At 46.4% G+C, this 127,408-nt stretch overlaps 1 protein-coding gene across 1 annotated transcript; it reads left to right on the forward strand.

Moving 5' to 3' along the window:
• Positions 1 to 24,790: 24,790 nt before the first annotated feature.
• LOC146854848 (E3 ubiquitin-protein ligase TRIM39-like) lies at positions 24,791 to 118,307 on the forward strand. The gene is made up of 6 exons (XM_085651049.1): positions 24,791 to 25,207; positions 54,183 to 54,278; positions 70,537 to 70,767; positions 82,604 to 82,626; positions 90,310 to 90,359; positions 117,423 to 118,307. The coding sequence occupies exons 1-6, from the start codon at positions 24,791 to 24,793 to the stop codon at positions 117,935 to 117,937; spliced, it is 1,332 nt and encodes a 443-aa protein (XP_085507175.1). The 3' UTR covers positions 117,938 to 118,307.
• The last annotated feature ends 9,101 nt before the right edge of the window (positions 118,308 to 127,408 follow it).

The following is a 127,408-nucleotide window of genomic DNA, read 5'->3' on the forward strand; positions in this document are numbered from 1 at the left end:
CCTTACCCTGACTAAAGGAAAGGTTCCCTGCTTGTCACAAGTACCTACCTGTGCCAACCAGAGAGCCCGGATTCTAACACTAGGCCATGGGGGGCTCGAAAGAATGACGTATATCATAGAGGACACAAGCAAGGGGTTTGACTATATCTGAACCCCACTGGTGGGATATTCATTAGAGGGATTTCCCCTGTTTGTGGCCCCAGACTGAGAGCCCTTCACCTCTTTCCGATATAATGGACCAAGACATTCCTATGGTTCCCCAGACGGTGAGGCCCTCCTGGACCCCACACCGCTACTGCTGTGATTGCTGCTCTGCTCCACCTTGGGGCGCATTGGGGAAACCAAGAGGTATTAGGCGGGAGTGACGGAGGCCTCCCCCGACCACCCTCTCCCCCACCCGGCTAGATCTTCAAGACAAAGACACCATGATGTGAGTTTTATGTTTGTTTTATTCTGTTTTTTTCTTTCTTTCCTTTTGTCTTTTAAGCAGGACACGCCGGAGGAGTTTGGTTAGGAGCAGCTGAAGGCAGCACGCCGGAAGATTTCTAAGAGCAGCTGGGTGCAGTCATACTCAGCACCGTGCCGCCGCAGTTTCATTTTATTGTTTTTTCTTCCCAGTACAGATCCTTCATACACGGCGGAGAGCACCCAGGGCCTAGGGAGAATCGGGGGACCTTTGTGTTTTTCCCTCCCTCCTGTTTTTTGTATCCCTAATACAGTGCAGCTGTGGATTGCAATGAAGTACTTCTGGGCAGCTGTGATTTGCAATGGAGGATTTCTGGTGAACAAAAAGAACTTCTGGTGGCAATCGGTTTCGTAACAAGACCCAGCAGAGGATTTCGGTGACTTCGGGCATCCCTGGGGGACCGGCACTCTCATCAGAGTCGGGAGCCACCCGGGTTTGTAGCGCTGCTCACCTGACCCGCAAGACTAGCTTGTGGGAGTGGCTCTGGCTGTGTGGGTGTTTGGGGTCCACCAGGGAGAACCCTGGGTTGCCCCAGACCAGGCGGCAGGGTGGTGGTGCTGCTGCTGTGGCCCCCCCACTCCCCCACCCATCCCCCTGGGGTTTCTTGGATTTAAGGGCCTGATTCGGCCAGTGAGTGTTAAAAATACATGGTTTTGGTTTGTGAAGTGGTTTGCAAGGCTTAGAATTGTTGTTAGTTAAAGGATGGTGCCCAAGGCTAAGAGAGGGCAGGTTCCATCCAGGATGGAGAAGTGGATGGCTTCCATGAAGCGCTCCATGAGCGATTTAAAATCAGACTGTAGCAGAGCTATGCAGAAAGGTAGATGGTCAAGAGGACACTGAGGACAGGCCAAGGCGGTTGGGGTGGCTCCAAGGGAGGCTTTCCCCATGGTACCCTGGAGATTCAAGCAGAAGAATGGGGGAGGAGGGGGTGACACAGGGGGGGCCAATACCGGGCAATTTCCCAAATCCAACCCCACCGACGGTACTGGTATTGCTGGTGCCTCTAGTCCCAGTCATCCAAGAACCAGCAGTCCCTGTGCCAGTTATCCCAGCCCTCCCGGTTCCTATGGTCCCAGTTCCAGTTTGGGGGGTGCACCGGGAGGAGTGATTCCACCACCGGGCAATGGGCAGCCTAGAGCGCCAGGGGATCCAGCCAGAAGGGAGGCCCCGGCTCAGCCAGTAGTGCCCCCAGGCAGTACCCCTAATTTGGCCCCAGGTCTGCCTGACTTAGTGGCAACTTTAGCAGCGGTGATTCCATTTGCAGGTAGTGGCGCACTATCAGCGGATGGAGATGCAATAGAGAGAGCCAGGAATCTGGTAGCCCAGGTGGAGAGAGCAAAACAGGTAGGGCCCCCACCAGCAGGGGGCCCGAGTAACACAGGTGACTCAGTGCCCCAAAGAAGGCTGAAGCGACTGGATCCGAAGACACACAGCTGCAGGCGGGTGTATCAGCAGGTACGGTACAACTGCCACCCAGTCTTAAGTTGGTGGAAGTACGCTCAAACAGGGAGCACCTGCCCAGACATATTTCCCAGGACATAAAGGAACAAATTTAGAAGGGGGAATACGTGAACATCTCTTTGTTGCTAGACAAGGATAACAGGGAAGAGGCCAAAAAGGTAAGGGAATGGGCCCACCCAAGGGACTGGGCCAACTGGCCTACTAAGAAAAAGGTTGAAGAAACACTGAGTAATTTGATAAAGGCTTTCTCAAATTTCCACGCTGTCATGGTGGAGAAATTCACAGGGCTGGGTGCAGAGTTGGTCTGCTATCAGAATAGGATCACTTGCATGCACAATGAGTATAGGGGTATTTCTTGGATGGAGTATGACAAGGCTTTTAGGAGGGAGAAGGCCTCTGACCCAGCACTCACATGCGACCAGGTTGACATGATTTTGTGGATGAAGCATGTGAACTATATAGGCAAGGAAGCGCCAAAAGGCCAGTCCTTTCGGTCAGGGGCACCCCAAAGTGGGGGAGATGGCAGCAAGAAGGGAGCATTTTGGGATTTTAAGAAAGACGTGCACTAGACCCAGTGGGTCATGCAAATTTAAACATGCCTGTTCCTTCTGTGGCCTATCCTCCCACCCAGAATCAAAGTGTTTAAAAAAATCAAGGGACAAGGGAGGCAAGAAACAGGAATGAAGATCCCCTACTTGGAAACGCTCACTCACCATAGACCTAATGGCTTTGACACCTTGGTTAAATAAATACTGCTGCCCAAGCACAGCCCGGATATTGCTAGATGGCTTCAGGGATGGGTTCAGGATCCCTGCCCCTGGTTATTCTGGTGTTTACTTCTGCCGCAATCAGCAGTCGGTAAGAGATAACATGTCTGTAGCAAGAGACAAGGTGCCTTAAGGAATTGCGTTTGGGGCGGCTAGCGGGACCTTTTGATTCAGCTCCTGGGGAAGATTTTGCGTGCTCACCGTTGGGGGTACTACCCAAGAAGGACCCAGGGGAATTCCGATTGATCCATAACTTATCAGTCCCAAGAGGGCAGTCACTGAATGATGCCTTTGACGAAGCCCTGTGCTCGGTAAGGTACGCATCATTGGATCAGGCAATTGCTATGCTGCAGTCGTTGGGCCCTGGCACTTTGCTAGCGAAATCAGACATAGTCTGCCTTTCGTTTACTACCAGTTCACCCACAAGATCTCCATCTTTTAGGTTTCCAGCTGGAAGGGAAATTTTACATGAACAAGTGCATGCCCATGGGGTGCTTGGTTTCTTTCTCATATTTTGAGAAATTCAACTCCTTCTTGAATTGGGTTTTCAGGCAGGTCACCGGGCACCACTGGGTATTGCATTATTTGGATGACTTCTTGTTTTTAGGGGCACCACAGTCACAGGAGTGCAACAGGGCATTATAGGCATTTTGTGCCCTCATGTGGGGCCTTGGGGTCCCCCTGGCACAAAGAAAAACAGTTGGGTCAGCCCCACAAGTTGAATTCCTGGGCATGGAGTTAGATTCCATTGAGGGTGCGTCAGGCTTCCCATTGAGCAAGGTGGATAGTTTCACGCTAGCTCTGGCAGATTGTTTAAGCAAAGAAAAAGTCACTTTGCATCAACTGCAGAAGGCAAGAGGTATGTTGAATTTTGCCCTAAGGATCACCCTAAGGCCCGCCCCTTTTATCTTGTCTATCGCACGGGCAATGGCAGGGCTAAAGGAAAAACATCACCACACTGGTTGTTGTAATGACAAACCTTAGATCTCCCCTGGACCAAGGAATGTACCGTCACTTTCCCAGGGAGAGAATATCAGTTCCAAACTTATGGAATATAACATATACACAGCACTTCCTAAGGTGGGCAAACTTTCAACACTCCCCCAAAGGCAAGGCAAGAAAACAATAATTTGCGCATCACTTGTGAGGAGTAGCGCCAACTTCCTATAACACAATTACCTGCTAGAAGGGAATTCACCCATCCTTCTACAACAGAATACTTGGCCAAGAAGAGCCCACACCTCCTGCTACAAGGAAAAGACGAATTGGTATATCTGGGATGTATTTATTAGTAAATAGCATCACACAGTAAGCTAAATGCACCTAACATAGCAGACTCTAACATATCAATAGTATGATTGCAAATATCAATCAAGACAAATATATATTTAGAAATATATATATGTATGGATATAAGAATCAGAAATAAGAAGGAAAGGAAAGAATTCAGAGACAGTTAGTAGCAGAGACACCTCACCTCATCATTTCACCCCACTTTGCTCAAGGGGAGTCCATTGCTTGAACCGGGTGAAAGCTCAGAGGTGACCCCACTTTCCGTGACAACACGTCTGCTTCACGGATGAACTTCCACCGAGCCAGTGTAGACTCCCCTTTTTAATACACATTCAAAACACAGCGAAGCTTCTAGCAAGCCACGCTCCCTAGTTCTCATGAGAGCCAGTACCAGCCTGCTTCAAGGTCAGACCAAGGGTTGATCAGGCCCCTGTTATGACTAAAAGTCAAACCATGTACATTCCTCTGATAAGAACCAGTTCTCTCTAGTCAGTAAAATGCGAAAAACAGCAGGAAAGCAAAACATGCCCTCTTCTTCACAGAAAATGGCTTCAGAGTTAGTTAAGCCATGCACACAAAGGCCCAAAGCAAGATGGAATCAAAAAAGGAGCACCTATAATTCTCATCCACACAACTTACACGCACCACTGTGCATACAGAAAAGTTTGAAGCAAGGTAAAGTCAGAAGGCAGAATGACATTAGACCACGTCAAAGCCAATAGGTCAAAGTCATAATTCACCTAACCCAAATAACATTATACACTTAATCCCTCAGTATACAACATTGAGCACATGTGTGCACCACCACCCACAAGACTGCACCTCAACATCCCATACCTTCTATTCTTGGAAAGACTATTCCACTAAAAGGCAGAACACACTTAAGTCAGTACAGAATGGTGGTGGTTGAGGGTCATCATAGGGTGTCAGACGACAAAAGTGGCTGATTCACTACAGTTGTCCAGCGAGGTTAAGCAGGATATGCGGATTTGGATGTCATTCCTGTGTGACTTTAACGGCGCGGTGGTGTGGCCCAGCCCACCTAGGTCTAGTCCTGAGCTTGGCCTCATGACAGATGCGGCAAGGAGTGAGGGTTTTGGCCCCATCCTTGGCCCACAGTGGGCAGCTCAATGTTGGATCGCCTGGTGAGTGGACACTTGGGTAACCAGTAACATTTAATTCCTGGAACTTTTCCCATTCTTGGTGGCAGTGACCATCTGGCCACACCAGTTTCACAATCAGTCTGTTCTTTTCTGGTCAGACAACATGGCGGTTGTGGAGTGCATTAACCAGCAGTCTGCCAAGTGTAAGATGATGCCTACTTAAGGAAATTGTGCTGCAGTGTATGAGATGAAATGTGTTGTTTAGAGCTAAACATGTCCTGGAGATTCTCAACCACGCGGCTGACGCATTGTCTTGTTTCAAGATGCAGGTTTTCAGGGTGCATCAACCGGAGGCAGCAGATTGTCCCACACCTTTCCCGGAGCATCTGTGGCAGCTTGGTGCCCCAAACTTACCAAACCTCGTGGTAGCTAGCCTAGCACCCAGGGATAGGAGGGCCTATGAGGGGGCATTTTCCACGTACTGTGCTTCCTTAGGCCCAGGGTGGGAAGGGGTTTGGCATGACCCAACATCTGTGAAGGCATTCATAAAGAAGCTAAGGGATGAGGGCCGTTCCGTGGCATGCGCTAGGCGCCACATGACGGCGATAGCCTTTTTTGCAAAGATGATGGGTCATAGGGACCCTACAAGCTCATTTCTGGTCCAAAGGGCTCTCAGGGGGTGGCAGCCCCTGCAAGGGACCCAGCCTGACATTAGACACCCGATTAGCAGCAAAGGGCTTTCTTCCATCATGGAAGCATTGGGGAAAGTATGTAAATCCACAACTGAGGTGCATCTTTATGTGCCTTTTCCCTTGCCTTCTATGGCGCCTTCCGGGTTGGGGAGGTGGTGTCTCGTAATAAATACGACTGGGAAGGGGGGATACAATTTGCCCATGTACAACTTCAGACAGGGTCATTATACTAATTAATTCCCAAATCAAAAATGGATCAGTGCGGGAAGGGGGATCACACGATATTGCAAAGAGCACCAGGTAGCTTATGCTGTCCTGTAACCAACCCAGAGCGATATATAGCTTGCAGGCCACGGGGCGCTGGGGGACCACTGTTGATCCACCAGGACGGGACCCTCCTCACAAAGTTTCAATTTGGGAAGGTGTTGAAATTGGCCTTGGGGGCAGCCGGTATGGATGCAGACAAATTTGGTACACTCCCCTTTAGGATCTGGGAGGCCACTGAAGCCATGGCTCAGGACTTAACTGGGCAGGATGTTCAAAGAATAGGGCGTTGGTCTTCAGATTGTTACAAGCACTATGTGCGATTACATTTACTTTAATTGACATTGCTAATGTCTGGTTGTTCCATTTTTTCAGCAGTTTCCACGTCCTGTCCCGCAGGGGGAAAATCTCTCGTCATCCGTCTGTCAACTACACCTCGGCCTCTCCTGGTACCTGCGGGAGGGTTAGGACTCTGTGAAGTCTGGATTACAGGTCACTCGTATGTGAACAGGTTGAAGCAACATTCCTTGACAGGCAACTTTGCGAACGGGGCCCGCCAGGCGGGTTGTAAGGTATCAATGCATGGTCAAGGTGGTCTGAGGTTGGATCCATTCCAGAGATTTGTTGGTCCTTTGTTGCTTGAATCCCCAGTGCCACCTGCGGCAGTGATCATTAATCTGGGGGGGCAATGATCTGGTGCACCTGGGTTGGAAAGGAGTGGTGGAAGCTGTAATCATGCAGGTGGGATGGTTAGCTAAGCAATGCCCACAGTCTATTATAGTATGGTCTCACATGATCCCAAGGTTCAAATGGAGGGGAGGGTAATCTGTCTGGGCCCTGAATCATTCCGTGAACAGGATTAATAACAGAATTGACAGGATGTTCAAGACCCCTAACTTGTGGACTTTTCCACATGGGTGCATCCGGGGGGAATGTTACTTTTTACAAGATGGGTTCACCTCTTCAAAGTGGGACATGGCTGGTTCCTGGAGAATATGCTAGCTTGGATGGTAGTCGCAACACGCAGGGTATGACCTGTGTTTAGCAGCTTTGGGGGGGGGCAGATAGTCGGTCAGCTATACTGGCCTGTGGCGATAAGGTCATGATTAATAGGTCTAATTTTAGATCTCTTAGTAGGCATCCCATTGGTTAACGGGGGGAGTGGTTCCTCATCACACTCCAGGGGGCGCTCGCAGCCGGTAGGCTGAAGTGTGCAGGGAGTAGGGAATTCCGCTTCCGGTAAGCAGCTTGGGCCAAACATTGCACAGGCGCATTGGGTGCCAACATGGCATAACATGCATAACATCACCCCCTGAGAGTTAAGTTGGAAGGGTGTAGGGGGTGCCCGCGAAAAGAGTCTGCTGGGCACAGGGGCCTCCTATGCAAGGTCACTCCGGTAAAGGGGGACCTGTCAATTAGTGGAGAGCAATCATGACCTTGCTCGTAGGCTCATACAGGATACGTAGAAAACAAATGTACGTGTTCCAGTTTGTTAGGTATGGTTATGTATTAGATTCATGTTAAGGATAGCCAAAAATCATGTCAAAAATTGTATAACAAAACTTGTGTGAATATGTTGATGTTTTCTGCATAAAAAGTTTTTAAAATTGATTTGCATTTTGAATTATGTTTTATTATTTTTAATAAAATACGGCCCGGGTTTTTGACCCCTAATTCAAAACAAATGTGTTGGATGTTTGATTATGGATACCTCGGGGGAGAGAGTGATCATATGTGGTAACTGACCATTACTTGGAGGGGACTCGGCAATACCAGGCCATATACCAAAAGCGGAATCGGGAACTCGGTCACGCCACCGATATGGCGGTGGTGCGGTCCCGGGTTGGGTTTTCCCGGCAGGGAGGAGGCGGGACAAGCACCGATGACGCGTGCGGGTCTCCACCTCCCCGCCTTAAACCCCATTAGCCACAAAGGGGCGTGCACCAGAAGTAGTTGCTTGCGCTTCCGGGGCAACGCAATGAAAACGGGTCCCAGATCTAGCCGGGACCTGTTTATCCCGCTGGGGGAGCACTCTTTAAAAAGAGCAACAGAGCGGTGAGAGAGTCTCTTCTTCACCTCTCTGCCCCCTCAGCACACACGGAGGGATGCTGTAGCCTCCGTTTTTTCTTTCCCCACCCACCATCCCCTAAATAGCAAGGCTGTTAAGAATTATTTTCGTTAGGCATTTTGTTTCATGGTTAAGCTGGTCAAAGTCTTGGTGGGCCTTTAAATGGTTTGCATTATTAGTTGAAGAATATTGGTGTGATTATGTTTTCCGTTACAGGTAAAAGGTATTATCAATTGTCATATTTTATGTCAGAGTATCCTTGGTCTGTGGTAAGGTCATAATTAATAGGTCTAATTTTACATCTCTTAGTAGGCATCCCATTGGTTAATGGGGACGCCTGAGGGGGAACAGTGATTCCTCATCACACTCCAGGGGGTGCTCGCAGGCGGTAGGCTGAAGGGTGCAGGGGGTAGGGAGTTCCGCTTCCGGTAGGCAGCTTGGGCCAACCCCTGCGCAGGAGCATTGGGCGCCAACATGGCATAACATGCATAACATTAGCCCCTGGGAGTTAAGTTGGAAGGGTGTAGGGGGTGCCCGCGAAAAGAGTCTGCTGGGCACACGGGCCTTCTGTGCAAGATCACTCCGGTAAAGGGGGACCTGTCAATTAGTGGGGAGCAATCATGACCTTGCACGTAGGCTCATACAGGATAAGCAGAAAACAAATGTACATGTTCCAGTTTAAGTTAGGTATGGCTATGTATTAGATTCATGTTAAGGATACCATAAATCATGTCAAAAATTGTATGACAAAACGTGTGTGAATATGTTGATGTTTTCTGCGTAACATTTTTAAAAATGGATTTGCATTTCAAATTATAGTTTATTATTTTTAATAAAATAGGGCCGAGGTTTTCACCCCATAATCCAAAGCAAATGTGTTGGATGTTTGACTATCGATACCTCGGGGGAGAGAGGGATCATATGTGGGGAGTAATTGACCATTACTTGGGAGGGGACTAGGCAATACCAGGCCATATATCATAAAGAGCCCTAGGGAGGAACCCCCAATCCTCCTGTATAGCTGGTTTTAACTGTATTGTATTGTATTGTATGGCATATTTGTATAGCGCAGACTGTCACCCGAAGGGTATCCTGGCGCTTTAGACAATTATACCAACACCACACATAGCAGACAGATGAAATTAAGCTAACCTAGGGAAGAGAAACGTTTTTAATTCTTTCTTAAAAGAGAGAAACTCCCTAGAGCTTCTCAACAACAAAGGGAGAGAATTCCAATATTTGGCCGCCACAAAACCAAAGGCTCGGCCGCCCATGCGAGCCCTCAATACCTTTGGGACTACCACAAGATGTGCTGACAGTGACCTAAGGGAGCGAGTGGGCACATACCACTGGAACAGCTCCTGCAGTGGAACCGGTCCTTGTCCATGAAGTCCCTTAAACACCAGGCAAAGCGCCTTAAAGATGACTCGCTGTGAAACCGGTAGCCAGTGAAGATCGGCTAGCGCCGTAGATGATGAGTCAGATCGACGACGGGACAGGGCTAGCTTGGCTGCCATATTCTGCACGCGTTGTAGCTTGGCCAGCAATTTGTTTGGGGCTCCCAGAAGTAGTGCGTTGCAGTAGTCTAGCCTACTCAGAATGGTACCGCGAACTACTTCTGGGCGAACATGGGCCGGCAGCAGCGGAAGAATCTTCCACAGCATGCGTAGCAGCATCATGCATGTGGACACGGTTTGATTTACGAAAAGATCCAGTTGGAGATCAGACCCAAACACAACGCCCAAGTTCCTGGCAGATACTGCTGCAGAAGGAACTTCCTGGAAGGAGGCAGGCCAGAAATCAGGAGGCAGTGGCCGAGGGATGTGGTCCAGTGAGCAGTGTAGAACCTCTGTTTTAGAGCTGTTAAACTGCAGAGAATTCTGCCTCAACCAGTCCGCAGTTGACGCCATACATTGATGGAAAGTCTCCAGCGACACCGCGTCTTTGCCCTCGATGGAAAAGATGAGCTGCGTATCATCGGCATAGTTAATAACCGAGATGCCAAATGATTTGACCAAACTCACCAGAGGGCGAAGATAAAGATTAAACAGTATAGGGCTGATGGCAGACCCTTGCGGTACGCCCTGCTCAACTGTTTTAATCTCTGACTGGAATGGTGGTAAGGACACTACCTGGCGTCTGTTTCCTAAATAAGAAAACAGCCAATCGCGAGCCGAACCCCTCACCCCTGCATCCTCAAGTCTTCTGACCAAGATGTCATGGTTGACTGTGTCAAAAGCGGCCGACATGTCGAGCAGCACTAAGAAGGCCGCTCGCCCAATGTCGGCCCGCGAACGAAGATCGTCCAACACGGTCACCAGGGCTGATTCCGTGCCATGTGCTGGTCTGAAGCCAAATTGAGACGCGTCCAAACAGCAGTTGGTCTCCAGGAAACTGGACAGATGTTTAGTAACCAGTTTCTCTAAGATCTTAATGGGAAAAGGAAGCAGCGATATAGGTCTATAATTCGCTGGACAGGTGGGATCCAAAGTTTCCTTCTTCAACAAAGGTGAGACCACTGCTAATTTCCAACATTTTGGAACACGTGCCAAAGAGAGAGACTGGCAGCAGATAGCATACAGCGGAGGAAAAAGCTCCATCTGGAAAACTTTCCAATATTTATGAGGCAATGGGTCTAAAGGAGAACCGGAGGATATGCTGTTAGCCAGCAGGCAAAACTCCTCAAAAGACGGAAGGGGAAAGCTATCCAGCTGTGCCTGACTATCAACTACCCTTACTGCCTCCCTTTCGGCCGCTAAAGTAGAGCCAAGTACGGGCTGAGTGACAATTGTAGTTGTAGGAGTAAGCTTACTTAGGATCAAGGCGATCTTCTCTTCAAACGCCTGCGCTAAAGAAGAGCATAAAGCTTGGGAGGCAGGAATGTCATTAGCCACAGAAGCAGGGCGAGAAAGATCCCCAACAATTTTGAACAAGGCCTGCGTTTTATTCGGTGCATTCAGGAGCGATTCCTCCAAAAAACGTGCTTTGGCGCTTTTAATCTGCACTTTATAGGTCAGCAAGGCCTGCTTAAAGAGGGCTTTATCGGGTTCTAAATAGTGTTTCCTCCAAGCTCGCTCCGCGCGTTTACAGCGGAGCTTCAAATGCGACAACTCCGCGGTGAACCAAGGCATGGCAATCCTGGATCTATTTCTAATTTTGCGCAGAGGAGCCAGCACCTCTAAGGAGTTAACAATTTTCTGACTAAGGCTCTCGTAGCTTGCGTCCACAGAGACTCCTAAAAGGGGAGTTTCCCCGGCAAGCAGGGACGGCAGGCTAGGTTGTCTGAGTAACCTTGACCATTGCCTGCCCAGCCTGGTCTTAGTGCCAGTACTTCCATTCCCAGTTGTAGCCATGGGACATGTCACGGAGAGAAGGACCAAAGCATGGTCTCTTTCAGTTTTGTGTTAGGCAATTGGCATAATATGTTCAAGTTGCAACACTGGATACAAATGTTTCAAGAAATATTTCGTAATAGCCTAAATCCGCTGAAATATCTTTACTTTAACTCATTTTGACTAGCGTGTTTTAAAATTAACTATTTGTCTCCCGTTTCCTCCACAACACTTGACAATCATACCATACCCAAAAATTATGCAACAATATATATTGCCTATTTTAAACTATCATCAAAATGTAAATATTTTTTTCAAACAAATTCTGTGGATAAAAAACGATTACTTTACCTCCCTGAACCACCTCTTGTCATTATATGGGGCCATGCCCCCCCAAACATATACTTCTGGCTAAACATGTTAGATGGTACTTCCCTAACTTCCTTAGCAGAGACAGACTTCTTAGGGAGGACCTGAGGAAATCGATTAAAGAATATTTCGACATGAACGACCCCACAGCTACATCCTATTCAAACAATTGAGACGCCTTCAAGGCAGTCATATGAGGCAAGTACACCACCATGGCCAACATGCTTAAAAATCAGCGGAAGGAACTGAGACTCCTACTGGAGGGGGAACTGCGGAAAGCCGAACAAACGCATAAAGATAGCCCTTCGGTGCAGGCCTTGATGAGGGTAACAACCCTAAAGGGGAAGCTTCAGGCAATATACACCAACAGGGTGGAAAAGACCATCTTACGCCTGCAGGACCGGGGTTATGAGGGGTGAAACAAAATAGGTACAATCTTGGCACGTCGGCTTAAGGCAAAACAAGAAAAAGAAACACATAGTGGATGATGCTGGTGTCTCCCAATTTAGTGAAGAGGGGAAAGCGAACCCATTTGGGAACTTTTATAGAACCCTGTACACTGCAAAACGCCTGTCGCCTCAGGACCAGACAGGTTACTTGGAGACCCTGGATTTCCTGCAGGTCCTGCCCACTTCTGACCAGGAACTCAGTAAACCCATGATAATCTACGTAAAATAATACATGTGATGGAAAAAGTACAGAAAAAACATAGTCTGGCAGCCCTCCTATCTTTAGATATGGACAAGGCTTTTGACCGTGTCGACTGGTCCTTTTTAAATAGGGCGGTATGCCGTTGTGGGTTCTGTGAAACCTTCATAGGCATGGTGAGGGCCAACTACCATTCCCCCCGATCCCACCGCTTGGTAAATGGGGTAGCTTTGGACTCCTTTCGACTGTCGCGAAGAACGAGACAGGGATCTGCCCTTTCCCCATGACTTTTTGCTTTATGCATTGAACCACTGGCGGAGCGAATAAGGGCGAATCCTGACATCCGAGGAGTATCGTTCGGTACGGACGAGCATAAAATTTCCCTATTTGCGGGCGATGAGATCACTTCCAGCCATCCAAGCCAAACTCAACCTTTTTTTGAAAGAGCTAAATCTGACTCTGCCCCGAGTGGTGATGGCTGCGATTGAGGAGACCTTCCCTTTCAGCTGTGTCCATAAAGAAATCACATATCTCAGTATCAAAATTACTCCCAAAATAACAGATCCTTATAGAGCCAACTTCCCTCCCCTGCTGCGACAGCTTGAAGCTGACTTTAATGGGTGGGGATCTGCATACATCTCATGGATAGGCAGAATAAATGCTATCAAGATGAACATCCTCCCTCGTTTATTATATCTTTTCCAGGGCCTGACGATTCCTGTCCAAAGGGAGTTGTTTGTAGAATTAAAAAAGCTGACAACTAAGTTAATTTGACAGGGACAAAGAGCTCGCTTATCCCAAAGACTCCTAACTAAACCTATCCCGAAGGGGGAGCTGGCCCTTCCTGATTTTCTCGGGTACTACAGGGCTTCCCAACTACGGGTGCTGACTGAATGGTCCCTCAAAACCTCTGAGAAACATCGGCTCCATATGGATCGGCAGAACCATAGGGGACCTTTTGTGGAAACGGAAGCAGGATAGGCCGCTCAACGCATACCTCAGCACCTCCACGGCCACCACTCTACAAACATGGGACAGCCTCACTAGGGCCCTGCCTTTGATGACCTTTCCGTCCCCCTATGCCCCCATTCATTTCAATCCAGAATTTCCCCCTGCACTTCAGGAGGGTCCCTTGGTGGGTAGCGTGCAGGGGGCTGCCTCATGATATCGGACCTCTACAAGAGGGAAAAATTGCTTTTGTTTCAAGAGTGTATGGGTCTATTTAAACGATCCTCCACAGAAGAATGCCATTATTTAAAATTTAAGCATTGGGTGCAACAACCTCGGGTGCAGCTGACCGCGACCAGAGACCTATTACCTATTGAGAAATTTGCACAATCAAGCACTATAACTAAGGGCTGCATTTCATTTCTGTGCCCTCATCCTAGCGATGAGCACCCTGTCTGCTCCACGACAACGGAAACTCTGGGACACTATCATTATCACTCCCATGGGGGACAAGCAGTGGGTCTTCCTGTACAAGGACATCACCAAATTTAACCGATTCATGTTTCTGAGAGAAGCCCACTAAAAAAATTATGTATGACTGGTATCTTTATCCCCAGAATCTGCACAAAACGTTCCCTAACACTGCAAATATATGCTGGAGAGGCTGCGGGTTGCTGGGAGACTTCCGCCACATTTGGTGGGACTGTCCCTCTATCCAGCCGTTTTGGAAAGAACTACTCTTTCAAATCAAACAGATTTTTGGCTACCCAATCCCAGATACCATTGAACACACACTCCTGAGGATTTGTGATCCCAGTCGGAAATACCAAACACAAGGGGATCGCTCCAGTATGTGGCTATGCCTGGGAGAGGCCAAAATGGCAATAGCCGCTGCCTGGAAAAAAGCAGAGGCCCCCTCCCTTACGCAATGGCATGCTAGGCCATGGGGGGCTCGAAAGAATGACGGATATCGTAGAGGACACAAGCAAGGGGTTTGACTATATCTGGACCCCACTGGTGAGATATTCATGAGAGGGATTTCACCTGTTTGCTTGTGGCCCCAGACTGAGAGCCCTTCACCTCTTTCCGATATAATGGATCAGGGACTCCTATGGTTCTCCAGACGGTGAGGCCCTCCTGGACCCCACACTGCTTCTGCCATGATTGCAGCTCTGCTCCACCTTGTGGCACATTGGGGAAACCAAGAGGTATTAGGCGGGAGTGACGGAGGCAGCCCCAGACCGCCCCCCAACCCCAGCTAGATCTTCAATACAAAGATACCATGATGTGAACTTTATGTTCATGTTTTATTCTGGTTGCAGTAACGAGTTGCGTAGAGGTGCGCGAGCACTAATCACATTTACTTCCCTAAACTATGTAAGTTGTGCATGTGTAGCCCTGCAGCGAGAGGACTAATATTGCAGGGATGATAAAAGATAGACACTATGTCATACCGAGACCTTGTGAACATGCTGCGTTTTCTTTATGACCTCTGTAGCTCTTGGCTTACGAACTGTGCATGTGGCAGCTATCATTGTTAAGTGTTATGTAAAACCAATAAAAAGATTTTCAAATAAAGGGACCGTCTTTTGAAGAAGGTCGGAACCCAAGAAGACATCAGGAAGGGATGTTCTAGAATCATTGTTGCCGACAGGAAATTGGGGGTGGGCGGACTGTAGGGTTGTGGGCCCTAGGCTCTCATGCCAATAAAGGAATGACACGGACCCGTTGATATGGTATATACAATTATTATTATTAATTAGCATTTGTTGAGTGCATGTCTACCCTAAGGTATCCCAGCGCTAGCGGCAGAACAGGTCAAAGTAGATGGCTAGCAATTACTATTCTGAAATAGCCAAGTTTTAAGACACATCCGGAAGGTAAGGTGGGAAGTTTCAAGCCGCAGATTGAGAGGGAGGGTATTCCACAATCTGGCTATATTTTATGAAAAGGAGCGACCTCCCCTGTGCATCCTATTAATTTTAGGGATGCTGGCTAAATTTAGATTCGCCGAGCGGAGAGACTTCTTAGGAAGGTACGCGGTGATCAGAGACTGGTTGATGCGAGGGCCTGTGCCCATAAGAGTCTTATGAGCAGTACATAAGGCCTTGAAGGAAATCCTCTCCTTGATCAGCAGCTAGTGTAGGGTTTTCAGACTGGGCCCGGCTGACTGTATTCTACAACAGCCAGTCAAGAGTCGCGCAGCACAATTTGGTGCCATCTGAAGCTTCCTTAGAGTGGATGTTGGAGCTCCCAGATACAGTGAGTTACAATAGTCCAGGCACGAAAGAATCAGGGCCTGGACCACGACTCTCCTTGCCTCTATGGGCAGTAGGGGGAGGACTTTCCGCAGCATTCGGAGGATGCCGTGACAAGGCCCTGACACTGCTACTGCTGGTCAAGTTTAAGAGATTTATCTAGCCACACGCCAAGGTTTTTTATCTTGGCCTTTGGGACTGGGGGGCGCCCAGGCAAGGAGGCCAGGACAGCATGGGAATTAACTTGGCTGTGTTGCCCAAGTACATGATTTCTGTTTTGTCTACGTTGTGTTTGAGACATGAATGTTGCATCCACGTGGCGATCTTTTCCAGGCAGAGTTCCAGGTCTGAAGGATCAGTCCTCAGATGGTTTAGAGATCCCACCAGATGAGTGTCATCCGCGTAAGTGTCTACTTTAATCCCAAACAGCTGGATGACCTTGACCAGTGGTCTCCTATATACGTTGAAAAGCGTGGGACTTAGAGAGGATCCCTGGGGCACTCCATAGTTAAGAGGTAAAGGCCCGTAGGTAGATTCTCCTGCGAAGACCTGAAAAGTCCTGCCATTAAGGAAAGATTGAATCCAAGAGATGGCTCCCCCTGCTACTCCGGCTCTTCTTAGCCATTCAATAAGAACATTGAAATTGACCGTGTCAAAGGCCACGCTAAGGTCTAGGAGGATGATGGCTGCTACTCCTCCCTGATCTCCTATCCTCCTAGCTTCCTCGACCACAGCCATTAATGCGGATTCTGTACTGTGTTGTGGGTGAAAATCAATCGGGAGTGATGTAAAAGCTCATGGGTTTCTAGAAAGGATGACAGAGTGGAATTTATATGTTTTTCTAAGATCTTACTAATCATGGGTAGCAGGGATATAGGACGGTAGTTGCTCAGTACTTCGGGGTCCAAGCTTGTTTTTTTCAGCAGTACTTTTACCATGGCACGCTTCCAAGCCGGTGGCACAAGTCCATTGGAAATGAAGAGGCTTAGCACCTCCTGAATGACTGGTAATACCACGTCTTTTACCTTGGATAAAATATGCGGGGGTGGGATCTAAAGGAGAGCCTGATTTTATTTGGGTGAAGATATCAGATAGAGTCTCCATATCCAAAAGTGGAACATCCTCCAGGGTGGGAATGGCTTCTTCCCCCATGCTCATTGAGTTGGACCCATCCTAACCAGTCACTTCAGTCAAAGGGGTGACGAGATCACTGGGCATTGGGAGACAGGGAGAGTACTATAAATGGATTGTATTTTACCCTGGAAATAGCCCGCCAGTACATTACATTGACCAGTGGTTGTGCTTGAGGAAGTGTCCAGGGGAGTAGACTCCAAAAGAGTCTTGGTGATCCGAAAGATTTTTTTAGGTGCGTTTGCTGCTGCCTTGAGTTTTTCCTCATAGTAGAGTGACTGTGCCCTTTTGATTTCAGCCTGATAACGTTTAATGGCCCAAGGCTCGTGCGCCCGGCCTCTTTTATTGGTAGTGACTCCTTTGCTGGATGTGTGTGGTGTGAGTGTAAAAGCCACCCCAGGGAGTGGCTGGTACACCAGTACCTTGCCAAACACTAGAACGTGCCCAGCAAGACTCTACGTCCCTTACAAACTTAAAAAACGTTATTTTTAAAAAACAAGTCCAACCTGTGGAAATTAATAAAGAACAGAACACCACAGAGTCTCTTATTCTCTTCACACAGTCCACAGGACAGTACAGGATAAGTGGACAGATGCAGCTGCGAGCACCTGGCATCCCGGTACGCATCTGTAATTTAACCAGATGATTCTGAGCATGAACAGGGCGTGGATGTAGTCTGGGTCTCTAGACAGCATGTCCTTCGGGTTACAGTCCTCCTATTAGTCCCGCCTGCTCTCATGGTGTTGGAGTCGATTTAAAGAGTTCAAACTGGGGGGGCGGGGTTGAATGTTATGTTTAAAAGATTTATATAGTGCATGTCTACCCGTGGGTGTCTTGGTGCTTGCTGAGCCTGAACATGCTGGGAGGGGAGCCTTTAGTTGTTGAACAGCCACCTTCTAAGCTCCATGCTAAAGGAGAGCAGGAGGGAGATGGATCTAAGATGCGAAGGGAGCGTGTTCCAGAGCCTGGCAGTGCTGGTGACAAAGCTCCTTCCTCCCCAATTCACTTTCTTGAATCTAGTAGTGGTGATCATTCTGTCTGTAGCCAAACGCAGATGTCGGTTAGGAGTGTACCACTTATGATGTTCCCACATCAAGGCCCTCTGTGTGGCTCACAAAGAGCTGATGTAGGTCTTTGTGAGCTGCACAGAGGGCCTTGAATTTAATTCGCTTGTGGACTGGGAGCCAGTGCAGCTCTCGAATCCCTGAGGAGATCGAATGAGATTTTGGGAGATTAAGAATCATTCTGGCTGCTGCATTTTAGACCGATTGAAGTTTTCTAATCAGTTTTCCCTGTAAATTCATATACAACCAGTTGCAGTCGTTAAATTTTGAGACAACTAATGCTGAAACCACGATTTTCCTGGTCTTGCGGGGAATGAAAGGGAGAATTTTCTTTATCATCCTAATGGTATGAAAGGAGGACGAGAATACCTTAGATACTTTTGCTCCAAATTTGAGCTAATCATCAATAATAAAGCCCAGGTAAGGGTGGTGGACCTAGACTGTCAGGCCACCAGGCTGGGGATCATGCAATCATCCCTGCAATGACAATTCATGTATCTCAGAGTGAGGCCTTATTGAGTCACTGAAAGTTTATTCTTACATTTTTTTACTTCAATGACTCACTGTCATTAGTGAGAGGTCGAGAGTGCTGGTTCCACGATTGATGAGCAATAATGTCTTATAATTTGTTACTGTCTTGGCAGTGGTGGTAGCAGTTTGTTCTAAAGACATGGCAGCTGGTGTGTTCGATTTCACAATAAAATTGATGGAGGCCTTCCACTGTAACCACACTCTTGAAAGAAATCAGTAAAATTCCGATCTTTCCCTGGATGATGAAGATTTGTGTAGTTGTATTCTTGTAACCTCAAACCCAGACGTTCAATTCTAAAACTCAGTGAACCTCCTGGATCTGTGATTCCCCCCATGCCCCCTTTCCCTCAGCGCCTTGAGACCTGTTTCGAGTGAGTAGCTTGTGCTTTATAAACACCTGATTGGTTGATAGATTGATAGTGGGTATTTTGACTGTAGGATTGCCTCATATCATTAACAGTGCTTGATGATCAGTCACTACTGTGAAAGGCTTTCCGTACAAAAACACTTGGAAATATCTGCCAGCCCAGACCACTGCCAAACTTTTTTTCTCAGGTTGTGAATAAACATGTTCCGTTTGTGACGGGCTTTTACTGGCGCTGCCTCAATATGTCTCCGGCTGTCCGTTGTGCTATTGATAGGATTGCACCTAACCCTACAGGGCTAGCTTCAAAAACAACCTCTGTGTGAAGCTCAGAATCAAAGTAGCCATTTCAGTGGCACTCTCAATAGCTTGCTTGATTTTTTGGAAGCTCTTCTCACATTCTTGTGACTAATGAAAAGACAAACTTTTCTCGTTAGTTTTCGGAATGGTGCACTGACCATGGCAAAGCCTTGTATCATGTATATAGAACAGCAATTGGCCATTCCAAGGAATAATCATAATACAGAAATGACTTATGGGGGATTTGCCATAGACAATGCTTGCACTTTTGCCGGATCAGATTTAATAGCCTCATCAAAAAATTGACAGCCAAAGAATTTCAAAATTTTCTTGTGAAATTCACATTTGTCAGCGTTCAGAGTTAAGCCTGCATTGTTCAGCAAACAACTTACTTGCGCATGAGCTTTCTCATGCTTTTTTTGTGTTGCTCCAAAAACCAAAATGTAATCACTATAGTTAAATGCATTTACTGTAGGCTGTATGCCACATCCAATGACGTCTTGGAAAGTTCTGCAGCATAGGATATACCAAACTCATTTGCTTGAGTATGCGTAGAAAAGTTTGTAATGTACTAGGATTTGTCTACAAGTTCCAGTTGGTGTTATCCTTTATGTAAGCTGGGAGAGGAACTTTGGGCCATTCAATTGAGTTATCATATCATCAAAGTGCAGACCGGGATGCTCTCCTCACTCAATGGCCTTGTTGGCCTGACGCATGTCAGCGCATATGCGTACAGCTCCTTCACTGTTTCTTTTAGGCACTATTACAATGGGAGAAACCCATAGTGTTAGACCAGTTGAGCATTCAATGATGTCCTATTTAAGCAACAAATTAGTTTCTTTTTCAACATATTTTTGTCAGTGAAACTCGACCAGTCTGTGTCTTTGAGCAACAGGAAGAACATTCTCATTTATGTATACCTTTACTTTAATTGTTTTGAGTTTTCCTAACCCGAGAAATAATGAAGGAAATTGACTTAAAATTTCATGATGAGCTACATATTGTAGTTCACTGATATAAGTCGCATATCAGCAGCAGTGTTAAAACTCAGCAAACAGGCACTTGAAGCTGTTCCTTGAAGTATATCAATAGGCGCTTGTATCACAGTTTCCTTATGTTTCATCGTAGCTACAAACGAACCTTGACTTTTTAGGGACGTTAAAGCAGCCGACATCTGACTTGTCCCACATGTGCATGCCTTTTTGAAGTAAACATTGCATAATTGTCATTGTCACTAGAAGCGGATACTGAGAAAGTCTTTGGTCGATGATTTGGACGATGATCAACTTTGTTTGGTGTCGAGTTGCCTCAGTTGGTGTGACTGCTTGGCCTTGTGGGAGCGTGTCGATAGTCAGTGAGGTAGCGTTTGGTTGGCCATTTTGTCTTCATGCTGTGAGGCACTTTTCTCTTCACCTTGCATGTTGTCACGAAATGGTTTGTTTTACCACAGCCAATTCATATTTGTCCAATGGCAGGACATTTACCTTTGTGTGGAAAGAACAGTCCACATCTATAACACGTTTTCTTTGGAGACATCTTTTTTAAGCCTTATAATTTGGCTTACTTTTCATGCTCATGACTGATGCATTTTAGGCGCCTCCATGTCAGTTGCTTAACAATCAGCACACTCTTCAGCACCGGATGCCTTGAGGACTTGTTCTAAGCTCGGAGTTTCCACTAGCATTGGTCGTCGAAAGGAATCTGACTGACATCTATTGATTACTTTGAGGCGGGTAGCTTCCTCACCATTCAACTCGCTGAATTTGCCGTGCCACACCAGAACATCCAGTCTCTCAACAAGTCAACAAATGGTTTGCTTAGTCTCTGGTGTTCTTGGCTGATTATGTATCTTTCATAATCCACATTTGGCACTGGATTAAATTTGATATTCAAGGCGGTTTTGATTAGATCGTACGTCACTACACCTTCTTGTGGTATCTTTTTTGTAGCATCTTTCATTCCTTCACCTACCATGTTCTTCAGTTACTTTATAATATTTGTATCCTCTTTTTCATCTATGAAATCTTCAAAAGTCTCTATCCATGCGGTCCATCTATTGCCAATATTATGTTTCTTGGCTGTATTAAATGCAGCAGCCATATATACATTGGTGGATAGTAGTGGTCTCGCAGGAGCTTCTTCTGGAACTAAAGCAGGCACAGTCTCTCTAGCCCCTTATGACGTGCTGGTTTCAGGGTCACCCATGACAACTTTTGGATCTTGGATCTCAGCCTTGCTCTCCATTGGAGCATTTACTTGATGGCGGTCTGTGAAATTGTTCTGGGCCCCACTGCGGCAGTTCTGGTGAGGGGGTCGCTCTTTCGGGGGGACAGCTCTATCTCTATGGCCACCGAAATGTAGACTTTCTATGTCACTTTCTTTAGCTTCAAGCGTTTTATACAGGGTGGCATTGTGCTGAGACTCTACCGGTGCCAGGGATGATTCTGTACTTCAAGTGCAGTACACAAGGCATTTCCGAGTAGTTTGCTAGACCGAAGCAATCTCTTTTGAACTGTGCTCCGAGTGTGCAGGCTTCGTATCCCCTATCTCGTCACCAGTTGTAGCGCCCTACCAGCCCAGGTTCTCGCCAATAACCATGCCACATGGAGAGTAATTTTACACGCCTTTAGTCTGCTGCATGTTAGTCGAACTCAACATTCTAAGCCTGCCTTCAGTTCATCTCTTTACAGCTTACGTTACAGACATATGGTGTAAAGTGGGAATCAAAAGAGTTCCAGCATTCTTTTATTCACAAGACACTACACGTCGGGGGTTGCTCAAAGAAAGAAACAGAAAAAAAGATAAACACAGGGGCTTGCTGTGAATGCGGGCTTTAGGACGTCCAGTAATACTTTGAATGGTCCTGGATAACTGGCTGGCATCCTCAGTCTAGCCCATGGCACATGGCAGAGGGTGGTGTGGGGGAGGCTGAAGCCCTTTCAGCCCAATGGTTTTTGTGCACCTGTGCCTGCATTGTGCGCTAGTCAGCAAACCGTGTGCCAGGGCAAGGAGAGAGCACAAATGTTCCATATCTTTGCAAATATGGAGTATTTCTGCTCTCTCACTTTCACACTACTGAGTGCAGCAACTTTTCTTGCTCCCCCGTGGTGTGCCAAAGTTTAGTAAATATGCCCCTGGGTTCAGAAGGAGTAACCATAGTACATCAATCTTGCACTCAGCATCTGAGTACAGCACAGGCCATCACGGTGCTAGCTTCTCACCCACATACAGAATACGGCACCAGCACCGACAGTGCAAGCTTCTTAGTCACACAGAGTAGATTACAGGTAGTCTCGTGCTAGCTTCTCACTCACATACAGAATACAGCACCAGCACCGACAGTGCAAGCTTCTTAGTCACACAGAGTACATCACAGGCAGTCATGGTGCTAGCTTCTCACTCACATACAGAATACGGCACCAGCACCCACAGTGCAAGCTTCTTATTCACACAGAGTACAGCACAAGCAGCCACAGTTAAGCTTCTCACTCACATACAGAATACAGCACCAGCACCCACAATGCAAGCTTCTTATTCACACAGACTACAGCACAAGCAGTCACCGTGCTAGCTTCTCACTCACACACTGAATATAGCACCTGCACCCACAGTGCAAGCTTCTTATTCACACAGAGTAAAGCACAAGCCGTCACAGTTAAGCTTCTCACTCACACACAGAATACGGCACCAGCACCCACAGTGCAAGCTTCTTATTCACACAGAGTACAGCACAAGCAGTCACCGTGCTAGCTTCTCACTCACACACTGAATATAGCACCAGCACCCACAGTGCAAGCTTCTTATTCACACAGAGTACAGAACAAGCAGCCACAGTCAAGCTTCTCACCCATACACAGAGTCTCAAGAGGCAGATTTTAAAACACAAGGCATATAAAATCAGCCCCTGGCTTGAATTTGAGAAAGTGATAGCCTTGATAGGAGAAAAAAGATCCAAAATATGAAAATGTTTACGCAGAACATCTTTACATTCATAAAAGGTACACAAGGCACACGCAACAATGGTTTAAGTTTCCCTCATACACAGAACAGGTTAATTACAGGCAATAGGAGTTCATGCTTCCTCTCCACAGGTGCACTATAGGGAACTGAGGTGCATCACAGACAATATAACAGCAGTGCAAGCTTCCCTCCCACAGAAGAGGGAACAGACGCCAGCAGTACAAGTCTACCTCACACAAAAGAGGTGCAGCACAGACACCGGCAGTGCAAGCTTCCCTCATACAGAAGAGGTGCATCACAGACAACAGCAGTGCAAGCTTCCTTCACACAGAAGAGGTAAAGCACAGACAACAGCAGTGCAAGCTTCCCTCCTACAGAAGAAGGAACAGACACCAGCAGTACAAGTCTACCTCACACAAAAGAGGTGCAGCACAGACACCAGCAGTCCAAGCTTCCTTCACAAGGAGGAGGTGCATCACAGACAACAGCAGTGCAAGCTTCCTTCACACAGAGGAGGTGCAGCACTGACACCAGCAGTGCAAGCTTCCCTCACACAGAAGAGGTGCATCACAGACAACCGCAGTGCAAGCTTCCCTCACACAGAAGAGGTGCATCACAGACAACAACAGTGCAAGCTTCCCTCACATAGAAGAGGGAACAGACGTCAGCAGTACAAGTCTACGTCACACAAAAGAGGTGCAGCACAGACACCAGCAGTGCAAGCTTCCCTCACACAGAAGAGGTGCATCACAGACAACAGCAGTGCAAGCTTCCCTCACACAGAAGAGGTGCATCACAAGCAACAACAGTGCAGTCTTCCTGCACAAACAGAAGAGGTGCAGCATAGACAACTGCAGTGCAAGCTTCCTTCACACAAAGAGGTGCAGCACAGACAACAGCAGTGGAGTACAAACAACAGTAGTACAAGTGTCCCTCACACTCAGAAGAGGTGCGGCACAGACACGCATGCTTCCTTCACACAGAAGAGATGCAGCACAAACAACAGCAGTGGAAGCGTCACTCACACACAGAAGTGAAGCACAAGAAACAGCAGTGCAGGTTTCCCCTCACACACACACACACACAGAGGAGGTGCACCACAAGCAACAGCAGTGCAAGCTTCCCTCATACACAGAAGTGCAGAGCAAGCAGTGCAAGCTACCCCGCTCACAGAAGAATACAGCCAACGCAGCAGCAGTGCAATCTTCCCTCAGACACAGAACAGGTTATATCACAGGCAGTGGCTACAACTTTCTCTTAAACACAAAAATTCTGCTTTAAAGGCATCAACAAGTGAACATGTACAAAGTACAGGTGGAGTTGACATCTGGACGGTTATTTACTGGCCTGACTAGTATTTGTATGCATGGCTGGAACAGATTAAAAACATGAAGCAAAAGCAGGTATTTTGCAGGCTTTGAAACCTAAAGATAAAATTGCAAATGCAGAAAGAAATTGCCTAAAAAGTATTTCTAAATATGTACAATTCTTAAACATTGATTACAATCAACCTATTTAAAAAATACAAAGGGTTTTACAGAATTCGTTTTAAGTGCCAGCTCCTGAGACTTGCAGAAAGTGAGAACAAAACCAAGTAGTAGTTCCCTCCTGCTCTGTGACTGTAACATGAACCCGAGAGTCCCAGCGCAACATGACCCCGAGAGTCCCAGCGCAGCCAGAGAGGGGCAGACGCACAGACACACCCACTTCACAGAGAGAGAGAGAGAGAGAGAGAAATGAAACTCAACTTTACTTCCTGCATTTCTGCATCATGGCAGCAGCAGCTCAGCTCGGGAACCTCAAGGAAGAGGCCACTTGTTCCATCTGTTTGGAATATTTTACTGATCCGGTGATGATTTTCGATTGTGGACACAACTTCTGCCGCTCCTGCATCACTCAGAGCTGGGAGGGAAGAGATGGAAACTTCCCCTGTCTACAGTGCATGGAAATAACTTCTGGGAAAAACCTCCGACCCAACAGACAACTGGGGAACATGGTGGAAATGCTAAAACAACTTAATTTGCCTCCCTTGAAGCCCCCGGAAGAGAATCTGTGTGAGAAACATCACGAGAAACTGAGACTGTTCTGTGCAGAGGATGAAAGGATGATATGTGTGGTGTGCTGGGAGTCCAAGGACCATAAAACACACTCAGCAAGTCCTCTAGAGAAGACTGCAGAGGAGTACAAGGTATGTCTATGGGCATTCAGGGATCACAGTTTCACACTATGATCCCCATTGAGGAACCTGCTTACCGACTAGAAGGTGTGTGTGTGTGTGTTTTAAAACTACAATTGAAGATTACAGGGCATGTCAATGGACATTCAGGGATCATAAAGTCACTCTGTGTCCCATCAAGGAGGCAGCCTGAGAGCACGAGCTGTGTGTGAAAGTATTTAGAGGTCACAAGTCACTCTGTGTACCTCATAGAGTCGGCTGCAGAAGAGCACAGGGTATGTGTGTGATCAGGATTCACTAGTGAATACACTCCTGGAGGCTTCCAGAAGTTACAATGTCTCTGGGTCTTCAGTGATCAAAGGCGCCCTGTGAGTCCCATAAAGATAGTTGTCCAAGAGCCCAAGTTATGTGAGTGGGTGATCAGAGTTCACTAATGAAGACATGCAATGAATCATACAAAGGAATAAAATATATCTAAGTTGGATTTTAGGGATCACAGGTTGTTCAAGCCTCAAAGAAGGGGCTGGAAAAGAGGACAAGGCTCGTCTGTGGGCATTCAGGGATCACAAAGTCACACTGAGCCCCAATGAAAAACCTGCAAACAAGCACAAGGTGCGTGAGGGTGTCTGTGAAAATTCAGGGAGCACAAAGTCACTTGGTGAGCCACACCAAGGGGCAGCCGGAGAGCACAAACTATGTGTGTGAGTGTTCAGAGGTCAAAAGTCACCCTTAGGGTGACCAGATGGCTCTGTGTCACTGGGACGCCGTTTTCCTATTCCTGTAAAATGAACGAAGACCACAACTCCCAGAATGCACTAATATGTTAAATCAAAAGCTCAGAAATTGAAAGTGTGAGTGCCTGTGGCATGGCGTCATCTAGTCACCCTACCTGTGTGCGCAATTGAGGAGACTGCAGAAGAGAACAGGGCATGTCTGTGGATGTTCGGTGAATCAAAAGTCACCGGAGAGTCCATAGAGGAGGCTACTAAGAGCTCTTGGTATGTCTGTGATTGTTTATAGGTCATAATGTACCAGTGGGCCCCAAAGAGAAGTCTGTGCAAGGAGTGTATGTGGGTGTTCAGGACTTACAAGTGAAGACACTCTGTAAGTTACCCAGAGGAAGAACCTGCAGAGGAGCACAAGGTAGGTGTGTTGGTGTTCAAGTACCACAAGTGAAGTCACTTGTTAAGTCTTTAAGAGGATACAAACAATGTTTTCAGGTGTTAAGAGATCACATTTCACCCTGTGGATCCAATAGAGAAGTGTGCCCAAGAGCACATAGTATATATGTGGGAGGTCAGGATTCACAAGTAAAGACATTCTCCAAGTCTCAAAGGGGAATACAAGTTATGTATGTCTGCTTTTAGGGATCACAGGTGGAACACTATGAGCCTCATAGAAGAGGATGCAGAAGAGCACAAGATATGTCTGTGGGTATTCAGGGATCAAAGTGGACTTTGTGGATCGCCTGAGAAGACTGCCCAAAGTCACAAGGTATATTTGTGGGTGCTTAGGGATCGTGAACAAATGCACTCTGTGAAACCTATATAAGAAACTGGAAAAGAGCTCAAAGTGTGGCAGTCGGAGCGCTGAGACAACAGGTGTATACCTTGAACTCCAGAGGCGGCTGCAGAGGATCAGAAGGGATGTGTGTGGATGTTTTTCGATCTCACATGGTACTCAAAGGGTTCAATGTGGTAGTGACAGTTGTTGGTGTCAGAAGACATGATGCAGCAATGTAGGGTGTAGCACACAGGCCCACAAGGGTATCAGACACAGCAGAAGATGTGCAGCAATGCAATGTGTAGTGCACAGGCTCCCAAGAGCATCTATGCAGATGACTCCCAGCTATGCAGGGTTCATCAGGCAGAGGTTCAACTGGAATGGTTGCTTGTCACAGACCCCGTAGGAGCCTGTTGCCTCTTTTCTGTTGCAAACTCTGTAAGGGGCTGGTGTCTGAATTGTATTTCAGATGCTGGAAAGGGTTGGAACGTGCCCTGATGTAAACTCTCTCTGAGGGCAACTACCTTATTCCTGTCATAGGCCCTGAGAGTGGCTGATGTCTGCTCCCTATCTCTTGCTGTCTGTTTCTTGCCTTCTACTTTGTGTGGTGTCTGCTGCCTGTTCTCTCTCACAGACCCTGTATGAGGCTGGCACCTGCCCTCTTGATGTAAATGTGTGTTCTCTGTATACATGGCGCTGGTGTCTGCTCTCTCACTTTGTCGGTCACAGGCCCTTTACGAGGCTGATTGCTCTCCTGCTGTGCCTGTCTGTTCTCCATCAGAGATCCTGTAGGAGTCTGGTACCCACTCCCTCAATATGTCTATTCTCAGACACAGACCCTTTATGAGGCGGGTTGCTCTCCTTCTGTGCCTGTCTGTTCTCCATCTGAGATCCTGTAGGAGTCTGGTACCTGCTCCCAACATGTCTATTCTCAGTCAAAGACCCTTTATGAGGCTGGTTGCTCTCCTGCTATGCCTGTCTGTTCTCCATCTGAGATCCTGTAGGAGTAAGGTACCGCTCCCTCAATATGTCTATTCTCAGTCACAGACCCTTCATGAGGCTGGTTGCTCTCCTGCAGTGCCTGTCTGTTCTCCATCTGAGATCCTGTAGGAGTCTGGTACCCACTCCCTCAATATGTCTATTCTCAGTCACAGACCCTTCATGAGGCTGGTTGCTCTCCTGCAGTGCCTGTCTGTTCTCCATCTGAGATCCTGTAGGAGTCTGGTACCCACTCCCTCAATATGTCTATTCTCAGTCACAGACCCTTTATGAGGCTGGTTGGTCTCCTGCTGTGCCTGTCTGTTCTTCATCTGAGATCCTGTAGGAGTCGGGTACCCTCTCCCTCAATATGTCTATTCTCAGTCACAGACCCTTTATGATGTGGGTTGGTCTCCTGCTGTGCCTGTCTGTTCTCCCTCTGAGATCCTGTAGGAGTCGGGTACCCACTCTCTTAATATGTCTATTCTAAGTCATAGCCGCTTTATGAGGCGGGTTGCTCTCCTGCTGTGCCTGTCTGTTCTCCATCTGAGATCCTGTATAAGTCGGGTACCCACTCCCTCTGTGGAAATGTGGATTTTCCTGATCAGTTATGTCCCCTATCTTGGACCCCAACGATTCTATGTGCATGTCACAAGTACATGTATGTTCCCTCCAGTTCCAGTTTCCAAGACGCAAACATATGTGTGTCTACCGTCGACATGTTCTCTGTCAGATCCGCCATCAATGGGCTGGATATTCAATTCCTAAGTATGAAAAGCCACCGACTTTATATGGCTAAGGTACTCCATTTTTACAGTTCAGGCAAGTAGGCCCGATTCTTTCCTCAAAGCCTTTCCCTGCTCTCTGTCTCTGACAGTTTCAGCTTGAGCTCGCATCTGTATCCATGAACTTTGTCCTACTCCCTGTGCAGCTAACGGTGCCTGCCTCGGCCAGTTTTCGCCTGCCTGCCAAGAAGCTGTATTTCACCTTCGAATTATCTATTTTGCTCTTCAGCCGATGCATTCCTGTCTAGTGATTTAGGTAAACATTTCCTTTAGCTCACAAGCAAAGGACTCAGCCTTTCCGTCCTCCTGCAAGTGATTCATAGCCCTGTTGCCATGGAAAGTTTTCTGCCCCTCGCTTCTCATATAGACACTTAGACGCTTGTACACGCACATACAGTTAGTATAGAATAGATTCTGTCCGAGAGTCCTTCCTTGTGGATAACATAGTTCTCTAAACATAGGATGTTAGATATGATTTGGGATTAGGTTGACATGACCCCCTAGACTTCTCGTCTCCACATGTAGAGCTAAATGTCAAGTCCCCTTCACCCCCTAGTTGCACGTCAATCACACGTCATGCTGCTGCGCACGCATCCATGTTAAGTATTATCGTATAGATCCACCTATGTAAGATAATGAGAGCCAATCATGTTTCTTTTTGCTCCTTATTACGCCTAGTTTCAATTACGTATCACTATGTTAATTTATCTTATCAATTGTTACGCCTTTTTGCACTTGTTTCATTGTAAATGTATGACCTATAAAAGTTACTTCTTGTCAATAAAGTATTGTACTTCACTTCCTGAACCCTCGTGGTGACGGAACCTGAAGGCCGCGACTCGAGTCGGCCATTTTGGATGGAATAAAGCCCATTTAGAAACCTCTTATACCACGGATTCTGCCTCTTGTTATTCTGAGCTATTTTACTTTATTTTTAAGATTCCGTATGAAATTCAGTTTCGGTAAAAAGAATATTTACCACATAATGGCGCCCGAACAGGGACACTTTCTCATCTCACGCGCCGGCGGTGCGTTGCAGGCCCGGTCTCCTGCCACAGCTGGACGGACCATAAACGCGTACCAGCAGGATTTCCTGTAAGCTCCCTCCGGTCAAGCGGGGGCGACTGAGGCTGCGATCAACCCAGACGAGGCGGTGAGAAGTGCGAAGTATCCCGACCAGAGCCTAGCTGAGAGAGCAAGATCCGAGGTATACAGAAGCCCACCAGGTTTTTCGAAATCCCGATGTCCAGAGGGTCCGCTATCCGCAGTTATCGAGTCCTGTCCATTCTCTGAGGCCTTCCGTTTCAAGGAGCTACTCGGTGAGTACCATCGCCGAGGAGGCGTGTTGACGCGCACATAGGTTGTGCCGGTCAAGACGGATTTGGGTACACAAATCCGGTCTGCACTGTTTAGCAGTGTATATGTACTGTTTAGCAGTATATCAAGTATTCCGAAGTATTTAGTTATTGTCAAGAATTCAGCGTGGTGATTAGTTAGGCAGACTGTCATCATTGTCGGTTATTGTTAAAATGTTTAATATTCAATGTTTAAAGTGTTCAAATGTCTTGCATATTGTGGTATGAATGATTGTTCTTTGTTCACTGTTCATTATTGTGTTTTTTCGTATTAAGTGAATTCAAGAGTAAGTATCAGATCAGTTGTCAATATGCCGCTCTTCTCGAAGTTAAGACAGATTACTACCAGAAAAGGGGTGCTTGAAGAAGCAGTTCCTATTCCTCCGAGGGACACTCCAGGGCATTTTATGTACCACAAGCATGGCTTAGATGCCATATTGTTTCTTGATCTATGGGTAGATTATACCAAGGGATTGCCGGAAAGTCAAAGGTGGCCCGCAGCGGGAACCTGGGATGCAGAGTGCATCATGAAAGTGGAGGAAGAGTTATGGAAAAGAAAGGTCAGACAGTCACAGAAAGACGCTGTTGAGTTATGGCGTAAAGAATCTCATAGACGTACAGAAAAAGCACGTAGACAAGAAGAGAGGAGTAAAGAAAGTTCAAATAAAGTTCAAGAAGATCTATTAATTGAGGAAGGTATCCGAGTGAAGTCAGAACAAGTAAATAGACGAAGAAATGCTCTTATGAATGGTATGTATCCCCTTCTAACCGAAGGACTACCCAAGGCTGTTCCAGGGATGCCAAAAGACTTGCCACCCCCGTTATTTCCAATTAAGGTACATCAAAAGGGGCATCCCAGAACCGCAGAAGATGTTTTTCTTTCCTCATATCTAGACGACACAGCTCCCGAGTATACTAACGCCACACTACATAGACCGTCTGGCGGAGGGGTTCAACGTCAGGATCAGGTATCCGACCCCGTGCAACAGCAAGTCCCGATACAAGCTTCGGCAAGCACATCTGTCCCCGCAGTCGATTCTACAGTGGTATCGACACCCATAGTTGCTGTGTCACGTTCAACGAACCCATTCACACCCGATGCCCCAGATGGGGCCACGGGAGGTGCTAGCAATACCTTTACACCACCCAGAATAAATAAACTTGTCTTTCAAGAATCAGCGCATTCACGTACTCCTAAATTCGTAAGTGAACGTACGCTTAAGGAACTCCTTGTAAATTGTAGATATGACCCGGTGGTTGGTAAAGAGGACGAAATGGTCCTGGCATCATTACGCATCAGGCGAGCCGCAGAGTATTTAGCAAGGTTACCAGGAATGACTACGCATCTAGATAACATATACCATTTTGTTCAAACAGGACGAGATCCAGGATGTATTAACAGAGCTATGGAATTCCAGAAAGTAGAGATACAGGGGGAACTGTTACGTTTCCTCATAAACTGTGTGATCAGAAATCAAGACCGTCCGGGGGTAGACCCGAATGCAATGCTTATTCTTACAAGATGGAGCCAGAATATATCAGAAGGGAGACACGATAAGCAAAATTGTATAATAGCCATGTGCCGAAAAATCCGTAGAGAAATAGAGCGTATTCATGAAGAAAGATTGGGAACAGACGAGTTCGAGCAAGACGAAGTGTCCGAATCAGGGAATTCCGCAAGACAGTCAGAGACCATAGCCTATGTAGGCAGAGGAAGATCCTGTAACAATGCTAGATGTTTTTCTGATCCCATACACTCTGTATGCCCAAATAATAGCAGAACGTATCCGACGCCTGTAATAAATCTGAAGTCTCCTGAACATTTGTTTCAAGCCGCAGATAAAATACTACGAGAACGAAGGGGTTACCACCTCCTCGATTCCCTGGATGAGCAAGAATTAGCCAGATCAGCTGTTCACTGGATTGACAGTCCTGAAATATACGGTGATGAGATCGTAGCACACACGTTTTTTAATCTCAGTGCAGATGAACAACGTTTAGCTGGAATCTATATGATTCAGCAACTCCTTATATTATATAAGAGCCAACATGCTGACCCTGGTCCTTTACCTGATATATTAACGGAACTACTCACGAACAGATGGAGAGGTTCTAGTAACAAGCTAATTAAAGAGATATTAGTGTCACGTAAACAGTATGTCCTTTTTGTAAATCCGGATTCTCTCTCGCTGCCCCACAGAGAAAGAACGCCGTACTATATGGATAGACAAAATCCTTTACGAGAAGTGCACCCAATAAAAGGCGAAGACAATGAGTTTCACCGTGTATTTGTTTACACACCCATATCAAAAATGGAATTATTAGAAATGAAGAAAGTAGTACCTAGTCATGACAAAGACCCAGCGGGTTTCCACCGAGAAATTAAAGACATGTTACTAATGGGAGAGTACACCTTTCCTGATATTATGACGATATTAAAGGTGCTTTTGCCTGCTGGCATCTATGAAAAACTGAAAGAAAAAGAGTGGGAAGTGGGAGACCAAAAGATAGACTGGACAGCATTAGCAGAGGAAGAAAGGGCCCGAACTGCAGGTTCAGGGCTCGGGGATAAAGTTAAACTGTTACCAGGTTTACTAGTACAGGTACTGCCACGTCTATTAACTACAAAAAAGGAAGATTGGGGTGCAATCACAGCCTGCAAACAAAAGCAAGATGAAGACACAAGCGATTATTATGCTCGATTTGAAAAATGTTTTGGTATAAACAGTGGTATAAAAGCAAGTAGTGACTCATATCCACATTTATTTGTGACAAAATTAGTGGAAAATGCATTGCCTCCAGTGAAGAATAGAATATTGAAATTCGAGAGTACCTGGCAAAGTAACACTCCGTCACAAATGCTACAAATGTTACAGTATCATCACAATAGAATTAGGGATGAACAAGAACACGAGCATAGACGCATGAAGGATACAAAAATGAAAATGCTAGTTTCTCAGACAGTACCAGCAGAGGGTCACAAAAAGGGTGTGACACATTCTGGTGATTCTGCAGCTCCCGTAAAAGGAACCTGCAATTACTGTAAGCAACTAGGCCATTATGTACACGATTGTCCAGTCCTGAAACGTAATATAGCTACAGGTATTGCAAAAGAGAGACCACGATTAGTTAGACAAGATCAGAATGAACAAGGAGCTATGCAGCATGGACAGTCCATGCCAGTTCAGCAACAGTCCATGCCAGTTCAGCAACAGTCCATGCCAGCCTCACAGCAGCCCATACAGTTTGTGCCAGCTGCACCACCGTTGCCTGCTACTGCCACACAAACCACAACACGACAAATGTATCAGACTGCACAATATGAATATCCTGAGTATCAGCGTTACGCATGAACAAGCCTAGAGAGGGAAGTTGACTTACCGCTCATCGAGATTCCTGTAGATCAAGAAGGACCGTATGTACATAGTGAATTGTTAGGTCAAGATAGAAAATTCTTACTCGATACAGGGGCAAGTCGAACAACTATAAAACGTAGTGAAGTTCCAGGGGCACCCCTCTCAGGCTCTCAAAATGTTTCCCTTGGTTTTTCAGGAAAACCTATTGTTAATGAAGTATCACAGCCTCTCCCACTTACGATAGGACCTTTGACACGAACTACAGATTTATTGCTTACTAAATCATGCCCAGAAAATCTGTTAGGAATTAAAACTCTGAAAGCACTAGGAGCCATAATATGTTGTTCTCCGGAAGGAGTAAGGTTGTTTCTACGTGATTTTAAAGGTCACTATGTGTCTAGGGACATGGATCCCCGACTACAGACTTTACCAGTACATCTATGGGCACAAGGCCCTACGGATGTTGGCTGCATGAACATTACACCATACCGAGTCACATTGAAAGCAGGAGTGGTACTACCACGAATGCGACAATACAAGTTGCCACATGATGCTGTAGTGGCTTTGCTGAAAATTATTGATGAGCTAATTGCCCAGGGAGTAGTTGTAGAAACAGACTCCAATGTATGTAATTCACCGATAATTCCGATTCTTAAACGAACTGATCCTACTGCCCCACCAGTATACCGATTGGTTATTGATTTGCGTGAACTAAACAAGTGCATTGTACCACAATTTCCTGTGGTCCCTGATATATCATCATTATTGACAGCAATTGATTCCGAAGCAACATTCTTTACTGTAATTGATCTCAAGAATGCCTTTTTCAGCGTCCCAATAGATCCGGAAAGCCAATATTTGTTCGGATTCAGTTTAAATGGGCGCAGCTTTAAATTCTCACGCGCTCCCCAAGGATTCACAGAAAGCCCCAGCATCTACAGCCAAGCACTGAAACGAGAACTTGACAGTATCCACATGCCAGTCAATACTGCACTGCTTCAATATGTCGATGATCTGCTGATCACCGCGAGAAGCGAACGTGAATGTGAAAAGGCTTCTCTGACAGTTTTACATTTTCTAGCCGACAAGGGGCACAAGGTGTCTCCTTCTAAGCTGCAATTCTGTGTCCAGCGAGTTATTTATCTTGGTCACTCGCTGTCCAAGGAGGGAAGGCAGCTTACACCAGATCGCATCCAGTTAATTGCTAACATGTCAATACCCCAGACACAAAAGGAAGTGCGGGCTTTTATAGGCCTCACTTCATATTGTAGGCAGTGGATCCCTCAGTACGCATTTCTAGCAAAACCACTCATTCAGCTAACCACACAGGAGGCAGCCACATCGACTGTTCTCCCTTGGACTCAGGAACATACACAAGCTTTTGAAAGCCTAAAGGAAGCTTTATGTCAAGCACCTGTTTTAGCAACACCATGTTATAGCAAACATTTTACACTTTTTGTTACAGAACGTGAAGGTACTGCCTTGTCAGTACTCACTCAGGATCAAGCAGGATCACGCAAGCCATGTGCTTATTTTTCTAGTACATTAGATCCCGTAGCTCAGGCTTTGCCTGCATGCCTGAAATCAGTGGCGGCGACAGCTTTAGCAATCAGACAAAGCGATGCCATAGTATTAGGACATCCATTGACAGTACAAGTACCACATGCAGTAGAGGTTCTTGTGAACCGAACACAAACACAACACTTGACCATAGCAAGACTTACCGGTTATGAACTGACATTGTTTCAACCACACATAGAGATCCGACGGTGTAATACATTGAATCCTGCTACACTATTACCTGTAATTGGAACAGACCCACTAGCTCATGATTGTGTTGAAATCATTGAAATAAAGACGAAACCTAGACAAGACTTGACAGACGTTCCATTGTTAGATCCAGACCTGACGTTGTATGTAGACGGATCGTGCATGAGAACAAGTACAGGAGATTTAGTGGCCGCGTATGCAGTCACAACAGACACTGAAGTTATTGAGACAAATTGTATAGATACTTTGTCAGCCCAAGCAGCAGAACTTATTGCTCTAACACAAGCCTGTATTCAAGCCACTAATAAGAAAGTTAATGTATACACTGACTCACGTTATGCATTCGGAGTTGTACACGACTTCGGCGTACTGTGGCGAGAGAGAGGTTATTTAACCTCCCATGGTGCCCACATTCAGCACGGACCCCTCATTCATGCCTTGTTAGACGCAATACATCTACCCACTGCTATATCGATTATGAAATGTAAAGCACACACGAAGGTTACTGATATCATTTCTCAAGGCAATGATTTAGCTGACAGAACAGCTAAACAGACTGCTCAGAATCGCACATTAGACATGACAAAGCCAATAGTTCAGACACCAACACAGTGTATGACAATTAAGGATCCCGCACTTGACGTAATTGACATACAGACACATGCTACTGCAGAAGAATTAAAGAAATGGACTGAACTAGGAGGGATCCAGACAGATCAGGGATGGATGACGAAGGAGAAATCTGTATGGTTTCTTCCTGACTCTATGGTCCAAGCCATTATAGCTACAATTCACAGCCCGGCGCATTTAGGAGAAAAAGCTATGCTAGATAGCATTCAACACATTTGGTTCAATAAACATCTACGAGCAGCAGCTAAACAAAAGGTCCGTACCTGTATGATATGTTGTCAGTTCAACCCGGGAAAAAGTGTTCCCGTAGAACAGGGTGGATTCCAGACCCCTGATCATCCTTTTGAAGTGCTCCAAATGGATTATATCCAGATGGAACGATGTCGAGGATTCAAATATGTTCTTGTAGTTGTCTGCGCTCTCTCCCGATGGACTGAGGCGTACCCAGTATCAGATTACACGGCCCCGACTACTGCCAAACAGTTAGTCCGAGAATTCTTCCCACGGTACGGGCTACCACGTGTTGTATATTCAGATAACGGCCAGCCTTTCTCATCCGAATTAATGAAACATGTCTCACTTTTGTTGGGATATCAGTGGAAGTTCCACTGTGTCCGACACCCCGAGGCAGCAGGTCTCGTGGAACGACATAATCAAATTTTGAAAATCAGATTGTCTAAAATATGTAAGGAGAAAGGTGTTGACTGGATAGTAGCCTTACCAGTTGCACTATTTTACATAAGAATGGTAGCACACTCTCGAACAGGGCTATCCCCGTATGAGGTGATCTTCGGAAGGCCACCAAATATGTGGGGGACGCCTGTACCACGTAAAATAACTGATGTTAATTGTAATATGCTGACAGATTACCTGGCTTCCTTGATGTCTGCACTACGATCTTGTCGTTCACAGGTAGCTGCAGCTTTTCCTGACAACACTGAGGTGAAACCCCATGACGTTGCTCCGGGGGATCTGGTGTTTGTGAGGAATTTCGATCGGAAAACCCAATTGGAGCCCAGGTGGAAAACACCGAAGCTAGTCCTGCTGACCACAAGAACAGCCGTGAAAGTGGAGGGCCGCAAAGGATGGATACATTCCAGTCACGTTAAGAAATTTCATGGACTATCCTCGGATATAGACACTGTGCCCTGCACTCCCTCACAGACTGATTCAAAACTTCCCTTTGTTGAAAGGAATGACTCTCAGAACTATAAATTAAAACTTAGGCCCAAACAGTCGAGCAATTTGATTGTTTAAGTCCTCTCCAAGGTGAAGCGGTTGAATTGTCTCTGACATGTATCCCTTGGACCTGAGTAGAGAAAATACCAGAGAAATGTTGAAACGACAGGCGTATTGTAAATCACTGCGTAGCTACTGTGTGAGGACATTATTAATTCTGTTTTTATTGAGTGTTTTAATAATCATTACGAGTGTGATTTTGCACATATATCATCCTATTTCTAGACATGTTTATAATATTACTGCTGAACATTCTTTTAGTGACCTACCGCCACATGAACTATCTTATAGACTTGCGCTGCGCAATAACACCTTCATTAGTATGTTACATCATTCCCATCAGACTAGTAATGCCACCAATTGTTGGGTGTGTGGCCGACTCCCTCCCTATCAGAATAACAAAGGAGTTCTGCCTTTCTTTCCACATCCGTTCACACACAATGGCTCCTGTGGAGCATGGTTTAGTTTACTAAATTCCATAGACCCAGACACAGCAGTTTATCAACAACATTGGATATGGGGAAATCTGAATCTAGTTTTATTCAAAGTCTGTCACCCTAATAAGGAAGGTCACCCCAGTAGAACAGGAACTGATTTAGAAAATGAAGTGTATAAATTAGGTAATTTTACGCCTAACCTCATGATTTTGAACGTCAAATCCGAAGTTGAATTAATTCTGCCCACTATGTCAGTATTTCCAGTTAAGGGTGAATTATGTGTGAGAAAAGTTGGTTCCATACACATGGGCCATAGCAAATGCGTTACTACAGTAGAATATAGTGATCAAGGGAAATCTTCATTTAGAGCTTCTCGCCATTCTTACTTTATATGTGGTCAGACGGCATATATGCGTCTGCCTCTAGATTGGGATGGTACCTGTTACATAGCATTCCTTTTGCCACCTGTTTTCCTAGCTCCCCCTGATTATTATCGAAATGTTCATTTAGTACACAAAAGAGAGCGTAGAGATCTCCCAGTTGTCGATTATACTGAGACGGCATGGGACAAGTATGTAGATTTCAATAAAGGTATCTTTCCCTATATAGGTACTATATCAAATAGTAAGCTGATACGCAGACTCACCAAGACTCTTGAAGCTGTAGTAAACGAGACTATAACCGCCCTAGGCAATCTGACAGAGGAACAATCAGTGATGAGAATTGTTGTTCTCCAGAATCGTCTTGTCCTTGACGTCATCCTGGCCGATAGGGGCGGAGCTTGCAGGGTCATCGGATCCAGCTGCTGCATATTCATACCAGAAAATTCGCCATCTGTATATAAAGCTATAACACGCCTTCATAAGATTGTAAACCAGATACACGAGAATCCAGGCACTTGGACGTGGTCCGGGTGGTTTTGGAGTGTGATATCAGCCTGGGGATGGAGAGTTCTATCCTTCCTAGGTATTGGCCTTCTTATGCTCTTCAGTTGTTGTTTATGCCTGCAATGTGGACCAGCGATTTGTGGTCTGTGTGCCACATCATGCATTCCATATCAAAGTTCTCGTTCAAAATGCCGGAAAAAGAAGGAAGAAGAAATGATGTTCCATGAGCAAATCGATGGAATAATGAAGATTGATATCTCTTGAAGGGCAAGTAGGGGACAAGGAGGGAATGTGGAAATGTGGATTTTCCTGATCAGTTATGTCCCCTATCTTGGACCCCAACGATTCTATGTGCATGTCACAAGTACATGTATGTTCCCTCCAGTTCCAGTTTCCAAGACGCAAACATATGTGTGTCTACCGTCGACATGTTCTCTGTCAGATCCGCCATCAATGGGCTGGATATTCAATTCCTAAGTATGAAAAGCCACCGACTTTATATGGCTAAGGTACTCCATTTTTACAGTTCAGGCAAGTAGGCCCGATTCTTTCCTCAAAGCCTTTCCCTGCTCTCTGTCTCTGACAGTTTCAGCTTGAGCTCGCATCTGTATCCATGAACTTTGTCCTACTCCCTGTGCAGCTAACGGTGCCTGCCTCGGCCAGTTTTCGCCTGCCTGCCAAGAAGCTGTATTTCACCTTCGAATTATCTATTTTGCTCTTCAGCCGATGCATTCCTGTCTAGTGATTTAGGTAAACATTTCCTTTAGCTCACAAGCAAAGGACTCAGCCTTTCCGTCCTCCTGCAAGTGATTCATAGCCCTGTTGCCATGGAAAGTTTTCTGCCCCTCGCTTCTCATATAGACACTTAGACGCTTGTACACGCACATACAGTTAGTATAGAATAGATTCTGTCCGAGAGTCCTTCCTTGTGGATAACATAGTTCTCTAAACATAGGATGTTAGATATGATTTGGGATTAGGTTGACATGACCCCCTAGACTTCTCGTCTCCACATGTAGAGCTAAATGTCAAGTCCCCTTCACCCCCTAGTTGCACGTCAATCACACGTCATGCTGCTGCGCACGCATCCATGTTAAGTATTATCGTATAGATCCACCTATGTAAGATAATGAGAGCCAATCATGTTTCTTTTTGCTCCTTATTACGCCTAGTTTCAATTACGTATCACTATGTTAATTTATCTTATCAATTGTTACGCCTTTTTGCACTTGTTTCATTGTAAATGTATGACCTATAAAAGTTACTTCTTGTCAATAAAGTATTGTACTTCACTTCCTGAACCCTCGTGGTGACGGAACCTGAAGGCCGCGACTCGAGTCGGCCATTTTGGATGGAATAAAGCCCATTTAGAAACCTCTTATACCACGGATTCTGCCTCTTGTTATTCTGAGCTATTTTACTTTATTTTTAAGATTCCGTATGAAATTCAGTTTCGGTAAAAAGAATATTTACCACACCTCAATATGTCTATTCTCAGTCACAGCCCCTTTATGAGGCGGGTTGCTCTCCTGCTGTGCCTGTCTGTTCTCCATCTGAGATCCTGTAGAAGTCGGGTACCCACTCCCTCAATATGTCTATTCTCAGTCACAGCCCCTTTATGAGGCGGGTTGGTCTCCTGCTGTACCTGTCTGTTCTCCATCTGAGATCCTGTAGGAGTCTGTTATCCACTCCCTCAATATGTCTATTCTCAGTCACAGACCGTTAATGAGGCGGGTTGCTCTCCTGCTGTGCCTGTCTGTTCTCCATCTGAGATCTTGTAGGAGTTGGGTACCTGCTCTCTCAGTGTGTTTGTTCTCTGTATCAGACCCTGTATGAGGCTGGTATCTGGTCTCATCCTGTGACTGTTCTCTTTCACAGACCCTTAAACGTTTGGTGTCCGCTCTCTCTCTCGTTTTGGTTGTCTCTTCTCTGTTGCAGACTCTCTATGGGGCTGGCACCAGCTCTGTCACTGTGTCTGTCTGTTCTCTCTCACAGACATCCCTCCCTGGGGATGGGGCCTGCACTCTTCCTGTGCCCCGTTATCTGTCACAGACTGTGATCATTTCTTTGGTTGTCTGTTCTCTGTCACAGACTCTGCCTGGGGATGGCGCCTACACTATTCCTCTGCCCCGTTATCTGTCACAGACTGTGATCATTTCTTTGGTGGTTTGTTTTCTGTCACAGACCTTGCATGTGGCTGGCACCTGTATAGAAGAAGGTCCTAATATGGTTAATAGGTCAAGGTAATGTTGATGTACAATATTCAAGAACAATATGGATATGTGTGGTCAGAATTTACAATCTAGATATATATGTTATTTGCACTTGCAGTCTTAATATATATGGGTGGAACTTACAGTCTGGATACAGAGCATTAAAACGGGCAAAAGGTCCTTGGGAAGAAACCATTGCTATGAGAAGGTCAATGGTGGGCTGTCAGATCAGGGGCAGTGCTCACTGAAGAAATGTGTCTTCCTCGTTTTTAGGTCAAGCCTAGGCAGCGCGCGTGCACTTTCTGCAAGACCAGCTGTAAGCACTGCATGGAGTGTAAGCTCGCCTGCTACTTACCATTGGATCACTCTTACGTCACTCTTCTTTGCTGCGTTCTAAGTCATTCACTCAGCCGATACCTCACTTCCTGTCAAGGCTAAGGCGCAATGGCCAAGCAAAGTTTCCTTACACTTACTTTCTTCACCTGTTCTTTTAGGGAACTTTTTTTTTTTAGTAAAGTTGATTTATGCTAGTCGCTGCTTCCACCCTCCAAGGGCTCCTTTAATTTTAACCAAGTTTGGCTGCAATCTGCTTGTACAACACCACTGAATTTATGGTGATACACGTTTCCAACATCGTTTACGGGCTCTGTCATTTCACCAATAATGTTCACGTTTGCCCCCACCAACTCTGGTTTGCAGGCTGTGCTTGTTTTGAACTTCTTTTTACGTTCATTCGTGCCTGTTTTGTGGTCATGCCCAGGAAGTCTAATATGAGGCTTGCTGGTGCTCAGTGAGACAGGCTCGGAGATCCTGCCATATGACATGCAAAATCTATTGCATTTTTCTCACTAAGATGCACACTCCCACATGTGCAGCACTCGTGTGTGCTGCTGCCTCGGGGGCCATTGCCGCGGCCAGGGTGGGCCCCTTCCCACAGAGTGTCCAGGGGCAAGCATGGCTTAGCGGAGCATCCATGAGCGTGCAGAAGGCGCTCAGTCTGTGCCAGAAGGCGCTGGAGATCTTCTCTAAACTTTATGTTGGCGGCCATGTGCACTTGGAGAAACGCTCCAGTATCTTTCCTCTGGACAACCTAACGAGCAGACCTGGGGTGGCAGCAGCACAGGTAGGAGCAGCCTAGTGACTTCTTTGAAAGCCCAGTTCATGCGTTCTCTGCTGTGTCTGTAAGGTAGTAGTATTCGCATGCGCACCCCAGTGGAAGCCACACAGATGCACTGACCCTGAGACCCTCTGCCTGCCAAGGCTGGCTTCTTATCTGTTCCTTACTGGGCCCCTCTACCTTCATAGAATGTCTTTCTTTCTTCTCTCTTAATTCTCCACCTGTTTCCATTCTATGTCTGCCTCTATCAACAGGTTCATTTGCTCGCTCTCTACCGTCCCTCTCTCCACCGTTCTCTGCGTCGCATTACTACCGATTACTACCTATTGCTCTCGTATTCCTAGTTTTCCACTCATCAAATGGTTCTCCTCTTCTCCAGACCATGTACCCTTGCTCTCCCCTTGACCTTCCTTTGAATAAACCCTCATTCCTTCTCTTCTTTTGCTCTATTCATCTGCCCCCATCGCAAAGTCTATATGCTCTAATTTTTCACAGAGGGCCTCTCACTTTTAGCCCTACTTGACTTTCTGAATCATTATTCCATCTGCTTCTGTTTTTTCACTCTTTCCTCCCTCTCGGATCACTGTGCACACTGCCCTCTGCTCTTCTCTATCTGCTGTTGGAACTCACCTGTACACCGCTCTCTTTTAGTTCTACTCTATCACCCCCATGCACTCTCCTCGCTGTCATCCCCTCGGGCCGATCTCCTCGCCCTACCATTCATTTTTGGGCCGCTTATCCTAGCCTCTTGTCCCCTTTCTTCCGTCGCTCGGTCCACCGTTATCATCCAAGTCTGACTGTCCTACTGTCCTCTGCCCTGTCTAAACCTGCCCCGATACCCCTAGACCGTCTCTTTGCTCACTATTTGGCCACTTGTGCTCTCTCTGTCTGTCTCCTGGTCCATTGCACCCCTTGCTTTGCCCGCTCCATGTCCTGTTGCACCCTACCTTTCTCCGTGCCTCTTGTCCCCTCTCTCTCTGTCCATTCTTGTTGCACCTTGTCCCCTCTTTTTATCTGCTGCCATCCTGCCTTATCCTTTTATCTGCTCCCTGGCCCCGCCCCTCTCTCTGCCTCTTGGCCCATTGTCCTCTCCACCTCTCCTTCCTGGCGCTTGTCTTAGCTCTTTGCTGCATTGAGCAGACTCCCTGGTCTGAGCATCTTTCCTGCCCGCTCAGACCAATCGCCACGCTGTTTTCCCATGAGAGCAGCGCCGGGATTGCAGGGAATCTGTGACGTGGCCCCAGTGCATGCTGGGACCAGGAAGGACTATACTGAGTGTGACACAGGAGGCAGAAGGCAGCTCCAGGGAAGTTTTTCTTTTTAATTTATTCTTTTTTTATAACCCCCCGTGCGCTCCCCCTCTGGCGCCCCCGTGTCACCTCCACCCGCCCACCACCTCTTTACTGGGGCAGCCACGACTGGTGGAAATGTTAAAACAGCTTCATCTGCCCCACCGTGAGGCCATGAGGGCAGGGCTGGACTGGGAACCACAACCGGCCCAGGCAAAGTGCTCGGCTGCCCCCGATTTTATTACAGGGACTATTATGCTGCAAAAACGGCCCTGTAACAAAAACGGCCCCCAGGGGCCCAAAACCAGCCCGCACCCATGCGGCGCACCGGTGCCCGCTACGGCCAGTCCAGCCCTGCATGAGGGGAGAATCTATGCGAGAAACATGATGAGAAACTGAGGCTGTTCTGTACAGAGGATCAGAGGATATGTTTGTTGTGCCGGGAATCCAAGGAGCATAAAACTCACTCGGCATGTCCTATTGAGGAGACTGCCGAGGAGTACAAGGTAAGTCTGTGGACATTCAGGGATCACCAAACACCAAGGGGCAGTCAAAGAGCACAGTGTGTGTGAGTGTTCAGAGATCACAAGTCACCCTTTTTATAGGGTGGACAGATGGATCCATGTCCCTGGGACACCACTTTTCCATTCCTGGAATTTGCTTTTACATATCATTTGTCTCAAATGTGTTGAAGCAATAGGGTCAGTTAAAATGGACCAAGACTACAACTCCTAGAATGCACTGATATGTTAAATCAAAACCCCAGAAATGATGTTTCCTGGTGGCACAGATATGTCTGACTGCAGAAGAGAACAGGGCACGTCTGTGGATGTTCAGATGAGCACAAGGCACCCTGATAGGCCGTAGAGGAGGCTGAGAAGGAGCTTTAGTTATGTGTGTGAATGTTTACGGATCATAATGCACCCTTGGACCCCAAAGAGAAGTCTGTGCACGGATCTTATGTGGGTATTCGGGTTCACAACTGAAGACACTGTAAGCTCCGCGGAGAAAAGCTGCAGAGGAGCACAAAAAATATCTGTGGGCGTTCACGATTCACAAGTGAATACACTTGTCAAATCTTTAAGAGGATACAATGTATATTGTGGGGTGTTAAGTGTCTCTAGTTAAGGCTGCTGAAAATTACAAGGTAGGTTTGTTTGTGTTTAGGGATCGTAAGTAAATACATACTGTGAGACCTATATAAGAAACTGCAAAAGAGCACAAAGTGTGTCTGCCTCAGCGCTGAGATCACAGGTGTATACCTGGAGCTACATAGGCGGCTGCAAAAGACCAAAAGGGTACATACGTATGTGGGTGTTTTGAGACCTTAAACTATACTCAAAGGAGTCACTGTGGCAGTGCAGTGTGAGTTGTGCAATGCAGGGTGTAGCACACAGGCTCACTTGGGCACAGACACAGCAGAAGAGGTGCAGCAATGCAGAGTGTGGCACACAAGCTCACAGGGGCACAGACACAGCAGAAGAGGTGCAGCAATGCAGGGTGTGGCACACAGGCTCACAGGGGCACAGACACAGCAGAAGAGGTGCAGCAATGCAGAGTGAGGCACACAGGCTCACATGGGCACAGACACAGCAGAAGAGGTGCAGCAATGCAGGGTGTGGCACACGGGCTCACAGGGGCACAGACAGATCAGAAGAGGTGAAGCAATGCAGAGTGTGGCACACAGGCTCACAGGGGCACAGACACAGCAGAAGAGGTGCAGCAATGCAGAGTGTGGCACACTGGCTCACAGGGGCACAGACACAGCAGAAGAGGTGCAGCAATGCAGGGTGTGGCACACAGGCTCACAGGGGCACAGACACAGCAGAAGAGGTGCAGCAATGCAGAGTGTGGCACACAGGGGCACAGATACAGCAGAAGAGGTGCAGCAATGCAGAGTGTGGCACACAGGCTCACAGGGGCACAGACACAGCAGAAGAGGTGCAGCAATTCAGAGTGTGGCACACAGGCTCACAGGGGCACAAACAGAGCAGGAGAGGTGCAGCAATTCAGAGTGTGGCACACAGGCTCACAGGGGCACAGACACAGCAGAAGAGGTGCAGCAATGCAGAGTGAGGCACACAGGCTCACATGGGCACAGACACAGCAGAAGAGGTGCAGCAATGCAGGGTGTGGCACACAGGCTCACATGGGCACAGACACAGCAGAAGAGGTGCAGCAATGCAGGGTGTGGCACACGGGCTCACAGGGGCACAGACAGATCAGAAGAGGTGAAGCAATGCAGAGTGTGGCACACAGGCTCACAGGGGCACAGACACAGCAGAAGAGGTGCAGCAATGCAGAGTGTGGCACACAGGCTCACAGGGGTACAGACACAGCAGAAGAGGTGCAGCAATGCAGAGTGTGGCACACAGGCTCACAGGGGCACAGACACAGCAGAAGAGGTGCAGCAATGCAGGGTGTGGCACACAGGCTAACAGAGACACAGACAGAGCAGAAGAGGAGCAGCAATGCAGAGTGAGGCACACAGGCTCACATGGGCACAGACACAGCAGAAGAGGTGCAGCAATGCAGGGTGTGGCACACGGGCTCACAGGGGCACATACAGAGCAGAAGAGGTGAAGCAATGCAGAGTGTGGCACACAGGGGCACAGACTCAGCAGAAGAGGTGCAGCAATGCAGAGTGTGGCACACAGGCTCACAGGGGCACAGACACAGCAGAAGAGATGCAGCAATGCAGGGTGTGGCACATAGGTTCACATAGTCACAGACCCAGCAGAAGAGGTGCAGCAAGGCAGGGTGTGGCACACAGGCTCACATGGTCATCAAACACAGCAGAAGAGGTGCAGCAATGCAGGGTGTAGCACACGGGCTCACAGGGGCACGGACACAGCAGAAGAGGTGCAGCAATGCAGAGTGTGGCACACAGGCTCACATGGGCACAGACACAGACGAAGAGGTGCAGCAATGCAGAGTGTGGCACACAGGCTCACATGGGCACAGACAGAGCAGAAGAGGTGCAGTAATGCTGGGTGTAGCACACGGGCTCACAGGGGCACGGACACAGCAGAAGAGGTGCAGCAATGCAGAGTGTGGCACACAGGCTTACATGGGCACAGACACAGCAGAAGAGGTGCAGTAATGCAGGGTGTAGCACACAGGCTCACAGGGGCACAGACTCCGCAGAGATGCAGAATAAGAGCTGCAGCAATGCATTGTGCTGCGCTCAATATCACGAGGGCATCGGCGCAGATGACTCCCCAGCAGAGCAGGGTTCATCAGACACAAAGAGAGGTGCAGGGTCCAGGCGCTAGACATACATCGTCACTGAGCACAGAGTGAAGATCTCCTGTAGCTTTGCATGTATTAAGCAGGCTTTGGGGACCCCTCACAGTCTCCTGGTCTGGGGAAGCTCAGAGTCTTCAACCCCCTTACCTCAAGGTGCTGAGCACTGAACTGGGCTCTGGGTGATCAGGACTAACCCTCTCCTAGCAGGAAGTCCAGCTCCTGAGTCCTTCAGCAACAGTTACAGAGTTCCTTCCTCAGTCCTGGGGGTCTCGCACTTATTAGTAGGAGGGAGACAGACAAGATTCCCGCCTCTGCCCTTTGCCTTTCTCTCAGTGCTGTGCAGAGCTCTTGAGAGTTAAAAGGGAACAGTTTATATCCTGTCCTAGGATTTTTGGCTCCAGTGCAACTGTTCATCCAGATTCATAGTTAGCCCAGACTTTTGTAGGGAACCCTTGAACTTCAGAGTGAACCTCAAATGATCTCTCCTTCTGTCAGGATCTTCAACCCAGAATGTTGTACTCAGCCCTAAAAATATTCTAATAGAGGGCGGGGATGGAAGAAGCAGTAAAGTGTTGGGGGCGATACAAAGAGAAGGGAGGCTGTAGGCACTTTAACAACTAAGACTTTGAAAGACTCTACAACACAACAGAAAGCCTTCCACCCATCCCGAGGCCCCCACTGCAGCACACATGAGCCTCACCTCACATGTCCACAAGCACTGCATCCTATAGGCCTGGACCTGAAGGCACCTGAACCCGACAGCAGTGTGAGGCCCGTGCTAATGGCAATACAGCGCTATACACATCCATGTCACAACATGTATGCTACAGTCAGAGGGAGCCCAGAGATGACATACTACACAGAGTCAGAAGATAGTATCAGTCACTCTCCAATCTGAGTTTGAGGCGACATCTACCCCACTACTCTGCTAGGCTGCCACAAGCCTTTAGTAGTGTCATGGGCTGGCCGTTGGAGGGGGTTCCACTTAGGTAAAAAGTAGGACCTCCGTAGGCGGACCTCAACCTCGTACTCTGCTGGAGAGCAACACGCCAGATGTAAAGCACTTGTCAGGGAATTCGTGATCTGGGTCTCCTGCACAAGAAGATATTCCGGGCCAGGATAGTAAAACGGAAGCAGTTGGTCACATGGACACTGCGCCGAAACCTTTGACCCTACTGTTCACAGTCTCAATCTGACTGATGACATCCTGCAATACACCCTGCTTTAGGTCGGTGCCTGCTCTCCTGGTCTGACTGTCTGTTCCATGCTGCAGACTCTGTATCAGCACGTTGCCTGCTCTCTCACTATTCCTGCCTATTCACCGTTGCAGCCCTGCACGAGTCTTGCCTTTTCCCGCATGCAGAGCATGTAAAGGGCTGGTGTCTGCTCTCTCATTCTGGCCATTGCTTGTCACATACCCTGTATGAGTGTGCTGCCTGTTTTCTGGTGCAGACCCCGTAAGAGGCTGGCGTCTGATTCTTGCTTCAGACCCTGTAAAGGGCTTGTGTCTGCTCTCTCATTCTGGCAAGTAGCTTGTCATTTACCCTGTATGAGTGTGTTGCCTGTTTTCTGGTGCAGACCCGTAAAAGGCGAGCGTTTGATTTTTGCTTCAGACCCTATAAAGGACTTGTGTCTGCTCTCTTACTCTGGCTGGTTGCTTGTCACATACCCTGTATGAGTGTGCTGCCTGTTTTCTGTTGCAGACCCCGTAAGAGGCTGGCGTCTGATTCTTGCTTCAGACCCTGTAAAGGGCTTGTGTCTGCTCTCTCATTCTGGCAAGTAGCTTGTCACTTACCCTGTATGAGTGTGTTGCCTGTTTTCTGGTGCAGACCCGTAAAAGGCTGGCGTTTGATTTTTGCTTCAGACCCTATAAAGGACTTGTGTCTGCTCTCTTACTCTGGCTGGTTGCTTGTCACATACCCTGTATGAGTGTGCTGCCTGATTTCTGTTGCAGACCCCGTAAGAGACTGGCGTCCGATTCTTGCTTTAGACCCTGTAAAGGGCTTGTGTCTGCTCTCTCATTCTGGCAAGTAGCTTGTCACATACCATGTATGAGTGTGCTGCCTGTTTTTTTGTTGCAGGCCCTGTAAGAGGCTGGTGTCTGATTCTTTCATCAGACCTTGGAAAGGGCTGGAACCTGCTCTGTTTCAGACTCTCTCTAAGGGCAAGTGCCTGACTCCTGCCATAGACCCTGAAAGTGCTTGATGTCTGCTCTCTCTCTGGCTGCCTGTTTCTTGTTTTCTACTCTGTTTGGTGCCTGCAGTCTGTTCTCTCTCTCACAGAACCTGTATGAGGCTGGCACCTACTTTCTTGCTGTGACTGTTCTCTGTGGTAAACCTTGTTTGGGACTCATGCTGGCTCTCTCTCACTTTGCCACTCTGTTTTCTCTGGCGCAGACCCCTTATGAGGTAGGTTGCTCTCCTGCGGTGCCTGTCTGTTCTACCTCAGTGATCCTGTAGGAGTCTGGTACCCTCTCTCTCACAGACTCTAAGTTGCTGGCACCTGCTCACTTCCTGTGACTGTTCTCTGTCACAAACCGTGTAAACGTGTGGTTCCTGCTCTCTTGTATTTATTTTGTGTTTTCTGTTGCAGACCCTATATCTGGCTGGCACCTGCTCTCTCGCTGTGTCTGTCATAGACTGGGATCATTTCTTTTGTTGTCTGTTCTCTCACACAGACCCTGCATGGGGCTGGCTCCTGCTCTCTCGCTGTGGCTCTCTTTTCTCTGTCACAGACCCTGCCTGGGGTTGGGACCTGCACTCTTCCTGTGCCTGTCACAGACTGTGATCATTTCTTTGGTTGTCTGTTCTCTATCACAGACCCTGCATGTGGCCGGCACCTGCTCTCTCGCTGTGGCTCTCTTTTCTCTGTCACAGACCCTGCCTGGGGTTGGGACCTGCACTCTTCCTGTGCCTGTCACAGACTGTGATTTTTTCTTTGGTTGTCTGGTCTCTCTCACAGGCCCTGCATGGGACAAGGTCAAGAGATGGTTCATCAGTCAAGAGGGTGCATGTTATGTTATATCCATTTAATAAAGCTCAATGAAGCACACCTGGAGGTGCATCTTGGCACTCGGCCTGCATTTAACTTACACCTAATAACTGAAACAGTCAGGTTTTCAACAATTTAGCAAAATCCAAGCAGCATTGGCTATAGAATGGAAGCTGATTCCATGCCCCCGTGCAGTGTAGGAGAACCCTCTGCCCCCATATCTCAAGGCACGAACGCGAGGAATGGTTACAGCGCCTTGTCGCTGGTTCTGAGTGTGCGAGCAGGACAATGATAAGAAAATTCGCATTTTAGATATAAATGTGATTTGACCATCGAAGCTTTGTGGGTAACGCAGCATCTTTTGAAAACAATGCTCTTTCTGATTGGAAGCCGGTGGAGGGCCCTGTAGATGGGGGCAGAAGGAGAGCCTGATGGGAAGCTACAAACTAAACAGGCAGCCGTATTGTGCACCACCTGTAGGTGGGACAGAAGGGTATTGTTTGCCGCCATAAGCAAAGCGTTGCTATTATCCAGACAGCTTTTTACCACAGCCCGGACCAAATGTTTCCTAGCCGGAGACTGAAGTCGGGGAAACACTTTCCTCAGAAGCTGCATGATAGCACAGCATGTTCGTCTTGTTGTGGCTATGTGGATTTTTATAGCCAATTCCTGGTCTATTTTAATTAGGTTTCTTGCAGATTGTCTTGGAGAGGGGACTGACCCCAGTTCAGGAGGCCACCAGTCAGGAGACCAGAGATGCTGGGCTTTGCCAAACAGCAGGACCTGCGTCTTCTCGCTGTTCAACTGAAGACAGTTCTTAGACATCCACGCTGCCATATTCCTCATACAATCTCAATATCGGTGTATGGCACCGTCAATGTCCTGTCCCAGGGAGATGATCAACTGGGTATGGTCGGTATAAGACATTTCTTCAAAAGCAGACGCTTTAACGATCTGAGCCAAAGGAGCGACATAGATGTTAAACAGCGTCGTCTCAATGATGAGCCCCGTGGTCCTCCTTTGGGGATGGAACCAGATGATATTTAAATAGACCCAGGGTGATTATTTGAGTCTGGCCATCTAAAAAGTCTAATAATTTAAAGAGAAATTTGGTTGCTGGAGGTGAAATTAGCACAAGATATTACCTGTGTATGATGAATACACATTTGAATTCCATTTTGGAAAATGTTTATCAATTATTGCCAATGGCTGTGAGATGTAGACGCTCATATTAATTTTGACATGGCATTGAAGTACGGATGTATTTATTTTTTATTTTACAGAGTTTTATATAGCACGAACTTGACCCGAATGGGGTATCAGAGCGCTTTACTTAGCACCAGTTGCATTACATGAGGACACATTCATTTTTTGTTAGGCACGGGGAGATTAAGTGATTTGCCCATAATCACAGGATGTTCAGCGTCTTTGCCGAGACTCGAACCTAGTTCCCCAGATTCGAGGTCGACCGACCTAGCCGTTAGGCAACTCCTCTCCCCTACTACATGGTTGAAGATGGTCACTTTCCTTTTGACATAGGAAAAATGCACATAATGTCACAGGGTGAGGATTATTGAGATTGTATGACAAATGTGTGGTATATGTAAAATGGGGACTTTCTGTTTCATTCCGAGCCCTGACGAAGTCGCTGGGCGAGATGCCCAAAATGACAAAACACGTGTTGGCAGTGGGCAAGGAAAAGTAAAGAGTGAACATGAAACAAAAATGAACTTTTTATTTGAAATCTAATTGCAGAAATTGCTTGTATAAATTCACGTGTGCTTAAGGCTGTATGATTATCTAAAAGGTCGGCCAACCACTGAAGGGCAGTACCTCTGACACCGATCTCATGTTGTCTGCTTATCAATTTTGCATGAGAAACGATGTCAAAGGCCGCTGAGGGGTCCAGCAGCACAAGCATAGCAGGGGCGGCCACATCCAAAGAACGGCAGATGGAAGCAGTGACTGGGACGATAGTTGGCCATGTTTTTGGGGTCCGCGTTCGATTTTCTAAGTATGAGGAAGAGCACCAGAGCCGTCTTCCAAGCTGGTGGTAATATCGCTGACTCTAGAGAAAGGTTGAATAACGATAGGATGGAGGGAGCTAGCACTGCCGATAGAGTATCAAAAGGGATGCTGTGCCGGATCCTGGGAGCATGAATGCAGAAGGATTGGTGTCTGTTTTTTCCTTCTTGCGTTGTTCTGTCTCCATTCTGGTGTTATCCATGCTCTTGGTCTTGGGTGTCTCCGGGACATGGCTAGTTTGTTTGCCGGGTAAGCTGGTGTCTTGTTATTGACGTCTTTATAAGTGATGCAAAGGATCTGAAGATGATCTGGGCTGGAAGGAGCAGCCAGTGGAGGTCTTTTAATGCGGAGGTGATATGATTTCTTCAAGCCCTCGATGAGCTGCGCTGCTTCATGTATGCTGCCTTTCAGGGGTGCTAGGGTGGTGTTGGGGGGACCGTTGAACAGGGCTTTACCTCTGTTCCCTCTTGAAAGGACTTGTAAGTACGTTCTGAAGTTATCTTCCAGGAGAAACAATTTCACTTTCTTCAAGAGAGAACATTGAAATCAACCTTTCTTAGGGGCATATTATCAAGGACGGCGTTAAAAATTTATCGCCAGTTCAGCGGCAGAAAACTGCAGCTAAAGCGGCGATAATGGGCTTGATAATATGCCCTTGAGAATTCCAATAGAAGCCCATGTTCTGGTCTTCTTTGCAATGTGTTACTTGAATGAGAGGTCTGTGCCGAGGGTGAGGGGAAACCCTGGTAGGTTAAAGTCAGAGACCCAGGCTTCAATCTGGGGCTGTTTTGAGCTGTTGGAATACAGAAAGAATTCAGTCTTTTTGGGGTTTAACTTTAATACATTTGTTGACATCCAAGACGGGCGGGATTTGAGGCTGTGGTTGGGTGAGGATATTTTATGTAGCGTTGAGTATCATCTGCAGACTGATGGATCTTGATGCTGCTGTCTGTAAGGATGGATCCCAGAGATCCAATGTAGAGGTTAAAGATGAAGAGAGAAAGGATGGACCTCTGAGGTACTTTGCAGGAGACTGGGATTTCCTGTGGACTTGCAGAACCTATTTGCATGAACTGGTGCCAGTTGGTGAGGTTGGGTGTGAACCATTTCAAGATCGGGTCTGAAAATCCCACTTCTTGTTTCGGGGTGTTGATCAAAGCTGGATGGTCGTCTGTGTCGAAGGCTGCAGAGAGGTCCAGAACAGGACCATGGACAATGATGTCAGGAGTTTTTCTTGTTGTTGAGGAGGGGGGTTTTGTCGTCTGCTTGGAGTGTGGCTGTCTAAGTGTTGCTGCATGATCTGAAGACAGATTGGTAGTCCTGTAGAATATTAACCATGCAGAAGTGTTGCTGTACAGTATTGCAACTGCTTTCTTGTTGATCTTCCCTATAAAGGGAAGGTGCTAAATGGGCCAGAAGTTCGTGAAGTCGGCTGGGCCCAGGGATTGGTTCTTTGGCAGTGGAAAGATCTGACTTCTCTTAACAGTGCTTGAAAGCGTCCAATGGTTGAGGGAGATGTTGACAGTGTGGTAGAAGGGCTTAAGGGCCTCTCCTTGAAGCAATTTGATGATGGATGAAGGAAGGGTCTCGCCATCATCGGAGGTTTCTTAGACTAGAGTTTAGGATATTAGGGCGATCCATGCATGAGACTGGATTGAAGAAGATCCATTGGGTGGCGTGACAGTGGGGGATGGTTGGAAGCGGAGGGAGTGTGGAGGTGGTGATAATGTTGATCTGATTTGTTTGATGGCATTGCATTTGTCGACTAATGCAGGACTGTGGGTTCTGAAAAAGGATTAGTTCATTGTTTCACAGCCTTGAAGAGGGCTTTGCTTCTGATGGTTACACCGCTGATGGTGGTTTTGTAGTAACAGAATTTAGCTGCTATGATGACGGATCTGCAGTTTGAGGTAGTGTTTTTAGTAGGGTGCTTGGCTTCTCCTGTTTTCGTATGGCATGTTTGTTTTCGTTATGCTCTGACATCTGTGGTAGTTTGAAGTTTCTGGCAAATCACTGAATGTATTACAGAAGTAAGTCTGATGGAGTGGAAGGTAATTATTCTTGTTTTCGATTGTCCTTGATACTCAGGTGTAGTATATGCATTGGTCCAGTTGAGGATGGAAAGGTGGTCAGTGCAGTTGAGGATGGAAAGGAGCTCAGTCCAGTTGAGAATGGAAAGGAGGTCTGTCCATTTGACGATGGAAAGGTGCTCAGTCTAGTCGAGTGCTATAGGTGTCCGGCCGCAGATATTGGGAGATGCTGATAGAATGAGGCCTGGGGTGTTGATTTTGTGTCGGGTTATTGATGAGTTGTTTCGTTTCTAGTTTCTTTAGAAGTGTGTAGAAGGCTTCCTTCATGTATTTTGTGTTGGAGGTGGAAGTCTCTGAAGAATGTGCGGTGGCTGCGTTGAATGGAGGCAGTTAGTGTATACTAAGGATGCTGTTTTTGAGATTGATAGAGGTCAATAGTAGGAGAGGAGCTTCAAAGAGTTGGGTCTTGTAGAATTACTAACAGTGAGGGTTTGAGTGCGTGATCTACGTATGAAAGCATGTAATTTTAGGGATGAGGACGCCCAGGATGTGCATGAAGGAGGGTGTGAACCAGGCTGAAGGTTGAAACTAGGTTGTATCACTGCACAGTATGCATTAATGAACATCAATTAAGAAATTCACGTATAATGTACCTTTTTTAATTCTTTTAGCCAAAAACGCTTCCTGTTTATTCTTGGTATATGGACTGCATACATGGTTACTGCACTTATTCAAATGTGTTAGATTAGATATTTTCACATGGTTGTGTGTTGTTCTAAAATATGTCATGATGCGGCTAGGACAAAGTTTGTTTTTTAAAGTACTGCCAAGTCTGAATATTTCCATGCAGTTAGGCTCAAAGTGAGCACAGTGTCTTTCTAGGCAAGAACAGGACCAAAGAAGTGACACCGTTGTCTGTGTCCTTGTCTGTGACACTGGCGCTGGTGCTCACAATCCTGATATTTGCGACTAGTACTTACAATCTGCATATGAGTGGCTGGTACTTACACTATTACTGTATGACTGATATATACAGTCTGGGCACGTGTGGCAGATACTGTAGTGACTCCTTTTTGTGAGTAAGACCACACTCTACAAATATACACTTATTTCTTGCAATCTCATCTCTGCAGGTAAAACTTCAAGAGTGGCTGCAGCTTCTGAAGAAAGAGGAAGAATATATTCAGGAGTCTAAAATCAAGGAAGAGGACAAATATAAAACCATGAGGGTGAGAGGCTGCAGTGAGTGCTGTGTCTCTGTGTGCCTGTATATGTCTGTGCCCGTGTGTTTGTGGTGACACACAGAGGCTGATGAGTCACCCTACAGTCTGGGTCATGATCCCCTCCAAATTAATATACTGACCGGAGTCACTGTGCTTGGATTTTGAGACTGAAATCAGCCAAGGGCTTGTCCTAAAATAAATAAAAACAAGAATTACTCTTCTGACCTTAAGGTAGTACTTACATACTGGTGTGTGTTTAGTGTATGTGTGCACAGATATCGCTTTAGCCGGTTGTGAGTATACCAGTGTGTGTGTTTGTGCGCACACCCGTATGTGTGCGAGCATATTCATGCTTAGGTGTACATATTTAATTATGTATTCATGTATGGATGGCCCTGGAGTTATTCATGGTAGTGCATGCATATCTACTCATCTCTGTGTTTGTGTGTTTTTGTGGACATGAACAAGTGTTTCTGTGTGTCTTCGTATGCATGTATATATTTTGAGTCATAGAGTATCCAGATGCATGTGCTCATATCTGTACATGTGTGTAATACATCAGTGAGATTACATATGCATCTCTGTGTGAATATGTGTATGTACGGGTGTGCCTATGTGAGAGTGAATCTGCTGGGGTTCTGTATACAGTCTGGAGATATTCATCTGTGAATGTGTACTACTGAGGTCATTTGCCTCTGGTGTCCTGAAGTCTTTCCTACTACTCGAAACTGGGCCAAGGACATCCCTCTCTGCACTTGACTCCCAGGATAGCGAGGTCGAGCAGTCAAAGGCTTCTCACGGAGGCAGAGGGCGGGGCAAGCATTCAGGACTCAACAGTCAACCAACAGACACAATAATGTTATGTCCAGCCCTGTTCTTCAGAAATAAAGTCCTTTAAGCCAAAATAAAGGGAAACACCACACAGTTCAATAAAGATACACTTGCAGGGTTGCAATGTACAATCCACAAAAAAGCCCCGAACCCCCTCTGGTGCCCTTCTCCCTCTGTAGAATTCTTAATGTCTGTGCTCTACTGTATGTGCGCCCGGATACCCTCGTAGTTGATTAGCCGCGTTCTATAAATCCTGTTTGATTGATTGATGTCATATGGGCTTAGGGTTTATTCAAGCACAGACTCAGTTAACTCTGGGTCACCCCACTGGCTGCGGCGTAGATCAGTTCAATGGCTGTTGCCTCAAAGAGTTCACACGGGCAAAAACTATATTGCTCAGGCTGCAGATTTCTCTGCCCTGCTATACCTGCTCTGTTGTGGCGAGCCCGGAGTACCCATTTCTGTATCAGCGGATTCAGCTACACGGATCTATAGGGAAGCCTCATTTGGGACAAGGACCGCTGGCCATAATCAGTTCAGCAGGTCTGCCATATACTCGTGACACATTGCAGGAGTACAACCCTCTGACTGTAAACTAGTAACAGCACAGGAAAAAAAACCTTCTACATCTATACTAGTGACACAGCACAAAAGCACAGTCCTCTACCTGTATACTAGTGACATATACAGAAGCACAACCCTCTACCTGTTTACTATTGACACATCACAGAAGCACAACCCACAACCTGAATACTAGTGGCAAAGCACAGGAGCACAACCCTTCTCCTCGATATTTGTGACACATTACATGAGCACAACTGTCTACCAGTCTAGTGACACAGCACAGGAACACAACCCTCTACCAGTATACTAGTGACAGAGCACAGACGCACAATCCTTTACCTGTATACTAGTGATACATACAGGAGCACAACCTCCCACCTGTATCCTAGTGACACAGCACAGGAGCACAACCCTCTACCAGTATACTAGTGACACAGCACAAGAGAACAATCCTCTACCTGTATACTAGTGGCACAGCACAAGATATACTAGTGAGACATCACAGGAGCACAACCCTCTACCTGTATACTAGTGACACGGCACAAGTACACAACCCTCCACCTGTATACTAGTGACGCATAGGGGAGTACCCTTATAGTAGCGATACAAAAGAGGAGCTCAACCCTCTTTCTGTATACTAGTGAGACATCACACGAGCACAACCCTCTAATGTATACTAGTGACAGCACAGGAAAACAACCTCCTACCTCTATAATACTGACACAGCACAGAAGCACGATCCTCTACCTGCATATTAGTGACATATATAGGAGCACAACCATCCACCTGTACACTAGTGACATATACAGGAGCACAATCCTCTTCCTGTATACTAATGGCACACCATAGGAGCACAACCCTATACCTGTGCGGTATTGACACATCACATGAGCGTGACACAGCACCTGAGCACAACTGTCTACCTATATACTAGTGACGCACCACAGAAGTGCAATCTCCCACCTGTATACTTGTGACACATTACAGAGGCGGAACCCTCTGCCTTTTTGTTTTAATTCTTCAAATTTCATAGTGCGTGTCATCTTTGCCTTCAAGCCCTGAACTGCAGAATAAAGTATTGTGCAATTGTCCATGCAATACAGAGAAAAAACTTGCCTCCCTTATTAAGCAGCTGGCTCTCTTTGGAGACCCCGAATAATACTAAGCTTGCTTCTGGGAATATTTTAGAGTGTAAAGGCTGACATACCTCAAATAATTACGGCGAAAAATCTTCTAATTTTGAGCATGTAAAAAATGTGAGGAGCCAATCTCCTGTCCCTTGCTCATGACAGCGGAAACAGTTATCGTGGATTAATGGGTATATTTTATGAAGGGTTCCTGGCGTATGATATGCCATCCAACGAGATAAGAATGACTTTCTTTTAAAATTTGCAGCTCGTAAGGCTTGCATGCCCTATCTCTGAGATAGCATACCAATCCCTTTCTGATAAATTGCATTGTGTTCTTTTGAGAACCCTGGACAGGAATCCAGCAACTTATTTTTTCAGGGACTGGTTCCTAAGCAGTTTATACCAGTTTCCTATTCCCGCCAATTTGCTTTTACAAAGTGCACAGCTTATAGAGGTACATACCTTGGCTGTCCCCCCAAATATTTGCTACCAAGAAGTGGACTATCCGTCCAAAACTTGAAAAGAATCAGTTACACTGTCCCCCACATCTGGAAAGCAGCTCTTCCCAAGAGATACATTTACCCCATATAGAAAATCTCCACATTCTTTAAAACCTATTGAATTCCAAAACATCATCTCACTATCTGATAGCGATATCCCTAAAAACTTGCTCTGATGGAGGTGCAAAAAAGAAGTGTCAAAAATGGCCTGATAAAATTTACTAAGAGCGCACAATCGTCCTCTGAACCCCTGAATAAACTTGTATCTAGTCTTTTTGGGTAGTTTCACTGTTGTTTTAATAAAAGCTAGTAGACTTATTTCAGATTCCTGCACCATTCTGGTTAAGAAAGAATCATCAAATACTCTGCACCCATCCAAAACCCTCTACAACGTGTTAATTAAGGCTGCTTGGTAATAACTCTGCATGTGAGGGAGTGCTGATCCACCCTGTGTTTTTTCTAATTGTAAAACACTCAGTTTCACTCTAGATACTTTTTTTCCAGATAAAACTCCTTGTCAATGCATCTAGCTCCTGAAAAAAGCTATTAGGGATTTTAATTAGTATGTTAGAAAAAAAGAAATATTCGTAATCGTAGGACCGACATTTAAATCATGGCAGCTCGTCCAATTAAGGTTAAGGGAAGCAGACACCATCTTTCCAAAATCCTTTTGATTTTGCTAAGCGTTGCCTCACAATTCAAGCGATACAAATGAGCAAAATTATTCGTTACATATATTCCAAGGCACTTTATAGGAGTTTGCAACCTTGTTGGGGCTGTAGTTTGGCTGGGAGATCTGGAGCCGCTACATTAAAGAGTAGGACCTCGGTTTTGCATCAATTGATCTTATAACTCCCTATTCCCGTAAACTCCTCCGTCCTCTGCATTGCCCCTTGTATCTTTAACTCATCTGGTTGCAGGTAAAGAGTAATGCCATCTGCAAAAAGCTTGAGCCTGGCTATCCCCTCGATTGGTGCCCTGATATCACTTTACTTAATTTTGCCACCAAAGATTCGATAAAAATTAAATACAATTTAGAGAAAAGGGACACCCTTGACGTTTGCCTCTAATAATTGAAACGGTGCCAACCATTTGATCATTTATCATAACTTTGACATCTGCACCATGATATAGATTCACCAACATTGTGGTGAATTGTGAGGGAAATCCAAATGTTTTCAGGCTATAAAATAAAGGATGCCAGTTTACAAGATCAAATCTCAAATTTTCAGCATCGATCATCATTATTAACGCATTTATGTGGTTAGTTGTAGAATAATCTGTTGCCTGTGTTAAAAACTGTGTGTTCCCTGATCTTTGTGGATTAATGACTGCGCAGCAGGCATCATTTGGGTCGCCCAGACTTTCATCGTCATTTTATAATCTGTATTTAGAAGGCTGATGGGTCTGTACGAATTTATATTTTTCTGATTTTTGCCTGTCTTAGGGAAGCGCACAATAGTTGATTCTTTGAACGAAGAGGGGACTTCCCCACCGTCTGTAATATAATTAAAAAGCCATACCAAAAAGGGCACAAATTCTCTGGCAAATTATTGATAGAATTCTGAGGTTAATCCATCATTTTCGCATGCTTTCGCATTGGGCTTTCTTTGGAGTGCTTCTAAGATCTCCATAGGTGTAATTGTCTCCAGCATTGCCTGAGTTTGGCCATTGGGGAGCTGGATAGAAGTATAGTATTGTTCTACACTGAACGTTAAAACTTCTTCTGTTGTTGCTCCACCGGTAATGGGATTCTCCATGATTTTAATCGTAGCCTTTTCAATTTCATTCCAGGTGGACCAGGCTAAAAACCTGCCTATGTGCTGATTTTCTTCGTATAGCTTGTGCTGGAAAGCGTTAAAATTGCTTATCTCCTCTAATGTAAATAAATCATCTAGATTTTGTTTTGCCAAACCTAGCTGTGCAGCGCCGGGCGCTATTTCATTGGCCCCCTCACTTGCTCTTGTAGCTTGCTCTATTGCAGCCTGGAGCCCCGCTATTTGCCGTGTACGTTCCCTGGCTTGATTTGATTTGAAGGCGATAACCCTCCTCTCATTGTGGCCTTAAAGGATTCCCATACTGCAAACAGAGAAGCAGTATTTCTACTGATAAGAAAAAACTCAGAGATGAATCCTCTCATCTCAGTTCCTCACTCTGAATCAGCCAGGAGGGATCTGTTGAGTTGCCTCCTCGGCCTATCTCTTCTGGCTGATCCTAGTTCCACCGCAGTAGAGGCCAGCGAGTGGTCAGGAAAGCATTAGCCCAGGTATCAGACTGCACCCTATTTATTGTCCGAGAGGTTAAAAAAATGTAGTCGGGATGCGTTTTAAATCAATATGAAAAGCACGTATATTGCGTGAAGCCTGGGTGATTCTCACGCCATGGATCAACAAGCTGTAAGCTTGATTTTAATACATCAATCATTTTTTTAGTTTTTGGTTTCAGCTGCTTCTTTGCCTTATTGGATGTATCCGAAGCCAGCTCTTTAATGTAATTAAAGCCTCCCCCCGAGATCAGCAGACCGACTGCCCCCATTGCTATATTATGGATCTGGACTAGTGAGTCAAAATCATCACCTACTGGGCCATAGTTATGTTAATTCGTATCTTTTATAGCGCACAGCCACCCCGAACAGTGTCCCGGCGCTTTGACAAAAAACCCGAGAAGTGAGGCCAGGGCAGATGAGAGCAGACAGAAGGATTACTAGGCAAAGAGCCATGACTTCAGCTCCTTCCTGAAAGTCAATAAATTATTGGCTTTCCTCAAGGAGACAGGCAAAGAGTTCTAACGTTGAGGCGCCAGAAGATGGAAGGAGCGACCGCCAACTCTAGCCAGTCTGATGGAAGGGACAGAGGCCATGGACAAAGATGTAGATCTCAAAGTTCTGCTAGAACCAAGCGCTTCCTGATGTATTTGGGCTCTACCTGATGAAGTGCTTTGAAGGCAAGGGTTAATGCCTTAAAGGTGATCCTTTTAGACATAGGGAGCCAATGCAGACTTTTTAGTAGGTCAGAAGCTCTCGCTCTCCGCTGAAGACCATAAATGGCTCTTGCAGCGGAATTCTGCACAATCTGCAGACGTGAAAGGAGAAATTTAGGCAGTCCCAGATAAAGCACATTCGCATAGTCAAGGCGAGAGCCAATCAGGGCCTGCACAGTGATCTTTCTATGCTGCAAGGACATCAGCGGAAGAAACTTGCGCAACATCTTCAAGATGCCAAAACATTTTCCCGCAAGCCCAAGGATCTGAGGTCTGAAAGAAAGACCATCATCAATCTGAAAACCAAGATTTTTAGCCTTAGACGAAACATCTGCCGGTGGAAACATATCGGGGGGCCACCAAGCCTTCCATCTGGGGTCAGGGGAACACCCGAAGAAGAGCAGTTCCGATTTATCGGAATTACATTTAAGACTGTGCTGTTGAAACCAGTCAAAAACAGCCCCCAAACAATCTCTGATCCGCAGGCCGTCAAAGTCTGAGCCCTTAGCACAGGTAAAGAGGAGCTGGGTGTCGTCAGCGTAGGATATGATCTGGGCACCAAATGATTCCGCCACTGCCGCCAGAGGAGTCATATAGATATTAAAAAGGGTGGGGCTTAAGATGGAACCCTGAGGCACCCCAACCTCCAATGGCGGCATCTCGGCGGAAAAAGGTGGCGCCCAGACCGTTTGCCGGCGGCCGGTCAGAAATGACTTAAACCAGTTCAACACCGTTCCCCGCAATCCGATCTCCCAGAGTCTTGAAAGGAGACCGTCATGGGAAACGGTGTCAAAGGCCGCCGACAAATCCAGCATTACCAGGATGGCCTTTCCTCCAGTGTCTAATACCTCCCTGATGGCATCGGTGATTTCAAGAAGAGCGGTCTCCGTGCTCATATTCGCACGAAAACCCGATTGAGTATCGTGCAAGATATTATTGCTCTCGATGAAGGTGGAAAGGGAGGCATGCACATGCTTCTCAACCACCTTTGCCAGAGCAGGGAGGAGGGAGATAGGCCTATAATTGGAGTGAATTAGTGGGTCCAGATTGGGCTTCTTAACTAGCGGCAGGATCAAGGCGTGCTTCCAGGCTTGGGGGACAACTCCCGTGCTCAGGGACATATTGAGCACCGGGTTGAACAAGGGGTTCAAGGCAGGTGCTACTCGCCCAAGACATTTTGCAGGGCAAGGATCCTGCGGGGAGCCAGATTTCAGCTGAGTAAGGAGATCGAGAGAGGCTGAAGATGATAGAAGGGGAAATTCAGAGAGAGAAGGACCTTCCACCACCCCAGATGGAAGCAGGGCCGGCCTAGTCTCAGGTGTAGATACAAGACTCATAGGGGAAAAAGTATCTTGTATAGATTTGATTTTAGTGGTAAAAAAGATTGCGAGCTGGCTAACCCAGAATTCAGTATGGGAATGTGAGGGGAGGATCGAAGTAGGGGAGACAAACTCCTTAACGATGCGAAAGATTTCCTTACTAGTATTCTCAGCATCGTCAATCCTTCTTTCAAAATAGGCTTTTTTTCCAGCCATAATATGGCTGTGATAAAGCCTAATAGCTTCCCTATATTTAGTCTTATCCATGGGATCATAAAGGCGACGCCATGCCCTTTCGGCTTTCTTACACTCTCGTCGCATCTCACCGAGAGAGGGAGTAAACCATGGGGCAGAAGCGCGCCGGCAGAATTTGCTGGGAGTTTTCCCAGGAGCTAGCTCCTCAAATCTATCTACAAGCCACCTCTGTAGCAGATCCAGATCCTTCTCTAGACTGCCGGATAGCTGACAGGGGTGGAGGGAGAGAGCAAGTGTCAGCATTTCAGAGGACAAACGGTGAAATGCCCGTACTGTCCTTCTGGAGGCTTTCAACGATCTTATGGAAGTCACGGTGGTAGAGGGGATATGAAAATGTATTAAAAAGTGGTCGGACCACAATACCGGGGCCGGGGGAAGCATGTTAATCAATGTGGTAGAGAAAACTTGGTCGAGGATACAAAGCCCTTCTTTGCGACTATAAAAGAGCCATCCTTGCGGCTAAGACCAAATATTTCACAGAGAAAGTGGCCCTCTCTGCCAATAAATCCCGCGAAATCTTTTCTCTTGTTCACAGTCTTGCCTTTTCTGATCGCACTTCTTCACCCCTTGTTCCATCTCAAGCTCTTTGTTCTTCCCTCAACGACTACTTTATTGATAAAATTTCCAACATTAAAGCTAATATTCCCTCTGTTCCTTCACCTGAACAACCTGGCTTCTCTCCTCTTTCTACCCCCATTCTGGATCGCTTTCAACCTATTTCTCCCCAGCTTTTTCTTGACCTTTTGGCCAAGGTTAAGTCGGGTTCCCCTACGGATTGTGCTCCTGCACGGATCCTTAAAACTCTCTACACCAACTGTCCGGCTCCCCCTCTTGCCCTCCTTAACACGTCCCTGGCTCTTGGCTCCGTTCCCTCTTCATTTAAATCTGCTATTGTTTTGCCTATTTTAAAAAAACCTGGTCTGGATCCCTCTCTTTTATCTAATTTCAGGCCCATTTCTTTGCTTCCCTACCTTGGGAAGATTTTGGAAAGCTACGTAACATCCTGCTTGTCCGCCTATATTGAGGAGAATTCCCTTTTGGCTTCTCATCAGGCGGGCTTTCGCCCAGGCCACTCCACTGAGGGAGTGGTTCTTGCAGTCCTTGATGAACTCAAGGGGATGGCGGACAAAAACCTCCCTCAAGCCCTGGTTCTTCTTGATCTGTCCGCTGCGTTTGACACGGTCGACCATGCCATCCTCCTCGATCGTGTCAGCGCGGCGGGCATCCAGGGCCTCGCTCTCTCTTGGGTGGCGTCCTTCCTTCAAGGCAGGTCACAAGCGGTTCAGCTCTCCGGCTTTTCCTCTCCCATGCGCCCGGTCACCTGCGGGGTTCCCCAAGGTTCTTCCCTTTCCCCTCTACTCGTTAACCTTTATATCCGCCCCCTCATCGCCTCACTTTTGGAGCTGGGGGTCTCTGTGTACAATTACGCAGATGATCTCCAGCTCGTCTTCGATCTCTCTTCCCCTCTTGATTCTCTTCCCAAATTCTCTTCCACTCTTATCTTTATTTCCCAATGGATGAGCTTCAACCATTTGAAGCTCAACCCTGATAAAACGGAGCTTGTCCTCACGGGTGGCCCCTCCAACCCTTGGTCCCCTTCCCACTGGCCCCTTTCCTTTGGTCCTTCTCCATCACCGGTTTCCTCTGTTCGGACCTTGGGTATTAAGGTTAGCCAGGATCTTTCCATGCACGCCCAGATAAGTTCTGTGGTGTCTTCTTGCTTTCTTTCCCTCCGTTTAATTCGTAAGATTTCAAGGTTCTTTTCTGTCGATGCTCTCAAAACCATTATCACTGCCCTCATCACGTCCCGCCTGGATTATGGGAATGGCCTATACGTTGGCATTCCTGCCTACGAAACCCGCCGCCTTCAGGCCATCCAAAACCAGGCGGCTCGCCTTATCCTTCGTCTTCCCAAAGCCTCCCACATCACGCCTGCTCTTAAATGCCTCCACTGGCTCCCCGTGCATTTCAGATCCTATTTCAAACTTGCTTGTTTTGCTTTTCAGGCTTATGCCCGTTCCGCTCCCTATTTCATTAACTCTCTCATTGCTCCCCACGTTCCTAGTCGCACTCTCCGTTCCTCCTCACTTTCTCTTCTCCATGTCCCTCGATTCCGTAAATCCCGCATTGGTGGCACTCGTTTTTCAGTCCTGGCCCCCCGGTTTTGGAACAGTCTTCCCCTTTTCCTTCGTTCTATTCCTATTTACACCCACTTTCGTAAGGCCCTTAAAACTTTTCTGTTTTCCCAAGCTTTCCCTAACTAGCTCTCTGGGACTGTTCTTGTGAGTCTGGACGAGGTGTCAGCGCCAGGAAGCCGCTTGGCAGCAGTGCGCTTTAGCAAATTCCTTTTTCATTTTCATATGACCTTTGTTGTGTGTGGGAGCAGAGATATACGGTGACAAACCCAAAGGGGCAGTAATATCCCACAATTTAACAACATCTGTATCGTTGCGCATGTCCATGTGGAGATTAAAATCTCCCAACAGTATGCAGTGTTCAGATTTTAGGCAGAGTTCGGAAAGCGCAGCCTGCAATTCCTCGAAAAAAAGACCTAACGGTCCCGGAGCTCTATATATTAAAAGCACGACACAGGCTTGGTGAGGCGACAAGGACAGGGTGAAACCGAGGGACTCACATCCCGCGATATTCTCAATCGGAAAAGTCGCACAGGAAAAGCGCTTGTCAACCACCATGGCCACCCCGCCACCTCTACCTGCAACCCTGTCTGTCCTGATGATGATATAATCCGCAGGAACGGCATTGGCTAGATCAGGGCCAGAGCTCTCCCCCAGCCAAGTCTCAGTTAGAAAAAGGCAGAGCGGCATAGACTCCGATAGCAGGTTGTAAATATCCAAAGAATGTCTGCTAAGGGACCTGGTATTAAGGAGAAAGCATGAGTGGTGAGTGGGCAGTATCGCGGGAGAAACTGCGTTGGGTCCGGTCAGACGCCAGCCACATCCGGGACAGCTCTTCTTCAATGCCCGCCTACCAGGAAAGACGCAGCGGCAGTTAGCCGCCTTGCCCCGAAAAGAGAGGAGCTCAGCAGAAGAGTAGACGCGCATGGTGTCAAAAAGCAGAGAACACCCAAGGAGCGGAAATGCCAACGTCCGCAACCGTCCGTAATCCGGGACTCTGACGGGCGCAGACGGGCTTTCCTTAGGCGCGAAATAGGCGCGCCCAACACGCGCGTCCGCTGCGCGGAAGACAGAACGCTTCAAATTTATGGTCGTGCAGGTGGGATGGAAGTAGAGCCGCAACGCTGGTCCGCCGACCGGCGTGCTCAAACTCCTCCCAAGATGGCGACTGTTTCTATCCCCAAATACCCAGCGGCACCTCGTATGCCAGACTGGGAAGGGATGGGAGAGAAAAGCAAGTCCCCCCACGGCGCTGTTGCCACCCAGCACACGCGGAGACGACCAGAAACAGAAAGAGCCAAGATAGCGTGGAGAATGCACCTGGCTTTCCGCCTCAGGTGCAGAAACAGAAAAGGAGTCAGTAGGAAAAATTAGGGTCAGGTAAGCAACAAACACAGCCTGTTCTAGTTAAAAATACACACACAATAAGCGGTGCAAGCGGTGAAACGCGCTAGCAGTCAGCGCAAGGAATAAAAGTTAAAAAAAAATTACACACCGCGCTGGCACACAGCGTGACATGCAATCGATTAAAAAAAAATGCTCCAGGTGATTTTTAGGATTTTTAGGATTATTAGGAGTGCCACAACACATCAAACCCCAAAAGCACCGCCTCAGGTTTCAGCGTGATAGAGTAGAATTGACTACGTTGAAACGCAGCCCTTTTACCGCAACTTTCAGCCACGACCATCTGCCTTAAGAATCTCAAAGCACTGCCCGGACATCCCAATCAATACCTCGACCCAGATAAATTGCTACCCCCCTCACCGCAACTTGGGCTGATGCAAAGAAAGCCATAGAATATTTATGTGGAATAAAGATCTTTGGGGTATTACATTTGAGGTGGGTCTCCTGTAAAAAAAAAAACTTTGGGTGAAAAAGATGTGAGCCACCTCATTAAGCTCCTGTATTAATGCCTATTTATAATACCGTTGGCATTACAAGAAAAGATCCTGACCTTCTGCAGCTCAGTAGGTATTACTCATCCTATCCCCAAGTTACAAATCACCCCCACTAAGAGGGCTGCCACCACCATGTCCCCACATTAAAGAGATACCACTACCAAGCCCTATAAATACTTGGCAAACAATTTCCCACCCAAATCGTAGCCCGATCGATTTACTCCTGCTGCCCACACTCTTTCTTGCCCATTATATTTCTGCTCATTGTTTTTCCTTTAAATAGAACAAACGGTTCTGTCAGGTTTAAACAATTTCTTAGATTGATATATTTGCTTTAATGAACCAAAACTTATTAATAGCACATATAAAGACACAATCAAACACACCGACAAACAAAATAGAATCAATCATATATTGAAAAGGGTATTGAATTCCTCTGGCGGTCACAAATACAAAATAAATTGCAGCAAGACAATAAGTGACTGTGGTGAAAGCGTGACATATAGTGATTAGTGAGATAGACAGTACACTGTATACATAACAAATACATTGGTGACATGAACAATTATTTCTTTAGAGTATTGTCCTATATGATTTTACACATGTAATGCAAGAGCCCTTGATGAATCAATTCATGATAAAGAGAACTGTATGGACATATGTTAAATTTCGACGTTTAACATATGTCATTGGTGCAAAATTATGCTATCTAGGATGTAGCTTAACTTTAACTTCAAAACATGATTTTGCTAAGGCACAATATGCATTAATCATTCATCCTAGGCATTCTTGCTACAAAGGTAGCAGCTGTGAGGTAATGCTGGCTAGAATGCATCTTAACTTCTAAACATGATTTTGCTAAGAAGCCATATATATGCATTAATCAGTCATCCTTTGTCAAGACACTGCAGCTGCTGCAATAGTTCATTCGCTTGCTGGACTGAGCCTGAAATCTGTATTTGCCCCTTAATAAGAACCTTCAACTTTAACTGCTGCACCAAGGCAGCAGTTAAAAAGTTCCAGCATCGACTTGTGACTACGTGGAGCTGCCAGTGCTGACATGTGCGAAAAGATGTTAAATCGAGACCCATCTGAAGCCTGAAATCCCTTTTGCATAAAGCAACCAATAAGATTGATTAGTTTGTGCGGAAGTCTCCAAAGTTGACGAAAAAAGTGCGTGGGTACTTGGCATTGGTTGGCTGATGAAATGGAACATGATGTGCCCTCATGATTGAAAAGTGCTCCATATTGGGAGAACACCCTGGGCATCCATTTTTTTTAACCAAATCAGAGATATGTCATGGGATCCTGCCCCGTCTCTTGCCCCTCTGAGAGGCCTGTGAAATGTAAATTTGGGAGTCTGAATCGATTTTCAAGCTCATCCAGCTTCATATGAACTTCTAGCATCTCCTTTTGATGTTTTACTTCAACAGTTCGAAGACTTTTTTAAGATTCTTCCACATCCGCTATGCTCTGCTCTGCTTGCGCGAGTCTCTGATTTAATTGCAAAATATTATTGTTGATTGATTTGAGCTGAGTCTGAACTTCCCTGTGGGCCTTTTATCGTGCACGTTTCAACCCCTGTATCTCTTGCAAAATCGTCTGAAGAATCTCTCCGATCTGAGTTTGTTAAGAGAGGCTTCCCAAGCATCCTTTGCATTCTGGGCACCTTCAAGAGCCTGGGCGGTCAGATGGAAGCTTAAGATGTTGACTGTTGCTGTTATGTGTTCTCAGCTTGCACGACCTGGGGCACTTGGCTAGTACCTAGAGCCAATGGAGCAGACAAAGCCAAACCCTGCGTTCCTATCCTCGATTCCCCGGGCATTAGCGAGAACTTGGCAACCCTCTTCGAACCAAATTAGGGGTATGTTGGTTTCTCACTAAGGGCATCATTTGGATGGCGGGCGGACTTTGTCCACCTACCATCCTTTCGTAGAATGGGACCGCCCGCCATAGGTGCGGGGGTCCCGTGGGTGACATTAGGATGCGCCCGCCACACTGGTGGGCGCATCCTGCATTCTTGACATTGCGGCGGGCGGTGCTGATGCCAAAAAGGTATGTCGTGCAGTTCCATGCAGAACCTGGCAGGCACCGCGCGGTGCCTGCCATGTTTTGCATAGAACTGCAGGGGGGTACCATAGGTACCCCCCATGTGCACCCCCCACCCCCCAGAATCCCTGGGGGCCCGGTAAGGGCCCCCAATGACGAGAAACGCATGCATCATAATATGGATGGCGGTGTCTAGCAGACACTGCCACCATATTAACTGCTTTTCCGCCCGGTAGGCAGTCAGGCGGGTTGCCTACTGGCGGAAAAACGGCAGACGGTCTTTCCGTCCGCTGGGCTCCCCCCCGCCATAGTAATATGGCGGGGGGAAATTGGCATGCGGGCGAGCACAAATGTCGGGCGGATCACCTTTGCCATGCGGGCGGTGGCGATCCGCCCGACATGCTAATTGGCCCCTTGGTTTCATGCCAGGAGGGGTACTGGGTGTTGCTCCCTGGCAGTCATGTGAAGCGATATCCCAAGTTTGCATGGGATCCTGCCCATCAAGAGAACGCGCCCCCTGCACTGGCGTGGAATTAGGAGGAAGCGACAGTCGATTTTTAGCCATCAATACAGTAAACCCCCTGACTGATGCCTTGCAGAGGCCCCATTTACGCTCACGAGGTCAGTGGCGCAGTCTAAATTCCGAGAGACCCCCTCTAACACACTTAAGTTTGTGGTTGGGCTGCTATCTCCCCTCTGTTCATCCATATTCAAAGACTCAGCTTGCACAACTTGTTTTTTTCTGACCTTTGCAAACTTGGCTTTATTTAGAACCTTAGTAGGGTACGAGCCCTCCCTGCAGACTCCCGAACTGTGTGACCCTTTATAGACCCTCTACCTGTGTACTAGTGACACAGCATAGGAGTGCAACCCTCCATCTGTATACTGCTGGCACATCACAAGAGGTCAGACCTCTCCTTGTATACTAGTGGCACAGCACGAGAGCACACACTTTTACCTGTATTCTAGTGAAACATCACAGGAGCGCAACCCTCTACCTGTATACTAGTGACACACCACAGGAGCGCAACCCTACATCTGCAAACTAGTGACACATACAGGAGCACAGCACTCTACCTGCATACTAATGGTACAGCACAGGAGTGCAACCCTCTAGCCATATACTGGTGACAGCACAGGAGCACAACCCGCTACCAGCAGTGGAGACATAACTGACTCTACAGAAATTCTGAGTCCAGTCCTTCTTGGTGACGGCAGCCTCCGAAGCTGCGGTGTGACATACCTCACCTGGTAACACACTCGTTCCTGCTCAGTGTGACATACCTCACCTGACAACACACAGGCTCCTGTCCTAATCGACAGTGTGACGCAGCTCACCTGATAACACATAGGCTCCTGCGCTAAGCTACAGTGTGACATACCTCACCTCATAACACACAAGCTCCTGCTCTAGGCCACAGTGTGACATACCTCACCTCATAACACACAAGCTCCTGCTCTAGGCCACAGTGTGACATACCTCACATGATAGCACACAGGTTCCTATGCTACAGTGTGACAACCCCACCTGATAACACACCAGCTTTTGCTGTAAGCTTCAGTGTTACATACCTCACCGGATAACACACAGGCTCCTGCTCTAGGCTGCAGTGTGACATACGTCATCTGATATCAGACAAGCTCCTGCTCTAGGCCACAGTGTGACAAACCTCACCTGATAACACACAGGCTCCTGCTCCAGGCCACAGTGTGACATATCTCACCTCATAACACACAGCCTCCAAAGCTGCAATGTGACATACCTCATCTGATAACACACAGGCTCCTGCTCTAAGCTACAGTGTGACATACCTCACCTGATAACACAGAGGCTCCTGCTCTAAGCCACAGTGTGACGTACCTCACCTGATAACTCACAGCCTCTTATCTTAGGATTGGACAAGATTTCTAACCAAACTCCTCACCCATCTTCTATAGGAATTGCTGAATTACCTGCAGAAATCGGTGCAGTACATGAATTAATCTGGTAGTTCTCCATTCAATGACAGAATACACATAATTTGTTTATGATTCTGAACGTGAAATAACCACATCAGTGAATCCCCCTCACTCTGAATGAGAGCCATAGTAGGACACCCTCAGCGTCTCCTTCTGAGCGAACACATCCAGAGTCCTGGCAGGACAGGGGCAGCCTGCACACCACGTACATCCTCTCTTTCATCACAGGGGCTTAAACTTCCCGCCCCCACTCATTTAAATTCTATTGTGCCAGTCATACCCACTCACACTTGACTTCAGCCAGTCTCCACTCAGCCTGTCTCTGGGTCTTTGACTGTCTCTGCCTGTGGTGGGTTCTCTTCCTTGCACTTTCTTCATGGATCTAACTTCTCTGCAGCCTCTCAAATTCTGACCTCCCCACAGATTGTGAGGTGTCTGAGGAAAGGGGGAGGGCAGGAGTGGGAGAAGGATGGAAGACAGTAGAAGGGAAGGTAGTAAGAGGCTGCAGTGCAGAAATTGGGCGAAGCATGCTAGTGTTCTGATTTGTTTAAAATAGCTATCAACCCCCACACCTTCCCACTCTAGGGACAGCTTTTATGTAGCTTTTTAATATCTAACCAGCTTTTGTGTTTTTGCTTATGACAGGACAAGTTAAAAACAGAGAAGAATAAAATTGAATCTGGGTTTGAAAAACTGCGGCAACTCCTGAAAGAACATGAGCAAACACTTGGTGAAAAACTGGAGGAGATGGAGAAGAAAATCATCATGGTAGAAAATGCAAGTATCACCAAATTGTCCAATCAAATCACCTCTCTCAGCGCCCTGATAAATGCAATAGAAAAGAAGTGTGAGGCACCAGCGTGGGAACTCCTAAAGGTGAGATATCAATCAATCAATCTACTTGGATTTGTAGAGCACGGCTAATCACCCGTGAGGGTATCCAGGCACTGGGCTCTTGCTGGGATCAGTTGAAAAGCCAGGTCTCGATTCCTTTTCTGAATTCAGGGAAAGAGGATGATGTTCGGAGGTGCAGGGGAGGTCGTTCCAGGACTTTGCAGTGAGGTAGGAGAAGGAACGTCCTCCACTGTTGCTTCGTCGGATGTGGAGAGTGTGAGCGAGGGAGGTGAAGGGCAGGTGTCTGGAGGGTTGGTGGAGGTTCAGGCATTCGTTGATGTATGCTGGCCCTTGGTTGTGGATGTCCTTATAGGCATATGTCAACATCTTGAATTGGCATCTTTCCTGGATGGGGATCCAGTGAAGGTTCCTGAGTTGGGGAGTGATATGGTTCCGCCCGGGGAGGTCCAGGATGAGTCTGGCAGATGAGTTCGGTATCATCTGGAATCCCTTCAGGAGTTGGATGATGAGCCCTGCATAGAACACGTTGTCGTAGTCCAGCTAGCTGGTGACTAGAACTTGAGTGACAGCTTACCTGGTGCTGATGGGGAGCCATCTGAAGATCTTTTGGAGCATGTGGACGGAGAAGGAATCAGACGGAGGAGACTGCATTGATCTGGCGTTTCATGGTGTGTTTGCTGTCCAGGATGATGCTGAGGTTGCATGTGTGGTCTGTCGGTGTGTGGGCGTGCGTCTGAGTTAGGAGGGCCATCAGTTGTCGTTCCACAGGGAGGTGTTATTCTCAGAAAATCTGTACTTCCGTCTTATCCATGTTGAGCTTCAGGCAGTTGGTCGTCATCCAGTCGGTGACGCTCATCATGCAGTTGTGGGAGTTGGTCCTGGTGGTGGAAGGGTTTTCTGTGAGCGAGAGGATGAGCTGGGCATCGTCTGTGTAGGATATGATGTTGAGGCCATGGGTTCTGACGACGTCGGCCAAAGGCGTCATGTACGTGTTGAACAGAGTGGGTCTGATTGAGCAGCCCTGAAGGACGCCGCAGATTATGCTCTTGGGTTCTGAAGCGGAGGGTGGTTGGCAGATCTTTTGGGTTCGTCCTGTGAGGGAGGATGTGATCCATTTGAGGGCGTCTCCCTGGATCCGGATGTGGTGGATTCTTTTAATGAGAGTGTGGTGAGATACGGTGTTGAACGCTGCTGAGAGGTCGAGAGGGATCACGGCCGCTGTCTCCCCACGTTTGAGGAGAGACTTACTGTCATCGGTGGTGGTGATCAGGGCAGTCTTGGTTCCGTGGTGGGCGTGGAAGCAAGTTTGGGAGTTGTCCAGCAGATTGTTGCTCTACAGGTGCTCGGTGAGTTGATGATTGATCCCCTTCTCAGGGACTTTGGCTGGGAAGGGGAGCAGAGAGATGGGGCGGTAGTTCTTGAGTTCTCTAGGGTCGGCCGAGGGTGTCTTGAGGAGCAGTCTGACCTCTGCATGTTTCCATTGATCAGTAGTAAAGGTGGCTGTGTTGATGAATGCGTTGAGAATAGAGGTGGTGGGGGCAGGGGTCTGTGGGTGCTCCAGAGTGGATGGAGTTCATGATGGCTGTGTTGCTTTGTGTGGTGAGCAGTTTCCATGTGAAGAGCGGATGGTTGGGTGTGGCATCAGTTGACATGAGGAGGCTGTAGACATCGTTGTTAATGCAAAACACCAGGCAATACCAGTGAAAGTTTTTAACATGGAAATGATAGAGCAAATTGTGTAAAAAGCTGAGCTAGCATCTTAGAGAATTGAAAAAAAAAAAATCTCCTCCTTTTCTAAGAAGTTTGAAAATATTTCTGTTCTAAAGCAGTTACTTTTTTCCTGAGACAAATAGCCACTTACTTTTGTGTTCACCGATCTTTTGTTTGGGTGAACAGCTATATAACTAGGCATTTGAAATAGGTAATGACAAGCTCACTGTTTTTGTTCCGCTCCAGATAAAGATTGCCACAGAAAACGTTTTAGATTGAAGAAGAGCGACAATTTTATATCACAAGTAACCCTTGGTCATATTACAGAGTGCGTGACATTAAAGTCCGCACATTTCTGCCCGGCAGCACAAGCAATTTGATTTATAACTGGATTATCATGAAACCATGAACGGCAATCAAATTCCTCACCAATTTGGCTTAGGGTGGGAGTAGAGGTATAAGCCTCCTTATTGTGGTCATACGCTGTCACTTTTGACAGTGATGCTCTGCTCAAGTAAGTTGATTAGTTTACAACCCGGAAGCTTCCTGAGAAATAGCTCCATGGAACTAGATGAGGGTGACAGAGAGCATCCAGGACATCCCTCAGAGGGTGAAGAAGAGCATCCCTCCGGGGGTGACAGATAGCATCACTCAGAGATTGACAGAGAGCATCCAGAACATCTCACCGAGGGAGAATAGGAGCATCGCCCCCGAGAGCGATAGGGAGCATTCCTTCGAGGGCGACAGGGAGTATCCCTCTGAGGGCAACAGGGATCATCCCTCCGAGGGCGACAGGGAACATCCTTCCGAGGGTGGCAGAGAGCATCCCTCTCTGGTTTCACAACCAGTTCTGAAACAGTCTAAGTTGAAGTAGATTATAATGACCTTGACCTGTCAATGTTGCTATAAACATGTAATTTACCAGTTAATCCAAACACATGTTCAAATGCCATTTCTGTTCTAGGAAAATAATAGATAGTAAAGCTATGTTTCCCTGGGTGACCAATTTGGGAATCAAGCCAACCATCACCAGTGTAGCTAAAGGTTTGGCGTATAGTTTTGTGTGAGTGATGAGAAATGAAATGGGACCAGTAAGACCCACAGTCCAGGGGAGGCTCATCCGTCTCACAAGAGAGGACCACTTTTGCCTCCTGCTAGAATGATGGACCTGGACCCGTTGATATGACCTCGCAATTGAGTCTAGGATGCTCTCCCGTGACCTTTTGATGTAGCCTCTCTTACAGTTACAGGAAGATGACTCCTGACCTGGTGATGGACCTCTTGTGTCAGTCAAGGACGATGGCCCATGACCTTTTGATGAACTCAAACTGTCCTATATGTTTGGGTTATCTGATGATAGTGGTCCTGCGCTTGCTACTTCCCTCTAAGTCAGTAATTCTACTATCTTAGATTTTCAATAGACAATACACAGATGTGGGGAGAAGTGCCCTACAACAGAAGGCTCCTCTATTCCGTAGGCAGCCTACAGCTCTCCTTGCCGGGGTCCTTTCCAGGTTGCCCTCACCTGTAAGGAAGCAGCAATCAGGGATCCTGGTTCTGGAATTGGTTCAATGTTTACAACTGTGAACCCCGTGTGCGCTCTGGTTGCTATACTGATTCACAACAAATGACGGCCACTCTCAGAGAACCAGCATTTGTGATATAATACTCTGTGACATCAGAGCTTCTTGGGAAGAGCTGAACATAAGACTATCATAGTAATTCATGACCATCATGACCATCAATGATGTAAATGGTGTTTTAGGTTCGATATGATTCAGAATGTGTCAAAGAAAAATATCTTTCTAGTAAAGATTGACTTTTTTATACCTAAAAAACATATTGTTTCTAATTTACATGTTTCTCTAAAATTTGACGCTATTTATCTCCATCAGTGCTTTGTGGGTCTTGACACTGGTCAAAGAGACTCCTGGCACAGTGACCTGGGTTTCTTACTAGTATTTGTCCTAGTTTTTTTAGATGTAGATGAAAATTCGAGAGCTCTATCTCTGGAGCTGGCTTCAGGGAGTTCTGACATTTTATTAATTAGCACGGACTGGTCTGGTTAAAGTCTTTGTCACTCAATCTTGGCAGGAAGAGAGAGTGGAGCTGTGTGTGCCGTGACAGAGGAATCTGAGACACAGGCTCAGAAGAGAGGCCTTCCCTCCTGGCTGCTGCACAGAACTGCTTTAACTCTTCTGTGGATGAAGAATGCAGGAAGTGGGCAGCGAATTCCCTCCAAGCATCATTTGTCTCCCTCATTCCTTTCCGTTCACAAAAGTCTGGTCCGCTTCAAAGACCTCAGGAAGGTTTCCACAATCTACCTCCCTATCTGGCGGGCTCCCTCCATCCTCCATCATATGTACAATTCACACACAGGGGATCCAAAATGGACTCCTGTCCCCATACATTAAATCACAACAGACACACTCCATGCTCATCCAAATGTAGCATGCGTGTAACATGCACTCTCTCCATACGTGTCTAGGGGCTATAGATTACAGCATGTAGCTAAATTGTAACAAAGATTTTAGTGTTTGAGGCTCCATTAGGACGACTCGCATCACGGTAGAGGTCCAAATACCTATATTCAAAGCGTGACAAACAGAGTGTTCATGGGTAGAAACCAACTCTCGCTGTGGGTGGAAATCATTCATGATGTATAATATTATTTGAAGTTCTCCATGTGCTGGGTCATGTGACAGATTAGAATATAACAGACAATGCAGTGTCATGTGACCCCATTCAAAATATCACAGACTGTCATGTGGCCTCATTCAGTAAATCCTACACTGCTTCATGTGATAACATTCAGAATATCACAGATTGTGTCATGTGACTTGTTTTAGGCTAGCAGACTGTGTCATGTAAATTCATTCATATCACCCACTGCTTTGTCATGTGACCAGGGACGTTGATTCTAGGAGTGGGCGGCAAACTCCGCTTCTTTGGCACAGTTTTGCCACATTCTGTGCTCTGCTTGGAGCATGGAGTTTGGCAAAACTCTGCCTGCTGCTGGCAGAGCAGAGTTTGGCGCCCACCCTACCAACACCGCTCAGAAATCAATTTGCTCCCAAGAATGCGAGTGGGAAAACTAGCTGCTTACATGGGCATTGTGGGCTTTGTGCATCTCTGAAACTCCCTAAAGCTGTAAGATGCCTGCACACATCCGTGTCCACACTTTCCAGTTAGAGTCTGAATACTATGCCCTTCAACACCCTTTAACATCCTTCAACGTCCCCTTTCATTCTGGCAACAAAGCTGAATTCAGAATATAAAACTTCTGCTTCCACCAGTAACACTAAAGACGGTGCGGAAGTACAGCAGGATTTGCTGTTGCTGTTGCTGTTGTTACAGAGTGTAACAGAGTTGTTACAGAGTGCCATAGCTGTTGGCCCGAGACAGGTTCATCTTCTCTTAATGAATAGGTAATCGGTCCCCGCTTCCTCCTGATGCAATGCCCCTATAGGCGGCTACTTGCTCACATTGGATACTTTGTATTTTTTGTTATTATCTGCTGGTAAACAGTATGTGCAGTTTACACAGCATGTCGCAACTTGGACAATAACATCAGAACATTAGAATTCTCTGTAGGAGGGTGACACAGGCAGTGGGCGTGTGCCGAATAGGTGCATGACTGTCCCTCTTGCAAATCCTGCTCGTTCTACAGTGGTAACTTTTTACTGCATGAAACCGTTGGTGCTCCAACCTTTTCTGTAGAGAGAGCTACTTCTTATCAGTAAAATCATTGTGAGCTACTAAAGGCCGAGCAACTGGTGCATTGTTCCCGGAGTCCCCCCTAGTACTCCCCAAAAAGGTACCGCTCGCAAGTGGACCTTAGGCACAAACCGGAGCCAGGAACCTATTTTAAATTTTTCTCATTATTTTATTACAATTTATAATGCTTCCAGTGAGGGTCATTAGGCGCTGTCCATAGGCCACAGTCGATAGGAGATTAAGTCATTTGTCCAGAATCACAGGTTGTCGAGCCTACGCTGAGATTCGAATCTAGAGAAAGCTTCACATCCACAGACGCTGCACTAGCAATGCAGCTAATGCACTTCTGTTTCTAGAGAAAGCTTCACATCCACAGGCACCGCACTAGCAAAGCAGCTGATGCACTTCTGTTTCCAGAGAAAGCTTCACATCCACAGGCGCCGCACTAGCAATGCAGCTGATGCACTTCTGTTTCCAGCGAAAGATTCAAATCCACAGGCGCAGCACTAGCAAAGCAGGTGATGCACTACTGTTTCTAGAGAAAGCTTCACACCCACAGGCGCCACACTAGCAAAGCAGCTGATGCACTTCTGTTTCTAGAGAAAGCTTCACACCCACAGGCGCCGCACTAGCAAAGCAGCTGATGCACTTCTGTTTCCAGCGAAAGATTCAAATCCACAGGCGTCGCACTAGCAAAGCAGGTGATGCACTTCTGTTTCTAGAGAAAGCTTCACATCCACAGGCGCCGCACTAGCAAAGCAGCTGATGCACTTCTGTTTCTAGAGAAAGCTTCACACCCACAGGCGCCGCACTAGCAAAGCAGCTGATGCACTTCTGTTTCCAGCGAAAGATTCAAATCCACAGGCGCCGCACTAGCAAAGCAGCTGATGCACTTCTGTTTCTAGAGAAAGCTTCAAATCCACAGGCGCAGCACTAGCAAAGCAGCTGATGTACTTCTGTTTCTAGAGAAAGCTTCACATCCACAGGCGCAGCACTAGCAAAGCAGCTGATGTACTTCTGTTTCTAGAGAAAGCTTCGAATCCACAGGCGCAGCACTAGCAAAGCAGCTGATGTACTTCTGTTTCTAGAGAAAGCTTCACATCCACAGGCGCAGCACTAGCAAAGCAGCTGATGCACTTCTGTTTCTAGAGAAAGCTTCGAATCCACAGGCGCAGCACTAGCAAAGCAGCTGATGCACTTCTGTTTCTAGAGAAAGCTTCACATCCACAGGCGCAGCACTAGCAAAGCAGCTGATGTACTTCTGTTTCTAGAGAAAGCTTCACATCCACAGGCACCGCACTAGCAAAGCAGCTGATGTACTTCTGTTTCTAGAGAAAGCTTCACATCCACAGGCGCCGCACTAGCAATGCAGCTGATGCACTTCTGTTTCCAGCGAAAGATTCAAATCCACAGGCGCAGCACTAGCAAAGCAGGTGATGCACTACTGTTTCTAGAGAAAGCTTCACACCCACAGGCGCCACACTAGCAAAGCAGCTGATGCACTTCTGTTTCTAGAGAAAGCTTCACATCCACAGCCGCCGCACTAGCAGAGCAGCTGATGCACTTCTGTTTCTAGAGAAAGCTTCACACCCACAGGCGCCGCACTAGCAAAGCAGCTGATGCACTTCTGTTTCTAGTGAAAGCTTCACATCCACAGCCGCCGCACTAGCAGAGCAGCTGATGCACTTCTGCTTCTAGAGAAAGCTTCACATCCACAGCCGCAACACTAGCATTGCAGCTGATGTACTTCTGTTTCTAGAGAAAGCTTCACATCCACAGCTGCAACACTAGCAAAGCAGCTGATGCACTTCTGTTTCCTGAGAAAGCTTCTCATCCACAGCCGCCGCACTAGCAAACCTACATTATTCAAGTGCTGCAGACATAGTCGCAGCACGCGGGGGCTGGCAGAGGCAGTGTACGCACATCCAAGACTGCATATCCCACCTTGTATGTCAACCCATGAGAAGCGGCCAACATGGACTGGAAGCACACCAGTCACTGATGGTGGGCAGTCTAACACTGCTCATGCAGGACTGATGTTACTCGCTTTGCCCCACCACTCCCCAGCGAAGCTTAATAGCCAATGGAAGCAGTTGATGTGTGCGACAGCGAGCAAGAATGGATAAGAAGCCAAAAAGGCCTAAAAATAAACAAAACTGCAATGACAGAATACAAACGTGGGGTCAGGCTGCGAGCTACTGACAGGTTGTCGGCGAGCTACCAATAGCTCGCGATCGATCGGTTGCAGACTCCTGCTTTATATGTTTGTTGATTTTCTTCCTCATCATTCTAGATAGTAATTTCAATAAACATTAGCCAACATACGACCACAGGACGCTTGCTTATTATTGAATATTTATCATCCTGAAGTCCTACTGTAATGAACCAACATACGGCCATGGGACTCTTGTTATTTTAAAATTTTACCATCCTGAAGTCATACTTTATTACCGTTTTAGTGCTGCGTGGCCTTGTTAGATCATCTCCGAGGTTTCATGGTTTACTTAAATGATGAAGTCTACATTTTACCAATCAGAAAATGTATATTTTTGTGCCTCAGTCATCTGGCTTCCCCTTGTGATTTTATTTTTCACTCCTCTTTTGTTTATCTCTCGACACCCTTTAATTTCACGGCCCATTTTCATGATGTTTTTTTTTTTTTTTTTTTTTTGTTGAAAAAGCTTTATTGACATTTCAATCATTAACAAGTATGGGCCTACAACCCCCCGGGGCCGGCCGCTAAGCAATCAGAGCAATAAGAGCAAATGTAAACACAGGCGGCACCTCGGAGAGCAGGATCTTCATTCCAATATAGTCCGGCCAGTGAGCCGCGCAGGTAGGACACCAGGAGAAAAAGGGTTTTTCATTTTATAATGAAACAAGACAGTAGGATCAGGTGCCAAACAATTTCCCAACAGCGATAAGGGGCAAGAATAATAGACGTAAGCAATAAGCAGCAATCTATTGGATCAATGGCGCAGACACGGGAAATTCCGGATGGGGAAGAATATCAAAAACAGTTGCGCCTGCAGGCCCCGGTACCTAACGCCCAGAGAACACCCCGGAAACTGTGGCACACATGGAGAGGCGACGATTCACAACAAAGGAGGTGTACCGCGCTGATCCCAGAAAAGAAGAAACAAGAAGAAGCGGAGAAGAAAAAGGAGGCCATGGAAAAAGAGATAAAGACTAAAGAGTCCCCTCCCCCAACCCCCCACCCTGCACCTCTGCAAATGAGTATGCCCCCCCCCCCCAGCAGTGTGCCTGTCGCCCTGGAACTAGACCCGAAATATAGAAGAAACAGGGAAAAAGGAGTAAGAAAGAACCCCACCAGACGGGGGGGTGGAGAAAGTATAATGGAGGAGGGCCTTCAAAACATACCCCCGGCTTCTCCCTCCCGCACGGTGAAGTCTCCCCACAGCAAACAATAAGCAGCACCAAATCGACCATATCAAAAAAGGGGAATGGGGAGCATTATGCACCAACTATGCTAATAACCATGAGAGTACGCAACCATGAGTCCGCCCGTCTACTAGATGACCACCCCCGAAGGATCAGCCTCATCCTTGACCACTCTTTGCAGTTCTGCCCATGCCTACCCCTCGACCCAGCACCATGTCCGATGTTCCAAGGTAAAGGAGTGTCCAAAAACAACCGGGAAGCGACGCACACAGGTGGGGTGGAAGTCTCTGAGTACCAACACAGTCTGCATTTCATGATGTTTTTATACCATATTCTGAACATCTTTTCAGGCATCTCTTATGTCTGTTTACCAGGTTAATTTTTTGTCTTGTAAAACATCTTAAGAAAACATTAATCCTGTAAAATAGTTTATTACCATAAGTGTTACTTTCTCGCATCGCTTCTCGCCCTCGTCTTTGCTACTCCCTGGGCTGGGCATGATGATGAGGCGGTAACAGTAGAGCGACTGAAGGAAAGGCAGCAAGAGATAGAAAATAACCCAACACTGCATGGCTTCATAGTAAAGCCATACTCTGATTGGCCATGTCCTTCTGTAAATCCAAACCTGCTGCCTCCAAGACTAGGCCTACTCTTCTCCTCTTGAGCCAATTCAGAAGCTGCTTCACAGCATAAGAGCAGCGTGGGGATTGGCTGGAGTAGGCAAAGTCAGCTCTCCTTATGAGACCGGGGAGGCTGCAGATGTGATCCCTGGCTCCCTAACGTTGTGCGGGTAGGAGAGGCCTTATGTGCACATGTCGGGTTGGTCATAGGAAGACACCCATCCCTCCAGACATGCGCACTTCAACATCTTTAGACCCAGACACTGTTCTGGTGACGTCTATAATGATGCCCTGCCCCCCGCCCCCTCATAAATTGAAAGTCTGCTGCTTGCAATGTGCAGCCGTCCCGCGGCTGTAAAATAAGCACCGTGGCCAGTAATACAAACTTTATAAATGCATATTAGGGTCCAGGGGGCCAGCAAATACAGGGGGGCAATGCCCCATAGATAAACCGCCGCTGGGTGGAATTACATCTAGTACATCAGGACTAGAATTTTGTGATTGTGGCCCCCGTATGTCATGGTTTTCCTCCCTTATGCCAAGAAGCATCTCCAATGAGCTAGTGCCAGTATTTTGTCACAGTTACCCCCTATGCCAACAAATGCCTAGGGTGTGGCAGTAGCAGTGATTTTCACAGGTGGCTGTCCATGCTAACAATTGTCTCAAGTGTGCCAGTAGCAGTGGTTTTCACAGGTGCCTGTCCATGCCTACAATTGCCTGCCGTGTGCCAAGAGCAGTGGTTTTCACAGGTGCCTGTCCATGCCAACAATTGCCTCCATTGTGTCAGTAGCAGTGGTTTTCACTGCTGCCTGTCCATGCCAAACATTGCCTGCCGTGTGTCAGTAGCAGTGGTTTTCATAGCTGCCTGTCCATGCCTACAATTGCCTCCAGTGGGCCAGTAGCAGTGGTTTTCAGAGGTGCCTGCCCATGCCAACAATTGCCTCCAGTGTGCCAGTAGCAGTGGTTTTCACAGGGGCCTGCCCATGCCGACAATTGCCTCCAGTGTGCCAGTAGCAGTGGTTTTCAGAGGTGCCTGTCCATGCCGACAATTGCCTCCAGTGTGCCAGTAGCAGTGGTTTTCACAGGTGCCTGCCCATGCCGACAATTGCCTCCAGTGGGCCAGTAGCAGTGGTTTTCACAGATGCCTGCCCATGCCGTCAATTGCCTCCAGTGGGCCAGTAGCAGTGGTTTTCACAGGTGCCTGTCCATGACGACAATTGCCTCCACTGTGCCAGTAGCAGTGGCTTTCACAGGTGCCTGCCCATGCCGACAATTGCCTCCAGTATTCCAGCAGTAGAAGTTTTCTATGGGTCCCTCTATAAGCCACAAATTACCTTCAGTATGCAGGGGCCAATGGCAGACTAGCAAGCGTTTCATCATATTCTCACTCACATTTACTCAGCCACACTCAATCATTCATTCTCACTCAGTCTACCTCAGTCTCACTCATTTTTACTCTGACTCCAACATACTTACTCATACTCACTTGCTCTAACTGTCATTCTCACACACTCTGTATCACTCATTCTCTCTCCTTCATTCACATTCAATCCAACTCCTACTCACTCATACTTTTTCACTTGTGCACTCACTCTTATTGTCACTCATTCTGACTCTCATGCTCACTGCCACTCATTCTCACTTATTCTCACTCACTACCTTTTAGTGGCTCTCACATACCACCTGTCACTGACACTCACTTTTACTTAGAAACACTCATGCTCACACGTACAAACACTCACAAACACACAACCACACTCCGATCCCCAAGCACGTACCCTACATACATTTAAAAGCATTTTTTTATTTAAGACATCTGCTACAGAAGTTCTCATTCTAGATCCTCGTGCCCCATTTTTTACTACACTAACAGTGAATAGTAATCTATTACTCACTATTAGTTTAACATAAAATTGGCTGAAAACAAAGGTGGAGAACGACTCCCATAAGGGCGAGCGTCCGCTGTGTTCTCGGTACTCATTTTGCTACTTCTGAAGCCAGAGGTCGCACAAGCAGTGCCAGGGGTCACAAGGGGCAAGCCAGGAGTCACAGGTGCGACCCCTGGCAATCCCTAAATGATGCCCATGCATGTGACCCTGTTGCGAACATCATACAATGTGTCGGGTGACTCCATTCAGAATGTGCTGTGTTTTTGTGACTCCATTCAGAATTACACTGTGCTATGTCATTACCATTCCGAAGATCAGTTTCTGTTATATCATGTGACCTCATTCAGAATTCCTCATTCTGTGCTTAGTCATGCGACACCCCAGAATGTGCTGTGTCACGTGACCCCAGTCACTGTTTTTTAACCATAGATAGAAGTGTGTCACTCCTAAAAATACTGCCATAACTTTAAGATCTCCTGTGGAAACTGATTTCACTGTGTTTGTTTCTCTGTTTTTCAGGATGTCAGAAGCACCCTAAGCAGGTAAGGGTGGTTTATTATCCTCCTGTCAGTGTGTAAGGAGCAGGTCTCACTGCTGCAGTGTGTAAACACCACTACTGAGCTCACACAAAGTGTTGGGAATCTTTCAGATCCTCATAAAATCACTTCACATTCTGAAAAATACCTTTAAGTCCTCAGACTCCCCAGAAAACTTAATTTCTCAATAAACTCCCCTGCGTCATCAGGAAACTCCTGAAATAATTGCAACAAAAATTAGTTGCTGTCCTCACAAAACCTATTTGCATCTTTTAAGCTTAACTGAAGTCCTAAGAAAAGTAACCTGAACACACAGAAAACGCAAGCACATTCTGGAAAGATCTCTTTACGTATTACTCAAATCAGAGTTGTGCAAAAACTAAGTCATAATTTCCTAACTACACAAACACAAATGGTGGCTATGCTCACGACAATTGCAGATCCAATTTTCAGCACTATTGTTAGGGATGTTAGATCATACACATATATCTTCATGTGGGGTAGAGGTGCTAACATGGTACTGCAGACACCCTGCCACCTAGGGTGCTCACCTGCTTAGGACAATGTCCTTGGCAAAAATTACAAAAAATAATAAGTACTAGATCACACATAGAAAGTCCATTTAATAAAGAAAGTAGTCCTAAGGTGAAGTCCATCAAATTATTTGCCCTTTTTTGTGAAGTTATCTTATTCCATTTTTAGTTTCCACAATGTTTGGTTTATATACGAGCAGGAACAGCCAATATCTGGTCTATACGAGCAAAAGCAGCCGACACGTGTTTCGTCCATTGGACCCTTTCAAGGCTGCAGAAAATATACATACATTGGTATAGAACATCATCTCTCATGAAATCTTATTCGTAAAATTCATATGTGTCAACCTCAGATAGCAGTGATGAGGCGAAGGAAAATAGTGACATGAAATTATATATGCTGGTCACAACGCACTGGGGATATTATGTAAAAATGCATTGTAGCGTCAGCACACCCAAGGCCATAAAAAGCGGTACCCATGATAGGTGATGTTGACCGAAAGAAGAGAACCTATGGGGACCACAGGGAATGCCCGTATATATTATAATACAAGTGAAAAACTAGATTTCGCATGCATTGTGCTCTCTAAGATACAAATAAATATGTGTATTTGGTGTTCCTTTTTTGCATGCAAGGAAAGAATATATATTAGTTGTGAGACTTAATAAAAATATAGAATACCTGAGCGCCCTGTAGTAAGGACAATGTCCAAAAGTAGTCCGATAGATACAGAGAAGATCTTGTCGGAATCTATTTAAAATATATATAAAACTGCATGTATATGCAACCATGCTGAGGAAATATAGGATTATGCAGAAAAGTAAAAATCAGTACACCGTAAGGAGAGCAAAGTCTCCTGAGTAGTAAAAAGGGAAGTGCAAATAACAACATATAAAAGTAGACCAGTTTAGAATGGAAACTGGTCACCCAGGTGAAACGAGGGAAGTGATTCCATGTGTAGCGGAATACAATGAAAAGGGCCAATGTACGAATAGTTGTCCCGTGAATTTCCGGATGGAGTATATAATTCCATTTCTAGGGCCTTGAAAAAGTCACTCTTGTCACTGCTTTAAGCAAGCAGATATTCCGGCCATTCAATAGGTTGTGTATGAGTATGTAGCATCCTGTCACGTCCGCAACCCGGCCACTCAGCTGAAATAAGAGCCCTGAGCCACCCATATGGATACCTCTCTGGCATAGGATCAATAAGTGGATGAGTAAAGCGGTCCCCTAGTTTGTGGAGTTTCTGGGCTTCTGTCTCCAACATATGTGTCTCTCGGAGGAGAGCTAAATGAACTCTAATCCTTCTAAGATAGATGTGTGTTCTATACTGTTTCACGAAGGAGTTTAGACCCCTCACATTCCATGTGGCAAATTTAAAATTTCACCCATCTCGTAACATCCCACCCCCCTCGCTCTCCTCCTCCGCAGACAAACCTCCCCACACCATTCCCAAACCCCCGCCGCCCTCAGACACACAACTGATGCTTCAACAACGATAATAACCCCAAACCATATGCAACTCCCATTATACCACCCGGGTAAACACCTTTCAACTTAGCTAGTGTCCTCCCACACATAATGCTACTCCCACCCACCCAAAATCAGTCTCAATTAAACTACAGTGTGTGTACAATCCCTCTATTGGGTATAAACTGGTATTATATCTTAGGGGCAGAAAACAGTCAGATCTCACACCAGGGGGTGGCTCAATCAGCAGTTCCGCTCCCTAATACCCTGAGGTTCTCACACTGGTAGTCAGGTAATCAGTCACACCACAGAAAAGTAGAAATGGGAGACGGTATGGGAGAAAAACAAGAAGTAAAGTATAATAGAGCAAGGGAAAAAGGGAGGGTTGGCAGCTTGGTGGGTGAATGACCCGGGCCCTTTATCAGTGCCACCACCTCATCTTATCACACCTCACTTAAAGTCCGTACAACAATGACCGAGTGTCCCAGGAGGAGCCTCATTAAACAGACTAATCAGTCCCGTCGTACTACTGGGTGGCATTCCCCCTCCAGCCCTACTCATACCTGTCACGCCAAGGGCAAGTGCAACATCATTCTACAGCACCTTCAGTGTGGTCCATAAATATGTGTCCATATTCGACCATCTGCTCGCTCGGGTGTTCGTGAGTCCCCAACAGATCCGATTCTGTGCTTGAGGAAGCAGCAGATGTAACTGCCTCTACTAAGGCCTTGGCTGCTTCTAACTCCTATCATTGTTTTGCTAGGTCCAGAGTACCATCAGATTGCACCACCGTTCTCGCAGCAGATCTGGAATGGCGTCTACGTTGGCTTTGTCTCCTTGGAGTAGCCGAGGGGCCTTCTTTCTGCCACAGTGAATCCCGAGCCCGTCCCGTAGATGTCGAAGGCTGACATTCAGCACTATGGACCTCCAGCCAGTCCCAAGTGTTCTCTGGCATTATGATAAAATAGGAACGTCCATCCCGCAGCACCTTCAGTTTGTCAGGATAAGGCAACATATACATCAAGCCAATCATTTTTAGCTTTTGTTTGACACTACTAAAGGACTGCCATTGCAATTGGACAGCTCTTGTATAGTCTGGGAATATTCGTATACTGCTATTTACAAATATCGGGTCTCCATGGCTCCGAACCCCTCATAGTAGTTTATCCCATTCTCTGTAGTTGAGAAATTTCCCTATTAAGCTTCGGGGTCGAGCTCCTGGTTGCGGCGGTAGGACCAATGACTTGTGGGCCCTTTCCACCACAAAAAATAGTGTCACGTTTGTGAGTGCCGTCTTGATCCAGTATTCCATGAAGGTCTCTGGGATGTTACCCTCGGCACCCTCGGGGAATCCCATAAATCATAGGTTACATCTGCAGGACCAGCCCTCCACATATTCCATCCGTGCCTCCAATCGACTCAAGCAGATCGCCTGGGCGGCCACCGTCACCTTCAATGTGGAGATCTCCCCCCGCACTTCTGTGACCTGTGTCTCCGTTTCCACTGATCGCACAGCTACCATGCGAAGGTCGGTGTGGAGGAGGTTCATGTCTATGGCCATGGCTTCGGTTTTGGCCTGAGGCTTCAATTGCTGCCAGAATCTGGGCCCCCGAGGGCTCCATTGCAGGTTGTGTCACCTCTTCAAGAGACTGTGATGTCGTGGTACCCGCTCCCTGTACCGTGAACTGGTCAATCTTTGTCTGCTTGCTGCCCCTGCGCAGTTTGTCCTTACCCATGCCACCTTGAGGACCTGCAACTTTCTCTCCCTCAATATCTCCAGGATTTCTGGCGGAAGCGCTGCAGTTGTGGTCGCTCCCCACACCTTGTGTGTCTAGAATGAATGCCACCAGTGGTGCCAGTCCAATTCTCCACAGGTAAGCTGTGTGAGGGACTCCAGGAGTAGCAGCGGGGTGCAGCAGCACAGAGGATACAGAGTTCCCACCTCCTGGTGTCACCTACAGTTCTGATGCAAATCCAGGGTCCGGTGTTCAGATGCCTGTGCAGGGATCGCACCAGGCAGTCATGTGACTGTGGAGGCCATGCTCCTAGTTCAGAGCTAGTTACCAGCGAAAATCCTATAGGAGGAGAATGTCAGGATCAATGGCAGGTTGCAAGTCACACAGCCCACTCACCAGTCAATGGGACCAGCCACCAAGAGTGTGGGTTCACGTCCAGTCCAGTTCACCTCCACGCTGCCAAGGCTGACTACTAGTCTCCTCTCGCTCCTCTCCACGACCCTCAATCCCGGGGTGGGGCAAATAAACAATTGCTGGCAGCCTCTCGCTTGTGTGTACAGCCACATTTATTATACCCTCCAGGCATACCCCTGCACAGCACCTGGAGGGTGGGGGAGTCCACAGAAAAGCTCCTCCTCAAGCACCATGGGTCCACCAGGGCCACCACTGGATCCGTCCCCAGCATCCTACCGTGGGCCCCTTGCATCAACCAGGGCGCACCGTTGTCGCGGCTCATCTCCACCACGGCATGTAGGAGTGCCTGCAATGTCCAGGGGATCAGCAGTCACAGTCTCTCTTGCACTCGGCCTCAGGAGGGGGGTAAATCAATGCAGCCACCATGTTGGGGGGTCTCTCCGTGGCGAGGCAGTCACCAGGAGCGGAGGCGTGCTGGGGCTCCGTTACAGGCTGCAGGTTCTGTCCGCGGGCCGGCCTCACCACTATCGTGGTATCAGCCATCCCACTTTGCCACCCACACTCCGTTCCCCACCTTGCGGCAGATCCCCAGGTTCCACCCCACAGCTTCGGCAGGCCACCTGGTCTCCAGCAGGGAGGTAGTGACTTGTAGGCCTCTCCTCGGTTTGTGCATCAGCGCGTTGCAGACAGCTCCGGGGTGTCACTATTTCCATGCCCCCTGGCACCGCCCTATCCGGAGATCAGTTTCAAGATTTTCAGAGTCGAGGGGGCGGCAGGAGGATGGAGTATGCCTGTGTCTGGGCTGGAGCTCTCTTTTAGTGCTGCCTCCCGGCCATCTTGTTGGCCACGCCCCCCATCTTATCTATCATTAATAAAATGAATGGCCATGCTGATCCTATGAATCCACCATAGGCTAAATGAACAGCTAGATCCTATGGATGCCGGAGCCAAAGATGAAAAGAAGAATCCTAAGAAGTAACAGTGCCCAGAGGTTACAGCGTATAGTGACATGACTTCTCCTCTCTGCAGAGGTGGTATGGGGCACTAATCATCTACTGAGGCCGACTTGCGCTCCAAGTCTAGTCTACTGACATCTTTTACAGATCTGAGCCATTCTGATACCTTTGGTGTGTCGGGAGTAATCGATTTCTTACAGATTTCCGTTCTTGCTCGCGATATCAGAAAAAATATCAGTGAGGCCTGATCTGAGTTTAACTCGTCCCAGTACGGGTACAAATCAAAAAAAGCCAAGGTGCACCACACATTTGCAAAAAACAGTCAAGTAAGACAATATATATATTCCAGTTCCAATTGAAAAGACAGATAAGTATTCGTTAATTTTGTCTTTTTATTCCAAGTTCATAAGGCAATGGACATTACAGTGCGACACAGCCGACGCGTTTCGTCCTGAAACAGGACTTCTTCAGGGCAGATTGTGAGAAAGATCAGATGTATACTTCATGATCGATGTTATTAAAATGAGAGAAAGATCTTCTCTGTAAGTTCTTTTTTTCTTTTTCCATATAAGGATATCTTCCCTAGACGGAGTATGTCCAGGACCGTAGAATTATCATCGGTTTGAATGGCAAATTTCTAAGATGTTTGTATAAAGAGAGTATTTACCAGACCGCAATATGCAAGTCGCGACTTGAAAAAAATATGCTCACAGACAGGTCCTTCGATGCGCAAATGTGTGGTGCACCTTGGCTTTTTTTGATCTGTTTGATTAAGTTCCCTTGGGAACCAGCATTGTAACAGTGGGTGCTATTCAGAGTGCACACACTTCCTTAATTTATGTGTGATAACACTCTTTTAGGGAGAACATTTTGGGAGTGACATTAGAACAGGTGCTGTAAGTTAGAAGGTTCCACTGTTAGTTCTAATAGTACCCCAGTACGGGCACAAGTCCATCCCAAATCGGATCAGGCAGGGGCTTATGTTAACTTCGCAGCTATTAATTTCTTGAAACACCTGACTTACATACCACCAGAAGAAGGCAAATAACAGGCAGTTCACGGACATGCGTATATCATCCGCCTCTGTGTCACCGCACTTCTAATATTTTAATGGTTCCTATGTGATCTTAGCCAACTTCGTTGGTGACCAATAAGGTCTATGGAGAGTAAACAAATGATTCTTTTTAGGTGGTACTGGTTTGATCAGAGTGTATAACAGATTTAAAGATATTCGCTATAATTGTTCTTTAGCTAGCGCCAGAAGATCCTTTGCCCAGTGCAGGTATGGGACTCCCATTTTCTTATCTGTTGCGAAATGAATACCCAATACCACTGGGAAACCCCTTTTTTAGGTTGTTACTTAGCCCTCACCCACTTGAGATTGTCAACAGGAGATTAGAGGCCTCGGCCATATCATTCGCACCGATAAGTCATTGGGTTAATTCATACAGCTTCCTTCCAAGCACAAACCACTTTTGATCGAAATGGATCAACTTTTGAAGGACATCTGACAACCTTCTGTAATCATTTTGTAATCACAGTTCAACTAAGATATAGGTTTAAAGTAATCCACTAACCTGGCGTCTTTACCCGGCTTAAGGATCATAACTGCAGTTGCCTCATATTAGGAGGGTGGAATTTAACAGCCTTCCAGAGACATCTCATTAAAATAAGATACCCAGAAACAGAAAGAGGATTCAGATGGGATCCCGTCTGGGCCTGCTGCTTTCCCTTTACTGAGCTAACATGTTCCCTTATCTCTCCCTCTGTGATCCCTCCTGGTCCTCCTGCTGCTTTCCCTTTACTGAGCCTCCAAACCTGTTCCCTTATCTCTCCCTCTGTGATCCCGTCTGCGCCTTCTGCTTTCCCTTTACTGAGCCGCCTAACCTGTTCCCTCATCACTCCTGCTGTGATCCCCTCTGGACCTGCTGCCTCCTGACCTGTTCCCTTATCTCTCCCTCTGTGATCCTTCCCCTACAGCCTAAAATCTGCTGTTCTGTAAGACGTGGGAGTTTTTGTTTTGCAACCAGTTTTTCATTACTAAGCAGTCTGGGTTCATATCTTCCTTATATATCCCACAAAGGCTTTTCAATATCTTAGTTGTAGAGAATGGTGACAAGGTTTACACTGGCAGGGATTGGATGTGACAATGTTGTGTTGTGGGTGCTGTCGGGAATTCACGTGGACGTCAGGTAGGAAGGTATTTATTAAGTATATACACAAGACTCCACCAGGAGCACATGTCACCTGTTAGTCAGCCCCCCCTCTCACTCAGCCAACGGCCGCTCCTAGAAAACCCACAACGAGGCACTCCATAGCATCATATAAAGCACACTGGTCTCACTGAGCCATCTGCCATAGAACACCCACATCCTGTCATAAGATGTTAAAGGTACTTTTGGATATCGTTAGAGCTTTGACTGTTTTATATGAAGAGTAACTCACACTGAGCTCTAGTCCGCAGGCGCTGCTCTTAATACTGAATCTTATTTCAACTACAGGTCCTATGTGATGTTCATCCTTTGTTCCTGTAGCTGTCATTGTTGTTTAATACAAAGATGATATGTGTGTTATTACAGGTGTAATAATGTGAAGATTCAGAGCCCAGAGGTGATGAAGAGTTATAAAGGTAAATACCATTGTGATGATTAGCTCTGAATATTACTGTTCATGAATATGATATGGTATGATGTGGTGTGGTGTGCTATGGTACGGTGTGGTGTGGTATGGTGTGGTGTGCTAGGGTATGGTGTGCTATGGTATGAATGAATGAATGAATGAATGAATGGGCATTTGTAAAGCGCATGGCTACCCGGGAGTGTCCCAGCGCTAGGTGTGGTATGGTATGGTGTGGTGTGGTGTGGTGTGGTATGGTATGGTATGGTATGGTGTGGTGTAGTGTGGTATGGTGTGGTGTGGTGGGCTATGGTATGGTATGGTGTGGTGTGCTATGGTATGGTGTGGTATGGTATGGTGTGGTGTGGTGTGGTGTGGTATGGTACAGTGTGGTGGGCTATGGTATGGTATGGTGTGGCGTGGTGTGGTGGGCTATGGTATGGTGTGGCGTGTTATGGTATGGTGTGGTGTGCTATGGTATGGTGTGGTATGCGATGGTATGGTGTGGTATGGTGTGATGTGGTGTGGTGTAGTATGGTGTGGTATGCTATGATTTGGTGTGTTATGGTGTGGTGTGATATGCTATGGTATGTTGTGGTGTAGTGTGGTGTGCTATGGTGTGGTGTTGTGTGGTGTGCTACGGAATGGTATGGTATGTAAGGTATGTTATGAGATGTTATGGTGGGACGGGATCAGATGGGATGGTGTGGACTGGTATGTTATGGAATGTTATGATGGTATGGTGTGGTGTACTATAGGGTGAGATCATGGTATAATATGGTATAGTGGTATGGGATACTTTGGTATGGTGGTAATGGATTGAATGGGATGGCGATATGGTATGGTGTGGTATGGTATCGTATGCCATTTAGTGGTAACGTGCACTCACGTCAGGGTGCAGTTACTTGATTTGTGTCTCTAAACTTTGTCTTTTCCAGATTTTTCTAGATTTCTACTTATCTCCATTCTGTATACGTGCTGCCGCATTTCCTTTGTTTAAATCCTTCTTCCCCTTGGACATTCATGCTAAGTTTATTGGAAATTCAGATGCGGTAATTTCACACCTCACATTAATGATACTGCTAGGCTTGACAACTGCGAGCAACTCAGCTACTGCAGTATTCTGGGACTATTGAATGGGAAATTACCTCAGAATTTGGTATTTACCACATAACACATTCTATTTCCCAGAGTTTTAGCACCAAAAGGGACCTAGAGCTTGCATCTACACGGACCCAACGCATGCATCTACATGGACCCAATGCATGCATTTACACGGACCCAACGCATGCATCTACACGGATCCAATGCATGCATCTACACAGACCCAGCACATGCACCCACACTAACCTAGTGCATGCATCTACACGGACCCAATGCATGCATGTAAACTGACCTGGCACATGCACTCACACTAACCTAGTGCAAGCATCTACACGGAACCAACGCATGCCACTACACTGACCTAATGCATGCATCTACACGGACCCAACGCATGCATCTAAACTGACCCAGCACATGCACCCACAATAACCTAGCGCATGCATCTACATGGACCCAATGCATGCATGTAAACTGACCTGGCACATGCACTCACACTAACCTAGCGCAAGCATCTACACGGACCCAACGCATGCCACTACACTGACCTAACGCATGCATCTACACGGACCCAACGCATGCATCTAAACTGACCCAGCACATGCACCCACACTAACCTAGCGCATGCATCTACACGGACCCAATGCATGCATGTAAACTGACCTGGCACATGCACCGGTACTAACCTAGCACAAGCATCTACACGGACCCAGCTCATGCAACTACACTGACCTAACACATGCATCTACACTGAGCTAGTGCCTGCACCTACTTAATGCATGCATTCACACTAACCTAGCGCAAGCATCTACTCTGACCTAGTGCATGCACCTACACTGACCTAGTGCATGCACCTACACTGACCTAGAGCATTCACCTACACTGACCTAGCGCATGCACCTACACTGACCCAGCGCATGCACCTACACTGAGCTAGTGCCTGCACCTGCACCTACTTAATGCATGCATTCACACTAACCTAGCGCAAGCATCTACTCTGACCTAGTGCATGCACCTACACTGACCTAGTGCATGCACCTACACTGACTTAGTGCATGCACCTACACTGACTTAGCGCATGTGTCTACACTGACGTAGTGCATGCACCTACACTGACATATCGCATGCACCTACACTGACCTAGTGCATGCACCTACACTGACCTAGTGCATGCACCTACACTGACCTAGAGCATGCACCTACACTGACTTAGTGCATGCGTCTACACTGACCTAGCGCATGCACCTACACTGACCTAGCGCATGCACCTACACTGACCTAGTGCATGCACCTACACTGACCTAGAGCATGCACCTACACTGACTTAGCGCATGCATCTACACTGACCTAGCCCATGCACCTACACTGACCTAGCGCATGCAGCTACACTGATCTAGAGCATGAACCAACACTGACCTAGCTCATGAACCTACTCTGACCTCACTTGTGACCCTACACTGACCTAGCACTTACATCTACAAGCTCATAAACCAACATTGACCTAGTGCATACACCTACACTGTCCTAGTGCATGCACCTACACTGACCTAGTGCATGCACCTACACTGACCTAGTGCATGCACCTACACTGACCTAGAGCATGCACCTACACTGACTTAGCGCATGCACCTACACTGACTTAGCGCATGCGTCTACACTGACCTAGCGCATGCACCTACACTGACCTAGCGCATGCACCTACACTGACCTAGTGCATGCACCTACACTGACCTAGTGCATGCACCTACACTGACCTAGAGCATGCACCTACACTGACTTAGCGCATGCGTCTACACTGACCTAGCGCATGCACCTACACTGACCTAGCGCATGCACCTACACTGACCCAGCGCATGCACCTACACTGACCTAGTGCATGCACCTACACTGACCTAGAGGATGCACCTACACTGACCTAGCGCATGCAGCTACACTGATCTAGCGCATGAACCAACACTGACCTAGCTCATGAACCTACTCTGACCTCACTTGTGACCCTACACTGACCTCACTTGTGACCCTACACTGACCTAGCACTTACATCTACAAGCTCATAAACCAACATTGACCTAGTGCATGCACCTACACTGACCTAGCGCATGCAGCTACACTGAACTAGCTCATAAACCAACACTAACCTAGCTCATGAACCTACTCTGACCTTGCTTGTGACCCTACACTGACCTAGCACATGCATCTACACTGGCCTACCGCATGCACCTACACTGACCTAGTGCACGCTCACAATTTATAAGATCTTCCCTCACAGTCTACACTCACACCATGCACTCGTAGTTAGGCCCGTCGCATCACGCACATATGCACTCATGCCATGCACGCACACACAACACCAGACAGCAGTAGAGTACTGCTGCACTGATTTCTGCAGATAATTCCTTAATACTATTTGTCGTTTTCCTGCTACAATTTCTGTAATTTCTGCCAAAGAGGAATGTGTCCCCAGTAATATCTGGTTGAGTGGAACCGCATGTGGTGATACTACATGTTGTAATCCTGCATGTGGTAATACTGCATGTGGTAATACTACATGTGGTTATGCTGCACATGGCAATCATACACGTGGGAATACTGCATGTGGTAATCCTGTATGTGGTAATACTGCATGTGGTTATGCTGCACATGGCTATACTGTATGTGGTTATACTGCATGTGGTAATCCTGCATGTGGCTATGCTGCATGTGGTAATACTGCATGTGGCTATGCTGGATGTGGTTATGTTGGATGTGGCTATACTGCATGTGGTAATCCTGCATGTGGTAATACTGCATGTGGTTATGCTGCACATGGCTATACTGCATGTGGTAATACTGCATGTGGTAATACTGTCACCTGGAATACCAGTTGGGCAGAAAGTTCATTTTTTGGTCAAATTAGTGTTGACACAAAACTGGAAATAGGAATCTTTGGACTGTGGCTTCTGACAGGGTGTTGGAGTTCAGTACGATATTTTAGCTCAGCCCCTGTAGTGTTTCTACAAGATACCTTAGTCTCAAATATGTCTGTAAATAATCAGACACCCAAATTGTAATCTTGCTTTGTTCCCACTGTAACTTTCTAACCCACAAATGATGTGCGGTGGTTTATTTCCCTAAATTTTTGGAGTTTTATTGGGAAAACGGGAAAACCCTCCCACACAACACTGTAGTCTTGACTTCACTAGAGCTTAGCTCAGGCCTGGGACCGGCTCCTGCTGGAAGTTAATCCGATTAAAATGATCCTCTCGCTAGCTGCACTGACCTGAGGTAGAAATGTTTATTGCCTCTCAGACATTCCTAAGGCTAGGGGCCTTACAAACATGGACCTCAGATTGAACATCCCAAGAGCTGGACCTCGGCTTTCCGGCCTTTACGTCACAACCAAATGTCTTTCATCCACAGCACTTCTGATCAGAACCTTAATTGTGACCCCCAAATCCTGGCTGAGGTCTAGTAGGAATAGGAGGCGGCGTCTGTGGACAGCTAAAGCCAAAGGCAGTATCTCCAAAGTCTGTGGGAATCTAAAAGACACGGGGACCACAAGCAAGATGTGGTATCTGTGCCTGAGTTTACCTGCTGTGGCCTTACACCTGGAATAACAACTGTATCTACACTCATTAATTCTACTAATGCCAACCAATCGAAGCATCCCTAAAGGGTGGTGTCTACCTGGGTCACTAAACTAGTACAGTATACCTTCTAGTAGCTCTGTCATTCTGTACCATCTGATACTGTGTGCTCACTAATACAGTATACATTGTAGTAGCTAATTTACTCTGTACCATCTAATGCAGTGTACTGACTACTACAGTATACCTTGGAGTAGCTTTACCGCTCTGTACGATCTAATATAGTTAGGGCTCCCGGTTTTATGGTATTTGTTTTTTGGCCATTTCCGTCTGTATTTATCCATATTTATTTTTTGGGCATTTTATCTGTATTTATCCATATTTATTTTGTGTTTTCCGTATAAATGATGTTGTTAAACTGTACTGATAGAGGCGCACTCATACTTTGATATCTGTCGTATTTTAGCTATTTAAGCGGCCAAACATTACATAACAATATATACACTGGTAAATACTATTGCATTATGATATAAAAGTATGTTGATATATGCATCTATTTAAAGAAATGTCATCCTGTTTTTAATTTCCCATGCTGTCCATCTGCTCAGCTGCTGGCCTATAATTTATGAGAGACCGCATGGAGAGTCTGTATTTATCTGTAAAAATCAGTAAAAACGGAAAACAGGGATCCTTAAATATAGTGTACTTACTAGTACAGTAGACCTTCGAGTAGCTCTGACTATCCGTACCATCTAATGCCGTGTATTGATTAGGACAATATACCTCCAAGCAGCTCTGTCACTCTGTTCCATCTAATGCAGTGTACTGACTTGTACAGTATACCTTGGTCAAGCTCTGTCACTCCGTACCATCTAATACAGTGTATTGACTAGTACAGTATACCTTGTAGAAGCTCTGTTACCCTGTGCCATCTAATACAGTGTACTGACAAGTAGAGGATACCTTCTAGTACCTCTGTAATTCTGTGCCATCTAATTCAGTCTACTGACTACTACAGTATGTCTTTCAGTAGCTCTGTCACTCTTTACCATCTAATACAGTGTACTGACTAGTATAATATACCTTCGAGTAGCTCTGTCACTCTTTACCATCTAATACAGTGTACTGACTAGTACAGTATATGTTCTAGTAGCTCTGTTGCTCGATTACATCTAATACAAGGTACTGACTAGTACATTATACCTTCTAGTAGCTCTGGAATTATATTCCATCTAAAATAGTGTACTGACTACTACAGTGTACCTTAGAGTAGCTGTCAGTTTCTCTGTACCATCTAATACAGCGTACTGACTAGTATAGCATACTTTTTACTAGTTTGGTCACTCTATTCCAACTAATGCAGTGTACTGACTAGTACAGTATAACTTCTAGTAGCTCTGCCACTCTGTGTCATCTAATACAATGTACTGACTCGTACAATATATTTTCAAGTAACTCTGTACCATCTAATGCAGTGTACTAACTAGTTCAGTACACCTTCTAGTAGTGCTGTCACTCTGTACCATCTAATGCAGTGTACTGACTAGTACTGTATACCTTGGAGTAGCTCTGTCACTCTGTACCATCTAATGAAGTCTACCAAGTAGTACTGTATACCTTGGATTAGCTGTGACACCCTGTACCATCTAATAAAGTGCACTGCCTAGTACTGTATACCTTCTAGTAGCTCTGTTACTCTGTGCCATCCAATATAGAGTACTGACAAGTACAGTATGCCATGGAGTGGCTCTGTCACACTGTAACATCCAAAACAGTGTACTAACTGGTACAGTGCACCTTCGAGTAGCTTTGTCACTCTGTACCATCTAATGCAGTGTACCGGCTAGCACAGTATTCTTTCTAGTAGCCTGATTGCTCTGTTCAATCTAATACGGTGTACTGACTACTATTGTATACCTTGGAGTAGCTTTGTTACTCTGTGCCATCTAATGCAGTGTACTGACTAGTACAGTATACCTTCTAGTAGCTCTCCTACTCTGTACTATCTAATTTAGAGTACTGACTAGTACAGAATACCTTGGGGTGGCCATCTTACTATGTACCATTGAATGCAGTCCATTGACTAGTACAGTATTCCTTCTAGTAGCTGTGGTACTCTGTTCTATCTAATACAGTGTACTGACTAGTACAGTATAACTTGGTGTAGCTCTGTTACTCTTTGCCATCTAATGCAGTGTACTGACTAGTACAGTATACTTTCTTGTAGCTCTGTCACTCTTTATCATATAATGCAGTGTATTGACTAGTACTTTATACCTTCTAGTACCTCTCTTGCTCTGTATCATCTAATATAGAGTACTGACTAGTACACTATTCCTTGGAGACGCTCTGGTACTCTGTACCATCTAATACGAGTACTGACTAGTACAGCATGCCTAGGAACTATCTAATGCATTGTACTGACTAGTACTGTATACCTTCTAGTACCTCTCTTACTCTGCACCATATAATGCAGTGCACTGCTTAGTACAGTATACCTTCTAATAGCTCTGTCACTATGTGCCATCTGATTCAGTGTACTGACTAATACATTACACCTTTGGGTAGGTCTGTCAGTCTGTACCATCTAATACAATGTACTGAGTAGCACTGTATACCTTGGAATAGCTCTGTCACTCTGTATAACCTACTGCAGTGTACTGCCTCTTACTTTATACCTTCTTTTAAAAAAAAAAAATCTTTATTCATTTTATTTTAAATACCGGTCGATCCACTCCCTCTCGTGACCCACCAACCCCCACCTCAGACAAGTAAAACATCATTGCATCAAACATAATTAATCAAGTGTAGTGCAATATATGACATCATTTCATATTTGAAATACATATAAACTCCCAAGGATCTGTCAATTCGATACAATCCTGTTAAAGAGCAATTTGTGTGACGCCCATAAAAAATTCCTAAAGTGACATGTACAGATTTCCTCTTACAATATATTATTCAGCCAGAAAAAAACACAGGGGAAAATAAATACATATACTTTATCATGACCTGCTTTGACCTTGAATCCAAGTAATCAGGAGGTCCCAGATTTTCATGCCTTTTCAGCGTAAGCGGCTCCCTTTCCGTCTATATATAGCTATTTCCAAACTATACGTTGCTAATAATCTGGCTAGCCATTGTTGAAAAGCAGGTGACCTAGAGTCCAGCCAGGCGGAAGCAATACACGTCCTTAAGACCGCCATAGATATAAAAATGAATTCATGACCCTTCCCCATTCGATTTGCTTCAAAAATCCTAACAATATTACAAACCTTGACAATATTATTTCAGTTTTAACACCTCCGATAAAAAATCTTATATATCCTTGATTAATTTTTGCGATACGTTACAAGACACAAAGATGTGAATGATATCAGCATTATAGAGTGCACAACGTGGACAGAATGTTTCCTTTCCAGCCCCCCATTTTGCTATCATGTCGGGCGCATAGTATAAAGAAAAACGGGTCTTATAAAATTGTGCTTGTAGCCTAGTGGACATTAAAATATATTGTGACATCTCATACGCATACAGAAAAGTCGCAGCTGAAATCCCCAATTTCAGCATCCATCTTTGAGAACATTTGTCCAAATCATCGGGCATAGCAGCATTTATAAGGCCGTAGATCTCCCTGATAGAACTTACTTTATCTTTAACTATTCTTTTAATTGTTTCCACTCTCTCAAACTTGGCCCATCCACTTCCTTTTTGTAAAAGAAAATCCCAAATCTGGAGAAACTAAAATCCCACCAATAAAGAGTATTTTCTTCTTTCATCTCATCAAAGGACCGGAGCTCTGAGGGGGAGTAAAAACAGCCAAACTGATCTATTCCAGCCCTAATCCATTTATCCATAAACAAATCTCCAAAGAGTTCGGGAAGATTGCAATTATTAGATATAGGTGTATAAAAAGATATTCTACCAATTCCCAGGGTTCTACGTATAGCACTCCATACTTTAAAGGCACTAAAAAGAGTTTTAAAGCAAACTTTTTTGTAATAACTGTTGTATTGTTGTTGCCAAAAACATCCTCCCGTCTCTCCCCCCAAAATAAGTTCAAACGGAGAAGGAACCTGCATTCGTCCTGAGCAGCTCGCGACTATATATCAGTGTGGAGGCCCAATAGTATAGTTTCAGGCTCGGGTGAGCCAAACCCCCCTGTCCCTCAGTAGGATGAGAAACCTAAGGGCTCAGCGAGGTCGCGAATATGCCCATATAAACTGGGAGAATATATTTTCTATTGCTTCAAACCACTGAGGAGTGAATTCTAAATAGATGACCCTAAAAAGATATAAACATTTCGGGAAAAAGAGCATTTTGATCATATTACACCTACCCTCTATGGATAAATGTAGGTTATTTAACCTTGCAAGATCTTTTTTAGTATTCTCCGTTAAAGGCTCCATATTGTCCTTGACCACATTATCCAACCTGGAGGTTATACTAATACGTGGCCTCATCATCTTGACTTTATTATTAAGCACAAGCTGCGTCTTATCTTGATTCAGAGCATATCCAGAGATATGCCCGAAGCGCTCAGCCGCATCTTCGATTACCTTTATGGCAGAATTATGGATCTGATGTAACAAGGACAATATCGTCTGCATTGGCCAAGGTCTTAGTTGCCCAGTTCTCTGACCATATTGCCGGTATTAGCACATTATTTTCTAGCATGCGGATAAAAGGATCAATACACATTGCAAAGAAAAGAGGGGAGCACGGGCAACCCAGAGAGTGTACCGTTCACTATTTCTACCACTGATGGTTCAACGTATAATCTTTTGACTGCTTGAATAAAACCATCCCTAATACCAATTCTAGACATGGCCGTCCATAGACATTGGGAGGAGACCCTATCAAAAGCTTTTTCTGCATCCAATTGGATAAGAGCCATAGGGTCTCCTGCAACATTGGTGATAACAAATAGTGTGATAACTCTCTGGACATGGTCAATTGTAGATCTCCCGGGAACAAACCCATGTTGGCGCTCCGAGATAACCTTATGAATTATTGGCGCAAGTCGGATGGCCAATAATTTTGAATAGATTTTAGAGTCGTCGTTAATCAAGGTAATAGGATGGTAGGAGCCCAATTGTAAGGGAGATTTATTCTTTTTTCAGAAAACCACTATTTTAGCCAAAGACCATGGTCCCGTAGGCCGTCAACCATTGAAAATATGTACAAATAATGTATTTATAATTCCTTTTAGGTGACGGGAAGTAGTATAGAATTAAATCTTGGTTGGTAGTCCGCCCTAGCACAGGGTCATTAATTTCTCGGATTCTGTTAGATGTTATTTGCTGCCTGGTACGAACTGCCAAATTGGGACCAATCTGCTTGCTAAACTCATAAACTGTTTCTTTTTGGGTTGTTGCTATACTCATTACTTTATCCGGCAGAATATCAGTGATGGCGGCTTTAGCGATCGCCACCTGCCGTTGTTCTACCTCCAGATCCCGTCCCTCAGCCCTTACCAAACCTTCCTCTGCCGCCCCTCAATTATCCTGAAGAGCCTTCATTGTTTGCTTGGCACATTTGTTAAGATTTAAGGAATACCTCAATGTTTCCCCCCTAATACCTGCTTTCAAAGCATCCCACGCCACCTCAATTGATGTACTCTCCATATTATCCTCCACGAACATTGGGATCCATTGTCTCATGTGTATACAATATTCCTCATTTAGTAGCATTGATCTCTCAAATGTCCATGATTTTAAGTTTGGCCTTCATAATTCCAATTCTAAATCGAGGATCAGCGGGTTATTGTCTGATAGTACCCGCCGTAGCTTTTTTATATGATATTTCGAGCTCAGCATATTTGAAAGAAACATGTAGTCCAGTCTAGCATGAGTCATATGCGCGTTAGAAGAATAAATGTGCCCTGGGTCATTTGGTTTGATCAGGTGCCAGCAATCAATCAGACCAGGGGTCTGGCATAGATTCCTTAATGCCTGAAACGCATTTGGTTTCCTACACGCATATCTCCATCCGGCCTCTAGAGACCAATCACTGAGTAAGTTAATAATATAGTCCCTGCAAAGAATAAGTGGAAGAGGCCAATGAGCGAGTTCACTGGAGATAGTATTGAATACACCAGGATCGTCGCTATTACATCCATATACTGTACATAGTGTCAGTTCTTACCCATACAATATTGACATTTAGTAATCACCCACCGGCCAAACTTATCAGAGCATGACCGTGTGCATTGGATCCCACCTCCTTGAACCAATATAGCAACGCCCCGAACCCTGGCCCCCTGCGTTGTTGCACTAACCACCCTATACCCCGGTGTTTTTAATACATGCAATTGTGATCCTTCCATATGTGTCTCTTGGAGGCAAATAATATTTGCCACAAACGCTTGTAACCCAACTTCTGCCTTGGCTTTTCTTGATGTCATGGAAACCACAGATGTTGATAGTTGCGATTCTAAGTCTGCCCATGTCGGCTTATAACATTAACCAGATTCTGGCACCACATCACTGTACAGCAATCCCACCACACCGATCCCTCACTCTTTTCATCTAATGTGACAAATGTGATAAATGTGACAAAAAACACTATTGAACCAGCCCCTTTTATCACCCGTCTGAGGATCCCATTCCCCGCCTTTTGTCCGCCCCCCCTCCCCACAGCCTAGGGAATCAGGCTCAACCATGAGCCTGCGTGAGGACGTCCAGACCACTCCTCCTCTCCCTCCACCTCTCTCCCCCCCACCAGTGATCAAATATACATAAAAAAAATACAGCCCTCCCATAAAGGGGACTCTCCAGCCTCTATCCAGCGCTTTCCCTCGCATGTTACAGACTTATGTTTTACCACAGATGGCCCCTGCTAAGATATCATCCAGTAGCTTCTGGGCTTGGATTTCAGAATTTAAGTTTAAATTCTGACCCTGAAAGACAACTTTCAGCCTAGCTGGATTTTGCAAAAATACTGCAGCCCCTGCTGTCTGGAGAGGGGTTGTAAACTGCCTAAGCCTCCATCTCCTCTCAACAGCAGCGAGTGCGAAATCTGGTTTGGCAAAAAGGAGAAACCCTCACAACTTCTTTCAGCATTATGTCTGGCAAGGTCATACACAGCCTGGCGTAACAAAACATTTACAAAATAGACCAATAAAGTACGGGGCAGCGCCCGCTCACTGGATGAGTGCCTTGCAGGTGTTAAGGGAAATCGATGGACACATTGTACTTCCTTGTCCCAATCCCAGTGAGAAAGTTCGGGTAGGGAACATTTAAGCCGGGTTCAGAGCGAAGATGTCCACAATAGATCACATTTTTAGGTTGCAACTATTACATTGGAAGACAGTGTGTATAGAGGGTGGCAGCCTCTAACTCATTTTTGTGGACCTATCTGCATCTGACTTGGTGCTGAGGGACAAACTGTGGGCTATTTTATTGGACTTGTGGCTTCACCTTAACTTTGCCACTAGCTGAAATGACTGCATGAAGGCAATTTTGCCCAGATTAGGTACAGCAAAAATGGTGAACTTACAGCCCCCATACCTATAGACAGAGGTGTACGCCAAGGCTGCGTCTTGCCCCGACCCTTTTTTGCCTTTTTATTAATGGCCTAGTTGAGGCTTTGATTGCTGGGAAGGATATTGATGCCCCTAAGCTGACGAACCATGAAGAACCTGCCATGATGTTCGCCGATGACACCCTTCTGCTCTCAAAGTCACCTATGGGAATTCAGAGGGCCTTAGACAGCTTTTATGTTTTTTGCAAAAATAGGGGGTTGGAGATCAATTTGCAGAAAACCAAATGCATGGTATTTAATGCAGGTAATAGTGTTCGGTCAAATCCTTGCCTAGATGGGAAACCCCTCGAGAGGGTGACTGTCTTTGAATATCTTGGAATCACGCTCACCGAATAAATGGACTGGGGTGCCCAAATCAAGAAAGCAAGTTTAAAGCTGGCCCAGACAACGGGGGAACTGACAAAGGTATGCAGAAGTTGTATCCATAAATCTGTTGGGCCGGTGGTGGAAATCTACAAAGCACAAGCTAGGGGTCCTGTCCTGTATGGGGCTGATATATTGGGGTCACTGTTCATCTGGCTCGATAGAGAAAAGGGAGAATTCCTTATGCAATTGTTGGGTCTTCCCCCAAGCTCCCTGCTTACATCGCTTCGTATGGACCTTGGGATTAGTCCAATTTTGCAGACGATGCCACTCTTAGACCACTTTTATTCTGGCGATGTCTGTGGAGTACCCCAGAACTGGCTGTACACAGGGAAGAGCTGAGCGAAGTGTTGAGCTTACAGGATGCAAGCAAACTACCATGGCTGGCCTTCATCAAGAATACTTTTGCGGCCATAGAAGGGTTAATTTGTGGAACAATGCAGAAATCTGCCTGTCTGCCTTATAATATCTAGGACGGACCTGTTAAGAGAGCTACAGGGAGCACAAACTTACCCGGATACAGGGGAGTTCTGCAACTGGCTCATTAATTGCAGTGTTTTTAGAAATAAAAAAATAGTACAGATTAGATCCTGCCTGGACGATATCCAGCTGGCTCTTGCCAAGAGGTTATACGTGCAGTTTAGGCATGGGGTGTTCCCGTTGTGTGCTTTCACAAATAAATGAGCGGGTTCATCCAATTTGGGATGTTCGGCATGTAGCAATGCAGCAGAGACGGAATATCATGTAATATTTTTCTGTCAAGGATATAAGAAGGCGAGACACCTATAGCTATTACAGCTGTACAGAAATCTGGGACCTAAGCGCTGTGCTGAGGTTTTTAGGATTTTGAAATATGACATGCACATGCCCATTGTGCATTCAATATGACGTTTTTTATTCTCTATGTGGTGTGCACGTCGAGCTATCCTAAAGATGAGCCCATAGGTTCAACTGGGTTTGGTATTTTTAATATCATTTTTTTAAGCTTAAAATGTGCATCTTGTACCTTTTCTATCTGTATAGTCTTTTAAATTTGTGATCATGTGATGGGTGTGAGGTTCAGGGGGTAACAGTTGTGCAGCTGAATAATCCCAACCCAATTCCTCCTCAACCTCATTATCACCTGGGTTTTTCTTGAACTCTCTTCCCAGATTTCCGTTTGGGTTTCTTAGAGATGGCGCCTTTCTCTTGTCAGCTACTATTACTTGAGGAAGAGCCTCCGCCATCGCTAATAGCAAATAGGCTGGTGTCAGATCCCTCTGATTCCTCAGTAGAGTGAAAACCTTTTCCAAAGAATCTGGGTATAAACAACCAGTCTCCATAGTTTTTCTTTGAGATTCGCTCCCTCCAGATGTGACTTGCTTACTTTTGCTTATCATATCTGGTGTACTAACACCCTTCTCATCATTTGATTTATCGGTAGGTATATCGGGGGGCAGTTATCATTACTTCCAGTCTCATTCCTTGATTTTGCTGTCTTTCCTGCCCAGCCTTTTCCTTTTCGCTCATGTCTAGGGGTGGAAACATGCTCGAGATGGAAGGTTGCAACGTCTCCGGATGCCTGTAAGCACCGGGGAATTGTCTATGTGAGGCTCTATTTTTTCCTTTTACTGCTTTTCCTGTTCGTCCCCTTTACCAGTACAAGGGTCTCCCTTCCTGCCCCCCAATTTGGCATCTGTCCCTTTACGGGGTGATTGTATGGAGGTGGTAGCAGGGGCCACCGTCCGTGGTTTCCCTTTTCCGCGAGCAGCCATCACCACTGACTCTGCGGTCTGCGTTCCATCCTGTGGATAGTTGCTGTATCCAGCCTGTCAGCAGCATCTGCGTTAGAGCCTCCCAGTGGCCGAAGCAGGAGCCCGGTCTTTCCCAGCACGAGTGTGTCCAGCGCCCGCCTCGTTGTTCTGCCGGAGTGGGCCCATAGAAATCTCCCGTCAGACTATCACCCCAGCACATACACCGGTTTCCCGGCACAGAGAAATATCCAGCGAGAGAGGTGAGTGGTGGCCTCACTTAGACGTCATCTTGCCTCCTTCGTTCCAAAAAACTTCGGCGGTCCGATGCCGCGTTGCGACATCTTCGCAGGAAGCAGCCCCTACTTTATACCTTCTAGTAAACCAAGAAGACCGTCAATGCACAACTAATGAGATTCATCGGAGAATACTCCATCTTTGACCCCTCCCAATCCGGATTCCGCAGCAACCACAGACCCGAGACCGCTCTACTCACCGCCACAGACGACATCCACACCCTCCTCTGTAGTATCTAATATAGAGTACTGACAGCAACGCCAGCCAGCCCACCATCTCCTCCTGGACCCCAGTCACCACTGAAGACACCACTTCGACCATGAAAGGCATCCACTCAGGGGCCCCCCGGACCCCTGCCCGCCACACATCTACCACAGAGCCACCACCACCATCGCTCCAGAACTACGACCCACCATCAACGCCACCTTCAAGACCGGCATCTTTCCCGATGACTCATAACCAGCAGACTGGACTACGGAAACACCCTCTATGCCGGGATCAACAAGTCTCTGCTCAGCAAGCTTCAGACCATACAGAACACCGCAGCCAGATGCGTCCTCAGAATCCCTCGACATGTACACATCACCTAACACCTGCAGAACCTCCACTGGCTCCCCGTTGAGAAGAGAGTTACTTTCAAGATACTCACCCATTCCTACAAATGCCTCCACAACATCGGACCCCAATACCTCAACGAGAGAATCTTCTTCCACGTACCCAAGAGAACCCTCCGATCTGCCGAACTCACCCTTGCCGAAACCCCACGCATCCGCAGAGCCAGAACATGGAACGAGCTCCCGATCGACATCAGATGTGCCCCCAACCTGAACAGCTTCAAGGAAGACACTTAAGACAGGGATCTTCAACTGAACGCAGCTGCTCACCTCCCCCGTGCCTTAAGACCCTCAGCGCACTTACAGTTCCCCTGATTGATTGATTGACCAGTACAGTATGCCTTGAAGTGACTCTGTTACTTTGTACTATCTAATTCTGTGTACTGACAAGTACAGTATGTATTGGAGTGGCCCTGTTACTCTGTAACATCCAATACAGTGTACTGACTAGCACAGTACACCTTCTGGTAGCTCTGCCACTCTACCATCTAATGCAGTGTACTGACTAATACAGTATTCCTTCTAGTAGCTCTCTTACTCTGTACCATCCAGTGCAGTGTACTGCTTAGTACTGTTTACCTTGTAGTAGCTCTGTGCCTCGGTACCATCTAATGCAGTGTTCTGAGTAGTACTGTATACCTTGGAGTAGCTCTGTCACTCTGTGCAATCTAATGCTGTGTACTGACTAGTACTGTATACCTTCTAGTGGCTCTCATACTGTGTACCATCTAATATAGAGTATTGACTAGTACAGAATGCCTCTGTACCATCTAATGCAGTGTACTGAGTAGTACTGGCTACCTTGGAGTAGCGTTGTCACTCTGTGACATCTAATGCAGTGTATTGACTAGTGTAGTATACCTTCTAGTAGCTCTGTTACTCTGCACCATCCAATGAAGTGTACTGACTAGTTCTGGCTACCTTGGAGTAGCTCTGTTACTCTGTGCCATCTAATACAGTGTACTGACTAGTACAGCATACCTTCGAGTAGCTCTGTCACTCTGTACAAACTAATGTAGTGTATTGACTAGTACTTTATACATTCTAGTAGCTCTCCTACTCTGCACCAGCCAATGCAGTGTACTGACAAGTGCAATATACCTTGGAGTAGTTCTGTCATTCTGTGTCATCTAATGCAGTGTACTAACTAGTACTGTATAACGTAAAGTAGCTCTGGTACTGTGTACCATTTAATGCAGGGTACTGACCTGTACAGTATGCCTTAGACTGACTTTGTTACTGTGTACTATTTATTGCAGTGTACTGAGTAGTACTGTATACCTTGGAGTCGCTCTGTTACTTTGTTCCATCTACTGCAGTGTACTAACTAGTACTGTATAACTTATAGTAGCTCTGGTACTGTGTACCATCTAATGTAGAGTTCTGACCTGTACAGTATGCCTCAGACTAACTTTGTTACTGTGTACTATTTATTGCAGTGTACTGAGTAGTACTGTATACCTTGGAGTCGCTCTGTTACTTTGTTCCATCTACTGCAGTGTACTAACTAGTGTAGTATGCCTTGGAGTTGCTCTGTTTCTTTGTAACATCCAATTCAGTGTACTGACCAGTACAGTACACCTTCTGGTAGCTCTGTCGCACTGTACCATCTAATACAGTGTGGGGACTACTACAGTGTACCTCCTAGTAGCTCTCTTACTCTGCACCATCTAATGTAGCGTACTGACTACTACAGTATAACTTCTAGTAGCTCCTCCACTCTGTACCATCTAATGCAGTGTACTGACTAGTAATGTATACCTTCTAGTAGCTCTCCTACTCTACACCGTCCAATGCAGTGTACTGACTGGTACTGTATACCTTGGAGTAGCTCTGTCACTCTGTGCCATCTAAAGCAGTATACTGACTACTACATTATGACTTCAAGGAGCTCTCTTACTCTGTACTATCTAATATAGAGTACTTACCGGCAATCTTCATTGCTCCAAGTATAGTCTTCCTCGCCACATGATTAACAAAGTGAGCTTCAGCTCCACATCAGAACCCTCCATAGCAAAAGTTAGCCTCCCATGCCTCTCATCCCTTCCCAACATGGCCGACCCCTATCACCCCTGACCTCTATAAGAGGAGGGTCGGCCCAACCCTCAGCCTGAGAAATACCAAGCAGAAACATGAGCCGATAGCAACACAGGGAGGGAGAGATGGGAACTCATGTGGCTAGGAAGACTATGCATGCAGTAATGAAGATTACTGGTAAGTAACCGGGGCATTATCTCATCGTAAGTCTTCCTCACCACTTGATTAACGAAGTGAGCACATACTAAAGCCAAGCGGCTTCATGGAAACTCACAAGAAACCAATGGACCAGAAGGGGATGCCAAAGAAGCAGGGCAAACCCAAAAACACAGATGAGTGGAAGTAACCACCCAAGAGACAGGCAACCATGAGCAGAGAGAACCAGCCCGGGACAGAGAGAGACCGGAAGGGGAGGGCCGAAAACCCAGAACCCCTAAGACCCGAAGGGCTGCCAGAAAATCCGCCCGAACCAACGACTGAAGGAGGACAGAGAAGGAACGGAACCAGACCGTACGGAGCCAAAAGCAACAAACAAACTGGCACCACAACAGCAAGAGGACGGCTGGCCCAAACCGCCAAGACTGCCTGACGGACAGTCAAAAGAGAGAGAGAAGCAAAAGCCCCAGGCTCTGGAATCGAAGGAAAGAGGGCAATGCCACCACAGAGACAACAAGATGCCACAGCAGCCAAAAGACACAGTCCGACGCAAACACAGCAAAACAGCACGTTGGACCACCACACAGAGAGAACAGAAACCACCCCAAGTCCAGTGACCGGAGGGAAAGAAGGAAACAAAACCCACCAGGCCGGCGGTCAACTGAGGAAACCGAAGGCAGAAGCCGAGGAACCAGACGCAACCAAGCAGACCGTCAGGAGCCGCAAGAATGGAGGAGAGCGCAGAAAGGACCCTCCGACCCACAAAACGGAATGCCAACAAAACACCATCAACACAGTGAAAAACAGGCAGGCCATGGACCCATTGGCTCAAAGGACGCCCCGGAAGGGAGCACAACACCAGCAAAGGCACAGGGCAAAACAGCCCCCGGTAGCCACAGGAAACAACCCCGAAGCAACCCGGCCACCAAAGCAGCCAACAGCGGAAAGGCCACCCAAGGAGCCCGAAAATCAGAAGGGACCAGGTCCATGGCTAAGCCACCAGAAAGGTAAGCGAAGGCCCATCACAGGGCCACTAAGCACAAGGAAGCATACAGCACTAGCAGCATGGGGAACGCTGGGTGAACGAGCGTAACATCCCAGCACAGGGGCCAAACAACCTGTCCCTGTAATGGTTCATGTGTAGTGAACGAGCCGCCGAAGCGAGGACTCAGGAGGCCACCAAGCCAGCCACTAACCAGGCCCGACCCAGCTGAACAACTGAGAGCCACCAAGAAAAGGAGCGTACAGGGAGGTAAGGCCATAGGCAGAAACACACCAATGGCTAGAAGGAAAGAAGAGCCGGGCGAAACGACCCCGAAGCAATGCCAACACTTCCAGGGAGCAACCCCAAGTCAGCAGGTACCAGTACCTACCCCAGAGCCAGGGATAATGAAGAAGAGGACACAAAATCCGGACAGGAAGCGGAGGGCCCCGCAAAGGGGAAGGAAGAACCAGGAAAGCCCAGCCACCACGGAAAATCAACACCCAAAGCGGCAGAAACCAAGGGAGAAGAACCCAGGCGAGCACCACCAACAGGTCAAATGCCCCGTCCAGGCCAAACAAGCCCAGAACCCACATAAGCAAATGGAGTGGAGGAAAGCGCCAAGCCTGAAGCCCGAACGAGGAAGCCAAAGAGAGCCACCACCGAGGACCCAAACCAAGCCCGGACCCAAGGAAGCCAGCTGTCCATAGTCATGGGAGGAAAAAACCTGCACCAGAGAAAAAACATGTAGAATACCCCTGGGAGAGAAACAGTCCCGACTGACCACCCCGGACCCCAGCCAAGGCCGGAACAAATTGTCAAAGGAACGGCCAACAAAAGGTAGACGAGAAACCCGCCAGTAGGGGGACCAACCGACCCCGCACAGACCGGGAACCCAAGCAAGCCCCACAGGCCGGAAAAGACCACAACCACCTGGGAAGGGGACACCAGAAAAGGAAGACCTCAGGCCGCAACTGCAGACATGGCAGAAAGGGAGCTGCATGCCCGACCCGCGACCAAGAAAAGGGGAAAAGCATGGACACCACCAACCCGGATCAAACCCGTGGAGCACAACCACCGGCATAACGGAACCATGGGCGGGACTAGAGAAAGTAAACCCAAGGGGAACATGTGAAGACGAGAATGCACCAGAACCCAGGACGGCCCAGCACCACTGAGACCCACCGGAAGGGACGAGCCCCCAAGAGAAGGACAATGCAAAGCACCGCCCGCCAACAAGGCACAAGAACACCCGACACACATCCCGTGGAAGTCCCCGACCAAGGAAGACCACCCCAACATTGAAACCAGGGGGCAGAGGAAAAACCAAGGGGGACCGGCAGGAATCGGAAGAGCACCAAGACCCCACCAGGAAACAGGAAACGGACAAACAGGCCCCGCCGGAGAAGAACTTGGGAGACTGCCAAGATCGACAATGGGGCGGCGCGGCAGAAGGCCGGACCCACGGAGCCGCAACAGAGGCCACCCACGACTTAAGGAGAGGCAACAGATGGCCCCCAACATAGCCCCAATGGCCAGGAGCCGAGGAGAAGCATGACACGGACAGGAGGCATAGCAGCTGCCTGCTGAGCCAGGAAGCAGGATGAGAAAGGGGCACCATGGACGCGGCCCCGGACAGGAAAGAGCAGGCCCCCCAGTAGCAAAAGCAGAAGCAAAAACCCGCATGAAGACCACAGTAGCAGCCCAGAGAAGGATGGACAGGCATCAACAGCAGCCCGCCCCCATCAGACACGCAGCAGCCAACAGCCCCCGGAATCCCCAGGAGGACGCCAAACCAGGCACAAACCAGGCCAGACCCCGCACAACAATGGCGAGCAGGTGGGAACAGGAGCATACAGGACGGAAGGACCGCAGACCCAAAGCCCGGAAGGGAAGAAAGAGCCAGCGACAAACACAGCAAACAAAATGAAGCCATGGCCCTGCGACATACCCCAAATGCCAGTAGAACACCAGGACATGAACTCACAAACCATAGGACAAATGGCCGAAATCTTTGGTCCCACCAGTACGTACATTGATGGCAAAATATACGGCGCTGTCATTCAGTGCATTACACTACCCTATGGAATTCTTCTTGGCAACCCTAGAATAAAGAAAACATGAGAAAACAACCAGAAGGGTCCAATGCTGTATCATGCAGAGCATTTTACAGTGTACGCACGGCTCCTGGATGTCGCTACAAAAATCACTAATCCGCACTATACAATAGTCAGAAATGACCAGCAGGTAATAAATACAAAGATTTATGCAACAAATGTAGTACATAGCAGACCACCTCACATAAAGCACAGATTAGTAATTTAGCAGTAATTTCATTGCCGAGACTCAAACCGATTTCCCCAGCCTTAAGGGCAACCGCTTAGTCTTAAGGCCACATTATCTCTACTCCCCATTTAAACACTGCGCTTAGAAGCAGGTCCGTTAACACTAGTTATGATGGGGGAAACCAATGCACCCAGATTGGAAAAAGTTACCACAATCAACCAATGAAAGCTGTTAGGCAAACACAGACCTACCGTGCAACTGGTGTCTGAAACCCCTCTCGGAATATTAGAAGATATATATACATAAATATCACACTCACCCAGAGTACCATGATCCCGTATAACAGCACTGGGTCACCACGACCCCAAAAAACAACGATATGCCAGAGTCTGAACCGTGACAGCAGCAGAAGAGCCAAGCAGAATCGAGAGCTCCTACCATTACTTGCTCACTTTTCCTGCCATCTTAAACCCAGGATTTCAGTTTCGCTGCGTGAGAATAAGATAGCGCGCATGCGTGTGTGCCTGACACCTCAAACAACATATACACAACAGAAGCTACATGTAGTAAGGTGAGAGAAACACAACTCACTACATATGTAAAAGAATCAGAAAGAATCCCACTAAGGACTGGTGCCACGCAAAGGACACCAGTAAAGTACAAGCCACACGCCCTCGGCCTGAGGAACGGATGAGTAATGCGGCATCATACAGGACGGGGATCGGCTGAGGCTGAATGAAGCTGCGCGCAGCTCCTGGCAACTCGCGCGCCCACTCCGGAGGATGCTGCAGGGATCCAACCTGTCCAAAGAGACTACGCCCAGCAAGCAGACTATCGCAGGAAGACCCATGAGTCCGGCTCCACATCAAGGAGCCGTAAATGCGATACGGGGCAAACCGCCAACCGAGGCCACTAGAGGTAGCGAAGCCCTGCAGCAGCCTGTGCCCCGCCAGTCCCTCAGGACAGAAACAGTATAGTTTTGCCCCGAAAAACCAAACATCCACGAGGAGCGCCCTGGGACCATAGAACGGACCGCCGGGCGCCCCCACCTCACACACAAGCCCCAAGCCGCCCCAGCAATGGGAGACCCGGGGATGTCAAGAACCTCACCAACAAAAGGAGCGCCACCAGGGGGATGTGGGGGTGGGGAGAGGGTCCCGGGCACAAGTATAACCACCAAAACACTCTGCTCACACGGACGTGTGGAGAGGAAAAAAGGCCACCAGGAAGAGCCCCAGCCCCCTCGTCCGTCCCCCTGTAAACCCCTTGACTCGCTAAAGCAGAGCCTAACCTGCCCAGACCTGACACCGGGGGAAGGAAGCAGGATGGTCCCAGAGTCCTAGGGCCCGCTAGAGCAGTGCCACCAACCAGGGACCCCAGTTCCAGCTACAGCAGGAACCACTTACCTGAAACACGCTCTGGAGAATCTGCAGCACAGAACCAAAAAAACAGCCTGAGGGTTGGGCTGGCCCTCCTCTTATAGAGGTCAGGGGTGATAGGGGTCGGCCATGTTGGGAAGGGATGGGAGGCGTAGGAGGCTAACTTTTGCTTTGGAGGGTTCTGGTGTGGAGCTGAAGCTCACTTTGTTAATCATGTGTCGAGGATGACTTACGAGGAGGTAATGACTAATACAGTATACCTTGGAGTACACATCTTACAATGTACTATATAATGCAGTCTACTGACTAGTACAATATTCCTTCTAGTAGCTCTGTTACTCTGTCCTATCTAATGAAGTGTACTGACTAGTACATATACCTTGGTGTAGTTCTGTCACTCTGTGCAATCTAATGCCGTGTACTGACTAGTACAGTTTGTCTTTTAGTAGCTCTGGTACTCTGTACTATCTAATGCAGTGTACTGACTAGTACAGTACACCTTCTAGGAGTTCTATCGCTCTCTACCATCTAATGCAGTGTACTGACTAGTACAGTATACCTTCTACTCTGTCATTCTGTACCATCTAATGCAGTGTACTGTCTAGTACTGTTTACCTTCTAGTAGCTCTTGCTCTGTTATTCTTTACTATTCAATGCAGTGTAAGGCCTAGTACAGTATGCCTTGAAGTTGCTCTGTCACTCTGTAACATACAATACAGTCCAGTGACAAATAAAGTATGCCTTCTGGTATCTCTGTCACTCTACCATCTAATGCAATGTACTGAGTAGTACTGTATACCTTGGAGTAGCGTTGTCACTCTGTGACATCTAACGCAGTTTGCTGACTACTACAGTATACCTTCTAGTAGCTCTTTTGCTCTGTACCATCTAATATAGAGTACTGACTAGTACAATATATCTTGTAGAAACCCTGTCACTCTGTGCCATCTAATGCAGTGTACTGACTAGAATAGTATACCTTCTAGTAGATCTGTTACTCTGCACTATCCGATGCAGTGTACTGACTTGTGCTTTATACCTTGGAGTTGCTCGGTTACTCTGTGCCATCTAATACAGTGTACTGACTAGTGCTGTATACCTTGGAGTAGTTCTGCCACTCTGTACCATCTAATGCAGAGTACTCACTAATACGGTTTACCTTCCAGTAGCTCTGTCACTCTGTACCATCTAATACAGTGTACTGACTAGTAATGTATACCTTCTAGTAGCTCTCCTACTCTGCACCATCCAAAGCACTGTACTGAGTAGTACTGTATACCTTGGAGTAGTGCTGTCACTCTGTGCCATCTAATACAGTGTACTGAGTAGCCCTGTATTCCTTCTAGTAGCTCTGGTACTCCCTTACCATCTAATGTAGAGTATTGACTTGTACAGTATGCGTTGGACTAACTCTGTTACTCTGTACTATGTTTTGCAGTGTACTGAGTAGTACAGAATACCATGTAGCAGCTCTTAAACTACTCTGTTCCATCTACTGCAGTTTACTGACTAGTACAGTACACCTTCTGGTCTCTCTGTTGCTCTGCACCATCTAATGCAGTGTGCTGACTACTACAGTGTACCTTCTATTATCTCTCAAACTCTGCATTTTCCAGTGCTGTATACTAGTACTGTATATCTTCTAGTAGTGCTCCTACTCTATGCCATCTAATGCAGTGTACTGACTAGCACATCACACTTCTAGTAGCTCTGTTACTCCCTACCTTGAAGTGCAGTGTACTGACTAGTACAGTGTGGCTTCGAGGGTCTCTGTTACTCTGTAACATCGATTAAAGTGCACTGACTAGTAAAGTACACTTTCTTGTAGCTCTCTTACTCTGTACCACCTAATGCAGTGTGCGGACTAGTACTGTATACCATGCAGTAGCTCTGTCGCTCTGTGCCATTTAATGCAGTGTACTGAAAAGTACTCTATATTTTCGAGTAGTTCTCTTGCTCCGTACTATCTTATATATAGTACTGACCAGTACAGTATGCCTTGGAATAACTCTGTACTATGTAATGCAGTATACTGACAAGTACCGTATACCTTGGAGTAGCTCTGTCACCTGGTACCATCTAGAGTGTTCTACTGACTAGTACAATATGCCTTGGAGTGGCTCTGTCACTCTGTAATATCCAATACAGTGTACTGACTAGTACAATACACCTTCCAGTAGCCCTGTTACTGTACCATCTAATGCAGTGTACTGACTAGTACAGTATTCCTTCTAATAGCTCTCCTACACTACCATCCAGTGCAGTGTACTGCCTAGTACTGTTTATCTTCGAGTTGCTCTCTTACTCTGTACCATCTAATATAGAGTACATACTATTACAGTATGCCTTGGAGTAGCTCTGTCACTGTGATATCTAATGCAGTGTACTGACTAGTATAGTATACCTTCTAGTAGCTCTCTTACTCCGTACCATCCAATGCAGTGTACTGACTAGCACTGTATACCTTGGAGTAGCTCTGCCTCTCTGTGCCATGTATACAGTGTATTGACTATTACAGTACACTTCTAGTACCTCTCTTAATATGTGCCATCTCATGCAGTGCACTGAATAGTACTGTATACCTTGGAGTACCTCTCACTCTGTACCATCCAATGCAGTTTACTGACTAGTACTGTATACCTTCTAGTAGCTCTCCTACTCTGCGCCATCCAATACAGGGTTCTGCCTAGTACTGTATACCTTGGAGTAGCTCTGTGCCTCTGTCATATAACAGAGTGTACTGACTAGTACAATATACCTTCGTATATGTCTGTCACTATCTAATGGATTAGTACAGTACACTCCTAGTACCTCTGTCACTCCGTTCCATTGAATGCAGTGTACTGACTAGTAGAGTACACTTCTAGTTCCTCTGTTTCTGTGGCATCTAATGCAGTGTACCGACTAGTACTATATAACTTCTAGTAGCTCTCTCACTCTGTGCAATCCAATTCAGTGTACTGACTAGTACTGTTTACCTTGTAGTAGCTCTGTCACTCTGTGCCATCTAATACAGTGTACTGACTAGTACTGTTTACCTTGTAGTAGCTCTGTCACTCTGTGCCATCTAATACAGTGTACTGACTAGTAGTATATAACTTCTAGTAACTCTCTCACTGTGTAAATCTAATACAGTGTACTGACTAGTACAGTACACTTCTAGTTGCTCTCTCTGTCTGTACAATATTATACCGTGTATTGACTAGTACTGTTTAACTTGTAGTAGCTCTGTCACTCAGTGCCATCTAATACAGTGTACCGACTAGTACAGTATACCTTTGAGTAGCTCTGTCACTCAGTTCAATCTAATGCAGTGTACTGACTAGTATAATATACCTTCGAGTAGCTCTGTCACTCAGTACCATCTAATGCAGTGTACTGACTAGTCCTGTATATTGTCTTGCAGCTCTCTTACTCTGTACCATCAAATGCAGTGTACTGACTAGTACTGTATACCTTAGAGTAGCTGTTACTCTATGCCATCTAACAGAGTGTACTGACTAGTACAGTATACGTTCCAGTAGCTCTGTCACTCAGTACCATCTAATGCAGTGTACTGACTACTACTGTATACCTTTTAGTAGTTCTTCTACTCAACACCATCCAATGCAGTGTACTGACTAGTACGGTATACCTTCGAGTAGCTTTGTCACTCTGTGCCATCTAATGCTGTGTACTGCCTAGTACTGTACACCTTGGAGTAGCTCTGTTGCTCTCTGTCATATAACACAGTGTCCTGACTAGTACAGTATACCTTGGAGGAGCTCCGTCACTCTGCACCATCTAATGGAGTGTACTGACTAGTACTGTACACTTCTAGTACCTCTGTCACTCTGTGACATGTATTGCAGTGTACTGACTACTACTATGTACCTTCTAGTAGCTCTCTCACTCCGCACCATCTATTGAAGTGTATTGACTAGTACAGTACACTTCAGTAGTACTGACAAGTAATGTATGCCTTGGAGTAGCTCAGCGACTCTGTGCCATATGATGCAGTGTACTGACTAGTACAGTATACCTTCCCGTAGCTCTGTTACTCAGTACCATGTAATGCAGTGTACTGACTACTACTGTATACCTTCTAGTAGTTCTCCTACTCTACACCGTCCAATGCAGTGTCCTGGCGCTAGTACGATACCTTGGGGTAGCTCTGTCACTCTGTACCATCTAATGGGGTGTACTGACTAGTACAGTAGACCTTCTAGTAGCTCTGTCACTCAGACCCATATATTGCAGTGTACTGACTAGTACAATATACCTTGCAGTATCTGTGTCACTCTGTACCATCTAATGGAGTGTACCGAGTGGTACTCTATACCTCCAGTGTACTAACTAGTACTGTTTTCTTATAGTGGTTCTGTCACTCTGTGCTATCTAATGCACTGTACTGACTAGTACTGTTTACCTTCTTGTAGCTCTGTTACTCTATACTATCTATTAGAGAGTACTGATTGGTACAGTAAACCTTGGAGTAGCTCTATCACTCTGTACCATCTAATCAAGTTACTGTTACTCTCTGCTATTGTAGTGTGCGTCATGTGTGGTAAAGCAATGTAGTATGCTGCGTGTAGTGTGTAGTAGAATGTCCTATGAAGTGCAGTGTGCTGTTCGGTGTAGTGTGTGCTCTAGATGAATGCGCGCTTTAGTGTAGTGAGCAGTCTAGTGCTGCGTGCTTTAGTCTAGTGAGCAGTCTAGTGCTGCTTGCTTTAGTGTAGTGAGCAGTCTAGTGCAATGCGCTTCAGTGTAGTGAGCAGTCTAGTGCCGCACGCTTTAGTGTAGTGATCAGTGTAGTGCTGTGCGCTTTAGTGTAGTGAGCGGTCTAGTGCCGCGCGCTTTAGTTTAGTGAGCAGTCTAGTGTCGCGCGCTTTAGTGTAGTGAGCAGTCTAGTGCGGCGCGCTCTCTAGCGCCATGTGCTCCTTCCAGAAGTGGTGTACATTAATCATATGTAAAACAGAAGCAGTAATTACAGCCTTTCTTTGTATCATTAAATCAATAATTGTGAATCTCTTCCCTGCAGTGATGGTGACTCTGGATCCTGACACAGTTCATCGTGAGCTCCTCCTGTCTGAGGGGGGGAGACGTGTGAGAGAGACGGGCAGAGTACAGCCCCTGCCGGACACCCCCAAGAGATTCAACAACCACCGCTGTGTGCTGGGGAGCGAGGGGTTCACCTCCGGCAGACATTCCTGGGAGGTGCAGCTGCTGCAGGAGGAGGGGGCGCTGTGGCGTGTGGGGGTCGCAGCAGAGTCTGTGGACAGGAAGGGAGACTTCACATGGTCACCTGAGGGGGGAGTCTGGGCTGTGCAGGGGTGTGAGGGTCAGTACAAGGCTCTCACCTCCCCTCAGACCCCTCTGTCCCCTCGTGAGAAGCCCCTGAAGCTGGGGGTGTATCTGGACTACGAGGATGGGCAGCTGTCCCTCTACAATGCTGACTCCAAGGAGCTTCTCTACTCCTTCCCGCAGGCGCCCTTCACACAGAGGCTCTTCCCGTACTTCTGTCTCTATGAAGGAATGGAGCTGAGGCTGGTGTGAGAGTGACTCCCCCTCAACTGTCATCCACCGTTCAAACACCAACATTCCAAAGAATCTTCAAACACCACCATTCCAAAGAATCTTCAAACACCAACATTCCAAAGATCCTTCAAACACCAACATTCCAAAGAACCTTCAAACACCAACATTCCAAAGATCCTTCAAACACCAACATTCCAAAGGACCTTCTTCACAATGACCCTCTGACCTGTTTCCATGACAACCAGAAACCTCACCTGAAACTATGTATCTCTTTTCCTTGTACATTTTTAAAACAAGGGCAGACAATGTTTGCCATGTGAATCTTGCACCTAAAATCATGTAACATATGATAAAGTCTCTGTAGAATTAAACAAGCAATGGCATAGCCAACAGGTCCCGCCTTTAGGAGGTTGTTAGTGTTTAGGTATGTTGCAGAGCAGTGTGGCTGCTGTGCTCCGTACTGCAAACTTGGTGTCTAGTGCAGTGACATGGGGCAGTGGCATGGTGTGGTGTGTTGTTATAAGGTGTGTGTTGGTGGGATGCATGTGGGTAGTGTGCTGGGGTGCATGTGGGTGGCATATGCATCTTTACAACAAAAATCCCCAATTGTAATTAGATTAATAATGCTTGTCTACAAACTATTGAAGGGCAATAAGGGTAAATGCAATATGCATGGCCCCATGGACCAATCTAACACGTTTATAATAGTAAAATATCGATTGAAAACAACAAAACTACCGGCCTGTCGTTAACTCTTACGTTTACTGTTTGTGTTTCCAAATTGTTAAATCCCTAACCACATCGATTGGCGGCAATTTCCCAGAACCTATAGTCACTCATTGCAATGATCTAGCAACTTTTTTTTTTTTAAATCTACGAAATTTACTGTTCCCCATAAAGTACAATAAACACACCAATTTCTACCACCAAAAAAAGGACTCTGGACTCACCCACAGTTTGCCTCACAAACGCCCCCTCCCCATTACCAGATAAACTCTTCCAACACTTTTTAGTAAAGTGAAATCTAGTTCCGCTGTAGACCATCCCCACATACTCCTTCAAGGATACAGCCACTAGCTACAACTTCCTTCTCACTCCCGCAGGAACCTTAATCGCCAAAGTTACATTTACATTTTTATTGTCGCCTGAAAACCTCTGAACTCACAAGGAAATGTTCTTTGCAGCAGGCATCTTAATCCTCTGCGAAACTTTAGCATAAGTGGAAACAGCCATTGGATAAGACTCCGATCTGTCTCCTGCAGGAACATTAATTTCCAAAGTTAACTTTAGATTTTTATTATTGCGTGATAACCTCAGACCACACAAGGACATGTTCTTTGCAGCAGGCATCTAAATCCTCTGTGCTACTTTAGCATGAGTGGAAGCAGCCACAAGATAAAACTTCCTATCTCTCTTCCACAGAAACATTAATAGCCAAGGTTACCTTTACATTTTTATTGTTGCCTGAAAAACTCTGGACACACAAGGACATGTTCTTTGCAGCAGGGCTCTTAATCCTCTGCATCACTTTAACATGAGTCGGAACAGCCACTAGATAAAACTCTACTGTCTCTCTCCAGAAGGAACCTTAATTGCCAAAGTTACCATTACATTTTTATTGTTGCCTGAAAACCTCTGAACACACAAGAACATGTTCTTTGCAGCAGGCATGCATCTTAATCCTCTGCGCTTCTTTAGCATCACTGGAAGCAGCCACTAAATTAAACTCCCATCTCTCTCCAGCAGGAACATTAATCGCCAAAGTCCCTTTACATTTTTACTGTCGCCTGAAAATGTATGAACACACAAGGACATGTTCTTTGCAGCAGGTATCTTAATCCTCTTCGCTACTTCAGCATGAGTGGAAACAGCCACTAGATAAAACTTTCATCTCTTTCCCGCAGGAACTTTAATCGCCAAATTTACTTTTACATTTTTATTGTTGCCTGAAAACCTCTGAACACACAAGAACATGTTCTTTGCAGCAGGCATGCATCTTAATCCTCTGCGCTTCTTTAGCATCACTGGAAGCAGCCACTAAATTAAACTCCCATCTCTCTCCAGCAGGAACATTAATCGCCAAAGTCCCTTTACATTTTTACTGTCGCCTGAAAATGTATGAACACACAAGGACATGTTCTTTGCAGCAGGTATCTTAATCCTCTGCGCTACTTCAGCATGAGTGGAAACAGCCACTAGATAAAACTTTCATCTCTTTCCCGCAGGAACTTTAATCGCCAAATTTACTTTTACATTTTTATTGTTGCCTGAAAACCTCTGAACACACAAGGACATGTTCTTTGCAGCAGGCATCTTAATCCTCTGCACTACTTCAGCATGAGTGGAAACAGGCTCTAGATAAACTCCCATCTCTCTCCAACAGGAACTTTAATCGCCAAAGTTACCTTTACATTTTTATTGTTGACTGAAAAGCTCTGAACAAACAAGGACATGATCTTTGCAGCAGACATGCATCCTAACCCTCTGCTCTACTTTAGCATCACTGGAAACAGCCACTAAATTAAACTTCCATCCCTCTCCAGCAGGAACATTAATCGCCAAAGTTACCTTTACATTTTTATTGTTGCCTGAAAACGTATGAACACACAAGAGCATGTTCTTTGCAGCAAGCATCTTAATCCTCGGCACTACTTTAGCATTAGTATAAACAGCAACCAGATAAAACTTCCATCTCTCTCCAGCAGGAACATTAATCGCCAAAGTTACCTTTACATTTTTAGTGTTGCCTAAAAACGTACAGACACACAAGGTTCTTTGCAGCAGGCACGTTAATCCTCTGTGCTACTTTAACATGAGTGGAAACAGCCACTAGATAAAAGTTCCATCTCTCTCCAGCAGTAACATTAATCGCCCAAGTTACCTTTACAATTTTATTGTTGCCTGAAAACCTCTGAACACACAAGGACATGTTCTTTGCAGCAGACATGCATCTTAATCCTCTGCCCTACTTTAGCATCACTGGAAACAGCCACTAAATTAAACTCCCATCTCTCTCCAGCAGGAACATTAATCGCCAAAGTTCACTTTACATTTTTATTGTCGCCAGAAAATGTATGAACACACAAGAGCATGTTCTTTGCAGCAGGCATCTTAATCCTCTGCGCTACTTCAGCATGAGTGTAAACAGGCTCTAAATAAAACTTCCATCTCTCTCCAACAGGAACTTTAATCGCCAAAGTTACCTTTACATTTTTATTGTTGCCTGAAAACCTGTGAACACACAAGAGCATGTTCTTTGCAGCAGGCATCTTAATCCTCTGCGCTACTTCAGCATGAGTGGAAATAGCCACTAGATAGAACTTCCATCTTTCTCCAACAGGAACTTTAATCGCCAAAGTTACCTTTAAATTTTTAGTGTTGCGTAAAAACTTACAGACACACAAGGTTCTTTGCAGCAGGCATCTTAATCCTCTGCGATACTTCAGCATGAGTGGAAACAGGCTCTAGATAAAACTCCCATCTCTCTCCAACAGTAATATTAATCGCCAAAGTTACCTTTACATTTCTATTGTTGCCTGAAAACCTCTGAACACACAAGGACATGTTATTTGCAGCAGACATGCCTCTTAATCCTCTGCGCTACTTTATTATCACTGGAAACAGCCCCTAAATTAAACTCCCATCTCTCTCCAGCAGGAACATTAATCGCCAAAGTTCCCTTTACATTTTTATTGTTGACTGAATAAGTATGAACACACAAGAGCATGATTTTTGCAGCAGGTATCTTAATCCTCTGCGCTACTTCAGCATGAGTGGAAACAGCCACTAGATAAAACTTCCATCTCTTTCCCGCAGGAACTTTATTCGCCAAAGTTACCTTTACATTTTTATTGTTGCCTGAAAACCTCTGAACACACAAGCACATTTTCATTGCAGTAGACATTTTAATCCTCTGTGCTACTTCAGCATGAGTGGAAACAGGCTCTAGATAAAACTCCCACGTCTCTCCAACAGGAACTTTAATCGCCAAAGTTACCTTTACATTTTTATTGTCGCTTGAAAACGTATGAACACACAAGGACATGTTCTTTCCAGCAGGCATCTTAATCGTCTGCACTACTTCAGCATCTCTCTCCAAAAGGAACTTTATTCGCCAAAGTTACCTTTACATTTTTATTGTTGCCTGAAAACCTCTGAACATACAAGGACATGTTCTTTGCAGCAGACATGCATCTTAATCCTCTGCGCTACTTTAGGATAACTGGAAACAGCCACTAAATTAAACTTCCATCTCTCTCCAGCAGGAAAATTAATCGCCAAAGTTCCCTTTACATTTTTATTGTCACCTGAAAACGTATGAACAGACAAGAGCATGTTCTTTGCAGTAGGTATCTTAATCCTCTGCGCTACTTCAGCATGAGTGGAAACAGCCACTAAATTAAACTCCCATCTCTCTCCAGCAGTAACATTAATCGCCAAAGTTACCTATACATTTTTATTGTTGTCTGAAAACCTCACAAGGACATGTTCTTTACAGCAGGCATCTTAATCCTCTGCGCTACTTTAGCATGAGTGGAAACAGCCACTAGATAAAACTTCTGATCTCTCTCCCACAAAATCATTAATTGCTGAGGTTACCTTTACATTTTTATTGTTGCCTAAAAACCTCTGAACACACAGGGACATGTTCTTTGCAGTAGGCATCTTAATCCTCTGTGATCCTTTAGCATCAGTGGAAACAGCAACTAGATAAAACTTCCATTTCCGTACTGCAGGAACATTAATTGCCAAAGTTACCTTTACATTTTTACTGTTGCCTGGAAACCTCTGAACACACAAGAGCATGTTCTTTCCAGCAGGCATCTTAATCCTCTGAGCTACTTCAGCATAAGTGGACACAGCCACTAGATAAAACTTCCATCTCTTTCCCGCAGGAACTTTAATCTCCAAAGTTACCTTTACATTTTTTTTGTTGCCTGAAAACCTCTGAACACACAAGGACATGTTCTTTGCAGCAGGCATCTTAATCCTCTGCGCTACTTTAGCATTACTGGAAACAGCCACTAAATTAAACTCCCATCTCTCTCCAGCAGGTACATTAATCGCCAAAGTTACCTTTACAGTTTTTATTGTTGCCTGAAAACCTCTGAAAACACAAGGACATGTTCTTTGCAACAGGCATCTTAATTCTCTGCGCTACTTTAGCATTACTGGAAACAGCCACTAAATTAAACTCCCATCTCTCTCCAACAGGAACATTAATCGCCAAAGTTACCTTTACATTTTTATTGTTTTTGGCTGAAAACCTCTGAAAACACAAGGTCATGTTCTTTGCAGCAGGTATCTTAATCCTCTACGCTACTTTAGCATCACTGGAAACAGCCACTAAATTAAACTCCCATCTCTCTCCAGCAGGAACATTAATCGCCAAAGTTCACCTAACAGCCACTAGATAAAACACCCATCTCTCTCCAGCAGGAACATTAATCTCAAAAGTTACCTTTACAGTTTTTATTGTTGCCTAAAAACTTAGACACACATGGTTCTTTGCAGCAGGCACCTTAATCCTCTGCGCTACTTTAACGTGAGTGGAAACAGACACTAGCTAAAACTTCCGATCTCTCTCCCACAGAAACATTAATTGCCGAGGTTACCTTTACATTTTTATTCTACCCTGAAAACCTCTTGCTACAAAAGGACATGTTCTTTGCAGCAGGCATCTTAATCCTCTGTGATCCTTTAGCATCAGTGGAAACAGCCACGAGATAAAACTTCAATTTCCGTCCTGCAGGAACTGTAATCGCCAAAGTTACCTTTACATTTTTACTGTTGCCTGAAAACCTCTGAACACACAAGAACATGTTCTTTGCAGCAGGCATGCATCTTAATCCTCTGCGCTTCTTTAGCATCACTGGAAGCAGCCACTAAATTAAACTCCCATCTCTCTCCAGCAGGAACATTAATCGCCAAAGTCCCTTTACATTTTTACTGTCGCCTGAAAATGTATGAACACACAAGGACATGTTCTTTGCAGCAGGTATCTTAATCCTCTGTGCTACTTCAGCATGAGTGGAAACAGCCACTAGATAAAACTTTCATCTCTTTCCCGCAGGAACTTTAATCGCCAAATTTACTTTTACATTTTTATTGTTGCCTGAAAACCTCTGAACACACAAGGACATGTTCTTTGCAGCAGGCATCTTAATCCTCTGCACTACTTCAGCATGAGTGGAAACAGGCTCTAGATAAACTCCCATCTCTCTCCAACAGGAACTTTAATCGCCAAAGTTACCTTTACATTTTTATTGTTGCCTGAAAACCTCTGAACACACAAGAACATGTTCTTTGCAGCAGGCATGCATCTTAATCCTCTGCGCTTCTTTAGCATCACTGGAAGCAGCCACTAAATTAAACTCCCATCTCTCTCCAGCAGGAACATTAATCGCCAAAGTCCCTTTACATTTTTACTGTCGCCTGAAAATGTATGAACACACAAGGACATGTTCTTTGCAGCAGGTATCTTAATCCTCTGTGCTACTTCAGCATGAGTGGAAACAGCCACTAGATAAAACTTTCATCTCTTTCCCGCAGGAACTTTAATCGCCAAATTTACTTTTACATTTTTATTGTCGCCTGAAAACGTATGAACACACAAGAGCATGTTCTTTGCAGCAAGCATCTTAATCCTCGGCACTACTTCAGCATGAGTGTAAACAGGCTCTAAATAAAACTTCCATCTCTCTCCAACAGGAACTTTAATCGCCAAAGTTACCTTTACATTTTTATTGTTGCCTGAAAACCTGTGAACACACAAGAGCATGTTCTTTGCCGCAGGCATCTTAATCCTCTGCGCTACTTCAGCATGAGTGGAAACAGCCACTAGATAGAACTTCCATCTTTCTCCAACAGGAACTTTAATCGCCAAAGTTACCTTTACATTTTTACTGTTGCGTAAAAACTTACAGACACACAAGGTTCTTTGCAGCAGGCATCTTAATCCTCTGCGATACTTCAGCATGAGTGGAAACAGGCTCTAGATAAAACTCCCATCTCTCTCCAACAGTAATATTAATCGCCAAAGTTACCTTTACATTTATATTGTTGCCTGAAAACCTCTGAACACACAAGGACATGTTATTTGCAGCAGACATGCATCTTAATCCTCTGCGCTACTTTATTATCACTGGAAACAGCCCCTAAATTAAACTCCCATCTCTCTCCAGCAGGAACATTAATCGCCAAAGTTCCCTTTACATTTTTATTGTTGCCTGAATACGTATGAACACACAAGAGCATGATTTTTGCAGCAGGTATCTTAATCCTCTGCGCTACTTCAGCATGAGTGGAAACAGCCACTAGATAAAACTTCCATCTCTTTCCCGCAGGAACTTTATTCGCCAAAGTTACCTTTACATTTTTATTGTTGCCTGAAAACCTCTGAACACACAAGCACATTTTCATTGCAGTAGACATTTTAATCCTCTGTGCTACTTCAGCATGAGTGGAAACAGGCTCTAGATAAAACTCCCATCTCTCTCCAACAGGAACTTTAATCGCCAAAGTTACCTTTACATTTTGATTGTCGCTTGAAAACGTATGAACACACAAGGACATGTTCTTTCCAGCAGGCATCTTAATCGTCTGCAGTACTTCAGCATCTCTCTCCAAAAGGAACTTTATTCGCCAAAGTTACCTTTACATTTTTATTGTTGCCTGAAAACCTCTGAACATACAAGGACATGTTCTTTGCAGCAGACATGCATCTTAATCCTCTGCGCTACTTTAGGATAACTGGAAACAGCCACTAAATTAAACTTCCATCTCTCTCCAGCAGGAAAATTAATCGCCAAAGTTCCCTTTACATTTTTATTGTCACCTGAAAACGTATGAACAGACAAGAGCATGTTCTTTGCAGTAGGTATCTTAATCCTCTGCGCTACTACAGCATGAGTGTAAACAGCCACTAGATAAAACGTCCATCTCTCTCCAGCAGGAACATTAATCGCCAAAGTTACCTATATATTTTTATTGTTGCCTAAAAACTTACAGACACATAAGGTTCTTTGCAGCAGGCACTTTAATCCTCTGTGCTACTTTAGCATGAGTGTAAACAGCCACTAGATAAAACTGTCATCTCTCTCCAGCAGTACCATAAATCGCCAAAGTTACCTTTACATTTTTATTGTTGCCTGAACACCTCTGAACACACAAGGACATATTCTTTGCAGTAGGCATCTTAATCCTCTGCGCTACTTTAGAATGAGTGGAAACAGCCATTAGATAAAACTTCTGATCTCTCTCCCACAAAAACATTAATTGCCGCGGTTACCTTTACATATTTATTGTTGCCTAAATCAATCAATCAATCAAGCATTTGTATAGCGCGCTACTCACCCGGAGGGTCTCAAGGCGCTTGGGGGAGGGGGGTCCGCTACTGCTCGAATAGCCAGGTCTTGAGTTGCTTCCTGAAGGAGAAGTGGTCTTGGGTCAGGCGGAGGTGGATGGGGAGGGAGTTCCACGTCTTGGCAGCCAGGTAGGAGAAGGATCTTTCTCCTGTTGTGGCTCTTCGGATGCGGGGGACGGCGGCGAGGGCGTGGCTGGTTGATCGAAGCTGGCGGGTGGGAGTGTAGAAGGTCAAGCGGTCGTTGAGGTATCTTGGGCCTTGGTTGTGGAGAGCTTTGTGTGCGTGGGTGAGGAGTCGGAACGTGATTCTCTTGCTGACGGGGAGCCAGTGCAGGTTTCTCAGGTGTACGGAGATGTGGCTGTGTCGGGGAATGTCCAGGAGGAGGCGTGCTGAGGCATTCTGGATGCGCTGGAGTCGTTTCTGGAGTTTGGCTGTTGTTCCGGCATAGAGGGAGTTGCCGTAGTCCAGTCGGCTGGTGACGAGGGCCTGGGTGACCGTCTTCCTGGTTTCGGTGGGGATCCACCGGAAGATCTTACGTAGCATGCGTAGGATGTTGAAGCATGATGCGGAGACGGCGTTGACTTGTCTGGTCATGGAGAGGGAGGAGTCCAGGACGAAGCCCAGGTTGCGTGCGTGGTCTGTTGGTTTGGGTGCGCTGCCAAGGGCAGGGGGCCACCAGGAGTCGTCCCAGGCGGAGGGTTATGATCCCAGGATGAGGACTTCCGTCTTATCTGAGTTCAGTTTCAGGCGGCTGTTCGTCATCCACTCGGCTACGTCTTTCATCCCTTCGTGTAGGTTGGTTCTGGCGGTGGCGGGGTCGTTGGTGAGGGAGAGGATCAGCTGGGTGTCATCGGCGTAGGAGATGATGTTGAGGTTGTGTTGGCGTGCGATGGCTGCGAGGGGGCTCAAGTAGACGTTGAAGAGGGTGGGGCTGAGTGATGATCCTTGTGGTACGCCGCAGATGACTTTGGTGGCCTGGATCTGAACGGGGGTAGGCGGACTCTCTGTGTTCTTCCGGCGAGGAAGGAGCTGATCCATTCCAGTGCCTTCTCCTGGATACCGATGTTGTTGAGGTGCTGCACTAGGGTGCGGTGGCAGACCGTGTCGAACGCCGCGGAGAGGTC

This window comes from Triturus cristatus, chromosome 4_1 (assembly GCF_964204655.1).
Source record: "Triturus cristatus chromosome 4_1, aTriCri1.1, whole genome shotgun sequence".
Lineage (NCBI taxonomy): Eukaryota > Metazoa > Chordata > Amphibia > Caudata > Salamandridae > Triturus > Triturus cristatus.

Coding starts and splice junctions, on each gene's coding strand:
- LOC146854848 (XM_085651049.1), top strand. CDS start 24,791: ATGGCAGCAGCAGCTCAGCTCGGGAACCTCAAGGAAGAGGCCACTTGT. Junction 54,279..70,536: donor ACAAATATAAAACCATGAGG/GTGAGAGGCTGC, acceptor TGCTTATGACAG/GACAAGTTAAAAACAGAGAA. Junction 82,627..90,309: donor GTCAGAAGCACCCTAAGCAG/GTAAGGGTGGTT, acceptor GTGTTATTACAG/GTGTAATAATGTGAAGATTC.